Source organism: Sebastes fasciatus, chromosome 7 (assembly GCF_043250625.1).
Source record: "Sebastes fasciatus isolate fSebFas1 chromosome 7, fSebFas1.pri, whole genome shotgun sequence".
Lineage (NCBI taxonomy): Eukaryota > Metazoa > Chordata > Actinopteri > Perciformes > Sebastidae > Sebastes > Sebastes fasciatus.
This window is the reverse complement of record NC_133801.1, coordinates 17689146-17792313: the sequence shown is the minus strand read 5'-3', so window position 1 is coordinate 17792313 and position 103168 is coordinate 17689146. Positions and strand designations below refer to the sequence as shown.

Sequence of the window (103168 nt, the reverse complement as noted above, 5' to 3'; positions counted from 1 at the left end):
ACAACAGGGTGTCTGCAGGTCTTTAAAAGTATTAAAAAGTAAAAAATGTATGATTTTTTTTCATGAAAAAAAGTTATAGTATGTACATTAATTTCATTGACAAAAAAAGTCATACTATAGTATGTCAAAAATCTTCATGAAAAAAAAGTCATAGTATAGTATATCGAAAAATTTCATGAAAAAAAAGTACTATAGTATGTCGAAAAAAGTCATAGTATAGTATGTCAAAAAAATTTCATGAAAAAAAAGTCATAGTATAGCATGTCGAAAAATTTCATACAAAAAAATTAAAGTATGGTATGTCGAAAAATTTCATTAAAAAGTCATAGTATAGTATATCGAAAGATTTCATGGAAAAAAATTATAGTATAGTATGTCGACAAATTTCATTAAAAAAGTCATAGTATAGTATATCGAAAGATTTCATGGAAAAAAAATTATAGTATGTCGAACAATTTCATGGAAAAAAAAATATAGTATGTTGAACAATTTCATGGAAAAAAATTATAGTATAGTATGTCGAAAAATTTCATGGAAAAAAATTATAGTATGTCAAAACATTTCATGAAAAAAGTCAGATTATAATATGTCGATTAATTTCGTGGAAAAAAAAGTCATAGTATAGTATGTTTAATATTTTCCTGAAAAAAAGTCATAGTATAGTATGTCAAAAATGTTCATTAAAAAAAGTCATTGTACAGCGTCGGTTAATTTTGTGGAAAAAAAACTCCTATTATAGTATGTCGAAAATTTTCATGAAAAAAGTCATAGTATAGTATGTCGAAAAATTTAATGGAGAAAGAATTATAGTATGGTATGTCGAAAATATTCATGAAAAAAGTCATAGTATACTATGTACAGTAATTCCATTGACAAAAAAAGTCATAGTATAGTATGTCGAAAAATGTTCTGAAAAAAATTCATAGTATAGTGTGTAGAAAAATTTCATGGAAAAAAAGCCATAGTATAATATGTTGAAAAAAAGTCAGTGTTGTATGTCGAAAAAAATCATTATTATTATAGTATGTTGAAAATTTTGCTTAAAAAATGCTTAAAAGTTATATTATAGTATGTTGGAAAAAGTCATAATATATTATGTCGAAAAAATAAAGAAAATCATTGTATAGTATGTCGAAGATGTTCATGAAAAAAGTCATAGTATAGTATGTCGAAAAATTTCATGAAAAAAAGTCATTGTATAGTGTGTCAAAATTTTTCATGCAAAAAAAATCCTATCATAGTATGTCGAAAGAATTCATGCAAAAAAAGTTATAGTATAGTATTTCGAAAAATTTCATGAGAAAAAGGTCATAGATGTGTCGAAGATGTTCATGAAAAAAAAATTAGAGTTTACTATGTCGAAAAATGTCATGGAAGAAAATTATAGTATGTCAAAAAATTTCATGAAAAAAGTCATATAATATGTCAATTAATTTCGTGGAACAAAACTCAGTTTCGTATGTTGAATATTTTCCTGAAAAAAAGTCATAGTATAATATAGTATGTCAAAAATTTTCATGGAAAAAAACTATAGTATGGTATGTCGAAAACTTTCATGAAAAAAGTCATAGTATACTATGTACATTAATTTCATTGACAAAAAAGTCATAGTATAGTATGTCAAAAAATGTTATAAAAAAAAGTCATTGTATAGTGTGTAGAAAAATTTCATGGAAAAAAAGCCATAGTATAATATGTTGAAAAATGTAATGGAAAAAATTCATAGTATAGTATGTCGAAAAATGTAATGGAAAAAATTATAGTATATGTCGAAAAGTTTTATGGAAAAAAAACTTTAGTAGGGTATGTCGAAAACTTTCATGAAAAAAGTCATAATATAGTATGTACATTAATTTCATTGAAAAAAAAAGTAGTGTGTAGAAAAATTTCATGGAAAAAAGCCATAGTATAGTGTGTCGAAAAAATTAAAAAGTAAAAGTATAGTATGTCGAAAAAATAAAGTCATAGTATATGTTGAAAAAAGTCAGTGTAGTATGTCGAAAAAATAATTCATATTGTCAAAAAAATACAAAGTCATTGTATAGTACGTCGAAAAAATAAAAAAAAACATAGTATAGTATGTCGAAAAAAAGTCGTAGTATAGTTTGCTGAAAATTTTTTAAAGTCATAGTATAGTATTTCCAATAAATAAGTCATAGTATAGTACTTCGAAAAATAGTCATCATATAGTATGTCGAAAAAATAAGTCATAGTATGTCGAAGAAAAGTCATAGTATATATAACTTCAAAAAAATAAGTCATAGCAGGTCGAAAAGAGTTATAGTATAGTATGTTGAATAAATAAACAAAGTCATAGTATGTCAAAAGTCATACCATAGTGTGTCAAAAAATAGTCATCATATAGAATTTTGAAAAAGTCATAATATAGTATGTCGAAAAAAATAAAGTCATAGTATGTTGAAGAAATAAGTCATAGTATGTCGAAAAAAGTCAAAGTATAGTATGTCGAAAAAATTAAAAAAAGTCACAATATAATATGTTGGGAAAAAATCATAGTATGTTGAATAAATAAAGTCACAGTATAGTATGTCTAAAAAATTTGGCATCGTATAATATGTTTAAAATAAAAAAAAAGTCATAGTATGTCGAAAAGATTTAAAAAGTCATAATAGTATGTGGAAAAAAGTCATAGTATCGTATAAAAACAATTCTTAATTGCAGCAAGAAATAACAGTCAAACAGTATTGATGCAATAGAAAATAAAAAAATATGATTTGGTTAAAAACAAAAATGGCTTCAGATAGTTGTAAACATAATACAATTTATTAAGTATCTTTTTTATAAATTTTCAATTTTACATATTTTCCCCAGCTTTTTACATAATACAGTTAGATTTAAATGCAGCCCAACATTTACAGGCTATATACAACTTAAACTTTCTCCATAGGGAAAACACAAATATTGTTGCTTCTTCAGGTATCTGAATCCGTGTTCAATTTAACACATTTTGTTTTGCTCCAATATGATTTCATTAGGATTTGTTCAGGATAATTTGCATAAAATATGACGGTGAAAAAAGTTACCTTATTTTTGCAATGAATTAGTTAAAAACAAAATTAAGAGTCCCTGCTTCAATCATATTGCATCAGAACAAAAAACAATTATGGGGGTAAATTCCGAATGTGATATCAAGGTGGGAAAAGGTCTGTATTCGTCACCCCCTGATATACAGCACTGTACATGGTCCCAGAAAAAACAATTATCAAATTTACACTGAACAGTTAAAAAGTCTCCAGATGAAACAAGCAACAGTAAATCTTAAAATAAAAAAATCAGTATTAAATGTTACACTTTACATACACGTGATACTTTAATAAAGTAATCATTTTTCTTTTTTAAAAAAGGGGGGGTGGTGAGGGGGGTGCTCGCTACTCCACATCCTTTCACAGATCAGTACATTCAGATTAAATAAGGAGAGCACAGCATGTTGCTGCTCTATCAAGTGCTACGCTAAACTGCTGCTCATTGAGACTAATTTAAATGTTCACAGTGCTAGCTTTGGAAAAGGATAGTCTTGAAACACATCGATTGGATTTGTGTCAGCTGTTGAAACCACTTCATACCGATCCCAACCTGTTATGGATGACCCAACTTTTTTCAACTGTAACTTGTCGAAGTCCGCAAAGCACAACAGACGGCACCGCTGTGGCTCCTCGCTTTCAAGATTACTAATTAACACAGTCCTGGCATGCATTCACAGCATGCAAACACACATCCTACTACCATTTGCCCTGCAAGACAGCATAGAAACACACTTTACTACATTTTATGGACCTTTTTTTTTTATCTATTCACATTCATCTTCCTCGCTTCGTAGCATCTGAGTTTGTATCTCACGCGTTTAGTATTTAAGCACACGACTGTGTTGCATTTACATTTAGGGGGCATGTAGAACGGATTCTATATGGCGAAAATATTCAATATATTAGCTGCTGTGATTTCATCCTAAAAGTTGTGCTCAGTGAACAGTCGCCAGTAAGTTTGAAGGACAAATGCTAGAGATGTAAGTAACAATTTAAGTGACCAACACTAAACCCTGACAAAACTGCATATTCTTTTACTTGAAGTGGCCGTTGTTTGAACGCTATCCATCCGCATTATACTTCACTGGAAGGTTTTCTTTCATTGTCACAGGGATGGTAGTAGTACATTGAACGCAATCAGCCAGCAGTGGGTGCTATTGCTTTACGCACCGTCACCGAGGACTGCAGCTTCTGTTCAGGAGCTGTAGTTCAGTCCGTGATTTTGCTCCAGCCCTGAAGCATGTGCCTCTGCTGGAGAGGAGGAGTTCCTCTAAATCACATTCCCAATGTGCTGGTTATGGCGGGTCTAGCAGTCTGATCCTACACTGTCACAGCCCTCGAAGCCCGATGTAGCCTCTTGTGTACATGATCTACTGTTGGTTAATCCACAGCAGTCACAGTGATAGCGGGGAGTCTAGCCACCAGCCAGTAACCTACATGTACACTGTAACACGGTGCTTACCTGGACACTGTACTGGCAGCGCAACATTTTCCTCGATGTAGCTGTAAAACTCATGTGAAAATTACTTCTGCTCCATTATCTGTAACAACGGATGACAAGTGAGGGTCTAAACATCTGCCCACCGTATAACGCCACACACACACTCGACATGATGACCATCAACCACATCCTTAATTCAGGATCAAGAATCCAGGACACTGTGGTGGACTTGTATTGAAAGAGGTTTTTCTGTAGGAATGTTCCCCGGCTTTATATATCAGCTGTAATGCTTCTGAATGATAGTGGAACTCTGTGGATCAGCGAGGTGTCAAGCAACTCTCCCATGCCCTCACTTGTCGGCGGCCCGGTCTGAGGCCTGTGGTTGTCCCCTATGGAGGGGCGTCTCCGTCTCCCAGCCTGGTGGTCCTGTTGGCAGCGTTCAGGCCAACTTCAGAGTGCTGATGGGGAAGGAGGGCATGGTCACCATTGTCACAGGGTTGAGCACTGTCTGACCCACCAGCTGCGGGTGGTGGGCCACCATTTGGGCGCTCACTGCTGTCTGCTTGCCAACGATGGTGGCATTCGGTTGGCCGGTCGCAGTGCCGTTCATGCGAGGGTGAGCGTGGTTCAGGGTGTGGGTGATGTGACCGACCACAGCCGACTGTGTGACCGCCACCGGTTGGGGATAGAGGCCGGGGAGATGCTGGCTCAGGTGAGCCACCGGGTGAACGGTGATGTGACCGATGGGTTGGTGGCCGGGGGCTAACTGGACAGTGCCGGTGGAGGGAGCCAGGTGGGCAATATGCTTGGGACCCCCTCCCTGGATGACGTGGTTGACAGCCTGGATGACTGAGGGATGGGACACTGAAGCGTGGGCAATAACTGTGGGGTGTAGGCTGGGCGCGGTCACCATCTGCGTCTGGGTGGGGATCAAGGTCTGACTGTGGCAGATGGGAGTGCTGGATGTCGCGAGTGCAGGTGGGGCTGCAGGCCTGGACACAGGAGTCATTGTCAGCGGCTGGAGCTGAGGCTGTTGCAGCGGGACTTTGTGCTGTACGGAGATGTGTTGGGTGATGAAGGAGGTAGTGGTGGGTGTCAGGATCGGGGTCTGAATGGGCGTTGCAGTCTTGTGCAGCTCAGGTTTCATGGTTTGAGGCACGGTGGGTAAGGCAGTCTGTGCTCTCGACGCAGGCTCATCTTCCAGGTCATCATCCATAACGTCTTCACCTTCTGCAACACCAACAGAGGAAATAATTAACTCAGTATTATCAGATGCAATGTCATTTTTGCAGTATTTCATTTTAATGAAATCCACACAATAAAGGAGGTTTGGTGCTGTAGTTAGTGGGTCATTTTGCTGGTCTTAACTGTTAAAGATTCACATAGATTAACATTACTTTAAATATATTCTTAATATTTATAAAGGGGCATCCCTGTAGTAGGGTTTCCGCCAGAAAAGTTGTTAAGACGGGCGGCGTCTGGCACTGGTCCACCTTTACAGCTCACCTTAAGCGAGCCTGTACACACACAATGCACTGCTACGCTTACAGCTATTACTTCATACCTGCTGTCAGTCCGTCACACGCTACCTCGCTCTCCCTCTGTCTCTCTCAGCTGCACACAGACACTCGCTAACGTTAAGCCCACACCCTACGCACGGAGTTATTCCTTAAAGGAGTATTCTACTTGTATAACACATTTTACTTTAAAAAACATCTTAAAAGTACATAATTCCCCGATGCTTAGGCCTGGCTTACAATACACTGGCGGAAACCCTGCTCTAGGCCGGCAGTAATCCGACCCTGCCTGTCAGTGTACCTGAGGCAGTTGAGGTGGAGGCCTGGTCCTCCTCTGGCTGTACTGTCTGTCGGAGGACGCGATCGATCTCAATCACATCCATCCACTGGCTCAGCTCGTTCTTTAGCTCTGCTAATCGCTGCTGTGTGGCTATCTTCTCTCTGGCCAGTCGCTCCATGTCGTGCTCGTACTCCTTCTCTTTTCTCTTCAACGTCTGAAAGGAGAAAGCACAAGATGGTAAAACTCTTAAATCATTAGGTTGTAAAATCATCAAGTGGGTGATTCTATGATGGTGTGAGCTGCCACCAGTAAATGTACAACTTGTTTCTTTGACTTTTCACGACATTTTGTATGACATACTATACGATGACGTTTTTTTGACATACTATGCTGTGACTTTTTTTGACATACTGTAGGATTTATGACTTTTTCAACATACTATGACTTTTTTTAGACTTACTTTTTTTCAGCATACTATGACTTTAAAACTTTTTTCAACATACTATTTTATATACTTTTTCGACATTATTTTATAACTATTTTTCGACAGTTTGTATGACATTTCTATGGCATACTATGACTTTTTCTGACATTTTCTATACTATGACTTTATTACTTTTATTACATATTTTCGACATACTATCACTTTTATGACTGATGATACTATTACAGGTTTTGTCGTATACCATACTGACTCTTGACATTTGAATAACATACTATACTATGACTTTTTTTTCAACATTCTATAGTATCATTTTTTGACATACTATTACTTTTTATGACATTTCTATGGCATACTATGACACGACTTTTGACATTTTTCATATAATATTAGTTTTTGTCACATACCATACTATGAATCTTTTTTTATGACTTTTGACATACTATATACAATGACTCTTTTTATACACATAACACTATACTACGACTTTTTATGACACTGACATTTTTACGGCAAACTATACTATGGCTTTTTTAAGACATTTTTCTGTATGTTTTTGTTTATATGGAACTTCCAAATAAAAGAAGAAAATAAACAAATGTAATGAAGTACAGTATGTTTATTTTTAACCAGGGTCTGAAATTCAAACCTGCCAAAATGCAGGTAGATTTTCTGTTTGGTTAGTAAATCAGTCACACTGGTGGGTAAACGTTTGTACTAAAATAGTAATGTAATAAATTACTATGCTTGGTTACACAGAGAGTCTCTACCGCGTTTTGGTGTCATTCACAGGCGCACTGCTTCTGTCCTCTGCTCTCTGTGAGTCGGAGTTTGATACACAAAGGCACCGTGTGATTATGTTTTGCATTACAGATTAGTAATGCAAAACATAATCAACTAGAATTTCCATGTCACGGTTGTATGCCTCCACCAACAAGTCTAGTTGCACTTTAAATCCATCTCTGTCCAAAAAGTCATCACTACTTCATTTTATCCTGTTAGCCATGTGTGTGAAATTGTCATAATTAGCATGTGAGTTCTTGAGTTTTGGACAAAAAAGTGTTTTGTGAGGTCACAGTGACTTTGACCTTGGACCACCAAAATCTAATCATTTCATCCTTGAGTCCAAGTAAACGTTTGTGCCAAATTTGAAAATATTCCCTCCAGGCATTCCTGAGATATTGCGTTCACAAGAATGGGTCAGACGGTACGTGCAGACAACCAGAATACATAATGCCTCCGGCCATGGCTGTCACCAGCGTGGAGGCATAAAAATAGTGTCTACTGCTCAAAAACAAAGCACATCAAACCAATAAACCTCAATAGAAAACCAGAATTAACAACTGATTTATAAGGAATAGGTCCAAGAAATGATTTTTAAAAAACTGCGACCAGAGCCTGTGTGCAGTGAGCAAAATAACAGAGCTACAGAAGCACAAGGGCAGCAGGAGGTGGAGGGGGGAAAAGGAGGGAAGGAGTGAAGAGACGAGTATGGGAAGTAGGAGGTGCTTCCAGGCAGTGGCTCTCTGTGACCCAATTTCCCTTAACCCATCAGCTGACACAAGGCAAAACAAGGCCACACAAACTGAGCTGGACTTCTCTGTACACGGCAACAGGAGGAAGACAAACTTACACAAACTTTGTAAGAATAATGCAAATGTACAAAGAAATGTTCAGCAACAACCTAAACTAATTCACAACTTACTCCCAAATAAATAACTACTGGCTAAGGTAATACAGACAGGAGGATAGAGTTACGCTGTTTAGTAGTAGTATTTACGCGGATTAGTATTATGAAATTGAACACTTCATATAATTTACTACTTGTCAAGCTCAGCTCCGTCAAAGTATCCGACACAGACTCTAGCCTCGGTGGGAGAGGCTCAGAGAAATGACACTGTGCGAAATCTGTTACCAGTAACCTGATGACTCAGGATCATAAAGCCATTTCCTCAAAGGGTGGACTTCCTGTTCGTGTTCATGCCACCGTGTATCTGTGTGTGTGGAGGTATAGTACATGTACAAGTCATCTTGTGCCAGATTTAGGCTGTACAGATTGTAAATCCCCTTGAGGCAAATTTGTGATATTGGGCTATACAAAACTGGCATCTATATGTACGTGTTGTGTTTGGCTAATTTGAGCTCTATGTAGAAAGCTTTCTATCAGCATGGTCTGTGCGTGTGCATCTACAGTACAATATACAGTGTGTACATAAATAGCAAAGAGGGACAAAAGTCTGGCCTTGTGTAATTCAGCACCTGTCTCTAGTCCTTATCCTGGATTAGAAATGCACGGGCCAAGCGGTCTGTGCTTGGACTGCATCCCACTGGAGGAGTTTTCAGTCACTCGAACACACAAATACAAAGTCAGAGGAAGTCCTGTTCACAAATTTGTTTGGCAGAAGATCGCCATGACAAGAACATAATTAAGCCCAATCAAATCCACATAAATTAGCCATTTAATGTGAAGAATTCTCCTTTACATTATAGGCCAATACACTGAGAAAACCAACTATGTGTAATTGTGACTCTTTCTAAATTACCTCAAACCTTGTGTGCAATTTTTGTTACTTATCTGCCGACACATACACTGATATATCTCTAATAAACTAACTAACCTGGAAGACTTATGAGTCTAGCTCTGTTTTAAATGCTGGTTTCAAAGTATGAACAAACACTAAATTAGAATCAAAATTGTCTTTGTTCAGTTCTGTTAAAGACAAACGAGGAGGAAACGCTGCTGTCTGCTATGCATCTCATTACTTGTGAAAGTGCTCGAGTGCTTCTAGAAAGCCACAAGAATTCAAGTATTGCGTCGTTACTCAGTCGCACACACACACACACACACACTGGAAAGTTATTGTATTTCATTTGCAGCATAACTCAAGACCAGCCATCAACAGCCACTCTCCGTCAAGAAGAGCTGATGATATCGGTACTTCAGTCTGAACCCGTTAACAGTATCCTCCGTCTCAACACATCATGTACTGAAATGCCCCCATCTTTGGTTGTCATGGAAACAGATGAAAACCTCATAGGTTTCCTCGGAAACCTAAAAGACCATGCACACCTTCATGTGCCAAAGGTGCTTTTTAAGATTTCTTTTACACATGGGTGTAATAATGAAAATGATTACTCGCACGCATGGAGAACAGATTTTCTCACACACAGCATCTATATAAAAAAAAGTTGTCAGCGGGGGAGAATGAAATGGTATGAAGAGCGTACAAAATATGTGACACGTGGACCGAGGGCTGGCCGCCTCCCTTTTACACTCATGTATAAGCAGGCAGCTCTATGAGAGCAGCACCACAACTGTGCATGCCACAAACTATGACTCATGGAGAGAAATGCTCCACAAACACCGAGACCCACTGAACTCTCCCCGTTACAGTGCTGATGGGAGACAGAGCAGACACTGTGTTTGTCTCTTGAGAAACAGCAAGTCTGAGATTAACAATGTAAACCTGAACATCAAGTCTGTCACAGATGGATCATCACCCTGTTTACCGTGTCACCAGGTTGGTAGGACACAATGTGCTGAGTATCTTTTGTCTCTTTGCACATGAGCCTCTGAACCTCCTCCTTCAAGAGAGACAAAGCCCCACCGCGGCCTTGTTTGCATGTGAAAATCTAGACCAGTACAGCGATAGGCTGCATTATGTGTGCGAGTGTGTGTGGAAGGTAAACACTGCTCAAGCGCTGTCACAAGCAATGCGAGTGCTGAGCACATGGCCCCACAGAGAACGGGAGAGGGAGGGTGGCAGATAGCGGGGGATTGAAAGAGAGCAATACAAGCTGTACTCACTGACTCACTTTTGCAGCAGACGGCACAAGGCTGGGTTCTCTTAAAGGGCCAGGAGCACAGGAGGCCACGTTGCAGACATGCTGCACAGCCTGGATGACTGATCAGGCTTCTGCACACAGAGGTCTTGTGACAGAGTGGTAACCATAAACCCTTGTATCACTGTGCCTTCAAGCTGCAACCGAGAACTTCACATGGTGTCCGACTTCAACAATACAAGGCTTGTCTATGGAAATAAAATGCTACTTTTGCACACCGCTCCTCGTGTGCAAGCTTGTGCTGGTCATAACTGACCTATTTACCTCATCGTGGCTAAGGACTGGCCGATAGGCCAGACCACTCTCCGGTGCAGTCAAAGAGTACTGTGAGACAACAACAATTGTGCACTTCACTTATATATAGCTGTGGTCTGGTACATAACTGTTCTTATCATATAAAACAACTGGGCAGGAGACAACCCTGCTGGTAAAGATATTTTTCCCAGAAAGTCATCATTTCCCTAGAGATACATACATGCTTATGTGCCACAGCAAATGTAACAGTTGTTTAATTTGACTGCAGTCTTCTTGACTCAAAACTAAAGGCTGTCAATCGATTAAAATATGTAATTGCGATTAATCGCATGATTGTCCGTGATTAATCGCAAATTAATCACACATTTTTATATGTTCAAAATGTACCTTAAAGAGAGATTTTCAAGTATTTAATACTCTTATTAACATGGGAGTGGTCAAATATGCTTGCTTGATGCAAATATATGTTTACATATATTATTGGAAATCAATTAACACAAAACAATGACAAATATTGTCCAGAAACCCTCACAGCATGCATTTAGCATAAGAAATATGCTCAAATCATAACATGGCAAACTGCAGCCCAACAGGCAACAACAGCTGTCAGTGTGTCAGTGTGCTGACTTGACTATGACTTACCCCAAACTGCATGTGGTTATCATAAAGTGGGCATGTCTGTAAAGGGGAGACTCGTGGGTACCCATAGAACACATTTTCATTCACATATCTTGAGGTCAGAGGTCAAGGGACCCCTTTGAATATGGCCATGACAGTTTACCAAGTTCGGAGCGTATTTTAACCTCCTTCCCGAAAAGCTAGTATGACATGGTACCAATAGATTCATTGGGTTTTCTAGTTTCATATGATACTCTAACTCTAGCTTTAAAACTGAGCCTGCTACAACCTCCGGAAGATTGATTGCGTTAATGTGTTAAAGAAATTAGTGGCGTTAAAACGTTTATTGCGTTAACTTTGACAGCCCTACTCAAAACCATAAAAGAAGGAACTGAGTGTCACAGAGACTTTCACAAAGACTAAGCTGAGACCTTAAAAAACCTTGAAATATTAAAGAGTAGTGACCTTGACTGCCATGGACTGATTATTTTTAATGTTTAAGGCTGAATGAATAATAAATGTCAAAGCAGTGCTTTGTTTTAAGGCAAGGCTTCTAAGGAAATATGCCATTATGTGCACAATCAAATGTAATTTACTTACAATGCTACAAATATTAAAACACATATCCACCTTCCTCCAACTCTTTACTCAGATTTTCCCCACCAGATGGCACAACACGTTTCATTCCGGGATGAGCAGTGGAGGAACAAGTTCAGTCAGCGATGAGGGGGGAAACGAAGCGCGAGCAGAGTAAACTGAGCCTTGTGTTTACCGCTCCATGTTCCCTCCCTGCTGCTGGCAACTAAGCCTGGTGGTACGGCGAGTCCTGCCTGTTGCAGAGCTGGGAGGGGGCCCAGCACGGGGGGTGACGTCACGCAGCTCGGGCTAGCCATGTGCTTGTTGTTCATGTGGCCTTAAAAGCTCAGAGAGGCAGGATGGAGGGAGGAAGGGAGGGGGAGTCGAAAGGAGGAGCTCTAATGCATCAAAGCTTATTTTACAGCCTCGGCTTTCGCAGCACCACTACAGGCTCAGGGGAAAGCCTTTAGGAACAAGATGTAAAAAACAAAACCCCCATGTACGGCTCTGTTAATATCAAAACACAACCAAAAGCAAAATCTAGCTGCATGATAGCGTTCTGGTCAGTTAGTTGCTGAGTCATTTGGACTTGGAATGAGGAAGTGAAACTTGAACTACGCAGCTATTGGACAAGCCAGTGAGTTTCTGTAGACAAGTGATAAAACTACTACAACTGCATTTATTTTCCATGTTGACCCCTTAAGATAACAGGCAAGATAAATCAAATGAAATGCGATGCTGAGGCTAAAGCCTCATCTGAGCTGCGTGTTATTGTGTGCAGGCTGCTGCTCTGCTGCCAGCCCAGAGGAAGGCAAAGACAGGGGCGGGGAGGGAGGTGTATGGAGGCAGGACACGCGTTTGTACCACCCATGTCAAGAGGAGTGCGTGCACGTGTTTTGTTTTGGCTTCCCATCACCTTAAGTTCCCTTTTTTTTTTACTACACCCTTCCTAAACAAAACAACACCAGCCAGGCCAATGAAATAAGCCACCTTGCCAAAGAGGTGAGCACGAGTAAACTTACAAAAGCAGCTAAACTGTTCTGACCTACAAGAGATAAACCGTTACAGCACCGGGTCATTCGTATATAAACGGGAAGCTACATGTTAAAAAAGACCCGTCACTGCTAAGAATTGGAAAGCTCTGGTGACACTGTTTATGAGCTCATCAAAAAAATTTTTAAATGGGATACGTTAACAAGTGTGTCGGGCTCGTCATGATGAGGTTGCAACATTTTTGCAGGAAGTGGGATCTTTCTTTCTTGCTTTAAACATATCCCTTGTCCAGCTCAGCTGTTGATAGGAGGAAAAGAGAGGCAGGTCAGTCTGCCAGTCGAACACAACACTCTTAACACGGTGTTGCTTAATCACACAGAGAGGGAGGGGGGGCAGAGGGAGGGAGACTGGGTGACGAGCTCTGCACCCACGCTGTCCTACTTTCTCTCAGTATCCACGCGCAGAAAGGAATTACCAGACTGCTGCTTCTGAGAGCATCAAATCTGCAGCACACTGTCTTCTGCAAAATTTACATTAGTTAACCTGCACCACATTTATATAATGAGAAGACATATGAACACTACAGGGGGGGTTCTTTCATAGGAGGTCTTAAAAGCTTGTAGCCAAGAAGGGCTATCAATGTGCACACCAAATGTTACTGCTGAGTATAACCAAATAAGTACCCAAGTATTCTGTACGCCTAACATCAAACCGCATTCGTCACTAGACAAATGTAAATACAACTAGAGACCATTACACCAGCCACGACGCCAAATCAGGCCAGGGGGCATAAAGTACTCCCTACATCTGGCGCCCTTGCTTGGACCACACCCATCTTCAAACTCGGCCTTCATTTTGATCTCAACTACACACCTGTAAAGTTTCATGACTGCATCTTGCACGGCTGTGATGCTATCGCGGTGACAAAATCTGTCCACAGACAGAAATATAAACACCTGGCACTGTACTCAAAACCACTTCTATGGTAGTTCCCGCTACAGTAGGTGTCTCAAGGACCACATTTTGCCATGATGACACATGCGTCATCGCGGCGGGTAATAAAAACGGTTCTACTAGCTTACATGCATAAGCACTGTGCACCTGGACCATGTAATTACAACAATTACAACACAAACACATAAAAACGTGACCATTCTTTAATTATAACACCTGATGCCAACGTGGGCCCACGGGTGAACTACCGTAGTGTGTCAGATTTAAAACTGCCACCCTACAGTTTTGATCTATAGCAGAAGAAGAGAAATGACCCAAAGTAAACACTATGACACGCAAAGAGTTAAACTAGGCCAGCGGTGGACCTTTGCACCAGCTGTTTACAACCAGGATGCTCTCCCAAAGAGAGACTGACGCATACACAGGATGAACCATTTGCAGACATATTCTTAATATTAAACACAGAGGTGCTTGAAAATGGTTCAAATGAGGAAACGGTAGAGATTCCTCAGTCAAGAAGGATCTAACCACAGAAAAACAAAAGGCAGGAAATGCAGGAAAAAGAAGAATAAGACTGAAATCACTATGAGTGAGAGGTATGAATCAACATTGTGGCAGAAAGGAGGTTTTCAATAGGCCTCAAAATTCTTTGGTCAGACTATTAATAGTAAATGTCAATTTAGGACAGACAAAGACTACCCATACATAAATCGACCCATCATCCACTTATGTTGTACTTTGTGTCCTTTCAAATCAATTTAATCCCTGAAAAAAACACTGCAACTTGTTCCCTCCTACAACAAAGGATGTTTTTGAGAAAAGCAGAACAACATAATGGAAATAATCACGGTTTGGTAGAATAAAATACATTTGTACATCACTATGTCTTCAAATTCAGAGCCGATTATGCAAGCCCTGATAATTATAGTTGTGATCGTAGTTATACTACAAAAAGTGTAGGGATGTCACGAGAACCGATACTTCAGTACCAAGTCAATGCCAAATTTCTGAAAACGTGACGGTACTCATTTTTTTAGGTACCGTCAGGGCTCGAGACTAATGACATCCTGTTGTCCCGGGGACGATAGAAAATGTGTTTGGGACGCAGTAAACTCACTATCGACGCCTTCAGGGGATGCACCCTATTTTTTCTCTGATAATGCTACTTATTGAACAACAAATCCATGTTGAAACCGGCAGGACGAGAGCTAGTTAACGTTAGCTGTTAAGAGCACAATCCTGCACGGAGCCAACAGCTAACGTACGGAGGTACATTAAGTTACATTATGATGCAGAAAAAAATTAATATTGGGTAAATTCTAATGTTATGATGTGTTCAAATGTAGTTTTTGGAGAGAAACTTCAATCAATACAGTTGTTTGAAGGAGATGTTTTCACAGCAATATAAAATAGATGTTAGAGAGTGAATTATGACCTGTTTAACTTCCTAACAAAAACCTGTATGCAAACGGTAATAAAGGAGTGTATGTTGAGGTACATGGGATTTTTACTTTTTGTTTTTTACTGTGGTATCAAACATTTATCATGGAATTTCACTGGTATTGGTATTTATATAAAGGTCCGGCATAGTATAGTAGTTTAGCTATAGTTCTTTGCTTAACATACAACAAACACTTTGTATTAGCAAACTAGACTCGTCTTACCTGAATGTATCTCAGCGCACTTCTCAGCACACTCAGATTGGAGGTCTTCTTCTCGTCGATGTTGGGGATGTTCTTTTTCAGCGTGTCAAAGCACTCCTTCAAGTGTGCTCGTCTGACAGACACAAAACACAGAGAGGGGATTTGAGACAGCAGGAATGGCGGAGCCACACTTGGCTTTATTTTAGCAACAGATGATTACCACAACAACATGTTCATTATGTGTTCTTAACTAAAAAAAAGATAAAGCTTAGCATTAAAATTAAAACAGCTACAAATAAACAAAGACACCAGTCAGTTTCAGAGAAAACACACTATGTCACTAGTACACTATTATTCAAAAGTTAACATTACAAATAACCTCAGATTGCGCTCTCTTTAAGGAAGCCCTATGGTAGACAGGTTGAACCCACCTGTTTTTCTCAAGCTTGTTATGCACTTCTCTTGTGCCTGCCCTGTAAGAGCACAGATGAGAGCACAGTAAGAATTTGGTGTTTAAAAGGGCAATGTGACAAGAGTAATCTAAATCAACCAAAGAAGAGTTTTCTTGTTTTGTTGCTAGCAGATAGTTTAGTGACAATATTCTGTCTTTTAGAGGTGAAATATCAATAATGTAACAGCTTCACAAATGCTACATTTTGCTTGTTTTTCTCCATTTCAAATCATTACGAGACAAATGCTTTGAGTGGTTTTAGGAGGCTACTTTACATACTCTTTACATTTTATAGATTGATATATTGATTGACAAAAATTAACAGATCAATAAAAACAATACTCAGTTGTAGTCCTATTTAACTTATAATGTAAACAAGTTAATAGACGTACCCTCCAGGCCTCTTCTTGTCTAGCTGGCGGTCATCAGGAGGACTCCCCCGGCTGATGGGGCCGTTCTGTAGGGGACCCTGCTGGACCACAGGGCCCGACTGAGGGAGTAAGGCGAGTTGCTGGGGGGGCGAGACGATGGAACCAGGGTAGCGTTGAGCCAGCTGCTGGTGTATCTGCTGCTGTACTTTAGCATTGCTAGTTTGGCCGATGAGCTGCGGGTGGTGATGGTGGTGGTTCTGTATCAGCTGTTTGTGGTTGGCGGTCAGCACAGAGGCCGGGTGGTCGGGTTTGGGTTGTGGAGAGCGTGGCAGAGTGGCGGCAGGCGGCGGAGCAGCTGGAGGGGAGAGCGTGGCGACAGGCAGGATGGGCGAGGCTGTAGGGTTCGGGGCGACCACTGGGATGGGGATGACGGTGATGGGCATGGGGGGGGGAGGCAGAGAGGGCGGGATGGGCACCGGGCGGCACTCAGGGCGCAGCTCCGCCGCTTTAGAAACATTGTTGATGTGGATTGTTGAGTTATAGTTCACATCAGAGTGCCTCTGCTCTGCCAACTGATCCAGACGCTGCTTTTCCTTTAGTTCATCCTCTGTGGAAGAAACAAGGCAGGTTAACACAACAACTACTACAGTGTCCTCCTATACACACACTTCAGATACTATAAAATCACACTACTGCAACACAAAATGTTTATTAGTTTTGTTAAATTACAGGGAAACAATCAATAATAGAACCGTGACCTTGATTAAGATAGTCGGGAAAGAACGCAGGAGGAAATAAGACGGGCCTATTTTCAGTCGCGACTGACGCATAATGAATATAAATATGATTACAATCTTCTGTTCTATTTGCCTAGCAGTTAGGAGTTTAAAGTTCAGCAACATTATAGCTCTGCTTTCACAAACCTTTCACTAAGGCTTGCCTCAACTATGACCGAAAAATACAGCTGCAAATTAGATATCATTATGTAAAGCAGATACATACGTGCATATTTATTGTTTTTTGCTCATTTTGAAAATATTTGTAAGGACAGTGATGCAGCTTTCTGAACATCTAACCATTGTAAGAATCATGTGAAAGAGGACGGAGACATTTCCAGCTCTAAATCACTTCTGATGAACAATTTAATGGCATCATATTTAACAGTGCAGTGTGTCACCATCTGCTGTTTATGTATGTCATGTTACACTGAAAAATCTTCTCTTTAAAGTGAATGAAAGTAGAAAAGAACAAGATGTTCTGGTTACGGTGCTAGCCAGCTTTCATAACATGTTGAATGCCCTGTTATGAGAGACTGATAATTTAGTATTGTGGTGCCGGCACACACCAGTCCGGCTGAGGGGTGCCTTTTTCTGAGAGAAAATTTATGAAGCACTTAGAAAAAAGAGGATTTTCTATAGACATTATATAACTGCAGCACATAGAGAAACACTGGCCTACTTTTCTCAGAGTGACCTGCTCTACAGTAGCAGAGAGGGAGGAGGAGGGGGAGGACTCTGCTCTCCCAATGCAGCATGGCGGGAGGAGCTGGGAGAGGGAGGAAGCAGGAGCTCTCACTCTGAGCTGAATATTACAAATATCTACAGAATGAGAAAAGCTGCAGAACTGCAGGCCTTTTCAGAATCTGTGAAATTGCTCGCTAAAGTAATAGCATTTTGGCTTTCACACATATGTCTCCTTAACGGAAAATTTCTATATCAACTGTTTAAAGTATAAGTATCTTGTCATTAGCGTAAGAGGGACATCAGAAAAAAATCAAATCTGTAGCTACAAAAAGATCTTCATGGTCCAGGTTTAGTATTTACAGCTTCACTTTCTAATAATTGGTTCACAAGCTTCACATTAGAGGCGGGAACACGTCATAGAAATGTTACTAATGCCCTAAAAGTAGGGCGATTGACAGAGCAACTTAGGACATGCAAAATTGGCAGTGTTTGCCGATTACAGTCCATGTGTGAAAGGGGCTTAATGGTTGTGGAAGCTCTGTTCTACATGTGCTGTTAATACAGCAGGACGGTTGATGGATACGTAACACTGGCACAGCTCTCTCAGCTTTCTTTTAGTCAATTTCTCATGACCACGCCTCCTTTTGGGGGAAAACAATCCCGTGTCACTCGTAGACGGCAACAGAGTAAACAGAACAAGTTGAAACATGTCTCCAAACTTCTACTTAAAACAAACCAGTAATAGTAATAACGCTATGCCGAAGAGTTGCTCTGTAGTTGGTTGTACCAACAGTAAATCCAAAAATGCTGATCTCCGATTTGATCCCCTGCCATGTCCTAAAAAATATATAATAGAGGGGCTTTATGGCACCAGGCTATAGACCAGCAGTATCACCAAGGCTGCGCTCCCTTTTGGGGGGAAAAAACTCGTTGTCACAGTAGAGAAAATGGAAAATGACAAAAAGCTGTTGTGTAGTGGGTTAACCAAGGCTTTCACACTGAGATTTAAGGCGCATAGGATACGTGAATATTCACTTTAGTGTGGTAAACCTCTAAATGATGTTGGTGACAGTGACTAGCATGGCTAGATAACCTTACCTAACCTGTGAGGCTGCTGCAGTAGTACAGTCATACATTAATGTAATTGCAGCATCAGACTGTCGTCTCCAACTAAATCACAGTCTACAGATCACACAGTTGGCTATTAACAGGTTGGTTATTCACAGACAACACTCAGCCTGACGTGATTCAATCAGATATGTATAGAAGTCTGGATAAGTAATATCCAGCCACTGTGTGGGACGGGGGACGACTGAAGGGGCATGACAGCAATCAATCTTAATTTATTAAGGTATCGCGAACGCTCAGGTTCAGTTAAGGTCGCAAAATAATTATAAGACGTGTATAAAACAAACGTCAAAATTACAATCCAAACATACCACATTGCCAGTGACATGTTGTGTGTATGTTATTGTATATTGTTTCCTTCTGGCACCAAACCAAGTAATAAATTGTATAAATCAACTAGGGCTGTCAAAGTAAATGCGATAACGCGTTACGCAATTCGTTTTAACGCCACTAATTTCTTTAACGTATTAACGCAACTTGTGATTTTTAGGTCATAGCGGGCTCAGTTTTAAAGCTAGAGCTTAAAGCTTGTTGAGAAGGAGGCTACATAACACTCCAAACTTAGGCTACATTTTGGCGAGGAAAAGCCGTCATGGCTTTTTTCACAAGGGGTCCCTTGACCTCAAGATATGTGAATGAAAATGGGTTCTATAGGTACCCACGAGTCCCCCCTTTACAGACATGCCCACTTTATGATAATCACATGCAGTTTGGGGCAAGGCATAGTCAAGTCAGCACACTGACACACTGACAGCTGTTGTTGCCTGTTGGGCTGCAGTTTGCCATATTAGTATTTGAGCATATTTTTTATGCCAAATGCAGTACCTGTGAGGGTTTCTGGACAATATTTGTTGTTGTTTTGTGTTGTTAATTGATTTTGAATAATAAATATATACATACATACGATAAAGGAAGCCCATTCCCATGTTGATAAGAGTATTAAATACTACAAATCTCCCTTTAAGGTACATTTTGAACAGATAAAAACATGTGATTAATTGCGATTAACTATGGACAATCATGTGATTGGTTCATATTTTGTTACACTTTGTTTAGCTCTTTTTTTACTGTGTTAGCCGATGCATGTTGTTTTTTGCACTATCCCCTTTGCTGCTGTACACTGCAAATTTCCCCACTGCGGGACTAATAAAGGAATATCTAATCTTGGTATGTGGTATGGGAGTTGGGACACACTGCATGTCTTTGTTTTATTGAGCTGTTCTGATTTGTCTTATTGGTGAAACGCACAGAAAATTTTGTTTTCCTCCACTAATTCTTCGCATGAGGAGGGCAGATTGTCTCCAGACTTCATGTAGTAGTGACTCATCCTCATAAACAATCTTTGGGAGGGGTAGCCCAGCACGCACGTGGTGGAAGGGGCGTGGCCACCCCCTGCTGCTCACAGACGTGGGCGTGGTCGGGCTGCAACACGTCATCGACAGACACTCAAAGGCGCTCCACGAGAAAGGCCAGCGAGTTAATGTGTTTCTTTTTTTTACAAGACACAATCAACCAAACTGCAACATGTATGCACACATATTAAAGGACTGCAACATTGTATGTTTCTAAAGAGCGTGAATGATTGAGGTGTGCACATAATGCATGAATGGAAAGCCTGACTCACTTGATCCCCCCGGCGGACGATGTCAGGTCATTATGTAAAAAACCCAGCTTCCCTGCGCCACCGCCCTTTTATCCACCGCATGTTATTGTGTTATTTGATTTTAAATGTCCTCGATGCTAGTGCATGCAGCCACTCACAAATATACTGAAGCAGAAAAGATGTGTGAACTTTACAGTGATGCTTTCTGTGCAGCTTTACCATTATAACAACCCTCTGTCTGTCTAATGCAGCAGGTTTCAATGCAGTATAACCTCCTGATATACTGCAGCACACCGTGTATGTTTATTATAGCTAGTAAGGACTTCTATGATTTAGGTGAAAACACTATGTTGTATGATTCTGCAACGCGTCTGCACACTAAAACGAATATGAAAGTAAAACTAAAATGTCACCAGACTGGCTGAAACATATTCCACTCAGTCATATTTTAATTTAAAAGCAACACATTCTGTAATTTAGTTGCATGAATGGCCCTTATAAAATAGCAATAAATACAGATAACATATAAATCCTTCAAAAGACACGTTACACTGACTTAGTATTTTTACATTTACTATTTCCTAGTTGCAGATGTTCTTAAAACAAACTAATAAAATGCAACTTACCACGTGCTTTCTGTTGTTGCTGGGCTTGCAATTCCAAGAACTTGGCTGCTTCCAGGAGCGTTTCGATGCTCATCTCTGTCCACTTTATAAAAACACACCGTGGCTTAGATGTTTATGAAGAGAGGCGATGAAGAAGCAAAATGCGCCTGAGTACTACAGAGAGAGAGAGAGAGGTTTCCAGAGCTAACGCTGGAGAAACAGGGTAATCGGATCCCCCCTCAGTAGAAACTCTACCACTTCACGTAGAAGAGTTACAAACAAGATGGCGCTCAAAGTAGTAGGAACAAATAAGGTTTGTGAATCACGCACGGCTCAGTACCCGCCTCCACAGAGACAGACACTCCCTCCACAGCATCAGCACTGAGAGAGACACAAAACACGGAACAACGGGTTCAAAAGCTCCACTCATGAGCTGAGTCACAGTTGTAAAACTGAAGATACACTCACCTGACCGCTTTTCATTTGATTTCTATTTTATTTATTTTTGCACAATTTAAAGGTCCCATATTATGCTAATTTTCAGGTTCATACTTGTATTTTGGGTTTCTACTAGAACATGTTTACATGCTGTAATGTTCAAAAAACACATTATTTTCCTCATACTGTCAGCCTGAATATGCCTGTATTTACCCTTTGTCTGAAACGCTCCGTTTTAGTGCATTTGGTGCTAGGCAACAGCTTGGGTCCATGTTCACTTCCTGTCAGCTGATGTCATTCACATACACTGCAACCAGGAAATAAACTGGGACACATTAAGAATGTTTATGTTTAAAATTACGTTAAGGGTCTAAATATTGTATATTTGTGACATCACGAATGGGCAGAAATCCTGACAGCTTGTTTCAAATGCAGAATTTCTGAATACGGGCTCTGTGTTTTTCCCCGTGGATTGAGCGTTTCGATACTTTCACAGTATTTATATAGGACTATAATATAAAAGACATGCAAATCTCACTTTTTTATAATATGGGACCTTTAAAGCTATAATCTGGTACGGTGCATCAAATGGTGACATTTATTTTTTTAAACTGTACATGGTCCCTTTTAAATAAAATATTAAGATAAATAAATAAATAAATACTCACCTGACCGCTTTTCATTTTTTTTTTTTTTAGAAAAACGTAACAAAATGTGTCCAAAAGACGGTTAGTTAGCAGCAAATGCTAAATACTAACAGTCGCCAGTCATGTGTTGCTAAGCAACCACTTTAGCTCAGCAAGGAAGCAGCTTTCCAAGTAGAGCAGACACGTTTAGATAAGTTATATTTTTACCTGTGTAATACTATATTATAATTAAAAATATAATTCTTGTTGCCCAGTGTCTGAGCTAAGTGAAAACATGTTACGAGACGCTGACAACACGTCTCCGTAACTTACTAGTAACCATGACTGCAGCAGATTCACAGCTCATTGATGTATTTGTTCAGCCAATCAGCGAGCAGAACAACAAGATACGGCGTCTGACCACATGGATACAAGTGATGCATTGTGTGCTGCATCTCTTCTCTTTAATACATCCATGCATTACACCCGCGTCCAGGCTTTACAGGCATAATAATAATAATAATAATAATGTAAACGGATGTAGTCTTGAGTTGAGGGAGGTTACAGTTGTGGAAATGTATGCTGCATTACGTCATCATTACCTTTTGACTAGTGCTCCTCCAGCGACCAACGTGTACAAGTGAAGCAACCAATATTACAAGCACATAAAGGCAGAGGTGCAAAGTAATTAAGTAGCCTACATATAGTATACAAGTACAAGTTTGAGGAAATTGTACTTTACTAAAGTATTTATATTCTTTGCTACTGTACTTTATACTAATACGCTACATTTCAGAGGGAAATATTGTACTTTTTACTCCACTACACTTATTTGATAACTTCAGTGACTTTGCAGAATCAGATTAATAATACAAAATGTACTCAACAAAAAAATATGATGTACTCTTTTAAGTTAAGACTTTAGTGATCTTCAGCAGCATAAAAGTGATGTACACATTAATACATCAGTTATTATAATCCAATTATATATTCTGAAATGGGACCTTCTGCATGAGTGCTTTTACCTTTTGGTACTTTAAGTATATTTTGATGCCAATATTTTTGTACTTTCAGAATACATACAGAATATATATTTTTAGAAAACATTTTGAATGCAGGATTGTAACCGAGCATTTCTATACTGTGGTATTGCTATTTTTACTTAAGTAAAAGACCGGAGTACTTCTTCCACCACTGCACATAGGGTAACATATTAAGGCAATAACTGCAACTTTATTATTAAATTGTTATAAATATAGGATATTCTAAACCAATGTAATTAATTTGGTCTGAGAATACCAAATATAGATTGGTGTAGACATACGTAGACATCTTCAAAGTACCCTTTTTTGTCCAGCCAACAGTCCAAAACCTAAAAGATATTAAATTTACAATGCTGTGAAACATTAAAAAAAAAGCAGATAATTCTCACATCTGAGTCGCTACAGCCAGCAAATGTTTGGCCTTTTACTTTGATTAATGACTTAAAGGATAAATCAATTATGATTTCAGCTCTGGTTGATTTATTAATGTAATTACTCTTGTTACATCAGCCCAGATATAGCCAGACTATTGACTTTCACACACACAAAGGCTTGTGAAGTCAAAGTCCTGGTATAACCGAGGGACATGTACTACAAATAGGAACTAGGTTTTTGCTTGCAACACACAATTAATGTGTACGTGCACACATGGCCCTTGATATTTAGGTGTCTTTTCCTGTTATTCACTCAGCTCTGGTCAGGAAGTATGTCACTTGCAACAGAGTAATAATAGTGGACCACGATACTAAAGGTTCTCCAAGCACAGGAAGGACTGAGGGGCTCCAGGAAATTAAAACAGTCTGTGTAAATTTAAGAGATGTGCCAATTGTCAAGAAACACTGGGATCAACTTTCAAAGCCAATGTTTAATAAAGCAATTAAAGGGTTTCGTCTAAATACAAAAGATCATGACAGGAATATAGTCCCTTTGAGAAGAAACATGTACACTGTCCTCTTGTGGTCATTTAAATGTACTGCATCATCAAAAAAAGAAAATAGCTAAAAATGCTTGTCTGTGTATAAAAGATGCACCATGAAGTACAAAACATGTTATAAAAAAGAACATTTATTGGAAATGTTTTGACAAAACACCAATATACAGTATGCACTACCTTAAAAAGCAAACTGAACAAGTACAAGAAAATTAGATGACGTGAACTGCTGATTATCTACTGGATTAAAAACCTCCAGAAATCCCTGTGAATTCAACAATCAAAACTAAAATGTAATATTTTGGATCATTTATGGCTTTGCGACAGACCTCAAAAGGATATTCTTCAGGTACGTGCACAGTTGGTTCATCAGATCTTTATTCTGACCCTCGACCCAGTGCATCTCAATCATTACGTCGCTATCCTCAAGCATCACGTTCAGCAGACACTTAAACAGGAAGTGTTCGACTGCAGCGGGACTCAGGGGTCGCTTAGAGGGCGGTTCACTCTCTGCAGCAGCTGCTTCCTGTGGACATGTTTCCTGCCCTGCGTCTGAGCAGGTAGAAGACTCCATGTCCACATCTTCACCTGATACTTTTTCTAAGACCTCTTTCTCTTCTGCAGGGGGGTTCTGTGTTACATCTGTACTCGTCTCATTGGAAGAGGCGCCATTTTCAACCTGCTCTGCGGGCTGCTTCTGACCAGCTTGCTCTTGTGCAGAGGTAGTTTTGCTTTTAGCGCCATCACCCAGGCTGTTGATGTTTTGTTTGGAGGCAGACTGGTTTTGAGATGCTCGGGCTGTGGCCGGAGCAACTGTGGCCGGAGTGGTTTGAGAGCTGGTTCCAGTGCAGTGAGGCGCCCTGGGGAGCTCTCGCAACTGACGCGACCCTTCGCGTCGCTTCTGTCGTCCGTGGATCCAGGTGTTCTCCACAGCTGTTAGAGAGAGGCTCTGCTCCTGCTCTCTGCATGGGACACGTTTGTGTAGCACCTGCGGAGCCAGATAGAAGACAATCTGACTAATGATGGCGTTTACTGCACATAATATGATGTATTAAGGGCCGTCCACACTAAGGATGATAATGATGTGAGCATCCACACTGATGAAACGATAACGATCTGTAAACAGTGGCGCCAAGCATGCGCTGCACGCTCCAGCTGTGTTGCACAGTTGTTACTTATTATTAACGGTTCTGTAATGGGAAACGTGTTTCTGTGATACCAAAAATCCTAAATGTCATCCTAAACAGAGATAAGATAGGATTTAAGACTTAGAAAGTTTCTGTAATGAGGCTCCATGTCTACAACTTTATAAAGGGTGAAACTTAACCTTCTAACTGTGGCAGTGCAGCCCTAAAGCTTACCCGCAGGTCGGTGAGTGTTTTCTCCAGCAGTGCAGTGATGCTGTCCACAGGGCCGCGGGCAGTAACGCCTAAAGCTGAGGCTTTGGCCTGCAGCTCCTTCAGTCCCGCCTCTGGTACAGTGAACGACAGGGGCTTCCTCGTCTTCTCCAGTTTACGCTTCTTACTGGGAGGAGACTGGAGATAAGAGGGAGGGAGATCAGGAGAAAATTAACAAATAGTCTCTAACATGGATATGTAAAACACAAAACAATGGACACAAATTAAAAGAGTTTCAAAAGGTATAGTCTAATAGAGAAAGAAAGTGACTGAGGGATGTGTGGGTGAAGTCAACAATGCCAAAGATACCTGCAGTACCATAGTCAACAAGATCATTTTGCAATGATAAGCACACACTGAAATATGCAGGGAAATATTTATTCTAGATAAATCAGACAGTAAAAAATACAAATGACACGACTTTGGGCAGCCCTGCTTTAAACATTAGGTAAAATGTTTGTTTTTTTCTCAATCATCCAATCAGATGACCAAAGTTTACATCCAGTCACTGGCCTGTTACCAACCTGGATGGCAATGTGTTGGTTTTCTCATTTTTGTTTCTCCACTGCCTAATAAATGCTTAAAATACCCCCCAAAAAAATCAAAAACTAGTATTAATAATGATATATATATACTTTTGTGGGTATGGTCACTATCTAAAACACTTGTGTTTTTTTTGTTTTCTGACTATAGATGGATGTTTGTTACACACCACATGAGGGCGCTCAAGCCACATGAGCTCCTCCTGAACCTGCTGCGAATTAACCACCATTCCTTATTTCTAATCCCCTCTAATGTCACGCTGTGATGGCGGTGGAGGTCATTACCCAACCGTGTCTGAATAAAACAGACGCTCTGCAGCGATCATACCCTTCACGTCCACTGCAGCCAATAAGTCAACGCCGCACTGGCGAGTCACTGCAGGCTGACTGAAAGTGGGGAGACAGCGGGGCTCTGCTGCCGCACTCCACTGTGACAGAGCAGACAGCATGGCCGACTGACCTACAAACAGCTGAGGGAAGGAGCAGACTGTGACCTTCACTCTGCTGCACTGATCTGAGAGTCAACTTTTGATTACTCGTTCATTTTAATGCATCAGAAGACTTTTGAGCCTCTTTTTTTTTTTTAAATTATAGTATGTAATATGTATTTGTTTTCTTTCTCTAATCACTCTCAAGAATAACAGAGGAATCTGAAATAAAATATAAAACATAAATTCCTGCATCTGCTTCATTTTCATTGATAAAAGCTACATCTTCACTCCCAGTAAAAGGTTTTTCAATCATGATTGATTTTTTTAGTGAAAATGATGGTCCGTGTAAATGTATGTTTAGCAGGGATGGACATATTTAATTAACGGGTTGACGATGAACGCTGCCTTGTCTGGCTGCTTATTAGAGCTTCTTTTATTTCTTATTGTTTCTCACAGACGTCTCTTCCCCCCCTTTTTCCTCCACGCACCGCAAGCCCTGCGGCTCATTGTACAAGGAAAGGAAATCAATAAAATCCATCAAGCCAGTCCTGTCTGTTTGTATGCAGCATCCTTGACACAGATTCTTGCACCAATACATTAGTATATAAACACACACACACACACACACACACAGTCAACAAGCACAGATACATAGATAAACTCAGACGAAGAGCATGAAGAGCCACATGTGTATAATTTTACAGGAAACCTCTCCACTAAAGCATGTCCTCTTCTGACTCTGCTGCTCTTTCACTCCATTATTAATCCCACTTACACACTCTCACCTCATGCATGCCCTCCCTCTCTCACACACGCACACACAATATGGGTACATGACAACGCCACAATAAAAGCCTGGCCTAATTTTGAAAACTAGGCGCAGTAAAAGCCTACAAGTCCAATAAGAGCTGTTCTCTTCAGATATAATGTCATTCAATAATCCATCTTGATGGTGAGTGCTTGCAACAAAATGCTGCAGATTTCACCTCCAGGCAAACATTGTAAATTATACTCTTATCACCCCTCTTCTCCCAACCCCTATTTCTTTTTTGTCAAGTCCAAAACCCCCTTGGCATGGACTCCTGAACTCTGGACCTTCCTGAACCCGCTCCTGCTAGAGGCCTGTATGAGCAACAACACGCCTCAGGGCTCAGATAAAGCCTGGCTGCCTCCGTCTATTCTCTCTACATGTGCTCTAATCTCACCATCCACAGTCTCCATCCCTTTGTCTGTTTGTGCTGGATTTCTTTATCTGCATCTTGTGTTCCTCCAGTCCAATTAATTTAATCCACCCTCTGCATCTCTCCCTCTTGGTAATGAGAAGATCTCATATTATTCCGCCTTTATAAAGTAAAGCCCAATGTTGAATTTCTTCACAACAACCCAGATCAAAAGCCAAGTACTAAACAACAAAGCTCTGTGGTCAAACCATACCCATGATTTCTGGAGTTGCACTAAACTAAAGCCTTTCTGGGACAATATACTGGGGAGGCTGTACAAGGAAGAGACAGATACCAGCATTAAAGCTATAACGAGATAATGATTTTAAAGAGTACTCCAATTTAGCATTGAGCTCCTATAGCATTCGCGGACTCATGATGGACAGACTAGAGCCAACAGTGCGGGACACACTGCAAAAACTACGCCGATAGATGCTCACCAATAGCCCCAAACTAGCTGACGGACAGTTTCATTTTCATACTTGTAGTCTTCAGTTCTGACCGACGCAATTTGTCAGGCTTCACACATCTCCCTCTGAAGCAACAAAAGGCTTTATACAACTTTATTCACATATGCAGTAGTACTCCCCAAGACCTGCAAGTTCTCCCTTGAAAGCAGCTTCAGTCCATTTCTGTATTGAAGACGACTTCCTGGATGTGACATACAGTATAAATCAACCTTGTGAATCCAGAGATTAAGATTAGGTCTATCAGTTGTGTTGTAGCCTGTGATTCACTTTGAGTGTCACCTGTAGAAGACAACCTGTCACCCGTGTGGTTACATGAAGTTTAAACAAACGAGACGACAGGGAGAAAGAGGAGATGAATATAAAGTAATAGTAGTAATAGTAGCCTGCGGGTTGACCTGGTAATAAAAGGATTAAGTAGGTCACGGATGTATGCATGTCACATATGTTATAGTCTATATGTAACATTAATGAGCACTCCCATGCACATACATACATACATACATACCAGGCGTCCATAGGAACACACGCATGCAGGCAGAATGAGGCAGTCAACCATGCAAGGAATTACACATGCAGACAATTCTGTCATTTAAACACACACACACACACACACACACGCACACGTGCTTGAGGGGTCTGCGTTGTAATGATGGCGAGAAGCTCTCGAGGGTAAATAACGGTGGATATGCGTCAAAGTGGAGGAGGAGAAAATGTAGGCCAATCATTCTGCTCAACTGCTTTTATGCTGAAAAGGCCAAAACAGAGAGGAGTCCAACACAACACAAACAGTTGTCGTCACACAGCCTCTGCTGCACCTGCTGACCGCCTCCACCTGCCTTTATTTTCAACCTGTCATCACTCCAACATTATTGTTAGCTTTTAGCTGTTGTGGCTACTTCACCGTCCCTGCTTTCTATTTATCTCAAACTCTCACTGTCCAGACAAGACAATGGTATGGTGTGTATGCACACAGTCCTGCCCTGGCAACTGTTGCCTGGCTACAGCATGTTAAAAACCCCATAAACATCTCCCCAGAGGAGACTGGAGTAAGTGCTTCTAATGGGTCAGAGCTGGAGGGAAAGAGGATACAGTGTGGAGGATGGAGAAGATGGAGGTGTTGTATGACAGAGGGGGAGGCTTTGGGTTTTTGGAAATATCCAGTTCAAACAGCCAAATGGCCGACGCTGTTGAGATTACTTACATGTGTATTGACTTATGGTACCAAATGTCAAGTCTGCTTCTCGGTATCATCGTTGCACGTCTGTACTGAATTTCATTACCCAGCCATAATGACCACAGTGAGCAGTAGGGCTGGAGTCCTTCAAGTGCATAAAATAAAATCAACTCAGACTTACCGGGACAATCACATCATCATAGAAACTCCAGGCCAGCGCCCAACGCATCGTCCGTCCCTGGCAGAACTCTGTGTGCGTCACTTTCGGTACCTGACGACAAAAGAAAATAAGAGGCGTGATCAGGTGTGATCAGCACTGTGTTGCGATTACTTCAACATCTATATAGGGGTGTAAGAAAATATTGAACATATCGAGTATCGCGATATGTGTCGTGATACTTTATCAGTTCTCAAAAGCACGATATCAATTTTTAATCAATAGTTTACATATTATATATATATATATATATATATATATATATATATATATATCAGTCAATATTTTATTGAATTTGCAAAGAAATGCGAACTCAAATGATGTTTGACGGGCAGATGCGGACCTTGGTCCAGACTTTGAGGAGTCCTGATATGTATTATAAAGTCTTGTCAATGTCTTGAAAAAAAGTTTAAAAAAGGCTGATAAAAAAAATAGATCAAATAAATACCCACAATACAAAATGACAGATAAAAACATCAAACTTTATTCCATAATTAAATCAGATAGAGCCACTGAACTAGATGGCTGAATTTGGAGATTATGATTTGTGATAAAATGTAAAACAGCTCTACATAACCAAATCATTTTTTCAACAGACCAAGAATGTGACTCTTCATCTTTGACAGCATTTTTCCTGCTGTGAGTTTTGGTTTGCGTGAGCTCCACATCTCTAATAGTGGGTGAGAAAATATATAGTGATGATGTGAAAAAGACTCACACATGTGGTGTGAAAACCCTCGTGCCAACAGAGCACTTTAAGTGTCTCTCAGGACTGCTTCTGTAACTACAAGGAGGAGGGTCACTGAGATAAAGTTCAGAAGTCAAGGAGCTCCGTATCTGAGACATTCACATGTGCTAAATTAAAAAGCACAAAGAGAGATGAGGAGACACTGGAGAGAAGACGGAGTAACGGGTGATAAAAGCATTAGCATATTAACTAGGCTGGGTTTCTGTTTACACACACTTTAAAAAAGAGGCAACAACTCCTCTCTGGACGTTAGCCAACGCTGCACTCACTCTGATGAGCAGCGACAGCACCCGAAAACCTCTGGAGGAGCTTTGAGGGATGGCAGGTGGAGTTTCTTTTTTTTTTGTGAGCATGTGATGAAGTGACTGGCACAGGACCAGAGGCCTGCAGCAGTCAGGAGTCATGTGCTGGGCTATTAGTTAGGCTAATGACACTAATGCATGTTAGCTACAGAGTGCCATGTGATTCAGTCATGCACCGCTAACAGAAATCAGCTCCTTCATGGCTCGTTTGTGACACTGCTTAGTGAGCACATTAGAAAGAGCTGATGAGTTTTATTTCTCTGGGTATCTGCTGCTCTGACAGTGACGACCGTCTGCTTCTAATGTCAGTACTAAGTCCCAGAAGAGTGTTTGAGAGGGGAGGCAAAGATTGTTTTAACAAGCCATTATCAAACCCTGCACAGAAGGGGCACCTTCCTGCCTGAGCAAACTGAGATCAAAAGCTGTGGATGCTCTTTTGATTGCAGTCGATGCAGATGTATTTGCGTGTTTGCCTCGGTTGGTACTCACCCCTTGCTTCCTCAGCTCCTCTTTCAAAGGTGCCAGGCTACACTTCTTCCCCAACATGCAGCTGTACCACCTGCAGAAAGAAGAATCCATATTAAACCAGCTGTGTGACGCTGTGTTAGCGGGCATGGACTACCAAGCAGAGATCAAACGAGCCGAGGTGAGCTTTGGGGAGCAACACAAACGAAAAGTAAAACATGAGACAGGAAAAACATCCGTATGTGTGTACGGTCCTCAGTGGAGGAAAAGCTGCTTTGAAGTCGTCCCTCGGTGGAGGCCTGATCAATAATCTCTGCTGTGCAATAAAGAGGTGAGGTTGGTCTTGATCAATAAGCAGTAGAGTCCAGTCGGGGAAGATGGAGGAAAGATAAACACATCAGGGAGTCAGACAAACCTTGTCAGGGTTTGTTTAGTTTTCACTAGACACTATTTAAAGCTAATTATCTGGTCTTTATTTAATCACCACAACTTGAGGGAAAAAAATATCTAAAATGTGCATAAAGTGTGATTTTCTGTGCAGCAACAATTGATTTGTGTTTCCCCTCTCAGGCACATACTTTCTCCATTTCTTGGTGGTGATTATTCATGCAGCCTGTGAGGAAGACTGCTGAAAAACACACGTCAGCTTCCTCTGCATTAGTTCAATTAAATATTTTTTTCTGTCTTTTTTAAAAACAATTAGTGGATTAATCAATTAATAATTAACATTTTTTATAATCATTTAAAATCATTCATCTCTGGTCCCAGCATCTCAAATTTGAGAATAAGCTTTTAGAGAGAGGTTGAAGGGCTTAGTCTTCAAGCTAGAGTGATACTGGTATCATATGAAACTAGAAAACCTAAGGAATCGATTGGTACCAGCCATGTCATGTTAGCTTGTTGGGAAGAATGCTAAATAATGCTTCAAATTTTTTGCCAAATTTTGGCGAGGAAAAAGGGGTCCCTTGACCTCTGACCTCAAGATATGTGGATGAAAACTCTGAGATGAACAGAGTGAAAACTGTATCTTATTAAATCAAACAGATGTTGACAAACTGCATAATTTGCAGTTGATAGAAGTAGCAATATATCTTATCAATACTCATATACCTATCGCTAAATGTTTAAAATTGCAATAAGATCGTATCAAGACTGAAATAAAAATGATTGGACGGGCTTATTACAGGCCTGCGACAGCCACAGGTACCAGATGTTTTTCTTCTATTTGTCAGAGCATTTGATTTATTGATTGCTGTCGGGATGTAAAGAGAATTCAAACAAATATAACAACAAATTCTTCTAAAATAAATTGCCTGCTCTAGCTTTAATATTCTCCTATAAAAGCTCTAAATTTGAACCTCAATCAAAGATAAAGAATTGTGTTCTTTGTGGTAAAGATGAAAATACATCAAGGGACCTAAATGTGATCCTAAGTAGTATTTACATATACTAACATTAGTATGGGAAGCACGATAACCAGTTTAGATTTATGTGATTGTATATGAATGCAGGAAATTGCATTTCTTTTTTTTCCCTTTTGGGTTGAAAGGACTCTGACTTGTGTTCAAACCTAAGCCCTTGTAATTAGCCATATTCCTAAATATACAAAAGGTAAAGAGCGACAGTCACACCCAACGACTGTATATGAAATCACATCTTAAAAACAGTTTTGATTTGTGACTGAGGGAGAGAAAGGACTATGATTTGTAATCAGGTTAGGGAGGTATGAAGATGCCCAGAGGGGGTGAAGGGGAGGGGGAGAGCAACATGTCGGCCTCGGCTGACACAATGAAATATTGAACAGCTCTAATATTCACAGATGTTCCCCACTTTTCAACACAGTGGGGAGGAACACCCAGAGAGGCTTTCCTCCTCCACCGGCGGCTTCTCAAACATCCCAGAGTGTGCAGCTGCACTGGCATCCATATTCTCTATTCACACATTGAAGCACGTATGATTACAATCTTATTAGCAGAGATGGTAATTTTCATATCAATGGCGTGATAAATGAGGAGTATTACCTCATTTCTAACTGGGGTTGTGGGTGTGTGTTATACTGGGAAGTAAGGTGGCTTGCCCCTATCTGACAGTAATTACACATCAGTGGAAAGAAGAGGGGAAGCGGAGTAGGGCAGGGCGGTGAGGGCGGTGAGGGCGTCTCAAAGGACCAATCGGTGAAGCTGGCAGTGTTTCCATGGACACCTGGTGGCTCTGGTGTCCCAGCATGCATTTGGGAGTGACAGCCGGCTCCGGTTGGTTTGGCCCGAGCCTAAAACCTGTTAAATGAAACTGGGTTTGTTCTCACTTCCTTTCTTCACTACACGACTGTAACACAGAGCCACACAGGAGTAGGCAGGTGTTGAGATCGTCCCTCTCAGGGCCGCTCATCTTTCCAGTGACGCATTATGCAAACACACACACACTGTACTCCCATATAGGAGGCAAAGCAGGTGTGGCATGTCTAATCAGTTTTAATAGCACCACTCTGCAGCTCCCTCTACCCGTGTCTCACTCTGCTGCCCCGGTGACAGCCCTAGTAACGGGGGAGGGTGAAGTGACGGCCGCTGGAGACACCCCCACCCACCCACCCAAACACAGCTGTTCCCTGTGGGTTCCCGGATACAGTACACGGTGAGCTTGTGCCAGAATCATTAAACCAAGTGTGGGTGACAGCTCCATTAATGTGCAGCGACCCATCTGCACATTTCACCTCTTGGTGTCTCCCCTTCACTGGTGGTGCTCTCAGCAGCAATTTAAACCTCTCCAAGCCTCTCCAAAGAGAACAAAAGTGCAGTGCTCTTGTTCATCCATCTGCCACTTCAGATGTGTAGCTGTGCAACCCTGAATACTTACAGTTTCTGTCTGGGACTGAGCTTGAAAACTCTGGTTTACATTTGCTTTTACACACAACAAATACGCCTGCAACTACTGCAGTCATTATTGAGCCCAGTTTGATTTTGCCGACTCTTTGTCTCACCGCAAGCGTTTCTTGAGCTGCAGGCTGTCATGAATGATCCTCTTGACAAATTCCAGTTCCCCGCCCTCCGCCATGATCTCCGTCACCCCGCCTGTGTTCACTGAACTGGGAGGAGGTCGCCGTGAGTTCCTGGAGTTTACCCCCTGCAGAGAGCAACAAGACAGACAGAGATTAAGATAAAATCCTATTAGAAGCCTGTTACTATCGTGTAAACAAACACGGTGAACAAGTGCAGTGTTTACTCTCAATGAGCCAAACCTCAGGACAGTAAAACGTTAAAGTTTCAGGCAGGGAAACACTCACCTTTGCTTCAAGCTGGTTGGCAAAAAAAGGAGGGTTGCACATGCAGAAGTCGTAAACTATTTCTGTCTCTTCTTTCAAGGCGTCCATCAGTAAAGTCTTCTGGGGGACTTTGACAACTAGGAAAGTGCAAAAACACAGATGAGGCAGGGATTTGTAGGTTCAATGATTTAGGTAATCATGACAGCTCTTGGGACAAAATAAAACAAGGCTAAAGGCCTCCAAACAATGTGCAACTTCAGGCCGTCCCACACAAAAGTTAACAATCATGACAGAAACAATTATTCTACGACGATACGCCGTTAGTCTCGAGCTAGTTACTTGTAGCCACAGTTCAGCCAAACTGATGTAGTATCCCTTAAAGACACACTAGGCGAGACAATATACAAACAATACACTGAAAGACTGCAGTTAAGTGTCTTGAGCTACCTTGTTCTTCAGGATGAGTGGACCACATTTACCTTTAATCAGGTCAGACATCTTGTTCTGCTCCACGTTTTTTGTAGCGTAGTCAAAACAGATGTCGTCCACCTCTGTGGCCAGAAAGTACCAGCCGTTCATTGTGGCTCCCAGTAAGGGGTAGATACAAGACGCACCAGTGCCTGAGGAAACACACACACATATATGTTTGGCAGCTGGAGGATGTGTGTGTGTGTTCTTTAGGATGATTAATGGTTATGAGTTTCATTGGACAATATGGAAATATGTTGTTTAAAGTAAATATTAAAGGGACTATAATGGACAATAGATGTCAGTTCCAGCAGCTGTTATTAAATCATCCACATATGACAACAACGACCACAAGTCAGTCCAGCGGCACCAGTTAGTGAAGGAAACGCCCAGTGGTGATCCATCAGAGAGCAGACAGCTTCAATCTGCTTACAGAAAGATTCAGGGTCACCAATCAGTGACCTGAGGTCCTAAAGAGGACGGACACACACACACACACACACACACACAGACCGACACACCTGCAGGCACAATCACCACAAACGCAAAGACATACTGCTTTTTCTCTGACAGACAGAACGGCAAACACGCTGTGACATGTGGATGGGGATTTGGCTGGTAAGTGCTGGGAACACTGGGAATGACTTGGCTCATGTGCACCAGCTGGAAGCACCAACTGACATTTTGTGCGTCGCTCTGAGCTGCTGGAAGCCACATCCGGAATAAACAAGAGCAGGAGTTTCAAACGCAAATTAACTGGGGGACACCAACTTGAACAAATATTGTTTTTTTTAATATTTTTTCTCTCAGTTGCATTAAAAGTCAGCCTGATTTATTTGGAGCTTCCTTACGATGGTGATAAAAGTGAAACCTCTCATACACACTAGTAAATGTAAAGTAAATGACAGAAATAGCGGTGGTGGTACCGATGTCGATGCCCCTGCGTAGCTGCTTCTGGCCGTCGATGAGGTCCTCCACCCAGTGGATGTAGTTGAGGCGGAGGGGGACGGTGGGTATGAGGCGTTCCAGAGGGATCTCGATGGTCAAACCAAAGTCCTCCTTCAGCAGGGTGCAGGTCAGCGCTCGCACCGCCTCCGGCTCTTTGAAATTCACACTGGAGGAGAAACAAACATGGCTGAATGAGTTCATGTTAGCATTTCAATCCTACAGTAACACAAAGGAAAATTCAGGTTTATTAACAACTTTATTCTATCTGTTATTATAGTGTTGTATTCACCAAAAAAAAAAAATCTAAACCCCTTTGCCAATTTTAGACTATTATATTTAGATATTTAGATTATATCTAGTAATTTCTTGTACATCTGCTTGTGTTTATTGAACTTTCAACAATTGTGTTTGTCTTCTTTTGTTAAACAAAGGGTTTGTAAAAACAAAAAACAACCCCACGTGTATAAATTTATTTTAAATTTAAATTAAAGTAAGATGGCATTATATAAGAAACGTTTCAAACAATTTCCAGCCCTGGAGATTGGAGCTTAGAACAGACAGTTTGGATAATAATGATACTGTCCACCTTTGTTTTCTCCTCCATCTAAGTTTGGTTAATGATAACCTGAAGGTTGTTATTACTAGGGATGTCAAGAGAACCGATACTTCAGTATCAAGTCGATGCCAAAATTCTGAAAACTTGGGACGCCACTATCGGAGGACGAGAGCTAGTTAACGATAGCTTTACCGGCTGCTAACAGCAAACGCTAACTAGCTCTTGTCCTGCCGATTTCAACACGGGATGTTCCACTGAGTTACATTATGATGCGTTCAGGCTCTACTATAAGTACTGAGCGAAGGTCAATTCTAATGTTATCATGATGCGTAATAATAATTTAATCTTGTAAAATGTAGTTTTTGGCGAGAAACTTGAATAAATCCAGGTGTTTGAAGGAGATGTTTTGACAGCAATATAAAATAGATAATTAGGGAATTATGACCTATTTAACTTCCTAACAAAAACCAGTATGCAAACGGTAAAGTAGTATATGTTGAAGTACATGGGATTTATTGTTTTACTTTTGACTTTTACTGTGGTATCGAGTATTGTGGCGTTTCACTGGTATTGGTAACGACTACTAAATGTCTGGTATTGTCACATCATGAGTTATTGCTGATTGAAACGGTGACCAAAGCTACAAAAGTAAAAACCAATGTTGTATAAAACCAGAATTTCCCTTTAAGGATGATTTCAATTTAGTGAGTTGCTGATCCTCTTGTTTTATCAATGAGGCGACCTGACAGCAATTTACCAAACTGCTCTTAATACTGCACTTCATTAACCCTCTGCTCCTCCAGCCTGCTGCAGCGCTCTGCACTTCACATCACACACACACACACACACACACACACACACACACACACACACACGCAGATGAAGGACAATAGGGAGATAAGCAGCCCTTCAATTCAACAATCCCTTGCTAATGACAATGAAATTCACATTTTCAACATTGCTAAGAGACCTCCCACTTTTTACTCCCAATTCTCAGTCCGACTTGCTCAGCTCTCCCGTTAATGATTTCAGCTGTCACACAAACGGGCACGAGTGCGGCAGACAGAACGAGTGGGCGAGATAGGTATAATTAAAGCTTCGCCGAGCGCTTTCGCACCTTGGCAGATGTAATTAGACACATCCTGGTGATGGCAGCGTCTGGCACCTCACCAGTTTGGTGTGAGCAAAAAAAAAAAAAACCTACTGCTGGTAGAGATGGAGATATAACTCTGAGATCCAAAGCAGTCAACCTCTTATTTTGTTTTATTTCTTTTCACAAATCAATTAAACATGAGGAGCTGAAATGTTTTGCTCTCAGTATTCAGCTCCTCTTCGGTGATATTTCACAACAAATAAAATGCATATCAATTTCCATTTTTTCCCCTTTCTTCTAGGCCCATTTGAAGACCAGAATGCCAAACAATTAGATTTAAGCAGGTGCCGCCACTGAGACATGAAATACTATCCAGGAAGTCACATTTGAGTGTGAGATCCAAGAGTCTGAAGGTTTATGAGAGGCCAAAACACTGCATTATAATGAGGAAGGATTCTACTCTGCAACGTTATCATGGTGGCAATAATTTCATCTTTCTCGGTGATGATCGCGAGGTAAACAGTAGAAGTACAGCGTTCACAAATGTTCGCAGGAATGTGCGCTTTCACATTTCATTGGCCAATTAATTTTTTTGGCTGGCAACCCTTTGATATTTTTGCCAGAGCCCTCTGCTGTAGCATCCTTGCTGCAGGGACAAAGTCGGTCTGAGCACCACTAAAGTACAACTGAAAACTGAAATGGTAATTCATAATATAGTTACATGGTGCTATCCTTAAACCTATTTGTGTCTAATCAAGTTATCACAAACAAACTGATAGAAAAGTGTAGAAATACTGGCAAAATTAGCTGGGTTAACATGTGTGATATTAACACATATGCAGGTCAGGACATGAGTGTGAGGATTTTCCCCGATCAGAGTGAGCAGGAGTGTTTTGGCAATGTATAATTTGATACCTTAGGCCAACTGAACTGAACTACAGATTTGAAAGCAACATAAAATACAAGCTAGGGGTCGTCGTTTAAGGCGCTGATCGTGGGCCGCAATGTTCCTGGCAGGGGATCTATGTTGCATGTCATTCCCGTGTTTCTCTCTCCACTCATTTTGTATAATGTCTCGACTGTCGGCTGTGGAACTGGGCTGTGTAATAAAGGCATAAAAGGCCCTAAAATATGAATTTAAAAAAAGCAGCACTGAGTGCAAAGCAGGGGAGAAACCTGTCTCGCAGCTGAGGTGACTCTAGTCCCTGAACACATCTGCCTCTTCATTCAGGAGTGACAACACGGACAAACGACCCTCCAGGTGTGAGACGGATACAAATGAGAAGTGATTTACCTGTTGAGCCTGCCATCAATCTTACCCTGCGTCTCCTCACCTAATGAACATATTAGGTTAATGGTCCAGTTTAATCAGCGGCTGAAGGAGTGTGACCTGGAGGAGAGCGAACACCTGGCTCTCCTTTGAGGATGTACTACATTTTTACAAAAAGACAAACCAGTGAAGAAATTTGCACTTTTAAAAATGGCCTGAGCTTAGGGGAGGAATCAGGCTAATGAGGGAGAAGTGATACATCAGCATAACGCTCACTCTTCTCCAAAATGAAAGCCTGCCTCTCTCTCAGATATGCTGCCCTCTTTCATTTCTCCTCTAAGGCATCATTAGATAAGGATCAATATTCAGAGAGGGAGGCTGCTCAGGCCAGCCCTCTATTTTTAGCCCCGGATGAGTGTGTGTGTGTGTGTGTGTGTGTGTGTGTGTGTGTGTGTGTGTGTGTGTGTGTGCAATGCAGACCGATCACTCCCATCAGCAGCACTGCGAATGCCACGTCTCCATGGCAACCCCACCTACTGAACAGACGAGGAGAGCACGCAAATCCGGCCACGCTGGAGCAATGGCTGATGCCAGACGGAGCGTGAGAGTGCCCGCGATTTACGTCTGTGCTGCCACGTAGGTGCACCGCTGCGTGATTACGACATTAATGTGGCCGACGGGACGCAGCGTGGGACAAACCAGGATGAAGAAGTTGTGATGAGACTAAATGTACTGTACTGTTTTGATGATAAGAGTGTAAGGAATTAGTTAAAGCTCAAAACATGCTCCAGCTTACATTCAGGTAAAACAGCCAGAGCAGGTGTGAAGGAGCAAACAGAGAAGCAGGTGAAGAAGAAGAAGAAGAAGAAGAAGAAGAAGAGATTTAAGTGCTGAGACAAAGAAAAGTCTTTGGTTCAGATGGATGAAGAGACGACATCATTAGACCGGAGGGGAGTTTACTGCTGAGACAAACAGCTTGCTCTCACCTCCACGCTACATGATCAGCATGAAAACACACACACACACTCTTTCAATCTCCGTCCACAGAGAGGTGACCTTCATGGTACATCTACTTCAGTCTGAGTGTGCTGGGAAACATTTTTTGCTGATTAGAAGCAACTTCTTCTCCCATGTCAGGTGTTTTTATTTTTTGAGTCCTCACAAGAGCAGAGACGAGTACATCTCTTCAAAACTCAACATGAATTTAAAGCTGATCTGAATTTGAATATCTCTGAGCTCATTTTGTGATATTTTTGCAATTCTGCAGATGTGCTGATGCTGTAAAAAAAAAAATGGCTTGGATCCAGCAATTATGGCTGAAATTATTATTTTTCTAGATTTTTAGCTTTTTATTTAGTATTATTTATGATTTGGTGAATAAAATGTTTATTGAAGTTTTGTATCCTTACCATAATAACACTACTTTAGGAGCAACGGAAGGCAGACGGCTGCTGGCGGTACCACAGTTTTGCACTCTGCGGCTCACGTTACCGCAGTTTCACAAGCGTGTCGGAGAACTACGGTGGCCTTCAGGTAATGTAAAAACGTGAAAGGCTCTCTCTAGAGCCGGTGTTTGGTTTGTCCATTCTGGGTTACTATAGAAACATGGCGGAGCAACATGGCGGACTCTGTGAAGAGGACCCGCTCCCTATGTAGAACGATTCTTAGTTTCAGGTGATTATACACTAATGAAAACATAGCTATGAATATTATATTCCATCTTTGCTAATAGATCTCCTGAAATGTTACACACTGTTCCTTTAACAGTCTCTATTTATCCTTTTCATTTTCAACAATAGAAGGTGATCTCCTCAGTATATTGGACAAGCCGACAGTGTTTGAGTAACGATTGTGGAAACAAAAAAGCAATAGATGTGATTGGAAATGCCATTTTAAGTTGTAATGATAAAAGAAAGACAGAAGCAATAGACAAATATGTTGTGTTTAGGTTTTAGTTTTTTCATCAGCCGACAATCATTTGAGTTTATTTAATGGGATCTATTGATGTCAGCTCAAGAAAGCTTATTGGAGCTGCTTACCAGAAACCCTTTGGCCAGAACACAACCCAAATTATTCATAATTAACTGGTTTTCAGATATATGATTTGGAGTATAGTGATTGGTTGAGCCTGTATATTAAAGACACAGCACAGAAGTCACACAGCCTCTTTACACCAGATTCAGTAAGTGAAATATGGAAAAATAATGTCCTACCTGAGGCACTGAGTTTCCCTCATCTCTCTCCCATCAGATAGTAAAAAATCTCTGCATGGTAATAACTCTGCTGGGCTTTCCAGTGAGGGAAGTAATGCTGATCATTGTAGTTTCACATTTGTCAATTTTAAATGTGGCATCAGAGGTCATGATTATTCGTTCATTTATCTTCTATTGCCGAGAACATGTTTAATAATATATCTCCCAACACAAAACTGCTGTGAAAATTGAACATTTTATTAATTACGGAAGTGAAAATCTTTCCACAGAAGATCAGCCCATAAAAAATATGACTACCAAATTAAATGTCACCCAGGCTGTTGCATTTTTAATACCCATTCATGCCTCCTAATCCACCCCTCTAACTGAGCTCCCCGTCTCCATCCCCAAAAACTGAGACAAACCAACATTCAGACTATTTTATCTGTTCCTCACTTCAATTCCAATCACATCCCCCATATTTCTCCTCCAGCTGCCTCTGGTCTGAGCTCGACTCTCTGCCCACCGCTATCAGTCCTCCCCACTGACGATCCCTAAATGAAGGGAGACGTATCTCCCCTGGGGATTGAGTGAGTGTCTCCCCAAGATTACTCTCATCCCTAACTCACCGATTAAATACTTTAAAAACCCAGTAGATGAATTCATTGGGAAATACAAAACCACACTAATCCCTCCACTGATGGAATGACAGACTGACTGGGAAGAAGAGCCAAATTTCTGCAGACGGCTAACCAGAGCTACCACACACACACACACGAAGGAGACGCAAATCCTGGACATCCGTTCATGCAGCAGGCTAAGGGAACGAACTGGCAAATGAGTCAATGTCTGATCATTGTGCAATATACTACTGAAAGTATTTGTTTAAAGGAAGAATACGCAGACTTCATTTCAGGTGCTGCACATAAAAAATGAAGAATGTTTGACTCCCAATAAACATTTTTTAGGCATGGTACCAGCATAGCTCCAGGGTCGGTCGGTCGGTCGGTCGGTCAGTCCACCGCACTGGTCCAGACTCAAATATCTCAACAACTGTTGGATGGATTGTCGTGACATTTTGTACAGACATTCATGTCCCCCTCAGGATGAATTGTAATAACTTTGTGAGCCCCAGACTTTTCACCTTGTGTCACCAATCAAGTCAAAATTTCTATTTGTCCAATACTTTAGTTTATGACTAAATAGCTGCAAAACGAACAATATTCCCATCAGCCTCAACTGTACATTGTGTTTAGTGCTAATTAACTAAATGTTAGCATGTTAACACGCTAAACTAAGATGGTGAACATGATAAACATCATACCTGCTAAACATCAGCATGTTAGTATTATCATTGTGGGCATGTGAGAATGCTGATGTTAGCATTTAGCTCAAAGCATTGCTGTGCCTATGTACACCAGAGGGCTTCCTCCAAAATCTGAAAAGTGAAGCCAGTGCTTAAGTGCCAATGGGTGACGTCACAGTAACTACGTCAACTTCTTATAAACAGTCTATGATGTTCAGCCTCACGGAGATGCTAGCATGGCTGTGGACTATCAAGTCTTGCGCTTTGATAAATTACTTAAATGATTTATCAATTAATCAAAATTGTTTGTCAATTTTCTGTCAATAAATCAATCAAATCTACTCATGGTTACGTCACTAAACAGACTGATGTTTACTGAAAGTAGATCATGCAGTCTGCTTTACTGATAGTAATCAACGTTTAATTTCCTTGTCATTTCACATTTTCTTGTTGTCTAAAAAAAATGACACACAACTTCTTTCTAGTTGTCTAATTCTCTTATTGTCTAAATTTCTACATTGGATGTCCAGCCCCAACACTACCAGCCCATTGTTTGTTGACTGTCTGTCTGTCGGTGAGCCACACACAAATTGATAATTAACACCTGTCACAGACGGACATCCAGTCGGGTTTTACAGCGTGCCCACACATGCACATGCTCAGCCTGCGATGAAATGATTGACTGGCCACCTCACAACCACAAAAGATCAGCCCACACCAATATGTTCACATCCACACACAGATGTTCAGGCTCGCTGCAGTGACACCATGTCGGCACTCATCTGCATAACACAGACAATAACAAGTGATTTCCTCACTGAGCAGACGTGGTACCTGTTTCATAAAACACAAACAAAGAGGGAGGAGAGTGTCTCAGTCCTGACAGATGAACAGCGGACCTCAAATACAAGTCTTACAATAACTGTCAGCACATTCATTCATTGGGAGTTTGCTTTGTTTTGACAGACTTTTGCATCAACTGAGAAAAAAAAATCTAAATTTATAAAATGACAAGCTGACATGTCTTTCTAAAAGACTAGAACCAACTTAACCAAGATAAATCATGAATGCTATTTTGGGTATGTTTTCAACTAAAATAAATATAATTCTGGGTATTACCAGTGCCAATATAGTACCTGAGTTTCAGTAACGATATCAAAACTTGTTTTCTACAAACCCATTTATAACACAAAGCAGCTGCACAAGAGAACATTTCTTATATAAAAATGCCTTCATATAAATAGCAGAATTATTATGTATATGAGGAATTATCTAAATTTAAAAAAAGATTAAAAAAAAGATATATATATAAAAAATGGAAATATAAGTTGCAGCAAAACGCCCTGGACAGAAGAAGATGCAAAAGTAGTTTAAAATGGCTAAATTCAGTAAAGTAAATATAAAGGCTGACAGCAAATTGCAATCTTAAATATTCACTGTGCTTGTCAGAAATTTGACTCATTGTTCTAGACGGCATTTTAACGATCACAAAATTACAGGATGTGGTCTGTAATAGACACATGGACATTACAACTGCACATTTGACGAGCTTTTGCAGGGGTCTTGCTCTCATGATGGCTTTAAAGCTTCAGTAGGCAGAATGTTTTTGGCATCATTGGGCAAAAATTGCATAATAACCTTTCAGCATATTGTAATTTAAGTGTTCTGAGAGACAACTAGACTTCTGAACCTCCTCATGGCTCTGTTTTCAGGCTTTCAAAAAAAATCTAGCTCGTGAAGGAAGACTTTGGTCAATCACAGGTAATTTCAGAGAGAGCGTTCCTATTGGCTGTGCTCCGGCTGGTGGGCGGTGCTTGGTATTTCCTCAATAGATCTCAATATCAAAACAAACATTCTCATTTTACAGCTAAACAGTACACTACAAGATGTTTCTGAAAATATTTGAGGTGAGAAATAGGCCTTACAGTAACAGAATATTGATTCATATTTGATCAGTGCTGCCTAGTTTGACCGTTTTATCGGAGTTAGCGAGTGATTGACAGCTGCTCAGAGACGGCAGACTCCAGACCAGCTCTGATTGGTTGTTTTCCTCCGGTCTGTGAAATCTTGCAGATGCCGTTAGGAGCACCGGAGGACACAGAGGCACATGAGTGTTTTCAGATTACCTGTCTCATGCACTACTGTCATGATATAATGACCGTTTTATAACAAATATTGTTTTAATCATATTTGCTCCATTTCTACCCACTGCAGCTTCAATTTGTTTCCATCATCGTATTGTTTCTCCTAATAGGCATATGTGTTGGTTTTAACACGTTTCGTGTATCAGATTAACAGTCGATTTTCACACAAAAGTAAAAATTTTATACTGAGTTGATTAAAAAGTAAATTAGGAGAAAAAAAACTCAGAGATTCACTTTAAAATAGAAAGACGTCTCTGCGGATTGGATTTAAAATAAAGGAGGATCAGCAATTTCGCAGAAGAACAGTAGGTAATTGCAGCTCTAATTATTATTTGCGTGAAGGTGTTAATTGACCCACTTATGCCCTCTGGATGGGAAAATCACTGACCGGTGCAGGTAATGTTAGCATCACCACACTAGAGAAATAAATCCAGTCCAAATGGAGCTTCAGTTAACATTTGTCTGATAATATAACTAATGACAAGGTATTCATTTTTGTATAAGGTTTGGTAAATACCCTCCTCCAACTCGTCTACATTTATTAGGCTTTATTAGTTAAAATTAATCTAGTTCCTGTTTCTTTCCTACAGCAGCAATCACGAGCTCACACTGTTTGATGTCACACCGCCACTAATCCCACCAGACATATTCTTCCTTTGTTCTCCTGCCTGGACTTTCTCACATCATGACTTCTCAGCAGCGTCTCACTGGGAAGGGCACGCACACACAAATATCCGGTTTGAGTTCGTAGTGAAACACAGGAAGCTTACAGGGCCGTTTTTGATTGACACACCAACCTATTCTTAATAATTGGGATTTGTTTGAAACTGTAAGTCACACATGCTTTGTGAAGTCTTTCTAATCGAAAAAGAGAGCAGAAAACAGGTTTGAGTTTGAGTCCTGATGTTGGGTCCATTAATCATTTGTCCAGGCTTCGTCCTCCTGCTGTTGCCAGGAGCTGAATGAGCAGTAAAGATCAGACTGAGTCAGCTGGGGCATGAGCGGTGCTGATCTGGATCCTCAGGGCTCGACTCTGGCATACTGGTGAATAGGTGTTTCTGTACACTGCGACAATAGCGACAATATATATATATATATATATATATATATATATATATATATATATATATATATACACACACACAATATGGGTAAAAATATGTGGACACCTGAACATTTGACCCATATGATGTTCTTGAACATTTCACTCCATAACTATGGATATTAATTAGGGGTGTAACAATTCATCCACTACATCGATGTATCGATTTATATTCCTACGATACAACTACATTGATAGGCACAGGGCAAGTCGTCCTTCACGGGAGACGTATATCGATATAAAATCGATTTGAAACGCAAAAAACGATTGTATCGATATTAAGGAATTGCACCTTGTATTTAAGGACGACAAACGTTATATGAAAGTGTTTTTTAGCACTTTTATTAGTAAAGAAATGTTAAACGTAACTCCGGTTCTCAAGACATGCGCAAGCTTGCCAGCTCTACCGTTTATATTGAAAATGAGGACAGAAGCAGCTGGTTAAACCACTGCTCATTTAACTTGAATAGAAGTTGGTTTATTATATTTCGTGTTAAATATTAGACTGCCTTGTATCTTGAGAACTGAAGCAGCAGGTCCCGCAGTTGCATTTTTTTTATCATTTTCAAATAAAAGGTGTATGTATTTGCCATTAATCATTGTTGACTTGTTTATATCCATAATTAATTTATACCTAATTCCCTTACAAGAAAAACTTTGAGGAATCCTGACATGCTCTGTCCAGTATCAGCTATTTATTTCACAGTCACAACGATTGAATTTCAAATCATTGAATCTTATCGCTCTAGATGAGCCAAATATCGTCCTGAATCGTATCGGAACCATGGAAATCGTATCGTATCGTTGTAAAAACGTTACACCCCTAATATTAACATGCTGTAGCTGTATTTCTAAAGACCCCACCCACCCTGGACATGGACTGTTTACTCCCCTTCCCTCCGAAAGGAGATACAGGACAATTAAAACACACACAAACAGACTAGGAATAGCTTTTACCCACAGGCTGTCAAGTGTGTAAACCCCCCCTCAAAGGCTGAGGACACTAGCTGCTGAACCATAATCATAACACCACTTTATGATCCATTTAATTGTGTATATTTTGATTTGAATGTTTTTATGTTTGCTTTTAATGTTTGCTTTTCATTGTTTTCCATGACAATGACAATAGAGTCTCTATTCTATTGTACTCACACAGGTCGTCCGGTGAGGCTGGTGTGAACATGCTGCTGGAAGTCTGGATACTTGGAGGCCAGATAAGCAAAGTCCGGAGGTTTGTCTTTGTACCGGTTCCTGGGATGCATGGACCTGTTCAGAGCCATGGCAACAGCACTGACTCTAGAGGAGCGAGAGGAGACACGAGGCATGAAGTAACCATGGTGAACTCACAGCAACAACAGGCACTAACTACATTTAACAAAGCTAACATATCAAGCTAATATGTAGCCAGAGTTGTGTGTCTACCTACCTCTGAATGTAGTTTTGTCCTTGTTGTGATGAAGTCTGTTATTATTTCCCGGCTGGTGATTTACTTTATTGGACAAAACAACTGAGAAGAAAAAGCTCAAACAACTCGAACAAACTCACGTTGTCCCAACGTTGATGACTTTCTGTGTAGCTCTCTTCCTGGATGTCTGCGACGTCACCCTCTCTACGCTGGTGCGTGATGACGTCATTAAAATGGTTACCATGTAAACAGAGATGTGTTTCAATACATTCTCTTATGGACTGATGAGAATCTATTGTGATTTTTTATTACTTTTTCTTAGTATTATAATATTATATATATATATATATTATAATATTATATATCTATATATGTTTATCTATCTATCGATATATCTATATATCTATATATATAAAATATTACAGTATTATATATATATATATTATAATATTATTATATATATATATTTTTACTTTATTAATGTACCCCTGGTATGGGCAGTTTTTGCATGTATATATTGTTATTGTACTTATATTTTATAAAATAAAAAAACAGATGTTTCAGAGAATCTAATTTAATTTTACTTAAATTTATTCTATTTTATTTTATTGTGTAACTTTATTATACTTTATTTTATTTTATTTTTTAACTTTCTTTCATTTTATTTTATATTTTTATTCTGTTTTGTTTTACTTTATTTTATTCTATTTTATTTTAAATTGTTATTCTGTTTTGTTTTACTTTATTTTAATATATTTTATTTTATTTTACTTCTGTTTTATTCTGAATGTTTAGATAAATACAAACAAACCTCTAAAAAAACTATCTCAGAGTTGTCAACTGAATTTCTGGGGAAAACTAAGGGAAATTACTCATCTCATTTACAAAAGTATTTTTACTGTTTTTCAACATTATAAACACTACTTGAGGCTATTCTTTTTAATTCTTTATTTACATTTAAAATTTCCCTTCAAGCCTTTACATTTTTGCTACACTCATTAAATATATAGAAAAACAGAGTAACTTAACAGATATTACAATTCCATATTTTAAAGTAAATATGCCTCTTTTATTGTTTTTCTTTTCTTTACTGTCTTGTCCTTTTAATTTTTGTTTAATTTTATTACCACAAGCTTTGATTGTTCCGTCCTTTTTACATTAACATTTTTATGATAAATGCAGAGTGTAAATATCTTTTGATCCGTCAAGTTTTGTGAAAAATACAAATAAAATGAATCTGTGTGTCAATGCTTAATAATAATTTTGACACACTTCAAATGAGCTGCATCTCACTGGTGGGAAACTTAAATTTTTGCTTAATTACGTCCCAATATAGGCAACTATTGTTTAAAATATGCTTCACCTTCAGTAGGCCATAATAACTAACTGCTCCAAAAGAAAAGGACAACACAGATGCAAATTTTCTTCTTTTATTATATCGCAAACAATAATGACATCCAGGTATATTGTTAACAGTTTGCTGAGTGAAGAGTGAGACCTTAGTGGTGAAAACATCACGAGCTCTCCTGGAGGAGCTTGTTGTGTAGTCTGAGGCCCTCAGATGTGGTTCACAGGCAGGTTACAGACACGTGGAAACGACCAACAGACAGTCACAACACTTGTCTGTCAGTCCCTTCACACACCAGACCAGAGCAGAACTGGGATTGCTTGGGACCTGCGAATGGCAAAAGGGGATTTTCTTCATCAGGGCACACACTTGCCTACAACACCAGCAGCTGTTTTGCATCTCCTTCCACCGATTCTTACAAAAGAAACAGAACACACATCGTCCTGACCTTTCATTTACCACCTTCCTTGAGTAAAACCAAGGAAGGAAATAAGTTTTTAATTACATTTTATGGTCTGGCATGTCATAGCGTGATCCTGAGGAGACTATAGCGTCATTATATCAACAACAAAAGGAGGCCGATTTCTCAAGCTAAACCAGATTGTACTGACAAATGTCTCCATTTTTGGCTTCAGCTAGAACATTTAACACATTGGCATCTTCATAATTCATGCCAAATTGTACTACAAAATTAGCTGATTCTTTGCCTCAGAAGTTTGGACAGAGAAAACAGCTTGTAGGGAAAAAAAACAAGACCTTTGTAGGGGGGGCACACACCGAAGGGAGACATGAGTTTTATATTTCCTGAAAGAGAGGGTTTCTCCTTTGGGGACATCCTAGTCTGCCACAATCCCATTGCATTTACAGAAGAGGAGGTAAACCTCCTTCAAAGAGCATCACACACACAACAAAACCAGCCTTTCTACAACCAATGAACAGAGCTGCCTGAACTCATCAAGGACACAGCAATGTCAGAGGAAAAGTTAGATATTTGGAGAAACATCCTACGCTCGTTTGCTTTCTTGCCGAGATTTAGGTTTGATGAGTAAACTAAAAACTTTCATGGTTGTAAGGTAAATACTGTATGTAGCTGGACCCAGCAGCCGGTTAGTTTAGCTTAGCATAAAGACTGGAAACAGCGGAAACAAGGTAGTTTCTTGAAGGTAACATGCAAATTACGAAACTCTCGCGGGATGTTCAAGGTTAGGCATTGAACTCAAATAGTTAAGGTTAGATATTGACCTTGAATGGTTAAGGTTAGGATAGGTCATTGGGCAGCGAGTCTTGTGAGTTTTTGCAATTTGGGGGTTTCCTTCTAGCCACGACCCTGCAACAACTAGTCTGACTCTGTCCCATAGCAGAAGCAGGAGACAAAAAACGGCATATCGTCGGCATATTGTTACACTGTTTTTTTGCGGATTAAACAAACAATATGTGATAAAATAATAATAGTTATAAGTGTTAGTGATTTTGGTAGTGTTGCAAAGAGCAAGGCTAGCTCCCCCGTTTTCTAGAGCTAGGCTAATTAGCTCATTCATTTTCTAGAGCTAGGCTAATTGGCTCCCCCGTTTTCAGTATTTATGCTAAGCTACGCTAATCAGCTTTACATTTACAGTCCACATATTAGAGTATCGATATTCTCATCTAGCCAACGCTCAGCAAGAGAGCTAATAAGCGTATCTTAAAAGTACAAAGAGACAGTTTCTCACTGCACTATTCAAACCAACTCTGATAGGATCCAGTATTTAAGCTTTTAAAGTATCATTATTCCGACAGCTCTGCCTCTGGTGCAGGTTTTACATGCAGCAGTGCTACATCAACAGGTCACATTAGGCTCACAGTATAGCCACTAGCAGGAGCTTGAGCAGCAGATCACCACATCCAGTACACGCAGGAAGAGGAAAATGTGGCAAAGAAGCGAAGATAAGAAGATCATGTTAAGCAGTGGAATTCTTTATTAGCCAAGAACTGCATTGGAATGAAAAGGCTAATCAGAAATTATACGTTTATGCATTTATCAACATCATTAAATTTGAATGTTGTCTTTGATCATCATTAAAAGACCAAAGATTTAGTGAAAACAGGGATGTGCAAGATTAATGAAGCACCTTGTCAGCTACAGTTAGAAGCAAGACGTTTCATTTTTTTTGTCCTCCAAGGGGAGTGGAATGGTTGTGTCTACAGCACGGACTGGTTTACAGTTAGTTTCCAGTCTTTCAGTTACAGCTCCACAAAGACCAAAAGCTGAACATTTGAGGAAAGCCACTCAGAAGACGTTTGCATACGTGTGAGGTGGTCTGTGGGGTTTGTCCATAGAGATCCTCGCTGCTCAGGCTTCCTCAGACACCTCAGCGTCAGACCCCTCTACAGACAAAACGGCATCCACAGATCACTTAGCATGTCTGCTGCTAGCATTTCCTCACTAATCCTAAATTCCCATCCAGTTCATCCTCTAGTGCGATAATACAAAATTGCCAAATCTCTTAATAACAAGCTAAATTTACATTTCATATTTTCACAGAAAACTGATTTTTTTTTTTTTTTTTTTTTACTCAAAACCATTTTTTTTATTATGCAGAACATATATTTCACCCCTCAGAAATTAGAGATCTTTGCACATCCCAGATATCAAACCCAGGGGGCTAACTTTGACTCCTTCTCGTCATGCCTTTATGTTTTCTCTTCAGCGGGTTTATTTTACACAAGGCTTCTGTTTGTAGCCTTCAGAGGCGCCATGGGACAACTGAGCATCTTCTGACTTTACATAATTCCTATGTTACACCGAGCCCCTGCCGAGACTGACTGGTCAGACAAAAGTCTCACATGCAAGGTCAAAGGAAAAAAACACCCACGGTCTTTATCAAGCGCTAAAGATTAGTCAGGTGTAATCCCTGAACTCTGCTACTGTGACCCAAGGCGCTCACTGACAGCCAAACTTGCTCTTTACGTTGGGCGTCTTGTGAAGAACTCAGTGCGGTTATTCACAAAGCCACTTTTATACATTTTAACTTTTTCTCCTTCGCTGCAGATTCATTAAATGGGATAATTTATCTAAAGCCTAGCAGTGGTTCTTGTGCCACCATGACAAGAGTACAAAGCTGTTTTCAAGCCCCCGAGGTCCAAGAACAACAGTTTGAAACATTCGTATATACAGCCATTAAAATATTACCTAGTTCCACATGAAGAGAAATGGTATGCACACTTGAGAAGTGATGTTATAAAGCTACAGATTATTTCAATAACAAAGCCCCACAGACAATCGTATCATATCGCATCATATATGCTTTTTCCTGCCTCATCTCTTGAAAGTTTCACCAAGCTAGGCACCAACAGACTACGACAGTGAAGGAGAGAAATAACAGAAAAGAAAATCCTAAATAAAAAAATAGACAAAAATAAATCTTACACATAAAGACACTGTCATTTCTTAAATTATCGGTTTTTAGTGCCCTACATTTTACACCCAGTCAAAAACATCTGCCTTCGGTTGGTCGGTAAGGCTGCGTGACAGACGGCCAGCCCCGTGGTAAACCTATGGTACTTCTAGACGTTATGTAAATTTACAGTATACAATTTTGGATTACCATGCAAGAATACTTTTTTTGTGTAACATTTAATAGCTCGATCTACATCCAGGAATAATTTACATTGAAGGACAATAGTTATTGGACCAGAGAGCGTTATGGGTAAATAACCATGGTGGTAAGTGCAGCCGGAGATGGTGTGCGGATGAGGTTAGGTGAGGGGAGAGGTGGGATGGAAGAGGAGGTGGGATGGCAGGAGGGGAGGAGGGATCCAGAGGAGCGCCGGGGTAGTTCGGGGGTGGTGGTCCAATCCTCCAAGGTCCAAATCAGCGGCACTCCCACACTTTTACTGTTTGATCTACACTCCCAGTGACCACGTAGGGAGCAGCCTTGTGGAAATCTGTGGGGGAAACAAAAGATCATCAGAACAAAAACAAAAGAGAGGAAAACCCAATGCAACTCAGAGAGAACAGCATAAGAGTGGATTCAGATTCAAAACTAGTGCAATCTGAGTGACTAACAGTGGGGCTAACCCATGGACAAGCTCCACAGTCTCAGTCTGTCAACAACATAGTCACCTCTTCAGTTACATCTGCTTGCTGCTGGGTTGTAGTAAATACAGCATATACAGTTTAATTGACAAGAGCAGACAGACATATACGTACATGTGCTGTTCCTTGTGACAGGTCTAAGGATTTGGAACAAATTGAATGTACATATTGTTCAAATGGGTCAAAACATACAGTATGGGCACCCAATACTATACTTGTATAGACCATAGACAGTATATATAGATGGACGTGTCTCCACTTCATCCCACTGTACAAAAGTAAAGCCAAAGTGTCCAGGAGCTCCCATCTTGAAATTTTTACGTCATTTGGAGCTAGAGTCTGCGCAGTAGTGATCGGGGGACTGGAGCCGCGGTACCGCTGTCCCATCCACACAACTGCCCAAGCCAATAACAAGCCGAGCATGGCTGCAGCTCGCTAGTGTGGACACCTAGCTGCTATGTTAGCACCACGGTAGCTGTTGGGTTAAAAAAAAACACAACAGCTAACCATAATATCTCTCTATTTATGATTAAATTGACACGTTCTATTAAACAGACTCGTGAAGGTTATGGAAAGTTAAAGTTACATCTTCTCTTTCAATTTAATCAAGCCTCTGGCTCTGCAACTACTTCACTCAGAGCAGCTGTCAATCACAGCTGTCAATCATGACCCTTTTTATAGCATCAAATAACTAATTAAAACCAAACTTATTAGAAAAACTTTATCTGGTTGGCTAAGACAATGATAACGTTATTGCAGCATTCCTGGTTTGAGCCCTTGAAAGTCACGATGGCGGCATTGATACATCGCTCACTACTGATTGGTTAATGAATAATGAAGTGAAATTGCAATTCAGTCGGATAATCAGGGTATTTAAAAAGCAGAATGCAAACACCTTTGGGGAAAAGCACTTTGTATTGTGTTGTGCGTACAGACAGGACAATGCTTTTTTTACAAAATGGGGAAAATAATGTGTTTTTCTCTCTCCCAAATGATTTCAAACAAAAGGTGCTTTGTGTTTTCCAGACCGCTCCAGAATTCATCACATCAATAGCTCACAGCGATATCCTCTTTGGTTGAAGTAGGATTTAAGAGGACTGGGTTTCAAACGGCTTGCCAAGGAAAAGTTGGCTGAAGAGCTCCTCAAGAGAGTTACCGAGCCTTGATCTGCTGAAAAGCTGCAGATAGGAGGAGGGGGAGGCGGGAAAATCCTGGAGCGCTTGCCTACCACTTAAACCCCAGCTGCCAGCAACCCTCAGGACGCTAAACACATGCCGGTGGAGGCGCTGGGCTTCTCTACAATTATTCAACCTTTGGCTAAAGCAGATATTTGTGAAACCAGCTCCACTGTCCAACGAACGTGGAATAAAGAGGTTCTTGTTGCACCTCAGGAGACCAACTGGTCAAAGGAAGGTTTTTTTTTTTTTAGGGGGGGTGCTTACCCAGAGAGGTAACAAAGTGTTCGTGGGCACACAGGGTTTTCTGGCAGCGCTTGTTCTTGTAGTCCCAGATCCTTAAGGTCTTATCATCTGCACAGGTCACAATAAACTTGCCTCCAGGGTGGAAGAGGAGACCACGCACCCAGTTGTCATGGCCAACCTGTCAGACAAACACACACCAGTTGCAATCCAATTCATGAAGCAAAATCTAGACATTTTGCCCAAATATTTAAATATATATACAAATAATAAAAAGGTTTAGCCTAAGACAGTCCTTACCAGTGTCATAAGGCACATGCCAATGCTAACATCCCACATCTTGATGGTTTTGTCTCTGGAGCCAGACAGCAGGAAGGGGCCTGGCTTACCGCTCTTCTTGGTCTGATTAGGCACAAAGAGGGAAACAATTAAATGGCAGTAATGGTGCAAAACTAATACTAAGTAGAATCAAAGACCAAATACTACAAATTCAACAGTTTTACAGTCGTCTCTTTAACAAAGGTGGTATGGGGTACAAATGGGGAAAATGCTTTTCGGGCCGCAGGGGGATATTTTGCTGCACTACCGCAAGTGGCCACTGGAAAAAATAGGAAGCAAGACTGAGTGACAGCACTGTATCCAGGTGTTATTATACATATATGCTTGGAATCCACTCGTCATCCGTCACCATGGGGAAAGAGAGATTAGTTTAAATAAATTCATTAACTGCAACATTTACCACCAAGTACCGTTAACACACAACTATGTTTAAAAGCTGTGTCGGGCACACCGGAACTAACAGGTCATTACATGCCTGATAGTTTTTAACTGCATCAGTGGAGATTGTGTTCAAAACATGCTTGCAGGTGCATTTAAGCAATAACTGGAGAATCAATGAAGCTGCATTTCACTGCTTTGGTCTGTTGAAATGTTTTGGTGTAAATAGATCTAAGCAGAAATCAAGCAATCGTGAAATTGATCATTTGATAAAATGACTGTCTCTTGGGCAAACATCACCTTCACAAAGCCAGATTTCTTCATCTTTCTAACAAACATAACTTTGTTTTGTGTTGACCTTTTATGATTCTGTCAGCAGAGTCAAAAAAAAGATTTAAATGTTTCATAATTTTGCTAATTGACTTGTTTATAGGGATGGGAATCACCAGAGGCCCCACGATACGGTATTATCACGACATTTAAGTCACGATAGGATCTTATTGCAATTTTAAACAGTAACAGTATTGCAATAAGATATCTTGCAATATATTATGTTTTTTCAACTGCAAATTATGCAATTTGTCAACTTCTGTTATCTAATAAGAGTTTTCACTCTGTTCATCTCAAGAGTTTTCATTCACATATCTTGAGGTCCAAGGTCAAGGGACCTCTTTGAAAATGGCCATGCCAGTTTTTCCTCGCTGAAATTGAGGGAAACATTGGAGCGTTATTTAGCGTTCTTCCCGACAAGCTAACATGACATGGTTGGTACCAATAGATTCCTTAGGTTGTGTAGTTTCAAATGATACCAGTATCTTCACTCTAGCTTTAAAATTGAGCCGTCGGATTGTTAAGATGTTAATAGTTTATATTATAAAAGATTGATACTTGACATCTGTGTATCGATACAATATTGGCACGTACAATATTGCGATACAATGCTGTATCGATTTTTTTTTTGCTGTATCTCAGTTTTTTTTCCAATACTCCATGTACTGTTATTTGTCTTGGAAAGTTACTGTGGCGTTAATAAAGTTGACGTTTAAAAACAGAAATCAGTTAATCATTGTACCAGAACATACACAACAGCAGAACATCCCAAATAAAATACCTGGGGGTCTTTTGTACATGTTTCACTTCAGTTAGGAAACAAAACACTAAAAATAAGCTCCTGTACAAGTGGAACAGTGTTTTTCACTGCACACAGGTTAGACTGGGACAACTGCTGAAAGGGCAAATATTGTTTTAATCTGACAAGTCTACAAATTGGACACACTTGAGATCACAAGGCATGAGGAGGGAGTCTGGGCTGACTCTAGGCCATGCTGATATTCAGCCAGATTATGCGAGCACACACTCTTCACTTCAAGCTGGTCTGTTCACGTGGCTGTCAGTCCGAGCAGTGACGTGTGAGGCTCACCGATATGGCTACACATGTAGAGAAGGAACACACTGTGCATCATGTGATGGTGTGAAACATCACTGAGCTAACACATTACATGACCATGAGTTAGGGTCTGCTCTCACCCAAGGATGCACATGAGCTCTATCACCACCCTTTTTTGTCTGATGGTTGTACAATAACAACTGTCTGGTTGCTCAGTCGGTTGACCAGTAAGTCATTGTCTCATGTGAGTCTGGAAAATATGTTTCTAATCCGAACAATTTTCACTAGTGAACGGTCAGTTAGCACCATAGAAATAGAATTAGAGTAGAATGGACATTGAGCTGTTTTCCGTGGTCATTTGAGGAGTAGTTCTCAAACTTTACTCATTTACTCTGGCTCTCTATGCTTCGTATCGTTACTACTGCATTGATTGTAGCCGGTGCAAAACTTCATCTCAGTGAATCCGCAACTTGACATAAGTCAGTTTAGTGTATACGGAAGTTAGCCTGCTACAACGGTCGCTATGGCAACGGTACATATAAAAATGGCCACCGCTCTGACCATTCTGCTACGTTGATTTGAATGGGACGTTCTAGTCCTATTCTATTTCAATGGTTAGCACACTTATAATGATCTGCTACTGGTCCACTCTCTGCTCTGCTGTGCTTTCATGATTAATCACACTGGACACCACCTGGGCATTAGTCTGAAATTGTCTGTTGAACTCTGTGGTGTAACTTTGTCCGAGTTTAAATCTGCAGTGTGTCAATCCACCCTTGCTTATAAATTAACCTATGTAATTAGGTGTAAAAGACGTGCAGGTCTCAAGAGATTTGGCTCGGTATACCACCACACCCTCGAGGTCTGCAGATGTTTCAGGACGGTCCTTTACCTCGGAGCCTGTGGCCTCTTGGATGGTGGGGTGGGCGCTCTCTGGTGCCCAGGAGATGCACTCCACCACATGTTCGTGCTCCCGCAGCTCAGCCTTGCAGTCTTTGGAGGCCACGACCCACACGCGCACCGTTTGGTCGTTGGAGCAGCTGGCGATCAGTGTGCCGTCCTGGTTGGGCCGCACCATACGGACCCACTCCCTGTGGCCTGTGAAGGTCTTCACACAGTAGCTAATGCACAGAAAACAGCAAAGGCGTTATCATGTTGTCAGAGTGGATGTGATCAATCAAACAGAATATCAGGCTTAAAAAAAAGAAAACCACAATGGTTTTAAGGAGGTCTATGGAGGCTGCGTACCCAGTTGCCACCTCCCACATCTTTATGGTTTTGTCCCTTGAGGCAGAAACAATGTGATCTCCATTGGGCATGATGGCTACAGACGAAACATTGTGGTCATGTCCTGGAAAACAGAAAAAAAACAAAAACAAGATCTCAGTAAGAGCCAGAAACTGTTATAAAGCTTTCGGAGCGCAATTCAACATTTAAAAGCTAGACAAAATTCAGAGCAATTTTTATTTATTATTTTCTTCTTCTTTTTTTAAACACATCTTCAGCCATGGTCGTAATTAGCCAATTAAATGACAAGCGAGGCCAGCAATTTGCTGGAGCTTACTTTCTTCCACGGAGAATAAGAGACGCCTAATTACCTAGACGCTGGGCCATATTTAAGCTGCTAAACAGATGAAGACAACAGTAAGTGTACTCTAAAAGGCCAGCTTAACTTCATGTGTGTGTGTGTGTGTGTGCACATACACATGCCATCAGCCTGCGATAATGGGTGGCAGCTACACAGAAAAGTGCTATCTGGTCCTGAAGAGGATAATTAAGCTGCTGTCCAAATCGGCACTAATCTACTTCACCAGTTGGCCTCGTGTTTTTGTTAGATGTGTAAAAAAAAGTGGGTGAAAAAAGGAGGAACAGTTGAGTAGGTGAATTAAAAGTGAATGGAGACGTGGGTAAAAATAAGGATGGAGGGGAAATAGAACAAGACTAGACAGCGGGCTCAGTTTAATAGACGGTTTAAGACAGCGATCTCTGCACTTGGATTTTTTTTCTGCACAGTGTGAACACAGCTCGTCTGTTTGAGGAAGTGTGCCAGGAGCTCGCACCCTCCTTTACAACAAAAAAAATTGGCAACCAGTGAAATCTGTTGCTCACTTGACACACAATGCAGAATTTACAACTCCAGCATAAATGTAAGAGTGCCAAAGCGCTTCTTGTCTCCTCGCTATGTCGGCTTATTTATTTCACTAATATTCATTCATGTCTTCTTCACAGTCAGACATTAATGGGTGCTTCTAGCAGACGTATGAAGTGGAGAACAAAACGCTTCATATCGTTTAGGCTGCTGCTGGCTGGCTGGTTGGTGGGGGGCCTTCTCACTATTCCAACAAGGAAAAAAAAAATATCCTTAATATCCGCAGGGCCTGAGGGCACATGTAGACGGCTGCCATCATTTACTTGGCAATTAGGGTGTGAAAGTGGGGGGGTGTGCTTAAGGAGAACACGGTGAAGACATGACCAATGGCGTCAGAGATTCTCAGATAAGAAAAAATAATGTAGATAGGAAAAAACTTGAACCAATTTATCTATAATTTAAATTACACATCATAAGAACAGCTGGATGCAAGTAGTAGTTGTATACTGTGGTGGAGAGTAGACATGATGTCTTTGACCTGGAGCAGATTGAGGCTCATCAGCAGCGTCAAATGTGATAACGAACAGCATCTGCACCACCTGAGCCCCGCGTACAGTCACAAGCTACATTTGTGATGCAATGACGTGGAAACCATAACAGAGCAAGTCTTCATGGGTAACACAAATGGTAGCAGCAGTGATGCATAGCTGCAAATCCCTGCCAATGCTCATCGCTCAGGTCTTTTTTCTTCCTTCTGAAGTAAAGAAAGAAACCGTTTTATCTTCTTACCATGCATGGTCCTGATGCATTCAAAGCCTTGGAAATCCCATAGCTTGATAGTCATGTCTGCAGAGCAGGATGCTAGCAGTTTGCCGGTCTGGTCAAAAGAGATGTCTTGCACCGAATCTGTGTGGCCCTTCAGTGTGCGTTCAAAGTCTCCTGTCTCGTAGTCCCACACCTGGAGGGGAGAGAACATATTCATACATTAGCTTCAGAGAAACCTACATGTAAGAGAGCATACATACTTCACCAACAGGCATAGCTAATATACTAATCTATTCTACATCACTGAGAAACACAACTGAATCCCCTTTGCAAACCCCAGCAAAAAACCCAAATGACACATGATCTGTGGTCCCATGTCACCTCCTTTCTCAGCAAAACAGTCCATCAGATGAGAGAACCAGCCTTTACAAGTCATATTACAATTCCACAAACAAGATATGCTAATGGATGAACGCTTAAAAATTACCGTACTGACATGACATTTGTCTTAAGAGCTCATACGGGCCTCAGTTTGCAGACACCACAGACTCTTCGTATATTGAATTACAGAATCTGTGACGCATTGCCGTTGCTAATGGCAGGGATGCATGTTGTGCCAGGATGCTGATTAGGGTTACAGTAAGGCCTGATAAAAACAGAGAGACAGTTTATTGTGCCGAGTAAGGCGCTGCCAGTTGGAGTAGAGACAGAATATGGAGCGTACAGTAGTAAGCCTAATTTTCTAGCCTGAGAAAGCTGTTGCGTTTCTGGATTTTAAGCAGACAGACGGTTTGTCACGGAGGGATAAACCCTCCTTGGTTCCTCTCTTGGGGTGGGGGATTTTGGGCAGACGTGACAGGAGACCCCCTCCTCTCCCCTTCCCCCTAGTCCTTCTGCCTCCCCCCAAAGGAGGCTACAGACAGTGCAGATGGCCGCGAGGTACAAAGTGCAGAGGGGGGTTTTATCCTCGAGAAGATCAATGTAGTCAACGTGTTTGGAGGTACACCAGGTTTACACATATTAAACAGTATTTAGCAGCAGCGTCTAAATCACACATAATCCATTAACTACCTGTAACTCAATGCTGTCTCACCAACGGTTCCTACTGGCACTCCTCCAGCGCATTATTAAAACAGAAAACTTGCCCTACTTTATGATGAATAATAGTTTACATTCTTTCAGGGAAAATGCCTCGGATCTTTGTCATTCAAAGTCCAACAACAATACATAGACTCTCTTTGTATATGCCATTTATGAAGTAGGCAATGAGTAAGCTGACACCCAAGCTCTTTGCCCTTGTTTAAATTAACCTAGCCTCTGGTTGCCATGTTTGACTGAGCACAGCGCTACGCCCAGGACCTGCTGATTTACATACTGTGAAAGGTTAGACCTGCACTCAAGGTAACATCTTGCCATGCAAAGATGTGCCACGTTAGCAGAGGAGAGAGGACGAGGTAAAAGAGGTGGAGGAAGTGAGGGAAACACAAAGAGAGGGATACGTAAGAAAAGAAAGGGTGAAAAGGGAGAATGGTTCGACTATAGTAAACAAAACATGTGACACTTAACACGCTACAAGAATAAGGGAAAAGACAGGCCGTCTCTAGCCTTGTTCCAGACCTCTGACTCGTCACCCGCATCTCAGATTTGTTCAGGTATCAAGAAAGTCAACCTCATACGTTCATGAGCTACATCGCCACAAAAATGACGACACGAGATTGCAGTAACTTCCATTGAGTCTCTGCTGGGTGCCTGGCAACTTGTTCAGTCCAAGAAATAGTCACATAACCTCTTTATTAGTGAGCTTTAGACTTTAGAGATAGTGGTATTTTATTACCTTTGGACAGAGCCAGTCTTCCAGTCTTTATGCTAAGCTAAATCCTTGCTAGCTCCGGCTACATATTTATCGTACGGATAATAAAGAGTGATATCAATCTTCTCATTGAACTTGTGACAACAAGGCCAATAAGTGTATTTCCCAATGTCAAACTACTGCTTTAAATTCACTGATCTATGACAAGAACTAGGCCAACATGAGCACAATGTCAGGCTGAATGAATGAAACAAAATGGCAGTTCAGTCTGATTATCAGGCCTCACTGGCATGAGGTGGAAAGCCGATGAGCCTCTCAGTCAGTGACAGAGTGTACAGAGCACAAGGTCTACTCCTCAGTTAAAAATTTAACAGAGCTGTTCAGGAGGAGAAAAGTAGGACAAAGGGGGGAGTCAGGTCAGGCTGCAAGGAGACGACGCAGCCAGGAAAAGAGGTGCAAGAAAGCAGGGCTGAATTTTAGATTTGGGCCCAGGCCTGACTGGGGTGGATGGCTCTAGTAGTCATGGTGGGGCAGCTGATGCTTTAAATGGAAGATAGATGAGGCAGGTTGCAGTGGCAGGGAGGGGTGGGGTTGGAAAAGGAAGAAGATGCCAAAAGGGAGAGAGGAATCCCTGCTGTGTGGGTGTAGCTGAGGAGATGTACATGTGTCTCTCATTGTCTCATGAATAAAATATACCGAACAAACAGCTCAACAGAGTATTGGCATTGTACAGTGAGGCAAGGGAGAGCTACTGTTGCAGCAAAAAATAGCCCAGGGACAGACTATGGAGTTTATATATGGAATCTGGGGATACATAGGCGACAGAGAGAAAGAGACACTCGTGAAATCAGGGCGTGTCTAGGAAGGAGAGCTGGAGCAGGGGAGGTAATGCATAATAGTGAGGCATAATAAATGCGGAGGGAGGAGAGATGAGCAGCGTTAAACAGAGTGAGCAAAAAGCCTGTGTGGTAGAGCTGCCACCAAGCTGGCACTAAATAAAAAAAGACCACTCTGTCGATTTTAAACCTGAATCCTATTATTGTAATGTGAGGATGTGTGAGAACAAACAAACAAAAGGACAATGCAGCAGTCTGTCTCTAAAGCCAGATGATGTGTTTATAATCACCGTGAACCACACCCTGTATGTCTGCATTTTTAGTTGGCCAATATCCAAAGACGAACGGAGGAAGCTTTCCAAAATCAGAAAACAGATCTACTTGTCTTTGAAATCATACTGTAAGTGAAATATTATATTTGAACATTTCTCACAAGCATAAATGCCTGGTTTAGTCCAAACATCTTTAGTGAAAACATTAGCATACTCAAATATTAGCCATACAGAGCCACAGCTGTGCCATCTGTGTAAGCTGGGTATGTGTAGCTGGAAGGCGTCATTGTACTGAATGGTTTGTAGAAATAGTTCTTGTAGAAATCCATCTGAACTGAGTGTAATAAAAAATTTCCTTCTCTCAACCAGTATTAGGTTATATTTGAAAAATAAAACATTTTCTTCTATAAAACAGGATTCTTGTCTGACTACTGTACATGTTGTAATTTATACTTCAGTGAAAGTGTTATGTGACAACGTGGGGGCCGACAGATTTTTATTTATAGTTCCGTTGCTACTATAGCAACCAGATATTCAGCACAGCAGAGTTTTGTTTACATTGCCTGAAAGAAATGGCAGCACATGTTGAATTAATGGAGGACAATACAAATTGTTTTACTTTGGTGAGAGACAAAAGAGAGGGAGAAGGTGGTCTGCTCATCAGGAAAATATTCACTTGTCAGTGTATCAGGCAGATGAAGAGAAACTGACAGAAATGCATTGAAGTCAGTTTGCATGCTAACTGTTTTGACAATTCATCTGTGCCTCAATCACCAGGGTACTCAAACCAGGGAGTGGATCCTCTTCAAGGAGTCTGCCACGTTGCGCCGCCATATTTCTACAGTAGCCCAGAAGGGACAAACCAAACACTGGCTCTTTGTGTTTTCATGTTACCTAAGGGCCACCGTAGTTCTCCGACACGCTGAGCCAAAGAGTGCAAAACCGTGGTACCTCCAGCCGCCATCTAACTTCCATTGCTCCTAAAGTAGTGTTACTATGGTAAAGATGACCTCTGAGCTAGGCGAACTGTGTTACCACGGTTTTGTACTTGGCGGCTCATGATACTGCAGTTTTGTAAAGGGAGGTGTGAGTGGAGGGGTATTCATCCGCTAGATGCCACTAAATCCTACACACTGTCCCTTCGATGAATAACGTGATTCAAAACTAGGCTCCAACGACCCATGACGGCATTTGTGACGTCATTTTGACATCAATACTGTTGTCTTATCATCATTAATGTCTTGAAAACACCATTTCGCTGAATTTCGAAATCTTGTTAAACCCAATTTAATCCGTTTATTATGATGCTTCATTTGATCAATTACATGTCTACAGAAAATAACATCCTAAAAACCCAAGATGTCTGATAAGCATGGTAGCTGCTTTTCATCCCTGGAAAACTGAAATGGTTTAAGGTCATCATGAGACTTGTAAGGGTTATTATCCATGTTTCCATTACCTACTGAGGCTTTAGAAACCTTGAAGTACACTGAGAAGTGTACATACATAAAGTGCATACAGTACATGGGTATGTTGAACTGGAAACAAACATCGATAGACGCACAACCCTGAAGGTTTTCATTAAAAACTTCGGCAGCGGTTTTCGCTGATTTGCACACTTTCAGCTCAAAGATAATAAACTAAATCAGTGAAATCACCTGATGCAGCTTTTATTTCAAAAACCTGCAGACTCTCAGCTCTCTGCAGGACATGGTTTGAAAACCCTGAAAAACAGTTGAAACGCCATTTCAAATAAAAAAAATGTGGGCTATTAGCTCCACAGCCCCATTTGAAGGCAAGCTCTGCAACAAATCCATTGCCAGACCATCACTCCCACCATCCGGCAGCACTAACCTTTATTGTCGCGTCCTCAGAAGCAGACACCATGACGCTGAAGACTGGGTGGAAGATGACGCGGGTGACTGGACTGCGGTGGCCACTCAGCGCGTACCTTTCTGGTGGGCGTGGGATCCACTCTTTGGGGTCACGCTTCTGAGTTACGGGCCCACCCAGAGTGATCTCTTCCTTCGCTTCATTCAGCTTGGATTCAAGTTCCATCACCTACACGTACAAGTACAGGTTAGTACAGTGTAGAGGCAGGAATTTCAGTTTATATAAATACATACATGTAGAGATAAATCAAATACATAAAACAAAGGTTTTAAGGGTGTTAAATTTGCTGGAGTCTGCGTTTTAAACTAATTATTATCAGGGCCGTCAAATAACACGTTAACGCATTAATTCATTTCAATGCCACTAATTTCTTTAACGCATTAACACAACTTGCAATTTTTAGGTTGTAGCGGGCTGAGTTTTAAAGCTAGAGTGAAGATCATATAAAACAAAAAAACCTAAGGAATCCATTGGTACCAACCATGTCATACTAGCTTGTTGGGAAGAAGGCTAAATAACGCTCCAAACTTGCGCTAAATTTTGGCGAGGAAAAACTGGCATGGCCATTTTCAAAGGGGTCCCTTGACCTCTGACCTCCAGATATGTGAATGAAAATGGGTTCTCTGGGTACTCGCAAGTCGCCCCTTCACAGACATGCACTTTATGATAATCACATGCAGTTTGGGGCAAGTCGTAGTCAAGTCAGCACACTGACACACTGACAGCTGTTGTTGCCTAGTTGGGCTGCAGTTTGCCATGTTATGATTTGAGCATATTTTTTATGCTAAATGCAGTACCTGTGAGGGTTTCTGGACAATATCTGTCATTGTTTTGTGTTAATTGATTTCCAATAATAAATATATACATACATTTGCATAAAGCCAGCGTATTTGTCCACTCACATGTTGATAAGAGTATTAAATACTTGACAAATCTCCCTTTAAGGTGCATTTTGAACAGATAAAAAATGTGCAATTAATTTGCAATTAATCGCGACTAACTATGGACAATCATGCAATAAATGGCGATTAAATATTTTAATAAATTGACAGCCATAATTATTATATATTAACAGTTGGATTAATGCTTAAGACTTCCTTTCTGTGTCAACAGTGGATTCAGCAATGTCATGAACCATTCACAAGACTTCAATCCCCACAAGCATTCTTTGAGGAGAAAAACCCCACAAACCTTCTTTTGTAATCTGATGACTGAGGTCCATTTCTTTTCCAAAAGGCCGGCGTACTTCTTATCCAATTCTTCATTCTGTGGAGAAAAGAGGGGGGTGGGGGGAGGCAGAAAGAAAAAGATATCAGGCAAACATGCGAAGAAAGCCAATCAAAGTCGTGGGCTCAGCATAATCGGCGAGGCCTGTGGGAGGGGGGCCAGCTGGGGTGGCATGCTGAGGTCTTTGGCTATAGTAAGAAAGAACAGGGAATTATTTACACGCCCCTCACAGGCCAACGCTGACTGCCAGACACCACCAACCTACTGTACAACACACAAACACATACATACTCCACACACATCCTAGTCCTAATCCTTCTCACACAAACTAATCTCCTGCAGACAAGAAAGGCTTAGGCAGCTTACAGCCACACACCCGGTACCGGAGGCAGCGGTGGAAGTTAACTTGTGGCAGTCCTGGCAGAGAGGCTTGATTCCACCTGCAGGCTAATACCACGAGCTGGCCACAAGCTTTTACATAACGGACTTCATGGCACATAGAGGCTGTTTCTTTCTGCCAAGAAGCAAAACAATGTGGTTGCATTTTTCTCTCTCATGCTACATACAAACTAAAAATAAAACTGGGGCTGCAACTAATGATTATTTTCATTATCAATTAACCTGCTGATTGTTTTCTCGATTAACTGACCAATCGTTTGGTCTACAAAATGTAAAATAAATAGTGACAAATGTTTCTTTCCCAGAAAATAAGTCTTCTATGTCTTCCATTTACTTGCTTTCTCCAACCAACAATCAAATACCCATTAGTATTTAACTTTTTTCTACTATATAAGACAAAGTAGGAAATCTTCACATCTGAAAAGCTGAAACCAGGGAATTTTTTTGACATTGATGATTTAAATTAGCGCTGCAACGATTAATTGATTAATTGTGAACTATTAAATCAATCGCCAACTATTTTGATAATCAATTCATCGGTTTGAGTGATTTTTTAAGAGAAAAAAAAGTACTCCTCTATGACAGTAAACTGAATATCTTTGAGTTGTGGACAAAACAAGGCATTTGAGGATGTTGTCTTGGGCTTTGGGAAATACTGACTGATTTTTCACAATTTTTCTGACATTTTATAGACAAAACAACTATCGATTGATCGGGAAAATAATGGACAGATTAATCGACAATGAAAATAATCCTTAGTTGCAGCCCTTATCTAAATGATTAATCAATTGTTAGAACAGTTGCCGATTCATTTTCTGTCAATCGACCCATTGTTTAGGCTCTAAATAAAACCAAAAACTCAAACAAGCTAATTTTCATAAAGGTCTCGACTGAATTGTTAATGTTCAAAACACTCTAATGACTTAAAATGTTATAGTTATAGAAGGACTTTCTTCTTTCCTTTAAATAAAATACAAACACAGGCAAACAAAGAAAAAAAGAAGTGATGCTTTGTTATTACCAATACAACAGTTTTGGTGCCACTGTGCGTACAACAATGCCTTGAGGCTGTTATTAACTATCAAAGCATCAAAAACCCACATTGACAGACAGCCACGAGTGTCAGTGAGGGAGAAAATTAGCGTTGCGCTCCAATTTCACAGTTAGCTCCTCAAGCCTCGGCTGGAGACAAAGGCAGACCTAGAGGTGTGGAGAGTTGCAGGCACCACAGATGCTTATATTTAACACTTCTCAATGACTAACATGAGGTGTATATAAAGACAAAGACATGAACTGAGGCACTGCAGAGAAATGGAGGAGAAAGAAAACAGAGGGAGAGCAGGGAACCCAGTTTGGCCATCATCTAATCTGCCATCTGCCTGGACACACTGCCCATTACACCAACACACACAAAGATGGACACACACGAGAAGTGCCAGACTGCACTGCAGCCTGCCAGTCTGTTGATAGTAACTGTGCGCGTGTGTGTGTGTGTGTGTGTGTGTGTGTGTGTGTGTGTGTGTGTGTGTGTGTGTGTGTATGCATACAGGTATGTAGACTCTTAAGAGGTCAATAAAAACTAAATCATGAGCCCTATTCATTATTCCTACTATGAAAACCTGCTGCTGCACATCGCGTCACATAGTATTAACCTTAAATTGCTGCTCAAGCACCCACAAAGGGCTCAGGTTAAGAACATTAAATTCACTCTGAACAAAATCTAACCACATTTAATAGACATAAAAAATGCCTTACGATGTGGCCTCAGGGAAATGGCGTAAAAATCCCTTGGTTGTTTAGCATGGTGCTGCCAAGATGTGTGTGTGTGGCTGAGCGCTAATACCCAACAGTGTGCACCTATCCCTCCGTGCCATTCATCTATTATTCAGCCTGCTTCCACAGAGAAAACGTCTGGAAGAAGAACGAATAAAGAGACAGAGGAACAGGGGGCGGGGTGTCACGTGAACACAAGGTGAAAGACGACGTGTTACAGAGAGGCAGAGGAAAAAAATACTCTTAGATGAAAAAGAGTCTTAAATGAAAAGGGGTTGAGGTGAATCCCTGATGACATTACATATAATAATACAGGAGTTAACGGGTAGCCAATGAGCACTGGAGATCCTGAAACTTTGGAAGCATGGGAATCAAATTTTAGGAGCCCAATTTGTTAAAATACTTCACATTCCCACCTCTATGTTTTGATTTTTGGCTCTGCACTACAGTAAAATTAGATCTGATATAATACAATGACTATGAGGTTTGAGTGCTGAATCCATCTTTAAGGGTGATTGAGGGTGTTCACATCCATATTGGGTGAACAGGAAGGAAGTTTCCTCCAATTTTAAGACAATGGAACAATTGTGCTGAACATAGAAACAAGGTAACCAATGGGTAAAATGTTCAGTCACCTCAATCAGACTGAGCATGTGTTTCAGATGCTAGAGATCATATTGAAAGCTGAAAGCCGTCACCACAAGCAAAAAGTAGACCTGGTGGCCACAGTTTAAGGTTGTGTCGTACTGGACAACATTATATTAAGAGGCGTTTCTAGTTTTTTGTCCTCTCTATTTACATACATGAGAGGGAACACCTCTCAATATTAGAGCTGCAGCGATTAATCGATTAGTTGTCAACTATTTAATTTATCGCCAACTATTTTGATAATCGATAAATCGGTTTGAGATATTTTTTAAGAAAAAAAAAGTCAAAATTCTGATTCCAGCTTCTTAAATGTGAATATTTTCTGAGAAAATAATCAATTGACTAATCGGCAATGAAAATAATTGTTAGTTGCAGCCCTGCTCATTATAATGTAGTCCGGTACAACACCACCACTAACTATGATCTCAATGCTAAAACATATTTTAATGAACCCCTCTATGACAGTGTTAACAAAAACCTAACTTTATACATAACAATAGGGTTTATGGCACAATGTATTTTAAAATATATTCAAACCCAACAAATTCTCATTTCATCAGAAAGCAAAGCCAATAATGAAAAAAAAAAGAAACATAAAATACATATATCACAGTGCTATTGTAAATTCAATATATATACAAGTGGATAAAAGCCTTTCTCAAGATGAATTAGCAGCAGCATGTTGCATCGACCCCCTAATCAGACAGACCACCATAATTGGGAGCAGGTGCTCCCGGTCACACCCGTGAACATGTTGACTAAAATGAGAAATATAGTGGAAATCAAGGCATATTGTTTGTATAAATTGGTCTGATTGGCTGTGCGGATGTGTGTGTGTCCACCCTTAATCTACTCACATTATCTAATTCCGCCTCCTTCTTGAAAGTGGAATATGCTTCTTCATATCCATTGGAACGTAGATAATCGGCTATCGCTCGATTTCTGAAACAGACAAAGAAGACCCGTAATTAGTTCTCCTGATTAGCAGACAGATAGTTGTTAAAGTGCCACCAGAAACGACACGAGTAATGGAGTTGTATTCAACACTGTAAAACAAAGACAGGAAATTAGCATGTTCAGGAAACGTGTCAGACAAAGATGTACATTTTACACATTCAGGCTGTGTTATCATGGCTCTTGCTATATAATAAAAATGCTTGGCATGCACAAGTGCAGTCTAGCACTACATCTAACAATACACACAGACAGTCTACTGCTTTCTCACACAAACACAACACACACACACACACCCCTCTCCGCCCATTTGACACAAATCGAGAGCACATCTGTCTGGCTTCTATAATGAGCTCTTGTTGCTGTGGGCAAATAATGGAAGGGATGACTCCCTGTGGTGTGTAGATATGGGGGAAATGAGAGTCAGCGTACATCCCACCATCACCTACATACACACAGAGAAAGACAACTGAAAGCGCTTCTGGATACTTCTATTTTACTCCAGTTCATCTCCTTCTCCTGCACAAGTTTGCAGACAAGTAGACATTCAAAGACACCACACCTTTCAGAAAGCCGACAAAAAGATGGTGGAGATGGTAGCAGAGGTGTATTTCTGTCCTGCTATTTAAAATATGTGAGGAGAGATGTCCAGATAGGACACACAATAGACTAGACAGACAGAGCTGAAGCTGAGGAGAAAGGAGGCTATCTGCCTGCACTCGTCCTTTTTTTATCTCCTGGGCTGCCATAAGAGAAACCCACACACAGATAACACACACATTCACACTTACATACAGGCCTGGTTTACGACTGCAGCCTCAGCAGCAGTTCAATTTACAAAGAGTTATTATGAGGTTCAAGTCAGTTAGTCTCAATAGTTCAGGCTTTCATTCTCCATCTAATTAGATTCTCTTAGTAAGAAGGGTGCAGAAAAAGTAAATTATTAATTTGACTTCTTTTTTTTTTTAATCCAAAATGTCCCACTTAGTGTAAAGTATATACAGTTCATGTACTCCTTTGAGTCTATTCCAAGTGGAGTAAGGAAATGCTTTGTTTCAGGGCTGGGCCGTTACTCAATATTATTGTATATCAACTTTAAGTTTAATTGTATTGTGAAAATATGATGGTATTGTGTTATTATTTTACATATTGATCACAGCCATATCGCTGTATATCTGTTATGTCAACACTTTAATCATATATTAAAGCAGAGCAGCCATATTTGTGTTGTTAACGCAATGTGGACTTTCACAATAAACAGAAGAAGGGGTTGCAATAATCTAGAGCTGCAGCGATTAATCAATTAGTTGTCAACTATTAAATTAATCGCCAACTATTTTGATAATTGATTAATTGGTTTAAGTAATTTTTTAAGAAAAAAAAAAGTAAAAATTCTCTGATTTCAGCTTCTTGAATGTGAATATATTCTGGTTTCTTTACTTCTCTAGTTTTTCTATTACATGCCAGACTTGGTTGAAAAAAACTGACTTAAGAAGACTGGAAACTGGGGTAAAGAGAACAGACAAAGACAGTGAATTCATGAATGTCTGATAAAAACGCTATTTTACTTTAATATTAATACAGTATTTCCTTGATTCCAGCCCTCCTGTGTTTGCACACAGTGAACCCCACCATTAACGCCAGGAGAAGCCAGACAAGCTGTCAGGCAGGCAAGGCTTTGAGGTGCCAGTATGAAAGGGGTGGAGGGTACAATCTGTCAGCCCAGCCTGTGCCCCCTGTGCCCTCTCGGTCAGTGTTGAACACTGAAACCGCCGTCTGCCTCTGCCCACCTGAATCCCCATGACAACAGGAGCAGGCCTTATTACAGCTCAAGGTTAGCAGGAGGTTATCTTCTCCTCTGACAGCCTGCCTGCCTCAAGTCTAGAAAACTAGAGGGGAAGGCCGGGGTGGGCTAGCACGTCTGAGAAAGTATATAAGCAGGCGAGGGAAGCTGCAGGTGAGGCAAGCTGAGGCACAGAGGAAGCTTTGATGTGGTGTGGGTGTGTCAGGAGAGGGTGTATGTATGAGCAGGTGTGCTTTCACCAAACCAAACAATGGGATGTCACACCAGCCAGTTACAGTGTAATTCAGAGGATGGGGTATCAGGAACACCATCTGGCTGCCAATACCAAGGCAGTACCAAACTATGAACTACCACTACTAAAAAGACTGAAATTATGGAAAGGCATTCAATGGCTTTGCATTAGTCAAATCTTTCTATGCAGGACATGAAAAGGGCAGGAAATCAAATCCCTTTACTCTACTTTAGTCTCCTTTCAGTCTTCTACAGCTATAAGAAACAGGTCGCCTCACAGAGGTCAGCAGTAATGTATATGCAGAAAGAGAGCACATGGCAGTAGACAAAAGTCTCAGAATTCCCTGTTTCAAGCTTCTTAAATGTGAATATTTACTGGTTTCTCTACTCCTCTATGACATTAAACTGAATGTCTTTGAGCCGTGGATAAAACAAGACTTCTGGGGACGTCATCTTTGGCTTTGAGAAAAACTGATTTTGTTTTTCTTTTTTTTCAATTAGGGCTGCAACTAACAATTATTTTCATTTTCGATTAATCAGTCGATTATTTTCTCAATTAATCGATTAGTTGTTTGGTCGATAAAATGTTAGAAAATGATGAAAAATGTTGATCAGTGTTTCCCAAAGCCCAAGATGACGTACTCAAATTTTTTGTTTTGTCCAGAACTCAAATATATGAAGTTTACTGTCTTAGAGTAAAGAAACCAGAAAATATTCACATTTAAGAAGCTGGAATCAGAGAATTTTGACTTTTTTATTCTTAAAGAAATTCTAAAACCAATTAATTGATTATCAAAATAGTTGGTGATTAATTTAATAGTTGACAATAGATTAATTGAGAAAATGATCAACAGATTAATCGACCATGACAAAATCGTTAGTTTCAGCCCTACAAAAGTCAATTTGATGTAAAGTTCATGCCTCACTTTCTAAGCTGCATGGTGTTGTATGTAAAACCACATGGTGGAGCAGTTTATTTATGTAGTTCCAGGGGATAAGGTGGTAATCATGAATCATATTAAATATATTTCAAGTGTTTTTGCATGGTCTAATAATAGCGCACACACGGTCATTTGCAAAAAACAGCACAGCCACACAGCAAAGCAGGTGAACAAAATGGGGGCTAATATTTATATACAACACCTCCTGTTTCTGTTTTTGAAAGCATATTGTTTCAAATATAAGCACTCAAAATTGCAGCAAAGAACAATATTGTTAGAGTGTGTATCTGTCAAAGAGCCTCAGTGCTGGAAGCAGACATGAACACAAAGTACCCACTGCCCCTCTGACCCCCACTTCACCCTGCATGTGGCAAAATAATAAAAACAAACCACACACCAACATGCAGTTTTCAATATATCCACTCCCCAAAGACTGAGAAGAAATCAGGGGAAAAGATGTGTACTAATGTCGACAGAAGGAGAGCAAACCGGCTGGTTTCCATGGTTACTAACAGCCCACAGCTAGATGACGCGATGGGGAGATAGTGAGAAAGAGGGCAGGGCGAGTACGTGGACAGAGAGGACAGATAGAAGAGGGGAAAAAGAACAATAGAAAGCCTGAAAGCCCACATTGTAGCTGTAAACGTGGTCTTTTTCTCTGTGAGGACTGGAAGCAGCACTGATCACTCGCTAACTATTCAAAAGTGCAAATAATGTTGTGTCATTCAGTGAGTCTCACATTGGTTATATCTATGGTGTGGTCAGTCAGACCTCCATTACTGAGCTGCTCTCTCATGTACTATAAACCCTTAATGGAGTGAGAGGGAAATTGCAGCCTGTGACCCAAACAGAGAGACTAGGAAGAGATGCATGACCTCATCCTTCGGAGAAGAGAGGTGAGTCAGCCATCCAGCATGTCTGCCAGCCAGTGACATCACTTCCTCCCATTACACGCTCCATGATAATTCACTTTCACATCATTTTAAAAATGAGCAACATTTACTAACAGAGCATCGACCCTTTCCTTCACTTCACTACAATCCATGTAAAGATATAAAAACGTGATCAGTTTTAGTAACTAAAACATTTAACTGTTAAGCTGTTTGAAGTGTGCTGCATAATACATCAAGAGCATCTTGTGTAGTTCAAAAACAGATTAAGCTGTACCTGGTGGTGACTGAGCTGTTCTGTTTCAATGGTCATTGGATTAACATTAACCCATGTTTGTGCTTTTTAGTATGGTCAACAGCACGGTTGAGCGACGCCAGAATAAGACCTCAGCGGCACGGCTGCTGCTGTGTTTACAATGAAAACCATGGCAGCGGCAGCGGCGACCGCTCAGTCTGAAAGCACCTTAACACTTTACAAGCATGACATGAGGGCTTCCACTAACAATTATTTCCAATGTATCGGTGTTGTAGTACTCGAGATCGTTCTTGTCTCGGACTCAACCGCATTTTAACTCAGCCTCGTCTCGGTCTCAGACAAAGAAGACTCAGGATTTTATTTCAAGACTGGACCAGACCACAACTGCGGACACATCACTAAATTGTCTGTGCATTGTCTGGTTTATTTGTTAACATTATTACTTTGATTGGATGTAAAACTTTCCACTTCAAATGAAACCAATAACTTGATTATAATTTTAATTTCAATTTATTGTTACTGTTAACGGCTGTCACCTTGACACGTGCTCCAAGAAAGTGAACGCATTCTGTGAGTGGTTTTATGAAAATGTGGATCTTTCAGATCATTTTGAGGAGTGCCTCTGGTTTGCATGTTCCACATTTTATCATAAGTGTGTCATGCAGTAGGGGACTCGCACTGGTCTGGTCTTGGTCTTGACTCGGTCTCAATACACTATAGTCTTGGTCATGTCTCGGTTTAGGTGGTCTTGACTACAACACTGCAATGTATACATTTTTTAATCAATCATCTAGTCTAAAAATGTGAAAAAGTGAGAATGAAAAAAATCCATCAGAAGTTCACAAGACCAACAAAAATGTATTCTGCTTCAGCTGAATTGTCTTTGCCTTGGGTCTGAATATCATACGATGCTCATACACTTAATTGACCAATAATAACGGATTTTATTGACTTACAAAGCCTGGACCTAAGTCATCCAGCAAAGACATCACCAGTTCTCTCTTGTCAAAGCACTACTTTAATTTAATTTAATTACAGACACATTGAGCTACCCACCCACTCTGCCTAAATGTTAAAGAAACACAACCCTTCACACTGCATACAGCACTCATCAGCTACAGACAGACTCTAAATGCTCTAATGAATCTTAAAGGAAGGAAACTTTGCTTGCCTGGCCAGGCCATTGCCCTGTATCATACATCTATCTATGGGCACAAACCTTACAAAAGGAGTATTTCTAGACCGGCCGATGTATGGACCTGTTCAACCTTTCAAAACTGCTGATAAATGTTTAATAGGAAGAAGTCTACTCTCTGAAAGGTCCCTCGGCACATATAAAATTCTCCTTCCTGTGTATTATTTCACAGGCATATATCTCACGTCAGTTTTTGTTCCCTATGAGCACATTGTCCACACCCTTAGACATGGACTGTTTGAAAACAACTGTACTACCACTTTATGATCTGGGGATGATTGTGTTTCATAAAAGAGGTTACAGAGGTTGTTCTCGGAGATGACAGCCACTGTGCAAACAGCAGAGGACGACAGACCAGTGCTTCTGGTGATGTAACCACTGTCTCTGCTAAGTACACGTACTCAAGCAGCAAGGCCAAGAGCGATGCACGGCAGTACTGCTACAGAAAAAATAATGATTAAACAGCTTATTATTTCACATTTATTTTATCCTCATCTTCAAGTAAAGACTGTGCTAACTTGGCAAAGTGTGGGACTTCCTTTCAGGACTAAAACAGAGCTAGTTCTACCAAGCGTGCAGATTTACCCGGATATTTTTCAGATTTGTGTCATGTTAGGTTTATGTGTGAGAATGGGCAACACTCCCATGTCATTCTTTCAGTTTTTCCTTTCAAGACCTAAAGAATCAGGGGATCTTTGTAGAATTGGTATGAACAACGGCTCTGCAATTTACTGAAGGCATCTATGTGTTTTGAGTAGGTGGAAAGTCTAAAAACCAGTAGGACGAGCATTTTGTCAAGCATGACAGCTGAAAGAACCACAAGATGTCAGCGCTACTACTAAATCAAACAAAGGACCCGATCAAACTGCACACCGACAGTGGGAAAAACACTATGTACTTTATATCAGGTGCATCCAGCCTCATCTCACATGTCGAGGACGGTCATGTGATGTCATGGGTAAACAAACTTCACACTAAATTTGACAGGAAATAAATCACTACTTCTGCTGAAAGGTTCAATGTGTGAAAGTAACAAGAGCAGAGGGTGTGTTAAAAGAAGAAGTAGGACGGTGGAGAGCTAAAAAGGTTAAGCTTATTCCTCCGTCTTAACAGCTGAGTACTGAACAGCTGATAACTTCTCAGGGAGAAGCATTCCACAAAAATCATATGACAGGATTGCATAATTGACCAGTTACAGTTGGATCTCCATGAAAAGTGTAACCAATCTATTTCTCTTGCTTGACTTATGAGGGGGAACACCAGGCGCTGGTTACCGAGACATGAAGCGTGTCGCCTGAAGGTAATCACCACCTAGATTAACCAGACAATGAATCCACCGTATAATTTCAAAAGAGAAAAAAATGAAAGAAAAATTTGGTTCATCGATACAAGTTTCTGCCCTTTACTTGATTCGCAACTCATCTCAAAGCTTCTTAGAGGGCCGATTATCATAATGCTGTTAATTTCAATGTGAAACAGGTAGGTTGTGAGGGAAAGAAAGCAGTCTTCTTTCATATAAGTTACGAGCACTGCAGTGGGGATCAACCCTTAAGCCAGAAGAAGACTTCAAAGAGGAAACTCTCTCCAACTGGGATCCACAGAAGAGTTAACGTCCAATCCAGGACTGTCTTTTTACTGAATACAGAGTTAACACAACAGCGACTATTCTTCACTATGGAGAAGGTGTGTGTGTCTGTAGTATCACAGATCAAAAAGCAGCAGGGTCTACACACCAAAATACACAAACAAGTCACACACTTTTTCTATAATGGGCGTAGCGTGCACACATTGTTGTCACATGGCGATGATGGAGCTTTGTTGTCCGAACTGAAGCGAAAGCTTTGAAGAGTTAAGCGTACTTTCTTAAATCCTATGTGTAGACTTAAAGCTTGGGCAAATAAAGGATAACAAGGATAAACAGATGTGAGATAGGGCTGCACAATATGAGGAAAATATGCAATACACAATTAAGTTGTTGAATATCGCGATAATGATATTTCTTGGGATAAATAAACAGAAGTGTTCTCAGTTCAGCCTTTCTGTTGCTTCCAGTATACTGCTAAAATACAACAAATTGCTTGTTGAATTATGAAAATTTAAGGAAATTATTTCCAACTTTCTTTTATTGAACAAATTGATCGCTGAACACAACAGGGCACCAATGAAAAAAATGATTTGTTTTTTAAAGTGCAGTTAGTTTTCTACTGATAGTCTCTCTCAACTAACTAAAAAAAACCCTGACTGCAATATCGCAGTCTTTCACAACATGTTTATCGTGCAAGTTGACATTGCGATGACGATAAAGAAACAATATTTGTGCAGCCCCAATATGAGACTAGGCTTCCCATCACATACAGTATACATACATATATATTAAACCAGATCTACTGAGGAAGGAATCCTTTTTAATATATCTGGTTGTATTAATGCTATTGTGGGCAGAGCTGTAAATGAGATGCATTACTTTTTGTCATACTGGATTTAAAATTTTTCAACGTGATGAAACATACAATAACATGATCATAGGGTTATAAAGAGCTAGGAATTCAAAAAGAGGAAATGTCTGGTTGACATGAAAAGCAAGTGGTCAGGAAACCATTTAGTAGATTAAAAAAGTGCCATTAATGATGCACAATAAAGATGTGGATGATGGACATAATTCAGCATTCAATATCTTCAAAATGAATGAGATTGATCAAAACAAAGTAAGATCCACTGTGATCAGGCAACCATTAGAAACTCAAAGGTTTCTACATGCGGTAGACTGGTCCTCTTTCTAAAAGTCCTTTTTATATGGGGGACGATGAATGATTGATATGGGATGGTGGGTCCAGAACACAGACACTGTTACCATGCCAATCCATCTGTGTGTCAGTCCCGAGGCAAATCAGATCTGTATTGCTGATAGACCCCCTGCAGATGCAGCCGGTCGTGTTCACTACACTGAGCACCAATAGAGAGGCTCGGGAACTGAACATGCTAGACTAAATGTCTGTGTGTGCCAGCAACAAATGTCTGTGTGCAATCCCCCTCAGGAGGCTCCTGTCACACCCAAACACTGGAGTGCTACGACAGAAATACTGCATCTCTGGACCAAATTAGGAAGTAATCAATGCAATCAGTGCAATTAATGAAAAAGGTATAAGCTTTGGCAAATCATGATAATATCAAGTTTTTTGATGACTAATAACACATAAGAGTATAATGTCAGTAGGGCTGCACGATGTATCGTTTCAGCATCAACATTGCGATGTACGCATGTGCAATAGTCACACAGTAAGTCTGAAAATGTTCTGGCATCCCATCAGCTTCATTTGAAACATCAACAAAGACAAAAAACAAGGATACAAACATTTAAAACACCATTACAATCATCGCAGACAATTCAAGACCCTTTGACGTACATTTGCGATTAGGCTCCATATTTAATTTTAGGATTAAATGGTGCACAAATCTAACCTTATTAAACTGTGGAACTTTGTATCGCCTTAAACAGATGTCCTTTGCCACAGTAAACTAGTCATGCGATAACTTTGACTGTACTATACTATACTATACTATACTATACTATACTATACTACAGTCTTTCATTGTCTAAGTCACCTTTATGTCTTCTGAATGGCAGACGTCTTTGCATTTAACTTGTTATGTCACGACATTCACAGCCAGGGGAGGTTCAAAAAAATCAAAAAAAAAAATCACATGAACCATCTTGTAGCCTAAGACATGGAGATGGCTGAGGGGGTTTTCTTTGTGTAGCAAGGAGAAATTTCAAAAGAAAAGGCCCATCTGCAGATGGGTGCCTCCAGGTCTTTCAGGAGAGCAGATAGTTTGTGTTCTGCATCTATTTTTATTACACGCCAGCGGGGACGAGTCCCCTGACCCTGGTAAGAGACACAAATGCGCTTTTCATTGGCTATGCTCACAAAAATAGAGTTGTTGTGAGGATGCTACGCAATCACGGCATCTGACTGCAGTGCTGACAAAATACCAGTTTAGGGCCAAATATTATTTCTCTTTTTAGAATATTTTGTTCGACAACAGTAATAAAACAGTTATGTGGTCTTTCTGGAAGAGCAAGGTCTACTGGAATGACAAAAACAACAAGGATAAACGGCCTTGTCTTGTTTTCTGCTGTACCACTTTCATTCTTTATAATTTCACCTAAAAAATATTAAATGCCAAAAACATTTGTTCTAATGGCACACACAGTAAAGTTTGTGCAGATTAGATAGTTTCCCTGCAGTTATTTTATTGCTTCTGACAGTTGCAGCTTAAAAAAGTGGAAGACTAGGCCTGAATGCAATAGGAACAACAACTACTGTATTTGTGGGCTGCGTGATGGTAAACAAGGCTGTGACAAAGAAAGGAGGGGGCCCGATGAAAAATGAGCATGAATAGCAGACAGTCAAACGGTCACTGTTCCCATTACCCTCTCTGCTATATTGCCTGATTCAAAATGGGCCGCTGGTTTTTCAAGCTGGCTTCCCTAAATGAGGCTGCCAGTTAGGAAATAAGATCTTAGGGGCACTTTATAGCCGACAAACTCAATGAGAGCAACCAACTGAGCCAAGCGACATCTCCAACGGGAAGAATGCAACAGATGCTTGAATGTGACTCAAGTGGTGCGATGGTCCCACACCAGTTTCCTGTAAGCTATATGGGGCCAGAGACTTGTGCAACAGAGGAGAAAAGAGGGGGAAAGGGGTCCCTGGCAGTTTCCTCTGAATAGCAAATAGCATGACAGATTAGCATTCCAATAGCTCTCTCCATACCAACAGACCCTCCCACAGTGCTAATCTAACAACACAGAGACATAGTGAGGAATGTTAAGAGCCTTGTCATGTGAATGCTGATGCATTTCTCAATGACATTGCAAGATGGGGGGGCAAAAATTACCATAAACAGTAGTAGTAAGAAAAAAAAATATTCATCAATGTATCACAATTTTTTTTACGATTTTGAAATTGATTTTGAAATGCCAGAATCTATATATTTGCATTCGAGTCTATGCAGAAGTAAAAGGAAATTACCGCTTTTATTGTTGTAGTCTGAGTAATGTGACGTCATATCCGTTCCCTATCCGTCAACCAAAACAAACCACAGCTGGCTGCAGTGAGCTGAAGCGAGAAAGTAGAAAACGGCGGAGGGTCCGTGTGAATATGACTTGCACCCTCACATGTTAAATCCAACGTGGTAAACACTCCATACTTTATTGTATGTGAAAACACTTTGGGTTTCACATGTTGCCAGGAAAGGCAGAGCTAGACATCATGGCTAAAGCTGCATGCTAACTCTGTCATGGACAGGAAATCTTATCGTTTTGTGGTAACTTGCAGTCATGCCAGCCGCCACTCTCATCTCCGTGGTCAAATCGGCTGACTCTACAACTGTAGAGCACCCATATACTGACATTTATGTTAAATGCATTCAAATAGCCTTGATGGAGCTGACCATGGATGGATAAAGAGAACGGAACTGACGGTATGAGCTAGCGACGGACTTGGCAAAGTTAGCGGAAGTATATACACGTGACTTCGTCCCATTTTCAAAATAAGGTGTTAACAAAGGGAACTGTATATACAAAATACACATATGGAAATAAGAGTGATTGGATTATATTCACCAGAAGTATAAAACACTACATGTCCCTTATAAATTAAAAAGAAAATACCACTAGTTTGTGATGAAAATGTATTAATAAATAATGCCTGACAATGACTGATATATTTGACTTCAGGACATCTCTGACTACATACATACTGAAAATCAAATATTTTTATTGTATTAATTTAGATATTGTATTATATTAGCAATAAATCTGAATATCAAATCGCAATACTTGCAGAATCGCAATACATATCGAATCGGCACCCAAGTATCGTGATAGTATCGAATCGGTAGATAGGTGTATCGTCCCAGCCCTAGTAAACAGGGTTGTTGACTCATTTCAAGTCAGAGGCAAACATATCCATCATATCCTTTTTTAAATATGCTGCTTTAACATACATCTTAAGTGGAAGGGAATTCTTAAGGACTAAAGCTTGGCAAGATCATCTCATCTCCTTCTCATGACCTTGTAACTGCCTTAACTTTTCATCCCCCGCCTCAGGGGTTAATTACCTAGCTAACAGACTCAGCAGAGCCATATTACAGTTCCCTCATTATCACAGTCTCTCCCACTTTCCCCCACTTGCTCAATATACACCACACAGCACGTGTGCAGATATTTCTTTGTCTGTATGCCACTTTAGTGCCAATGCCAGACAATTTGAAGGCAGATTTCAGACATCTTGGGCACATGGTTTCCCTGTGGAATCACTGAGCACCGACAGTGTGCAGAGACCAAGTGCATGAAGCTCGTTATAACACTTTGGATCCCTTTTTTCCCCCCTGTGGCATTTTAGGTCAAAGGAGCACTCTAAGCTTCACCTAAAGGTCACATAGGGCAAATTGTGAATACTAAACATTTTAGGGGGAAATAGTGTAGGTAGAGGATCAATACATTTGTGCTGCAAGACCTCAGAGGAGCTCAGGAACCTCAGGTCATTGATTCTTCGTGAGGGGTACCAAGGAGAAAAAATAACAAAACTGCCCCTATTTAAACTGATTCTAGTAATCAATGCACATCTATGCCTGGAAGCAATGACAAGCACAATTAAAACAGGAATTGCCTTTTAGGCTTTCAAAACAATTAACATGTTGGGAGTAGTCTCTTTTTGCTTGGGAACAGGTATACAAAGAGAGTTCATTGGAACAAGCCCGCATTAATCCCTTCATTGAAATCGTTCACACTGTAATTGGCACTCATGTCTCTAGGCAGCTTCAAGAAACATCTGACTCAGATCAGCACAACAGCAGCTTAGCTTGTTTGACTCTCACATTTGATTTTATGAGTCACAATAACATGGGCTGCCACAATGTGTCAACAAAAATGTCAGTAGGCAGAAGATGACAAGAATAAGAATGGAGATCTACTGGTTCAAACTTGTTGAGGTGATAAAACCTGGAACATAACATAACAGAAAATAACATTCTTAGAGTGCTCAGGTTAGGGATGTCACAATACCAGACATTTAGTAGTCAATACCAATACCAGTGAAATCCCACCATTCTCGATACCAATTCTAAACCACGGTAAAAAGTGTTATGAAGTTAAACAGGTCATAATTCCCTTTCTAAGATTTATTTTATATTGCAGTGAAAACACCTCCTTCAAACAACTACATTTATTCAAGTTTCTCTTGACTTGACTGTAGTTGAGGTTTTTATCTCTGATTAAGGGTCAGCCTAAATTAAGCCTGAATTGTTGGCATTTGATAGAACTTTAAATTGCTCGAACCGACCTTTTTATGCTCTTACATAAAAATAACTGCCGATATATTCAACTTTTTAGTTAGGTTGTAGTATGCTTTGAGCATGTCTGGATTAGGATGAAACATACAATAGATACAAAAATATCTATTCTAAATGAATTACAGCTGCAGTGATTAAATGAAAATAAATTGGCAACTAATTGAATGAATTTAGATTTTGGAAGATTGGTCAGACAAAATAAGCAGTTGGATAACATCTTAATATTAAGGAAATTGTGTTAGGCATTGTTCACCATTTTCATAGATCAAACAATTATTTGATTAATCCAGAAAATAATCAGTAGATTGATTGATTGAATTGATTACAAAAATAAATCTTAGTTGCAGCCCTAAATGAATATTGCGCTTCCCTCCTACGAGAAACACCTTCAAAGTGGCTTTGAGAAATTGACCAAACCATGTTCATTCCTTCAAAGTTTCTCGGTAACATCAGAAGAATGAGATTGAACTGGGCAGCTGTGAAAGTGTCAGTATGTGTGAATACATGAAAGTGAATCTAGTATGAATGTGAAATGAAACGCGTCTCATCACATGATGCAACAGATGGACAACATTGTAACCACAGTGTATAAATCTATGCGATCCATATATTTTGAATCTGACCGTCATATCTCAGCCACATGTAATGAAAGGTGTGTTGGCGACTTACAGTTCATCTCGTTGCCGTTGTGACAGCACCATGGTGACGGGGCAGTGTGGGCGGGGCTGGGAGGGATCGGTTGGTAGAAGGTGAATCTTGTGCAGCTGCTGCGCTCTCCTCAGTCAGGAGATGAGCTGTGCTGATCCAAGCAACACGGTCGAGGACGAGCTGTGTACTCCAATGGCGGGCAGTTGGTTTTGTCCAGACAAAAGACTCAGACGGAGAGAAGGGGAACGCAGGAATCTGCCCCCCAACTGGCTGACTCCAGGGACAAGAGAAGTAGAGAGCCTGCAGACCAGTCACCAGCCAAGTCTACACTGCATCTTGAGAAGAGAGAGAGGGAAAGTGAGCATTAAGTATGCATGACAGATAACATGAAGAGTGGGTGGAGATGTTCATAGGCCAGAGGAGTACTGCATTAATGTGTGCACCAGTTTATACGCAGATAAAATGGCAGAAGAATCTGTCAACAATGGAAAAAAATAACAAAAGCACAAAATGCACACTGTTACTTTCTACCAGAAAAAGAATGTGACTCCCACAGCAAAGCCCATTTATCAGACATTTCATAAACCACCTCCTTCATTTACTTTTCAGCTTCACTCCTATCTACCTCCATAATCTGTCTGTCATGTCACCAGTCTGGTCTGAGAGCTCTGGTCCGCTCTTGCAGCAAATTCCTTTCTCAGTGAACATACAAGAGCTGACCCACATTCTCCGAGCAACGTACTTCTCCTCCCAGGTTGCCAACAGAAAAGAAAAACAGGACACAGCCGAGCAGGCTCGAGTAACGGCTGTGCTCTTGAGCCTATCGTCTCACTATGATAACTCCTCGAGAGCTGGCTGGCCTGACCGATGGCACGGTGAAATCATTATGACCTTCAGCAAAAAATATATTAGTGTTAGTGTGACAATTAATTTATTGTCAGGAGTGGAGTATTGATGTGAGGAACAATAAATGTCGATGCAGCTTTCAATAATGTGATGAAGTCTATTTTTACACTGCATCGTAGTCTTGAAAAGCACTCTACCAAAGCAGGTACCCACTAGAATACTAACTGTGAGCTACAATAAGCCTCTTAGTCTACTGGGACCAGCCTGACTAAATCTCTGCCAGACCAGTAAACAAAGGTACAAACAAAGCCAATTTACCTCCTTCTAGAGACCTGCAACAAACCGACAAAACTACATCCATGCACAGATGTCCAGACACATGTACAGGAGACAATGAGATGAGATCTGTTGTGTGTCAAAGGAGCAGCGAAGGAAACTGATGCGTCTCTGGAGTAAGCATGAGGACTGGAAACACCCTGGGAAGCTAAAATGAAGGAAAATTCACACATTCCTCATTTCAGCTGATGGTGCAGGAGTGACATTACCACAAGTAAAAATAGCTCCTTTTCACTTCTGCTTTTGTTTGCTGAAAAAGAGCACAACAGCTTAGGGACCTTCTACGTATATTCAAAACATGACGCCTGCTGATGTATGATTAAGTCCATTCTGCTGAATTTATGAAGGTAAAACTGTGGGGTTTGCTTATTTGTTATCTTGACATTGTAGAAAGCAACCGAAAGTAGCTAACAGCTAACCTCTGGACTCTGAGGTCATCACACCTGATGTAACAGAAGTCCAAATATCTGCTTACCTCTGACTGTGTGGATTACAGCGTGCAGGGAGTTTCTGGCCGTTGCCCAAATACTCTGCTGTGCTTCAGCGTCACAGCAGTTCAACAACATAATAAGGCAATGGCACTGAAGCTAAAATTACTATCTCTAATCTAGGGGTGTAAGAAAATATCGATACACGAATATACAATATTACGTTTTGCGATACTGCATCAATTCTCCAAAACACTATCGATTTGTAATTGGTTGTAGCAGGCTCAGTTTTAAAAAGGTAGAGTGAAGATACTGGCATCATATGAAACAAAAAAACCTAAGGAATCCATTGGTACAACCATTGTCATACTTGAATGTTGGGAAGAAGGCTAAATAATGCTACAAAGTTGCGCTAAATTTTGTCGAAGAATTGGAGGAGGATGGGGGGAGGTGTTATGTGGCGGTTTTCGAAAAATAATCGACTAATTCCCAGTGATTTTCGAATAGTATTTTTGCTTGGAATGCACATCCCTACTCTAGACATGTGAATGAAAATGGGTTCTATGGGTACCGATGAGTGTCCCCTTTACAGACATGCCCACTTTATGATAATCACATGCAGTTTTGGGCAAAAACCATGTTGTTTTTCACATGCAGTACAAAATGTGATATTTTCCCTATTCTAAAATGGTGTATTTAAATATTTCTGCCTACTGGGGGTCCCTAAACAGTCTTGGAATTGCATAAATTGGGCATCACTGTAAAGCTGAGACTCTTGTGGATCCAATGAGTCCAATTGTATTCATGTGTAATGATGTTGGTTCCCGTAGTAGCCATTTCACATCATTACTTTTTTTAAACTCAGATTTTATACATATTTCCTAACATTAGATTTGAAAAAAAAGAAGATATTGCAATATCGTTACCCCTGTATCATGATACATATTGTATCCCCAAATTCTTGCCAATACACAGCCCTACTCTAATCTAAAACTCCACATACAAAACATCCATTTAAAGGCATGCGTCTTCAACATCAACCTGTAAAACTGCTGCGGTGTGTGAAATGAGGTCATCTGCTATATATTGATACTTCCCTCCGTGCTGCTGGCATCTGTCATTGCTGTGAGTATCCATTAATGTGTTAGACTCCCCTCTCTGCAAATCTCATTTGTGGCTTCAGTATTGAGCAAAATGTTTGCACAATCACATAATCAGGCTAATTGGCACAGCACAAAATGTGGTTGTGTGTTGTTGGAATGGGCTACAGCCGTGGTGCATCTATAAATCTGCCCACTGACGGTTAATAATGGTTATGGGTCTTCCTCCCATTGATTCTCTGGTCTTTGTGTATCAGCAGGAACTGTGCAATAAAGGGCCCCTTACAGTAATGGCGCCGACTGCTTTTGAGAGATGCCGTTTAATTTCCTGATGAGTCTTAACAGCTTATCTGTTGTTAAAATGCCATTTTTAATGAATAATGGAAAACATCCTCTGTCTCTGTCACTTCAAGAATGCAACAAGCAAGCGCCAAGTCAAAATTGTAATGAACCACACCCATTGCATCACTGTCTGTGCACACAGTCTGCTTTTATATAGTCTAGCACATGAATTGGACCTGGATATTTAAAATGTGGACCACCAAACATAAGATTCAGTCAAAACACTCAAATCAAACCAAGTAACAAACAGAAAACCCATGTTTGAAAACAGAGTAATGTGTCGGCAAATCTTTCAAAGAGAATGTTACAGAAAAGATGTTAACTACTGAATCAGTTTGATACAAACTCTCAAAAAAAATTGATTTACAGTCAATGTACATGTGACAACACTGAAGTTGAACAAATTAGGTATCTGGTCAAACTAACATATCAGACAGCAGTACAATATTACAACTTTTCACTCCCTCTGCCAAGTATGACTGACGAGGTATGTGCACAACATTTCTGATAGTTGACCATGTCTGAACAAAGGAACACGCCCGGAGGAATGGCGTGCAAAAGGAAAATATACATTAGCCAGAGCCTAAGGTGAAGTCTAACTGATAGTGTCTCAGCGGCTCATCACATACCACCACAACAATGCTGACAATGCTGACAGTTATCACCTCACTGTCACCTCTTGTTCACAGTTCTCTGCAAGTGTCATTATGTCATCGTCTCTACAAAGCAAAGCATCTCAAACAGCTGGAATCTGGAGCGCCTTCATTTTCTGATGATGACTTCACTTTCATGACACCTGTGTCATGGGAATGTTATTATCATCCTAGACTGCCTTTCACAAGAAACATGGAGCACAACTGACAAAGTGAAATAACATATGGAATACAATAAATGCAAAATTACTAAAAGATGCAATAAAGTAATAGCTAAGGGAGATTTCATAACACTGTTTATGTTCGCTGCATGTTGACAAAGCTCCAGTTGAGCACAAATAGCACACAAACACTTCAGGTCAATATAACTGGGAGATAAAAGTCCTCTGTGCAGCGACTGACGCATCATTTTGAATTAGAGCAAGGAAATTACTATTGTTGTGCAGTAGTAGGTGCTTCAGATTAATTCTTCAGTGATTCATATTTTTCTGTAACGATTTGTGATATAGGTTTTTAAATATTAGACTACATATTTTTTACATTATTGCAGAGGATATTAAAGTATTCCACTTAAGTTTTAGCAACTTTGAATGATTACATTTTTTTATATTTAACATAAAAGAACAAAAGCTTTATTACAGTTACCGAAGAACTTTGTGTTTGTGTTTTATCTGATACTTTACAGAATTTTGATCATAAGTATTTATCTGTTAACATGTCCACCCTCAATTCCTGGTATACATACGTCATCCCTGCAGCACTCTATTGACCCTTCAGCATTGAAGTATTGGATTGTGGGTCCCTCAAGTGACACCAACATCAGCTTGTTGATCATCTCTACTTTCAGAGATGACCTCTAATCTATCTGATTCTGCTTAGACAGCTGAATCCCCTCTCACATACAGCTGAAGTGAGTGGGGTGCACGGTTTGCTGTCCCTATTTTTTACATGTTAAAAAGTGGTTGCCACTGATGGCAACCAAAGGCCAAGAACTGGTTGCCAATTTCTCAAAATTGTGGCCAATGGCCACCTGGCAACCTTTACTGTCGAGCCCCTATTGTTATGTTTGGTTTTGATGCAGCAATTCCCTTTTTTCCAAGACAATAACCTTAACTTGACTTTAGTTTCAGCAGGGGCACCGACACTATTCAAATGTTGTGGCATAACATGTCCCTATCAGGAGACAGCTACATACATAGTAATTTACATGCCTACAGTGCATCACTGTGCTGCATCAGCTGGATAAACATGGATAATTTATTATTCCAAGCAATGAAGTAGACCTAGGTAATGTGATGCTGCTTTGACATTAGCCTGTGTAGAGGCATGTTCATCACTAATTGTCCATATTCTTAAACCTCTAACCAACGGGACTGAACAGCTGAATATTGTGTAAATCATCTCCACATTCTGTGAATGGTTGTTCATGGTAAAAGCACTCAGACATAAATCATCCAAAGAGCTTTATCACTAACCGAGTGAACATCTGGCTCAGCTTTCAATCTGCAGCCGTTACGACCCGCAAGGTGCCTGTGTCAGCTATGTGGGTTGGTAACAATCAGCTAACCTTATTAAATTACACAGCTAGTGACATCTCCCTTCAGTGGCTTGTAAAAGGAGGGTCTATTAACACAACACAGCAGCAGTTGAAGGAATGAATTGTCTGTTCCTCCATATATTTTCAAACACTAGTCACCAGATGGAAAAATTACTCAATCTCAAACTGACTAGTGCATGTTGCCAATCACATTACCCGGCCATCGTCCTATCGGTTGTGGTACCTGATGTAAGAGGCCTGATTAGTGGATCAGAGCCCACATCCATACACAGAGGGACAAGAGACTGAGCAGGAAAGAAGCTCACAGGAACAACAACTCAATCACATGTCCGAGCCAACCTGCATACACAGTTGGGAAACACAAAATAAAGACTAGCTAGCCTCCTTCATTCATACATGTTTGAGTTAATTGTACAGTGCAAGTAAATGTCCACTTGGCAGCCTTAAGGTTGTGCTATCTCTCCAGGGTATTCACTTCATGCCAACACGTTACCACTTTAAATTATTATAGCTCTAAATTTAGACTGGAGGTGTATCCTGAGTCTGTCAGTTAGTGTTGCCAAACCGGCAAGTATGAAGCATGTTCAAATCAAACCATTCAATTCTCCAGGCTACTTATATTCAACCCCATCTAGAGCTTGTTGTCAGTAGTGTTAGTTTCGTGCCAATATTGTCAGAAGTCTGCTCACAATTAAAGCGGTCATTTGTAGGTTGACAGGCAGGTGCTGCTGGCAGCGGGTCAGTAATGACCAGTCAGCTCACTGTCTGGAAGGTCAACCTCTGTGCTACTGCCGGCTCAGGGAAGGAGAGTCATGCGGGTATCTATATGCCCTTCAGCCTGCCAAAATCACAAAGATAAACAGACGCTCATGCTCATAATTGTCTGTTGACACAAAATAAAGAGGAGGCCCCCTCGGCAAAACTGTACATTCTGCTCCTTTCAGGTAATACTTCAGTCTTTACTTTAACAAGACTACCCCAACCACATTAGAGAAGAACACCCTACATTTTCTGTGGCTCTCCTTTGCTTTACTCTCTAGTTGAACTGGCAACAAGTGCCAGCAAAGCAGCTCTTCAAATGGCTGAAGCTTGTACAATTGGTGTTGCTGTGTTTCCATTGCTGGCAGCACTGAATAGAGACTGGCCGCCGGGATGCACTTATTCAAATCAACTTTTGATAACACTCGGGACTGACTAAGAACGCTTTCAACTAATCTGTCGAGAAATTAAGCATGCCGGTATTTCAAAAGAAAGAGAGCTGCTGTTCTCTTAGTAGTTACTTTTACCAAGTTGTCAACACAGAAAATGGGACACGCAATACATAGTTGGAATCTGTTTCAAGTACTTTGCAATGTAGTTTGAACTTTGAGCCATTTCAACATCACAGTTAGTCTGCATAAATGGCATTTTTGACACGTGAAATGTTGTGAAACTTAATTACATTATATACACAAATTACATGGCATCTTCATTTAGAAAAGACAACATCAATGTGTTCACAGAAGAACAATTCATAAATGCAGATTAGTCTGTCAGAAATAAGACTGCCTTTAGTAACAAATGTACAAATAGTGTGTGTCTAGCTAAATAATATATCAGGGATAAATATAGGCTTATGGGTGTTGCAGTGGTTAGCACTGCCACCTCACAGCAAGAGGGTCGCAGGTTCAAACATGGCTTTTTTTTTTTTTCAGCCCTCCTGTGTGGAGTTTGCATGTTCTCCCTGTGTTAGCGTGGGTTTTCTCCAGCTTCCTCCCAGTTCAAAGACATGCAGGTTAGGTTCATTGTTGACTATATTGCCCTTAGGTGTGAATGTGAGCGTGAATGGTTGTCTGTCTCTATGTGTGACCTGTCTAGGGTGTACCCCGCCTTCGCCCAATGTCAGCTGGGATCAGCTCCAGCCCCCCCACAACCCTGAACAGGATAAGCGGTTACAGATAATGGATGGATGGATAAATATAGGCTTCTTAGGTTGACAAAGACATAAACCAACATTGAAACAACAGAGGAAATCCTCATAAACTGAGAGGAAACCTAAGAGTCACTCCATTTGACTCACCACAAGTAGCAAGATATTCCTCATCAGTGATTTTAAGAATAGAGCCTTCATCAGCATTGCTCCAGTCGAATCAATTCAATAGCTCGTTTGTTTAAGGGAGAGTTGTGTTTAATGTTAGCATAGTATTGCTAGATTCACAAAAGACCCAACAGCTGTTAGATTATAGCTGTCAAAATAACTAAAAGCTGAAAAGGGGATCACATTCCTCTTCAAGATGGTTGCATTTTAGTCAGTTGAAATAACACAAATACCTGAGAGGAGAGCACACAGTCCACGTTTATTTTTGAAGCTGAACACTGTCTAAAAAAACAACAAGAAAAACATCAATATCCCATAATTCCAGTTGATCAACTGCAACGCAGTCCTTACAGGCGTGGCTGGGGGGAAAAAATAAACCAGCCACGGATCCTTGCTTAAACTAATGCTTTACATGCGATATCACGACAAGGTTGCCCTAAAATCTCGCTTGTGAGATTCAGTGTACTTCACCAGTGTGAGCCACTACAGCGATGATTTGCATTCACCGCCCCCCTCGGTCCACAAATGTCTGACCCGATCACTCAATGCATCATACAGCCACACAATGAGAGAGAAAACGTGGAAAACAAGCCAGACACTTTAAGTACTGGGGTAGACGCAATACATACAAACTCATCGCCTGCGATGTGCTCCACCCTGATTTTCTAACACTGTGCCAACAAACCGCATGAAGCAAACCAGAGCAGCAGAGATGATGGAGCTTCAGCTGAGCATGGCAGCAGCAACCATCACCCAACAACCACCAAGTATGACAGCAACAAACAAACAAACAGCAAAGGGAATCTACTCTGGAGCATGTCATGTTAGAAAACTGCTGTTCCAATTACAATGTTTTCTGCACAAATATACTACGCCCTCTCCAAATGCTAACACTGAATACAGCAGTGATTTACAACTAAAATATCAACACCATGATAGCATTAAAATGTTCAAACAAGTCAACAGTAACATGTATATGTTCTTAATATGCCTGTATATATTCTTAATATGCCCTTGTACAAAGTATTTCCTTTTATAATTGTAATATAACTTAAAGTATTTGTAATTGTAATATAACTAATTGTATTTCCTCTTATAATTGTAATATAACATTATTTTAATGGAGCTTCCCAGCAAAAAGCATTTCAATAAACATCTTGAATCTAAGAGAGCTAACATCACGTCTTGTGAAACCACAGTTGATTTAGTTGTCGAGGTTTTTTAAACAGGCTGCTTCAAACTATGCTAATTAATAATAATAATAGATAATAGATAAAAATATCATAAAACAAGAACATCATAAAAAAATATATAAGAAACAATATTAATTACACATTAAAATCAGTTCTAAAAAGGTGAGTTTAGATTAGTGATTTGAATCAGAGACAGGTTACTGATTATTACTAACTTGGGGATGGACGCCCAAAATGCAGCTGTAATTTTACGACGACCCTACCACCTTTTACGTGACATGTTTGTCCTATAACCGTGGTTACGACTTACGACTTTTGGTCGACATGACGACGGTTGCCAGTTAGTAGCTTAACGGTAGCTAAAGTTAACGTTAGCTTCAGTTAGCTTCAGTCAGAAAGTTAGCTCGTATATTCACTCTTAACAAAAAGTAACTAGCTATAATTAACGTATAGTTATAGGTACAGTTAGTAGCTAACGTTGACCTCACTTGAATGCTCGTAAGATAGTTTATCTGGAGGATAAACTCCGGTTACCTGCTGCTCCAGTCACAGCGGCCTGTCCGCCATTTTGAGACATAAAAAAGGAGGTGCAAACATTAACAGCCACATCGTCATCTTCTCCTCCACCTAACGACGGCCCGGCTTCATCAACTCACCCTATTGTTGCTGCCCGTGAGTATCCTCAGCCCGTCTGTTAACGCTAACACGACCCGACAGGGCGTGAGGTTTCCGCTGCTCCAGTGTGTGATGTTGGAGGTAGACTGAGTCTTGTCGCTCCGCGCGCTGCTCTGCTGGCTGCTTCGTCGGCTGCTGCTGCAATCGAGCTTCAGACCGGGAGCGCGCACGACGGTCGCGTTCACGGTCTGACGGTAGCGCGCACGTACTTGATAGCAGAAAAAAACACACCCTATGGTTGATTTTTTTTTTTTTTTTTACTTTTAACTCTTAGCTGCATGACTTCTCAGTATCTCCACATGTAGAACTGTGGAAATTACTTTAAATTAGGGATGTCAATCGATTTAACATATTTAATCATGATACTGTCCATGATTGAAGTTCACATCTGTTCTTTTGATTGCCAGACACTGTTTGATACAGTTTAAGATTCATTACTCTAAAGTAAAGCTACATAAAATCTTTCCATAAACGTCACAAATATGTGAAAATGTGTCCAAGCAGATTTACTCCATAGCTATGCACTATGCCCTAAAATACAGGACTTTTGGGTTGCAATATTTTCATTCTTTTCGAGGATTTTTAAAGTCCAATTAAAACCAGATCCACTTTTGGTTATACTAGGAGCTTCCGAAAGCTCTAAAATCCTACAGAACACACAATATCATCTCCTGTCCTTTGGTCTCCTTTGTGCAAAGAAACTGATTGTTTTGTTCTGGAAAGGGAAAGAGGTGCCAACATTTAAATCCTGGATAACAACATTGACTGATACCCTCCACCTAGAAAGAATCCGATACACCCTTAAAGACAGACTGGAAGTATTTGAAAAGATTTGGAGACCGATGATCTCCTCTATAGAAGGGACAGACAATCAAGACGCAATACACACATAGTCTTTAGTACCCGAGGTAGCACTGCTCAGGGATGGGAAGGTTCGGGAGGGGGGGTGGGTTACACATGTTTATGTATATACTGTATGTCGCCAATGTCTCCCTGATTTGTGTGCCTTAGGGTGTTGTCTGTGTTTTATTTATTTATTCATTTTTATTTTATTATTATTTTTTGTTTTGTTTTGTTTTGTTTTCCTTTCACTACTTATGTTTTTTGTATTCGCTTGTCTCCATTTTTGTTTGCCCTTAGTTCCTAGTATTGTCTGTTTTTGTTGATATATATACAAAATGAGGCATGATACACACCCCACAGAAGTCTGTATCACTGACATGCACATGCTTCTTAATAAAAATATTTGAAACGATTGTCAAGTATTTAATACTCTTATCAACATGGGAGTGGATAAATATGCTGCTTTATGCAAATGTATATATATATGTATTATTGGAAATCAATTAACAACACAAAACATTGACAAATATTGTCCAGAAACCCTCACAGGTACTGCATTTAGCATAAAAGATATGCTCAAATCATAACATGGCAAACTGCAGCCCAACAGGCAACAACAGCTGTCAGTGTGTCAGTGTGCTGACTTGACTTTGATTTGCCCCAAACTGCATGTGATTATCATAAAGTGGGCATGTCTGGAAAGGGGAGACTCGTGGGTACCCATAACCCATTTTCATTCACATATCTTGAGGTCAGAGGTCAAGGGACCCCTTTGAAAAAAGCCATATTACCTCCTTCACGACAAGCTAGTATGACATGTTTGGTACCAATGGATTCCGTAGTTTCATATGATGCCAATATCTTCACTCTAGCTTTAAAACTGAGCCGCTACAACCTCCAAAAGATCGATTGTGTTAATGTGTTAAAGAAATTAGTGGCGTTAAAACGACTTTGCGTTAACGGGTTATCGCGTTAACCCGGTTGACAGCCCTACTTTAAATACAACTAATTTAAACATTGTATGACTGATTAAGAGACTTGCCATTATTTGATCAGATTTTGTAAATGCAAAAAAAATAAGAGGTTTGGATTTTACACTGAAAATATAAACTATACTGAATGCAATTTGCAGTGGTGAAAGTAACTAGGAACATTAAGTAGTACTGTACTTTTGAGGTACTTGTATTTTATGGTATTATATACTTCCACGCCACTACAATTCAGAAGTAAATATTGTACTTTTTATTCCACTGCATTATCTGACAGCTATACCTGATAGTTTATAGTAGCTAAAAATACCTCAGTCTCAGGCAGCAAATACAATCAAATGCTTCTTATATGGTAATACATCAGTAACCCATTCTGCCACTTAATGAGTAGCCTACCTTTACTTGTAATACTTTAAGTAAAGGTTGCTGTCTATAGGCCTACGTTGTTCATCTACTTAAGTACACAGTGTTATTACGATTTTTACTTATGTAAAAGACCTCAATACACCACCACTGGCTACTTGTATGAGTTTGTTGCATGTTATCAAAACCCCAAACAAAACTTTTACTAGTTTGATTTTATTCATTTTAATATAAAAGCATACTCAAACCAAAATATAATTAGATTGTTATTTTATAAAGAAACAACACACAAATACCACACATCATCAGGGGAAGCAGTCAAACACTTAGGCCGAAGAAGCCTTTGTAAAGAATACAATTTCATCAGCCGAGAAAACACAATCATCATTTCCAGACAATAAATGCAACATTGGGCAGCAAAGTGCATAATATTTCAGGGTAGATGGACTCTTTTTTTTTAACCCAACACAGACCTTTATAGTTATTTTGCTCAGGATCCATACCTGAAAACTAAAGGAATATTTATTGTCTGTATTCATCAGTTAATATGCATATTCCACTCGTTTTTTTATTTCGGACATTCAGATTGCAACGTAACTGCAAATGGTATACTGGTATATGCAAATTATGTGTTAAAGAATACACTTAGATTTTTATTATTACATCATATGTCTGTTTTTTTTTCCACTTCTGATGCTAACGTCTAATACCATGATATAACATCTCAAACATTTTAACAGCTATTCAAAACAAATGTTACACTGGACTCTAGTGGAGTGAGAGATTAGGGCCTCCAACTAAACAGACAAATAGTTTGCTCATTATCAATTAGTTTATTCTATATTGTAAACTATTAAAATACCCAAACAAAAGTCTTCCTGCTGACTGTGGATTTCAACAGGTTCAGAACATGTTTAACGGGTAACAATTTGTAATTTGGTGATTAATATTCTGTGGAAAAATGCAAAAAAAAAAGTCCCTAATTTGAATGTGTATATCCATGTGCACCTGCACTGCAACATCTCCTGTCATCCAGGTCAATGTATGTCCTTCACAATGAGACTAATGTTAGTGTGCCACCTTGTGGACACTGTTGAGCATTACTGTTGAGCAAGACTTGTGGATGCAGAGGAAAAAAAAAAGTCCGTAAATAAACTGAAAATTATGATACAAGAAACCCAGAAAACAAAATCAAGAAGAATATATCACCCTCATAAATTGTAAAGTTATTACCTTTCCATCACCCTGGTTCCTATTCAGAAGCATAAACAATAGGCACAAGACACACCACGCTGTGCTATTGATGTCATGACATCATGTTTTAGAAGCACAATCAGGAAAACCACTGTAATAACCGATTCACCCAGACTGTCAGTTTGCTCTGTTTTTATATGGCTCCGTTATTTTCAGGTAATTCAGCCCGTACAGTCCATCTTGTACCGAGTAAAAACAGCATTTTCCAAAAACAATCAGTTCCAGCACCATCGCTCTATTGCTTTAATCACATACATTTAGACACGGCAACAATTAAGTAACAAATTGCCATGGGAGGGATACATTGCATGTATACAAGCGCAAACAAACCTCATCAGTCTTTTTTTTTTTTTTTGGTACATCACATTGAAGCAGCCCTTCTTTCGCCCACTTTTGGTTGTGCCGTGGACATGATCACACATCCAAAACAGCACGAGAAAGTGCACTAAATACTGCTCAATGAACAGACACTCCTGGCTGGTATCTCAGTTACATTATGAAAAGATGAGCCAATAATGGGAAAAAAAACAAAGAAAAACACCCAGCAACAATAAATCAGTCACTACTGCAAATGCTGAGCACCTGTCCAGTGATACATAAACAGATTTACAACACTGGTGGCCATGAATGTTTTAGGAAAAGAGGCATCAGCCATCCAACAGGTTTACTATGCGTAGAAAAATAAAACATTTGGAAAGCCAATGTTCGCTTAGCCTCTATTCAAACTATGCAGCAGCAAAAAGCAGCGACAGCCCTGGCCAATAGACTTTCTGTCAGACTACACAAAGACACACACACTGTCACACATACAAACATACATGCACATATTCGTTCAATGTGTAAAAATAGAAGATTGAACACAACTAGTATATAGATAGATAAATTTACTGCTTCAAGGTGGACGTTTCAAATCTGCCATAAACATCAATCAAGTACCTGTCTAAATCCGATAGATTTATACATCTTTTATCCACTTCTATACATTTTCTATAAAACAGACATGGCTTAAATTAATTGATGATCAACAGGCCTAAAATACCTTCACAATTCTCCTGTGCACTTTTACAAAAAATCCATTTTATTTTCTAAAAGAAGAAAACAAAATTCCAGCAAATGAAATCAAACCGGTTGAAAGCTCACTAAATGTGTCACTGTATTGTTTTGCTTGCCTGGAGAAGCAGGGAACCATAGGACACAGCAGGCACCCACCTGGGATGTCGCGAGTACAAATGATAGAACGGATTAAATTAATTAATCATTGGGGACGTGAAAGAGTGATGGGTGACTGCTGCAAAGTGGCCTCGAAGAAGCCACGAAGAAGGGACTCTACATTCTGAAGCCCCGCTTGGAAAATCTCAAATTTAGTGACTGTATTCTGGTGTAAGTGCACAGTAGAAAGAAAGTACCCCCTGAGTTCTAGGCAAAGTGGGTGCTTTATCATTTAGAGCACCGTTGGAGGGGTGGCTACATGCCCGGGGGGTCTTCGAGGCTCTCTAGGGAATGGCGGGGCAAACTATGGTCCTGGGCTAACAGTGCTGTGGGAAGTTTGAGCTGAGAAGAAGCATTATTGGGGGGATATGATACAGTGGCTAAGGCTCTGGTATACAATGTCATGGTCATCCTTGGTCTTCCTCCCCCGGCTGCAGCAGTCACTCTTTCATATTTCTAAAGCAGCTAACACCTTGAGTGACGTCACATCACCAGGTTTCTTGGGCCGGGGATTATTCAGATTGCACGTTTTACACTGATTCTACGTTTGTACTTTCTCCTCCCTCCCTTCCTTCCTACCTGGTAGGAAATCCCCGCTCTGTATTCCTTTTGTCCTACAGTCCATACAGTTTGTTCTCTGGACCGCCCTGTCCCATCCCTCCCCCTCCTGTTTAATTCAATGCTGATTTAGACCGCTCGGTTCTCGGGTTCCACAGGCTCAGTGACATGGCTGTTGCGTCAAGGCCTCTCCTCGCCCCCCATAGTAGAAAGTAGCTGATGTTGAGGGCTTTTAGACACTAATCAATGGGGATTTTGTCCTCTAGCTCCAGTGGCCTGTCCTCAGTGAGCTCCTCGGTCCTTCCCAGCTCCTGCAGCTGCTGCCGCCTCTGAACCTCTGCCTTCAGGTTCTCCAGATCCTTTTGGCTGAAATGCAATACAAAAAAAATCAATACTTGACATTCTGTAGAGGAAATTTCTAGTATAGCTTGACCACTTTACATTTTTGGCCTTTTATTTATCCCCTCACTCAGAGACGTTGTTGTCGTACATGTCTCAAATCTATCAAAATGCACTAGGCCCAATTCCAAACCACTTTGACCAAAATTTGAATGTTCGGATAAGGAACAGAGTTGTGAAGCTACAGTATAATATAAAAATCTCAAAAGGTATTATGTACCTGAGCGGTATAAAGATGATGCCGTTGATAATGTTGAGCTGTTCCAGGACGCTGGCCATGCTGGGAGCGGTGAACTGGAAAGGAGGAGGAAATAAAAAACATAGCATCACTGCTAAACGGTGGCGATGAAACAGATGGAAGCACAGAAACACGTCCTGAGTCAGAGCAGTCACCTTGAGGGGCGTGATGCTGGCGTTGGAGCCGTTCTTGTAGATCTCATTCATGGTTCTCTGCAGAGCGACGGCCTGTTGGGTGAGATACTTCAGGTACTCTGAGCTCTCCTTGGTCTTCTCGTGTGCCTCGCCCATCTGAGAAGAGGAAAAAAAATATATATATTTAAGATATCACTTCATCACAACTGACAAAGAAACGAGCATCAGCTCCCATCAGCGTCGTGCAGTGCTCACCTGGTTCTTGTAGATGGTGTAACCCTCCTTCTCATGCTGCAGTGCAGAGCGGAACTCGGCCTTGGTCTCGTAAACCCTCGCAACCAAATGATGGCTGAAAAAATAAAAATAAATAACAAGGCACACATGAAGTTAATCATCATGTCAGTCAGTATTATAACTGCTATATGCATATGGTCAGTGAATCTCTTCCCACCTGAGGGCCACTTTGAGGGACCGGGATCCATGGTACTTTGTGTTGATAGTCAAGGCGTTCTCCAGGAATCTCAGCGATAAATCATACTCCATCACTCCGTGCAGCACCAGCCCAATGTTACTCTGTGTAAGGAGCGACCAAGAACAAGGATCATTAATAGTCTTTTTCCCGTTTTAGGATTTCACCAAAGACTTACTAAGTGTTGATGCTTTACTATCGAAGCAGTTTTTATGAATCTCAAGTGAAGACTGCACTCACGTCTAGCAGCGCCATCTCTGGGTGGTCCTCGCCAGAAACCAACAACATGAGGTAACGGGCGCGATAAAGCAGCTTCAGGGCGGTCGACAGCTGGCCGTTGGCAAAGCAGTAGAGAGCCAAGTGCATCTGGGAACAAACAGGAAACAAACATACACTATAGATTATACTGGTTCCCAACATTCTTCTTTAAGGGACCCTTTTTTATCATTGAGTTAACTGACGACCCCTGACTAAGTGACATATTTTATGGATATTTCATATTATATTCAATGCATAACAATAACAGCACAGAACTGATAAACTGTACAATTAACCCAAATAGTGAACGCAATATCTGCAGGAAGTTTGTGTAAAACGGGCGATTTGGATGAACTTTGAGCAGATTATTTACTGTGAATATTGCTTCAGAGATGAGTTGTCTGGTTATTTTAATAGACGTCTCTGTCTGTATTAAGTATCATTATTTTTTTTAACAATCATTCATACTTAATAGGTTTCTTTTTTTTTGAGAAATTCAGTGTTTTCTTCTCCCTGAGGCTTGGCCAGCGTACTTTTCTAATGCAGGACGAGGCTGTTTAGCAGAGAGGGAAAGTTCTGTGTGTTCAGGTCTTCACCGTGTCCTCATCCTGTTTTTATCTTAAATAATAATAATCCAAACTTTAAAAATATTGATTTAATTTGGTTTTCTTCACAGAAATGAAAGAAATGCTGAGATATAGGCCAACTGTATATTTAAAAAAAATAAAAAAGAAGTTGTTTTACACCCTTTAAAATCAATAAGGCCTCGCAACCCCTCCGCGAAGCTTTGGCGACCTCTAGTGGGGTCAGGACCTCCAGGTTGGGAACCAGTGGGTTCGAGGTATATGAATAATCTTTAGTATGAACTAAGTACTTCCCACATCTGGTGTGATAACTTACATATTCTTGAATTGTGTTGGGGTGCTCGATGCCGAGGACTCTTTCACTCATCAGAACAGCCTTCTGCTGGTTGCTGAGAGCCTGTGGGTGAATACACAAATGTCATTTGGGGACATAAAATCAACAAGACACAAAGTAAGTGAGTTGGCATCACGTTTCCGCCTACCTCAGGGTGGTCTCCCATGATGTAATTAAGGCGTGCCAGCAGGCGCAGGCAGGCACAGATCTCTACGTGCATGGCTCCGTACACGTTGTTGAAGAGGTTCAGAGCCTCGTTGATGAGCTCGCAGCCCTCCTTCAGAAAACCTGTGTACAAGTGTAAAGAACGGGTAGTGACATACATTTAGTTGAAAATACAGTTTTATGTTTGATTCAAATCTTTTGACACAAACGTGTCTCACGTCTTACCTTGCTGCACTTTGGCCTGTCCACTCTGGAAGAAGTGGAAGGCGTCTGAGGCTTTGGGGTTCACATGCTTCACAACAGGGAAAATATTCAGGATGTCCTCTTCTGTGAAGGCAGGCTTGTGGCGGCTGTCGAAGTTATACTCCTTTATCAGAATCTATACGTAAAATTTAGAAAAGCAGAAGAAATGTCATGAAGGCCATTTGGTAAAGTGCCGTCACATCACTATAGACTGAATGAGTGTTACCTGGATGCCAGTTTTGACTGAAATCTCTCTGAGCAGAGTGCTTTTCTGGATGCCGTATTTCTCCACCACCTGGTCCACACTTTCACTGTGCAAGAAAACATTTAATATGTCACCAATAAAACACACAACATGGAGATGCTGAAGAGTAAAAAGAGAGCTTTAACATCTGTTTTCACATCAGCAGATGGGGCCCTCACCACTGTACGGTGAAGTGATAGTAGCTCTTGGCCTCGGAGGCAATGTTCTTCCACAGCTCGCTGGGTGTCAGGCTGGCCCACGCCGTGTTGTCACCGCCGCCGGGGACCCTGTTGCGACGCTTGCGGCTTTTGCGGCGAGACACCAGCTCGTCGGGAGGCATGTGGGCGACTGCGTCGGCGAAGGAGCTCAGGAAGCAGTTTAGGAAATGGCTTACAGCGGCAGAGAGGGCAGACAACTCCACACCCTACACGATGAAGAAAATATGTTCAATCAAAATAAAAGTAGGTTTTTGTGTTTTAAAGAGGCTGGATGACGTGTGTCAGATGTTACCAACCTGGAGGTACGTCTTGAAGATGTGTTTTGCACATCTGGTGATCAGCTCACTGATTCCTATTCTCTAATGAACGGAAAAAGGAAATATTAGAATGACAAAACAACAAAAAGTATGCGACAGTGGTGGTTGTATTCAGGGGTTCAGACTCACATAGAAGTGCTCCAGCTGGGCTTTAGCCGGCGTCTTGTCCACAAACTCCAGAACGGTGCCCAGATAGCGAACGTTGATGCCTCTCTGTCGCAAGGTCTCGGTCAGTGTGGCTCCATCCATAGGCAGAGCGCTGTGGTCCAAACAATCTTTAACCTGGTTATAAAACACACACATATACACTCAGATACAGTACATAACCATCAAATTCAACTGATCTGAGGGGAGCATCTGTGTCACTGACCAGTGATGGGATCTGACAGGACACCAGGAAGGCAGCAGCATCTTTGAGAAGCTGCTTCTGCTTCTGGACATCGTCTGCGCTGTCGTCTGGGAAACGTACTCCTGGTTCAACAGCACATTATATTATATTATTTATATTATAGTCTTCTGTGAACAAGAATCATTCACTCTCTGTTATCACTTCAAAGTGAGCCAAATGTGCTAAAAAAAGCAAGAAGGAGATTAGACGCTGACAAATCTGACAGTTCAAGGAGTTAAAATGGACGAAGTACCACCGTTATCTTCAACTAAAATGGTTTCATTATTTTCTTAGGTTATACTCTTTGTTTCATAATGTATTACAGACATATTGTATATATGGGACAGTTTTCTGCTGGTATTTGCATTTCTTGTCTTATCACCTTACATCAGTCATTATTATTTAGGACTGCTAGTAACGATTTTTCATTGTTAATTAGTCTGTTGATTATTTTCCCGATTAATCGATTAGTTGTTTGGTCTATTAAATGTCAGAAAATGGTGAAAAATGTCAATCTGTGTTTCTCAAAGCCCAAGATGACGTCCTCAGATGTCTTGTTTTGGCCACAACTCAAAGATATTCAGTTCAATGTCATAGAGGAGTAAAGAAACCAGAAAATATTCACATTTAAAAATTAAATTAAATTGAAAAATTACTCTAAAACGATGAATCAATTATCAAAATACTTGGCAATTAATTTAATAGTTGACAATTAGTCTTTGCAGCTCTATTATCATTTCACAAATACTTCTGAGCACTGGTCACCTTATTTAATTTTTTTGTCTCTGACCAGTTGTCCTGAAACAATCTTTGTTTGACTTCAGCCTTTTGTAAAATATTTGACATTTTCTAATGGTTGCCCTAAAATCCCCATGGATTTCTCAACCTATCGATGAAAAAGATTACTTTTGATTCTTGACTGCCTCCTTTTTATGGCTACACAGCTCATCAATGTCAGTGACACCATTTTTTTTTAATATACGTATAGCCTTCATTGTTCATACGCTGTAAAGTTACCATCAAGCTTTTTCATAGTCCACATACGATTAATTAATCATCCTTGTTGTGCTTACCTGGAGAGAAGATGTCTGGGTTGAAGCGAATGTCAAAAGATGTGTTGCTGATGGAGCCGACTGCCTTGCAGGCGTTGAGGACGACCTCGCGGCTTTTGGGATCTGTTTGTGATTTGGGTCAGATGCAAGGAAAAGATGCAAACATGTTAAAAGGAATGACGACAGACGCATCGTGGCAACGTGTTCGGAAAGTGACCGTTTGAACCATGTCCACAATAAGCCTCTAAAATCTGAGCTGAGCTTCAAAACCGCTCTTTTTTATAGTGTTAAGTGGAGAACAGAGATGACTGCTCAGAATCAGCTGTTTGGTTCAATTATGTAAAAATGCCAAATTTCTTGTCACCTCCAACTCTCTGTGTGATCACTTATTGTATTTATTATTTATTGAACAGGGATGGTGCACAATAATGTGCTGTAAATGTGCAGAGTTGAGAGAGACGTTTTTCATCTGCAGTATTGATCAGCTGTCTTGGCCTTTTACATCTCAAGACAGCTGCTCACACAACAGATAGTATCATTGATCTTTGAGCATAAAATAGTGATTTGATGAGCTTACTGTAGACATGGCCTTAGTCGAGTACCCACCACCGTTTCAAAGCTGTCGATTAACGACACAAACACAACAGATCAGGTCGGTCAGATTGCTGTGATTTGGGATCGATTGAGCAGCACACAAATCATTGAACATGAGATTATTTCTGCGTAGGATTAATGAACACAGCAACTGATTATTCAGTTTATTGGGTCAAATCCCCACAGCAAAGGCATCGCAGGCTGGGACAGTAAGAGATTAATGATTGGGGGGGCCAACACGCTTCCCGACTGCAGACTGAGGACTGAGCAGGGACAGCTAGCCTGGTGGAAAGAAGCCACTATAACACTAGATATTTAACGCTCTACTGCTCTAATGCTATGGACACACACACATTTCTCTGAAATTTCTCTTAGCTGCATTAAGAAAACACTACTTTTTCTATGCAATCATCCACCAGAGTAGCTCTCCCTGCGTTGTCCTGGCCTCATGTTTTGGGGTATTTTTGGACGTACCAATACAAGATCCATCTTCGCCAATTAAGGTCTCTGCCAGCTCTTTGGCCTGGGCTAATCCTGGGATACTTTCCTCAAGCTCCTTACCCTCCAGTGGGCTCTTGCATTCCCCGTTCTGGGTGGCTGCGGGTTCTAGAGGCCCGTTTGTGGCGGGCTTTGAGGAGTTTTCTTCACCGTCAGTCGCCGCCTGTGAGGCAGCAGATGTGTTGTTCTCTGTCTGGCTTGTGCTGTCCGTGGAGACCTCTGTTGCACTTGGAGGATCTGATGTAGTGGTCTGTGTCTGGGTTGTGTCAGCGTTGCTTTCTGAGGGTGTTTCAGCTGTTTCTGTGATGGCGGGTATGTTCATTTTAGCGTCTTTGTTTGCTTTCTGTTGCATGAGCTGTAACGCCGCCATCTTCATGAAGAGGAGATATCTGCAGAGGGACAGAATCAACAGATAAAACACATGTAGAAAGTCTCCTGAATGTGATGACGCACACCAGTGTAGACGCCTACCTGTGCTCAACAAAGGCCTCGATGAGCTCTTGGCGTAGACAAGCCAGGCGGTGGCGGTGCAGGCGCGGGTAGCCTTGGCGTTGACTCTCTGGAGGAAGCTCCTCTCCATCCACAGGCAGGAAGTTGAGGTCAGGAGGGAAGGTACGAAGAAGGTCCAGGATGTAATGGCGGCCATCGTTTCCGATGATTCCCTTACACTCGACAGAAGAGCACAGCTCCACCGTCTCATCTT

The 103168-nt window shown here is 40.5% G+C and overlaps 4 protein-coding genes across 10 annotated transcripts in view; all 4 read right to left on the bottom strand.

Annotated features, from left to right (window-relative positions):
• Positions 1-2762: 2762 nt before the first annotated feature.
• mnta (MAX network transcriptional repressor a) lies at positions 2763-21587 on the bottom strand. Of its 2 annotated transcripts, XM_074641962.1 has the most exons (6): positions 21249-21587; positions 16450-17035; positions 16038-16079; positions 15628-15739; positions 6304-6496; positions 2763-5715 (listed from the first exon to the last, which is right to left on the bottom strand). In XM_074641962.1, exons 1-6 carry the CDS (start codon positions 21319-21321, stop codon positions 4925-4927), a joined length of 1797 nt encoding a protein of 598 aa, XP_074498063.1. In that variant the 5' UTR covers positions 21322-21587; the 3' UTR covers positions 2763-4924. The 2 variants fall into 2 exon arrangements, with proteins under 2 accessions (XP_074498063.1, XP_074498064.1); XM_074641963.1 differs by lacking the exon at positions 16038-16079 and having other exon boundaries at positions 21249-21586.
• A 2791-nt stretch (positions 21588-24378) lies between these two features.
• mettl16 (methyltransferase 16, N6-methyladenosine) lies at positions 24379-47204 on the bottom strand. The gene is made up of 10 exons (XM_074641957.1): positions 47115-47204; positions 46722-46865; positions 35885-36072; positions 34970-35110; positions 34512-34627; positions 34209-34351; positions 31256-31325; positions 29681-29770; positions 25627-25800; positions 24379-25253 (listed from the first exon to the last, which is right to left on the bottom strand). Exons 1-10 carry the CDS (start codon positions 47201-47203, stop codon positions 24576-24578), a joined length of 1833 nt encoding a protein of 610 aa, XP_074498058.1. The 5' UTR covers position 47204; the 3' UTR covers positions 24379-24575.
• Positions 47205-50851: 3647 nt separating this feature from the next.
• On the bottom strand, positions 50852-91292 carry LOC141771560 (lissencephaly-1 homolog A-like). Of its 4 annotated transcripts, none has more exons than XM_074641959.1 (11): positions 91096-91292; positions 81928-82241; positions 68489-68573; positions 64776-64850; positions 63546-63752; positions 58798-58966; positions 57168-57270; positions 56812-57040; positions 54116-54217; positions 53840-53996; positions 50852-52246 (listed from the first exon to the last, which is right to left on the bottom strand). In XM_074641959.1, the coding sequence occupies exons 2-11, from the start codon at positions 81957-81959 to the stop codon at positions 52173-52175; spliced, it is 1233 nt and encodes a 410-aa protein (XP_074498060.1). In that variant the 5' UTR covers positions 81960-82241; positions 91096-91292; the 3' UTR covers positions 50852-52172. The 4 variants fall into 4 exon arrangements, with proteins under 4 accessions (XP_074498060.1, XP_074498061.1, XP_074498062.1 ...); XM_074641960.1 differs by having other exon boundaries at positions 81928-82235; XM_074641961.1 differs by lacking the exon at positions 91096-91292 and adding an exon at positions 90974-90990.
• A 3485-nt stretch (positions 91293-94777) lies between these two features.
• The window catches only part of cluha (clustered mitochondria (cluA/CLU1) homolog a), a 21835-nt gene continuing 13444 nt past the window's right edge, over positions 94778-103168 (bottom strand). For 2 of the 3 annotated variants that reach the window (XM_074641938.1, XM_074641940.1), the window contains exons 11-27: positions 102937-103168; positions 102442-102854; positions 101395-101496; positions 100304-100404; positions 100063-100215; positions 99913-99975; positions 99578-99822; positions 99381-99465; positions 99137-99290; positions 98895-99034; positions 98729-98809; positions 97811-97936; positions 97553-97674; positions 97357-97450; positions 97123-97257; positions 96950-97023; positions 94778-96696 (exon numbers count right to left, since the gene is read on the bottom strand). The exon at positions 102937-103168 is cut by the window's right edge and continues 28 nt beyond it. In XM_074641938.1, the coding sequence (XP_074498039.1) occupies positions 96570-96696; positions 96950-97023; positions 97123-97257; positions 97357-97450; positions 97553-97674; positions 97811-97936; positions 98729-98809; positions 98895-99034; positions 99137-99290; positions 99381-99465; positions 99578-99822; positions 99913-99975; positions 100063-100215; positions 100304-100404; positions 101395-101496; positions 102442-102854; positions 102937-103168 (2447 nt within the window). In that variant the 3' untranslated portion in view covers positions 94778-96569. The remainder of the gene's footprint in view (positions 96697-96949; positions 97024-97122; positions 97258-97356; positions 97451-97552; positions 97675-97810; positions 97937-98728; positions 98810-98894; positions 99035-99136; positions 99291-99380; positions 99466-99577; positions 99823-99912; positions 99976-100062; positions 100216-100303; positions 100405-101394; positions 101497-102441; positions 102855-102936) is intronic. The other variant, XM_074641939.1, reaches the window with a different exon arrangement.

Bases quoted from the DNA above. Each gene is read 5' to 3' on its own strand.
- mettl16 (XM_074641957.1), bottom strand. From the start codon at position 47,203: ATGACGTCATCACGCACCAGCGTAGAGAGGGTGACGTCGCAGACATCC. The intron at 29,771-31,255 runs GTGAGTACCAAC...TTTTGTCGTCAG, and splicing joins AGGAGCTGAGGAAGCAAGGG to GTACCGAAAGTGACGCACAC. The intron at 25,254-25,626 runs GTAAGCTTTAGG...CTGGCTCCGCAG, and splicing joins AAACACTCACCGACCTGCGG to GTGCTACACAAACGTGTCCC.
- LOC141771560 (XM_074641958.1), bottom strand. From the start codon at position 69,132: ATGTCTACTTGTCTGCAAACTTGTGCAGGAGAAGGAGATGAACT. The intron at 68,574-69,088 runs GGAGTAAAATAG...TGTCTGTTTCAG, and splicing joins GCAGGAGAAGGAGATGAACT to AAATCGAGCGATAGCCGATT. The intron at 57,041-57,167 runs GTACGCAGCCTC...TCTGTGCATTAG, and splicing joins ATGTGGGAGGTGGCAACTGG to CTACTGTGTGAAGACCTTCA.
- mnta (XM_074641962.1), bottom strand. From the start codon at position 21,321: ATGAGCATCGAAACGCTCCTGGAAGCAGCCAAGTTCTTGGAATTGCAA. The intron at 15,740-16,037 runs GTGGGTTCAACC...TGTGTCTGTCAG, and splicing joins AACAAGCTTGAGAAAAACAG to ACGAGCACACTTGAAGGAGT. The intron at 6,497-15,627 runs GTAAGACGAGTC...TTCTCCTTTCAG, and splicing joins GTGCGCTGAGATACATTCAG to ACGTTGAAGAGAAAAGAGAA.